Source organism: Carassius carassius, chromosome 41 (assembly GCF_963082965.1).
Source record: "Carassius carassius chromosome 41, fCarCar2.1, whole genome shotgun sequence".
Taxonomy (NCBI): Eukaryota; Metazoa; Chordata; class Actinopteri; order Cypriniformes; family Cyprinidae; genus Carassius; species Carassius carassius.
In genome coordinates this window covers 23822251-23966429 of record NC_081795.1, presented here as the reverse complement: position 1 = coordinate 23966429, position 144179 = coordinate 23822251, and the positions used below count along the sequence as shown (strand labels likewise).

The 144179-nt window shown below is 37.4% G+C and overlaps 4 protein-coding genes across 5 annotated transcripts; 3 read left to right on the top strand and 1 right to left on the bottom strand.

The window, feature by feature from the left end:
* Nucleotides 1-60099: 60099 nt before the first annotated feature.
* LOC132123360 (putative lipoyltransferase 2, mitochondrial) lies at nucleotides 60100-62121 on the bottom strand. Its single transcript, XM_059533926.1, has 3 exons — nucleotides 61891-62121; nucleotides 60875-61350; nucleotides 60100-60338 (listed from the first exon to the last, which is right to left on the bottom strand). The coding sequence occupies exons 2-3, from the start codon at nucleotides 61317-61319 to the stop codon at nucleotides 60121-60123; spliced, it is 663 nt and encodes a 220-aa protein (XP_059389909.1). The 5' UTR covers nucleotides 61320-61350; nucleotides 61891-62121; the 3' UTR covers nucleotides 60100-60120.
* A 464-nt stretch (nucleotides 62122-62585) lies between these two features.
* On the top strand, nucleotides 62586-73974 carry LOC132122975 (E3 ubiquitin-protein ligase RNF169-like). The gene is made up of 6 exons (XM_059533514.1): nucleotides 62586-63117; nucleotides 63723-63796; nucleotides 64126-64212; nucleotides 64353-64459; nucleotides 65259-65361; nucleotides 72815-73974. Exons 1-6 carry the CDS (start codon nucleotides 62751-62753, stop codon nucleotides 73940-73942), a joined length of 1866 nt encoding a protein of 621 aa, XP_059389497.1. The 5' UTR covers nucleotides 62586-62750; the 3' UTR covers nucleotides 73943-73974.
* A 7158-nt stretch (nucleotides 73975-81132) lies between these two features.
* On the top strand, nucleotides 81133-87235 carry LOC132123359 (signal peptidase complex subunit 2-like). The gene is made up of 5 exons (XM_059533925.1): nucleotides 81133-81271; nucleotides 82107-82190; nucleotides 82283-82435; nucleotides 82554-82696; nucleotides 86805-87235. The coding sequence occupies exons 1-5, from the start codon at nucleotides 81233-81235 to the stop codon at nucleotides 86989-86991; spliced, it is 606 nt and encodes a 201-aa protein (XP_059389908.1). The 5' UTR covers nucleotides 81133-81232; the 3' UTR covers nucleotides 86992-87235.
* Nucleotides 87236-96718: 9483 nt separating this feature from the next.
* Nucleotides 96719-142305, top strand: LOC132123356 (ATP-binding cassette sub-family G member 1-like). 2 transcript variants are annotated; one of them, XM_059533922.1, is made up of 15 exons: nucleotides 96723-96966; nucleotides 98491-98734; nucleotides 123116-123233; nucleotides 123903-124035; nucleotides 124960-125010; nucleotides 125972-126117; nucleotides 129556-129679; nucleotides 129767-129881; nucleotides 130601-130749; nucleotides 131021-131122; nucleotides 131775-131943; nucleotides 132022-132122; nucleotides 132624-132782; nucleotides 132933-133051; nucleotides 141575-142305. In XM_059533922.1, exons 1-15 carry the CDS (start codon nucleotides 96904-96906, stop codon nucleotides 141801-141803), a joined length of 2022 nt encoding a protein of 673 aa, XP_059389905.1. In that variant the 5' UTR covers nucleotides 96723-96903; the 3' UTR covers nucleotides 141804-142305. The 2 variants fall into 2 exon arrangements, with proteins under 2 accessions (XP_059389904.1, XP_059389905.1); XM_059533921.1 differs by having other exon boundaries at nucleotides 96719-96966; nucleotides 129556-129881.
* The last annotated feature ends 1874 nt before the right edge of the window (nucleotides 142306-144179 follow it).

The following is a 144179-nucleotide window of genomic DNA, read 5'->3' as shown; positions in this document are numbered from 1 at the left end:
GGGTTGACAACGCAGGTAACGCTTTAGCATATCATTACAAACTGACATCATGGCGCAAGTTGTGAATGAACACGACCGGCTTCCCGGCCAGTGTATAAGTATGAGGCGCCGTTTAGGGCTTAAATCAAACTTCATTCACGCACACATATGAAACACGCTTGCATATATACTAAGTGGTCACACATACATGTATATGAACTCACGCACATAAAGTTACTCATATGAGACACAAGCACAGCACACACACACACAAATATAAGACGAGCACAGCACACACACACAAACTAGACGGCGCCTCATATATAAGCGTTAGGCAACAAATAAACAATAACCATGATGTTCTCATAATTCATGATGATCTCAGTCATTTGTTTTTTGCAAAGTACGTTAGCAGCCTTTCCCCATACCTCGAAGCTAATACTTCTGCCAGTGTTGTGCCTGAACGCGTTCATTGAACGATAGTTCATGAACTCGTTCATATTTTGGGCGAACATGAACTGAACGTACCGCATTACTGCCTGATGAACGTTACTGTGAAGTCGTTCATTCTGGTGTCTGTGAACACCACGCTCTCTCTCAGTTTAACTTCGTTCAGTAGGATGCCAGATTTCTATAAAGCCTTCTAGGCGAAAACACACACCGTAAACCGGCCTTAATATGTAGCGGAAAAAACACCCAATCTGGCAACGCCAGACTCTCTTGTTCAAGCTCGTTCATCAAAATGAACAAATCTTTTTTCGAGTCATTTCGTTCACTTAAGGGGCTTTAAATGTTACTATTAACTGGCAAATTCCCCGAACACATCAACCTACGCAATCTTGATCATATTCTGAGTTAAGAAATCATTATAATGCAGTCAAAAGTCCGTTTTTGCAGTCAGTTTACAGGGAACATAAATAATTACTTCACGAGTCTTCCGTTTATTTGTCTAGTCACAGACGCAATAACATACAATAGCCGCATTAGATGCTGTTTGTTACACACAGTAGAGCAATAAAAAACACAGTCTTACCATTTCAACTGCAGGCAATTTTGTTGGAATGGCGCTTCTCCCGAGCTTCGATGCCAACTTCGCCTGATATAGCCCCAAATTTGTAAAGGATTTCAGCGTACAATGTGTTTAGCACAAACACGTAACGATAAGCCAGTGGGAAGGGTTGAAGGAAACCGCTTCATTAAAAATGAATTTAATCCACTGGTCTCTGATAGGTAGGTCCGTTCTTGGTAGAGAAAACACATTTACATGTTGATTTTGGCAGTCAACCACAGAGCAACTCACGTGTGCACTAGTTCCAGCGTCTTTCTCGACTGAATATGAGGGGGAGAGGGGAAGGGCGAGCTTCCTGCTGCGGTGTCCATATATTGTATATCCTGCCCCGTCTTGACGTCAAGACGGGGAAGAAATCAAAATCTCGTATTTGAGTGCGCGTGCACGTGGGCTATTTTACAAACCCTGAGGTAAACAAACGCTTCACTTTTAAATATCGGCTTCCAGGCCAGTGTATAATCGTTAGGCAATCATAACATACATTGATTCTCGTGGAAAAGTGCAAATTGTGGGTCATGACTCCTTTAAACTCACCTTTTAATGCCGTTTTTCCTGCAGTTGAGCGTTGCTTTGGTCAAACTCACCGCTGAATGGTGTTTTACCTGCAGTTGAGCGTTGTTAAACTCACTGTTGAATGCTGTTTTACCTGCAGTTGAGTGTTGTTAAACTCACCACTGATGAACGCGCTAAGCCTTTGCACAAGGAGCACTTTGATATCAGATTGCGAGGATTTTTAAACCTCAAAAACAAGTTGCAGGGCCAGATAAATGATCTTTTTGTAGCCTATTCTTTTTTCTTTTTATTTATTTAGTCTCGTTGTGGTGTGCTGACCCAAGACGTCAAATTTAAACGCTGCTGAGTTCTATAGAAGTCTATCGGACTAACCTGCACATTGAAAAATAACGCCAAAGGTATACCCAGTGCGTCAAAAAAGTGACGCCAGATCCCTTGTTCATGCGTCAGACATTTGACGAGTAGGGAGTGAGACTGTGTTGAACATACAGACTTTTTCATTGTGTTATTAAAGCAGTTGCAATCAATAATAGAAGTTTTACTTAAAAGACTGTAAATGAGTTCAGTGAATCACGTCAAACAACGATTACATTAAAACATAATCATCAACACCTGCTGACTCCTACTCTTGGCTTGACGCACTAATTTTAAAATTAAAAAGTCACAAGCCAAGATTCCAACTAAAGCAAACACTGACCACTATAATGGTGACACACAAATTGTGATTTTCTCGTTTGTGATTCTGCTTGTTAACATCAGGTGTCTTCAATAATGCTCAATCATAACTCAATTAACTTATCATCTCATTAACTTTGACTCTGCTTCAGTGTTACTTTTAACACTGTTTCAGAGTTTATATGAGTCCACACTCAGTGCTAAATTAACACTGGAGATTTTGCTGTGAACAAATTTGAATACTTCTTAAGAAAATAAATAATTCAATTAAGTGAATTGTTGGCCTTTTGGAAAGTACCATATTTTTCGGACTATAAGTCGCACCTGAGTATAAGTCGCATCAGTCCAAAAATACGTCATGATGAGGAAAAAAACATATATAAGTCGCACTGGACTATAAGTCGCATTTATTTAGAACCAAGCACCAAGAGAAAACATTATCGTCTCCAGCTACGAGAGGGCGCTCTATGCTGCTCAGTGTAGACTACAGGAGCACTGAGCAGCATAGAGCTCCCTCTCGCGGCTGTAGATGGTAATGTTTTCTCTTGGTTCATTGCTCTCGGTTCATGTCAAATTAATTTTGATAAATAAGTCGCACCTGACTATAAGTTGCAGGACCAGCCAAACTATGAAAAAAAGTGTGACTTATAGTCCAGAAAATACGGTATGTTATTTTACTGTACATGTACTTAAATATAAAACTTGCTCTCATCTGCAAAGAGAACTTTGGACCACTGGGCAACAGTCCAGTTCTTCTCCTTAGCCCAGATAAAACGCCTCAGACATTGTATGTGGTTCAGGTTTGGTTTAACAAGACGAAATACAACTACTGTAGCCAAATTCCCTGAGATGTCTGTGTCTGGTGGCTCATGATGCCTTGATCCAAGCCTCAGTCCATTCCTTGTGAAGCTCACTCAAATTTTTTAATCGATTTTGCTTGACAATACTCATAAGGCTACGGTTCTCATAGTTGGATGTGTATCTTTTTTCTTCTGTTACAATGCTTGGATACAGCACTCTGTGAACAGCCAGCTTCTTTGGCAATGAATGTTTGTGGCTTACCCTCCTTGTGAAGGGGTTCAATGAATGTCAGATCAGCAGTCTTCCCCATGATTGTGTAGCCTAGTGAATCAAACTGAGAAATTCTTTTGAGGGATCAGGAAACCTTTGCAGGTGTTTAGTGTTGATTAGCTGATTGACATGTCACCATATTCTAATTTGTTGAGATAGTGAATTGGTGGGTTTTTGTTAAATGTGAGCCAAAATCATCACATTTAAAAGAACCAAAGACTTTAACTGCTTCAGTTTGTGTGCATTTCATTTATTTAGTACACAAGTTCACAATTTGAGTTGAATTACTGAAATAAATGAACTAGAATGAACCACAACATTCTAATTTAGTGTGATGCACCTGTATGTACACACATTCATAAATATAGATCTGGGTAAATTGAGCTTATTTTGTCTTCTGGGAAACATGTCAGTATCTTCTGTAGCTTCTGAAGGACAGTAATAAAAATAATAAAAAAAATCTGTTCAAAGGATTACACCCATGACTCTTAATGCATAATTATTTCCTTCTGGAGCACCAGTGAGCATTCGAAACTTTTGAAAAAATTGCACATGAGTGTGAAAAGATGGATCTCAAAATCAGTTTTGGTTAAACCTGAAACTATTCGAAATGTTCAAGAAGTGCGAACTTCCTTTAATGTTAACTTTCAGCTGAAGGAAGGAGTGCTCTTTCACCTCAGTGCCCTTGCTGCTGCTGTTCCCTGTTGTTACTTCCAGTGTGAAGTAAAGGGATGGAAAATGAAAGAAAAAGAGATTATGATCAGGGTGTGATGTCAGACTGTAGCTGTGTTGGCAGCATGTGGTCGTTCATATTATGCAGCAAAATAAACCATTTGGACCAAAATGACTGTTACACCTAAGCAAGAAACCGCATATTATGAGAATATTTTGCTCCAGGTTATCTGGTGCTTTGTTAAAGTATGGATTTATATTATAAAAATAACATTTTGAGACTTCAGGAGCTATTTGATGTGACCTAGTCAACACTACCCACAATTGACTTGAATGGGTACAAAAGTACTATTAGTAATATATTGTCTCTCATTCTTCTCTTTCTGGAGGTTTGTATGACCTTAGATTGACTTCTAAAGCCAAGTTTTTGTCTATTCAGATTTATTCCCCAGCGACAAATAATGTGATATGTAAAAGATTATAATATACATATTTTCAGCAAATGATAATATAGTATATAATTAATTGCAATTCATAGACTCAGCATATCATGATTAAACTGACTGCAATTTTTAATTGTTAAAATTTCTTAAACTGTCTGCATTATTATAAAGCTACTGAGTTATATTCTGTGATTCCATTCCTGAGCATGTTCCAGCAAAACATGATATTTACAGTTGACAGTAACCTGACAGAGGAGCAGGCTCGACAGGCTTTTTTAAAATGTATTTATTTTATTATTTTGCTCCCAGCTGGGACATGGTTAAGTCTGTATCACAATTTAAAATTTGGCTATGACACTGGTGTGTCCAGAGGATCCATTGGTGAGCAAGTGATCCAATGTTACATTTCTCCAAATATGTTCCAAAAAGAAACAAACTCATCTGCACCTTAAAGGGTGAATAAATTTTAAGCAAATTTTAGGGTGAACAATTCCTTTAAAACTATGGAACAATTAAATTGCTTAAATGATACATCTCACCACAAGAATGGCAGACAGAAGTTGTTATGATTTCCCATGGCAGCTCTCTGCAGAGCAATAAATGGAGAAAACGAATTAATTCTCACCACATCTCGTCACATCAATAACGCTATTTAATTTTTCTAACATATTTCGGTCATACTTTATTTTAAGTTCCATTTCTCACTATTAACGAGCCATTAATGACTTTTGCCACAATAAACTCCTAATGTGTTGCTTATTAATAGTCAGTAAGGTAGTTGTTAAGTTTAGGTATTGGGTAGAATTAGGTATGCAGAATAAGATCGTGCACAATAAGTGTTTTATAAGTACTAATAAACAGCCAATATGTTAATAATAGGCATGCTAACAAGCAACTAGTTAAAGGGATAGTTCAATAGATCACTTCCGGCGCTTGCGAAGACTAAGCCAGAACGCGCACACACATCACACACCAGGAACCATGCACACCCTCAGATCACTTGGACATGGTTGTGTATAAGAGGTAAAAACTATATAAATACTGTTCGTTTTCTCACACAAAACGCTCGTTTCATGTCTTAGGCCATCGATGTGTACTTACGATAGGGAATTGTTTAATTTGGACTCCTCTGTGCATGCTCTTTGAGGTGGTGACCATAGACCTGCATTATATGAGTGACAGACAAGAACAGTTTGACCTAAAAATATCAAAATTGAAACTACTGCGGAAACAAAGACACCTACATCTTGGATGCGCTTGAGGTGAGATAAAACATACCAAAATTTTATTTCAAAGTGCACTATTTCTTTAATAGTGAGAATTGGTCTAAAGCAGTGATCCTCAAATCTTGAGTTTAGCTCCAACCCTAATCAAACAAACCTACATATGATTTTCTAATTATCCTGAAGACACAGATTAGCTTCTTCAGGTGTGTTTGATTAGGGTTAGCACTTTTCATCTTATCTGTCCACATGTGATATGCCTCAATCAAAAGAACATTGCCTTGAAATTGTGGGAGATGTCTTATATTAGGTGGAGGTGTTGTATCTTTATCACTCCTGTGTGTTGACTCCACATTTCCACCTGAAATAGTAAATCACATTTGCTTTATCCGTAAATGACAAGCAGAGGTGACGATGAGGGCACAAATAGGGGTGGGGATGAGTTGTTGGCCATTATCTGGGAAGACTCAAATAGTCTTAACCAGCCATGAAATGGATTAAATGCAGCCACAAGAGTCAACATGATGAAGACAAATAATGCATCCAAGCCTGATAAGCCCTGGCCTGAAGGCAGTTTATAAGAATAAGAAACTTTCCTTATGTAGTGTAGTATAATAACCATAGAGGGTCTAATGGTCAGACAGTACGGGGCCGTTCACACAGACATTTTTTTCATTCCACTGCTCTACTTTTGCATTGTTTGTCTATGTAAACCCACACTAGAAATACACGTCTGACTCTTTTGTCACATCTCATATCCTTTGTAGAGTCTCACACATGACACAGCATTCTAAAAACACAGAGCTAACACAGATATTCAAGAAACAAAGAAAAACAACACTACAGCCAGTTATTTTTCTTATCTTGCACATAAATGTGTGTTCCATGTCAGAATGTTTTTGTTTTGGTCTGTGTTATTCCGCCCATTGGCAAGTTATTGAAGAGTATTTCAACATCCAGTTGGTGGAAAACACAGCATATTGTAGCCATGGAAATGTCAATGTCAATGTCAATGTCACCTTTATTTATATAGCGCTTTAAACAAAATACATTGCGTCAAAGCAACTGAACAACATTCATTAGGAAAACAGTGTCAATAATGCAAAAATGATAGTTAAAGGCAGTTCATCATTGGATTCAGTTATGTCATCTCTGTTCAGTTAAATAGTGTCTGTGCATTTATTTGCAATGAAGTCAACGATATCGCTGTAGATGAAGTGTCCCCAACTAAGCAAGCCAGAGGCGACAGTGGCAAGGAACCGAAACTCCATCGGTGACAGAATGGAGAAAAAAACCTTGGGAGAAACCAGGCTCAGTTGGGGGGCCAGTTCTCCTCTGACCAGACGAAACCAGTAGTTCAATTCCAGGCTGCAGCAAAGTCAGATTGTGCAGAAGAATCATCTGTTTCCTGTGGTCTTGTCCTGGTGCTCCTCTGAGACAAGGTCTTTACAGGGAATCTGTATCTGGGGCTCTAGTTGTCCTGGTCTCCACTGTCTTTCAGGGATGTAGAGGTCCTTTCTAGGTGCTGATCCAGCATCTGGTCTGGATACGTACTGGATCCGGGTGACTGCAGTGACCCTCTGATCTGGACACAGACTGGATCTGGTGGCCACGTTGACCTCGGAACAAGAGAGAAACAGACAAATATTAGCGTAGATGCCATTCTTCTAATGATTTAGCAAGTACATAGGGTGTTATGGGAAGTGTTTCCGGTTCCGGTTTACCTAATTAATGCAGCCTAAAAATCCTTTAACGGATTTGGATAATAAAAGCATATTAGTATGTTATGTGTATGCCAGGTTAAAGAGATGGGTCTTTAATCTAGATTTAAACTGCAAGAGTGTGTCTGCCTCCCGAACAATGTTAGGTAGGTTATTCCAGAGTTTGGGCGCCAAATAGGAAAAGGATCTGCCGCCCGCAGTTGATTTTGATTTTCTAGGTATTATCAAATTGCGTGAGTTTTGAGAACGTAGCGGACGTAGAGGATTATAATGTAAAAGGAGCTCATTCAAATACTGAGGTGCTAAACCATTCAGGGCTTTATAAGTAATAAGCAATATTTTAAAATCTATGCGATGCTTGATAGGGAGCAATTGCAGTGTTGACAGGACAGGGCTAATATGGTCATACTTCCTGGTTCTAGTAAGAACTCTTGCTGCTGCATTTTGGACTAGCTGTAGTTTGTTTACTAAGCGTGCAGAACAACCACCCAATAAAGCATTACAATAATCTAACCTTGAGGTCATAAATGCATGGATTAACATTTCTGCATTTGACATTGAGAGCATAGGCCGTAATTTGGATATTTTTTTGAGATGGAAAAATGCAGTTTTACAAATGCTAGAAACGTGGCTTTCTAAGGAAAGATTGCGATCAAATAGCACACCTAGGTTCCTAACTGATGACGAAGAATTGACAGAGCAACCATCAAGTCTTAGACAGTGTTCTAGGTTATTACAAGCAGAGTTTTAGGTCCTATAATTAACACCTCTGTTTTTTTCAGAATTTAGCAGTAAGAAGTTACTCGTCATCCAGTTTTTTATATCGACTATGCAATCCATTAGTTTTTCAAATTGGTGTTTTTCACCGGGCTGCAAAGAAATATAGAGCTGAGTATCATCAGCATAACAGTGAAAGCTAACACCATGTTTCCTGATGATATCTCCCAAGGGTAACATATAAAGCGTGAAGAGTAGCGGCCCTAGTACTGAGCCTTGAGGTACTCCATACTGCACTTGTGATCGATAGGATACATCTTCATTCACTGCTACGAACTGATGGCGGTCATATAAGTATGATTTAAACCATGCTAATGCACTTCCACTGATGCCAACAAAGTGTTCAAGTCTATGCAAAAGAATGTTGTGGTCAATTGTGTCAAACGCAGCACTAAGATCCAATAAAACTAATAGAGAGATACACCCACGATCAGATGATAAGAGCAGATCATTTGTAACTCTAAGGAGAGCAGTCTCAGTACTATGATACGGTCTAAATCCTGATTGGAAATCCTTACATATACCATTTTTCTCTAAGAAGGAATATAATTGTGTGGATACCACCTTTTCTAGTATCTTGGACAGAAAAGGGAGATTCGAGATTGGTCTATAATTAACTAGTTCTTTGGGGTCAAGTTGTGGTTTTTTGATGAGAGGCTTAATAACAGCCAGTTTGAAGGTTTTGGGGACATATCCTAATGACAATGAGGAATTAATAATAGTCAAAAGAGGATCTATGACTTCTGGAAGCACCTCTTTTAGGAGCTTAGATGGTATAAGGTCTAACATACATGTTGTTGGTTTAGATGATTTAACAAGTTTATACAATTCTTCCTCTCCTATGGTAGAGAATGAGTGGAACTGTTCCTCAGGGGGTCTATAGTGCACTGTCTGATGTGATACTGTAGCTGACGGCTAAATGGTTGCAATTTTATCTCTAATAGTATCGATTTTAGAAGTAAAGTAGTTCATAAAGTCATTACTGCTGTGGTGTTGGGAAATGTCAACACTTGTTGAGGCTTTATTTTTCATTAATTTAGCCACTGTATTGAATACATACATGGGGTTATGTTTGTTTTCTTCTAAAAGAGAAGAAAAGTAATCAGATCTAGCAGTTTTTAATGCTTTTCTGTAGGATATGTTACTTTCCCGCCATGCAATACGAAATACCTCTAGTTTTGTTTTCCTCCAGCTGCGCTCCATTTTTCGGGCTGCTCTCTTAAGGGTGCGAGTATGCTCATTATACCATGGTGTCAAACTGTTTTCCTTAACCTTCCTTAAGCGTAAAGGAGCAACTTTATTTAAAGTGCTAGAAAAGAGAGAGTCCATAGTTTCTGTTACATCATCAAGTTGTTCTGAGGTTTTGGATATGCTAAGGAATTTGGATACATCAGGAAGATAACTTAAAAAGCAGTCTTTTGTGTTAGAAGTGATGGTTCTTCCATACTTGTAACAAGAAGTAGAATTTACAATTTTGGCTATATGAATTTTGCAAAGAACTAAATAATGATCTGAGATATCATCACTTGGCTGAATAATTTCAACACCATCAACATCAATTCCATGTGACAGTATTAAATCTAGAGTATGATTTCGACAATGAGTAGGTCCTGAAACGTGTTGTCTAACACCAATAGAGTTCAGAATGTCTATAAATGCTGATCCCAATGCATCGTATTCATTATCAACATGGATATTAAAATCACCAACTATTAAAACTTTATCTGCAGCCAGAACTAACTCGGATGTAAAATCACCAAACTCTTTAATAAAGTCTGTATGGTGCCCTGGTGGCCTGTATACAGTAGCCAGTACAAACATAACAGGGGATTTATCATTAACATTTGTTTCCTTGGATAATGTTATATGAAGTACCATTACTTCAAACGAGTTATACTTGTAGCCTGCCCTCTGAGAAATCCTGAAAACTTTGTTATAAATTGAAGCAACACCTTTGCCTTTTAGACGTGGCTCATGTTTATAACAGTAATCTTGGGGGGTGGACTCATTTAAAATAATGTAATCATCAGGTTTTAGCCAGGTTTCTGTCAAACAGAGTACATCTATATTATGATCAGTGATCATATTATTTACAAAAAGTGTTTTCGTAGAAAGGGATCTGATATTCAATAAGCCAAGCTTTATCATTTGTTTGTCCATATTGCTTCTGTTTTTTATTTGTTGAACCTCAATTAAATTGTTAATCTTAACTTGGTTTGGACGTTTTTTGTATTTTCTAGTTCGGGGAACAGACACAGTCTCTGTAGTGTGATATCTAGGTGAAAGAGTCTCTATGTGCTGAGAATTAACTGACCTCTGTGACGGGAGGCAGCTAGCAGACGGTCGGTTTAGCCAGTCTGTCTGCTTCCTGACCTGGGCCCCAGTTAATCAAGTATAAACACTAAGACTATTTGCCATATTTCTAGAGAGAAGAGTGGCGCCACCCCAGGAGGGATGAAGACCATCTCTTTTAAACAGGTCAGGTCTGCCCCAAAAGCTCGTCCAATTGTCTATGAAACCTATGTTATTCTGTGGGCACCACTTAGACATCCAGCCATTGAGTGATGACAATCTGCTATGCATCTCATCACCACGGTAAGCAGGGAGGGGACCAGAGCATATTACAGTGTCTGACATCGTGCTTGCAAGTTCACACACCTCTTTAATGTTATTTTTAGTGATCTCCGACTGGCGAAGTCGAACATCATTAGCGCCGGCATGAATAACAATCTTACTGTATTTACATTTAGCATTAGCCAGCACTTTTAAATTTGCCAAGATGTCAGGCGCTCTGGCTCCCGGTAAACATTTGACTATGGTGGCTGGTGTCTCTATATTCACGTTCCGTACAATAGAATCACCAATAACTAGAGCACTTTCATCAGGTTTCTCAGTGGGTGCATCACTGAGAGGGGAGAACCTGTTTAATGTTTTGATCGGAACAGAAGCACGGTGTTTTGACCCACGACTACGCTGCCTCACCGTCACCCAGTTGCCCTGCTGCTGGGGCTCTGTTTCCGGAACCAAACAATGTACAGGAATCCCTGAGCTAGACGCATCCAAAGCCGTATCTAGAGCCCTAACATTCTTACTGTCCTCAATTAAAGTTTGGATGCGTGTCTCTAATTCTGAAATCTTCTCTGTCAGCCTAACTATTTCCCTGCATTTATCACATGTGAATCCCTCATCAGCGACAGAGATAGATAAACTGTACATGTGGCAAGAGGTGCAAGTAACAATGACGGGAGAAGCCATTACTCACTTGATGAAATATTCTTACTGCGGTTGTTTGATGAACTTGTGAAAAACTGGAGCGAGGGAGAGGAGAAAAGAAAACAGCGATAGGTTCGAATGAAAACGCTAATGACAAGCTAATGAGTGCTAACGCTTTTGAAAATCGCTTTTGGAAATCAGCAAACAAACTCGGTCAGTGCTCAGTGATGCTCAATGATCAGACATTAAAGCACAGATAAATCAACTAATCAGCTTTTAGTGTCCCCTTCCATTGTCACTTTCGCTCTTTCCTGTTGCATGTCCTCAATCTGGCAACCAGCGTGAGAGTCGAGTTTAAGAAGGAGGGGACAGGAGAAACAACTTTATCCAATATTTTGAATTTGGATTGCAGTACCCATTTCAACCGCATGTTATTTCAAATTAATCAAACTCAATTTAAATGTATTGTTTAATTAAATATTGTGTAAAATCATACTGTTTTATGTAACGTGTCGCAATATGATTTCCCATTGACAGTTAATAAGCCAATCATAATGCTATGGAGGCATTATGATTGCCTCCATACTCTCCATAATGCTATGGAGGCATTACGTCGACTCCTCTGCTCCCTCACGGACGGCAGCCACCCCTCCACATCACGGGCGGCCGGCAGTGAGCTCGCCCGTCCCCGGCAACTCACTCCAGCCCACCGGCTCGAGCGTCCATGGCGGCACATTTCCTCGCCTGCTCGATGGCACCGCTGATGCACCACAGCAGCGAGGGATCTTCAGCAGTGCGTCCCTCCTTCTCCCGGGCTTCGGCACCACTGTAACGAATTAAAACTTCATAATCATCGGGAAGAAGGAGGCAGGAACCGGCGGACAATCAAACTGAAACTTTAATAATCAAAATAAAGACAAAACAGTGCATCAGCCCCTCACGGACGACTGACGCGCACAAATCAAAACCAAAACACAAACTAAAATTCCAGGCCTGGTCCTCTCTCATCCGTCACTGTCGTCGCACAGATAACAGCCGTCACTTGATATCATGTCACTCTAGCTTTCTTTGAAGCCGCAAATGTTTAAAAAACACACCGTCACAGCAGTCAAAAAAGACAAAATATACAATAAGAGTTAAGAGCCCAAGTAATGAAAACACTAATCACTGTTATGGTGAAACACATTAGAGTTAAACCTCTGTTAATTCTCAATAAAAACTTTTGTAGATGTGTAACAGAAATAAAGTCAGTCTGGTTAGTAATAAGTGAAGCTGGTAAAGCTGTTTGTGGCGGTGTTTAATCATCCTCTGCTGAGATCTTGAGCAATTTAATGTCTTCTTTTATCTTTAATTGATTTCATCTAAGGTTGTGGCTGAAGTCAGTTGTAGTTCTTGTGTTTCTGCTCATCTCTTTTTCTGTTCTCTTCTTTCCTTCAATGATTCTGCTTGTTAACAGGTTTATTAAGGCTGAAATTACTTAATATTTAATATACACAGATTTTGTGGCTCAGATAAGGTCCATTTCTGGTTATTTCTTTACTCTTGGCTGATGTGTGGCATTGCTATGGCCTGCTTGTGGCTCAAATCTGGCAAACAGGAGCGGTCCGCCCAAGTGCCATCATTCCACGCTGCATGTGGGCCAGATCATCTTTCCACGGGTGCCAGATGTGGGCCGGATCTGGGCCGACACAATGTTGCTATGTGGGTTCAAGCATATCAGACTGATCTGCTAAGAGACCTGGATAGAGGCAGGGGCCTTTTTCTGATCAGGTAGCCGAGCTGCGCCACACCACGGATCTCCCTCCGTGCTACCAAGCAGGCCTCCGCCATGGGCGGGACTATGGCGGTCATGGTGGCAGCGGAGAGACATCTGTGGTTGAACCTGGCAGACATCGGGAGGAAAGAAAAGGCTTTCTTCTCGATGCTCAGGTTTCGCCTTCTGAACTTTTCGGTATTTCCTTTGAGACAGCGATTTGAGAAGTTCAGGGAGACGAAGACGCGCTCTGCTGCTTTCAGATCCTTCATTCAACGAAGGTCCAGGTCTGAGCCCACACAACATAGGGGTCCTGTCGATCTGAGGATCAAAGATGGGCACAGAAGGCTAGTGTCGCAACTTGCGCTCCTCCCCCACCTGCGGGCAGGGGTTAGAGGAATCGTGGGTCACGAGGAGGTAAGCAGAACCTAAGGGGTGTGATCTAGACGAGGCAGCGTTCTAGTCCGAATCAGAGTGATAACGAGGTATCTACTCGTTCCCTTTGGGGATTTTTAACCCTCTGGAGTCTAAGAGGTTATTAGGTGAAAGTAGCCTCATAACGCGTATATGCGTTAATCGACTTCAGAGGGTTAACTTCTGCTTTCAGCCTCCCCTTCCTAATTCCCTTGTAACCACCAGCTCTCCACCTGATCGAGGTTAGGTGGAATCCTCTCGCATAACAGTCTCCTATGTTGGATGTATAATGTTTTTATGGTTCTATGTTCATAGCAACCACCTGACTGATGGTCCAGACTAAAAGGATGCGCTCCTTGAGCGGGACTCCAGCGCAGGAGGGTGGGTGAGTAAATATAACCCTCTCTGTATATCCTTATGTGTATTAAATTGCTAGTGGTTACTTGTCTACTAATAAACTCTGTGAGTTTCCTTTGCAGTGCACAGTTACAGTGTTTACTAAACACTCGCCAGCACCAGCCATCCGGCTTCATGTTCCGGTATTAGGCGGCTGAGATCACAGGTTTCTGAGGGAGCCTCCTTGATCATCAGGCCTGGCACAGCACTGCAGGGAATTTCATGGATGTCTGGCCAGGTCACCCCGAGGGGTCTCCTGGCCGCTTAGTGGTGCTGTCGCATCTAGCGGGAAGTGGAGGTGGCAGTTACAGAAGTCTTCTTGTATATGCTGCCTCAGGTGATGCTCTCCTCGCCCGAGGTTTGTAAAATTGAGTTTGCCTCTCCCGTGCGATTCAGCACCTCTGCGATGCTTAGGAACCTCTGAGTACACACGCTAAGCTTTGTGTACTTTCTCACATGGTGGTCAGTGTGCACGTGAACACTTTGCGCACTTTCTAAAATCCACAAGTGGTAAGTTTGCACGCAAGACTCTGCAAACTTTCTGAAATCCTGTATGATAAAAAAGGGTCGACTATGAGCACGCTACTCTGAGCTCGGAGTTCTCCTCTCATATGAGACTGAGTTCTCTGTTTTTTCCCCAGAGCGCTCCAGTATTGTTTCCATAAATCGAGTTGATAACTCTCAATCATACTGTTTTTGGATACACTATTCCATCTATGAGCTGCTCTATCAGAGTGCCACGAGAACCCCTCCTTAGAACAGTATTTGAAAACCATGCTAAGTGTGCACGTGAAGTCTTTGCACGCTTTCTGAAATCCACACTGTGGTAAGTTCGCACGCTAGTATTCTGCATTCTTTCTAAAATCCTATATGGTGAGGGCTTCATGCGGTTACTTCGTGGCCTTTCTTGAGTTGGTAAAAGCCCCGTTCATCTTGGGCACCACTCCACCTATGTATCCTCGGATACCTATCTAAACAGGGTGTTGCTACTAGAGAACTGTCGAGACAGCTCTTTCAGCAAGCTTATGCGAAAGCTAGCGGTAGCCCCTGTTTGACAGACAAGACTTGGTAGAAATGCTAATTTCTTAGCCATATCCCTTTAAAGGAATCTTTCCTGATTCCAAGCCTTCAGCTCTACCCTGGGTCGAGGCCCTAACAATTAAGTTGGGTATGTAGCTTAGGCCTTTTGGCCGTAAGGGGTACTGTCACAGACAGCCCTCTAAACGTCCCAGGGGCAACTCCCATGGAAGTGTAGTTGGTACTTAGTGCTCGCCATGATTCTGGCCTGCACTCCCCTCAGCATGGCGGCGTGGGTATACTGTTCCCCAAAGTGACCCCTAGAGGACGCAGTTCGAAGTTCCCTCGAAAGGGAACTGTCTCAGGTTATGAATGTAACCATAGTTCCCTGAGTAGGGAACGAGACACTGCGTCCTCTAGCTCCCTGCCATGCTTCGGACGCAAGCTTCAGACGAAGAAGTGAATGATGTGCTCTCCCGGGGCTTATTTATATTCGCGCCGGTAGTGACGTCAGAGGCTGTCGCCGGCCAACAAGTTGGTGTTTTTTCAATGTATGCTTCAGACACGGGTCACGACGAGATGTTCCCCAAAGCGACCCCGAGAGGACGCAGTGTCTCGTTCCCTACTCAGGGAACTATGGTTACATTCGTAACCTGAGACAGTTTATTTCTGTAAGGGTTGTGATGTCCACATGTTTTTTTGTTGAAGAAATTATAAAGGCTGTGTCATCTATAATGAAAAGATGGCCAAAATGAAAGATTAAGTAAATATTTGAATTACATTTTTGTCCAATAGCCTAAACAACGATTTGATTGTCCTGTAAGTATAGAAGCAGCAATTACATGGCCTTTGGCTCGCTTTGCATGCATTTGTAATAACATGTTATGTATACATAATTTTTTTTATTTTAATTTGTATTAGCCTACATTATGTACTTTAACAGTGTTATTAACCAATCATTATAGCTTTAATGTTTTTATTTATACTACGGGGCCGTGCAATTATTTTCTGGGAAACGCATGGTGAACGTAGTTCCAGGCAGCTCTCCTGACAGCATTACAGTTCCATATCACTTCGCATAGTAAAGCTGTAATAACGGTCACACATTTTGCACAAAAGGTGTTGTCAGTGCTAGTGTTGCTTTGGTCAACGAAAATTATGACTAAATATTGTCGTCAATGAACCTTTTATCATGTGACGAAAACAAAATGAGAACAACGAAAATGCGATGTCATGTGATGATGAATATAACTAAATGTATAATTCAATAATGTTGACGAATACAAATAAGACTAAATGTGGTTTACAAAATAAAAACTATGCTAAAATGTTGACCAAAACGAGATGAAACGAAATGGTAAAACGTTTTTTCGTCTCGTTTAGTCGTGTTATTATTATTTTGCAGTATTTCTGTTTCATGTGTCTCACTGCGCAGATGCAACCGATGTCACTTCCTCAAGCCCCACTCACAGCATTATTTAAAAGATGACAACAAACAAAGTTAAGCAGGATTTATACTTTTGCGAGCCTCCACTGACTGCGAGCGCACCTTCCCAAATGGACGAGGCTTTTATACTTGTCACATTCGTGATTGTTCTATTCTTTGAAACGACAGGGGGGTGATGAGGAGTCATCTCAAACCATCGGGAATCACCGGTGAGAAGTCATTTGCCAGTATGGCCGGTGCAAGTCTTGTGATGAATGAGTTGATTAATTAATAATTAAAACTTAAAACAATCTTAAACTATTAGCAGTCGATCACATCAAACACAAGACAACTGTAAGCAAATAGTGTATAATTAATATCTAAATTAATTATAATTCTATTTTATACAATGAAAAAAAACATACTTCAAATAAGAAGCCTTGGATAATCTATGCAAACAAAAAGCACCTGATGGAGTTTGAATTTCACATTAAACTGTGCACTCAAAGTGAACTTCTGGCAACACCACGATGACGTCATATTTTCCAAGCGAAATTGCGGACACCATAGATCAGGGATCTCCAACCCTGCTCCTGGAGAGCTACTGTCCTGCAGATTTCAGTTCCAACCCCAATCAAGTTGGAGCTGAAATCTGTGATACACGGACCTCGTTTTTACAAATGATTTACAATTTATTTTAATAAATTTAAAACAATTTGTAAGGTGTGCATTGTAGTCGACACCTAAATTAACACATTACAGTTGTTTTTATGACTGTAAGTCTTTCTCCTCAAATACTATTGAGCTTCTATTCTATTCGATTCTAAACCTGTGTCTCCAGACCGGAGGACCGCCAGCCCAGCACCACAGCACAAGGTGGCCACCAGCCCAGCGCCACTGCACAAGATAGCCGCCACAGGTGACCGTCCTGATTTGAGTCAGGTTCCCGTTGAGTCGGGTCAGGTCCCCGTGGTCCCTCCAGAGTCGAGTCAGGTCCCCCTGGTCCCTCCAGAGTTGAGTCAGGTCCCCGTGGTCCCTCCAGAGTCGAGTCAGGTCCCCGTTGAGTCGAGTCAGGTCCCTGTTGAGTTGAGTCAGGTCCCCATTGACCGCCCTGAGTCAGGTCAAGTCACCAATGATCTTCTTGGGCAAGGTCAAGTCACCAGTGTTCTTCATGGGCAAAGTCAAGTTGCCAATGATCTTCATAAGCAAAGGCAAGTCACCGTTGATCTTCATGAACAAGGGCATGTCACCGTTGATCTTCATGAGCAAGGGCAAGTCACCGTTGATCTTCATGAGCAAGGGCAAGTCTCCGTTGATCTTTATGAGCAAGGGCAAGTCTCCGTTGATCTTCATGAGCAAGGGCAAGTCACCGTTGATCTTCATGAGCAAAGGCAAGTCACCGTTGATCTTCATGAGCAAAGGCAAGTCACAGTTGATCTTCATGAGCAAAGGCAAGTCACCATTGATCTTCATTAGCAAAGGCAAGTCACCGTTGATCTTCATGAGCAAAGGCAAGTCACCTTGTTATGCAAGATTTTGGTGACAGGAAACGGGCCAATAAATTTGGGAGCTAATTTATTAAAAATGGAACGGAGCGGAATGTTGTTAGTAGAAAGCCACACTTTTTGACCCACGACGTATACGGGAGGCTTCGACCGATGGCGATCGGCCTTGGCCTTAGTGCGCTCCCTCACTTGGAGCAGAGTCTCGCAGGCTCTGGTCCAGGTGCGTTGGCACCGCTGGACAAACGCATAAGCGGAGGGGACCGTGCCTTCAGATTCCAGACTAGGAAAAACAGGTGGCTGGTAACCTATGCTACACTGAAACGGAGAAAGGCCCGTGCCTGACACTGGTAACGAGTTATGAGCGTACTCAACCATAGAGAGTTGTTGGCTCCAGGAAGAAGGATTCTTGGAGACTAAACATCGCAACGTTCTCTCTAAATCCTGGTTGGCTCGCTCAGACTGACCGTTACTCTGAGGGTGATAACCTGAAGACAGACTAACTGTCGCTCCTAACAATTTACAAATTTTTTTCCAAAATTTGGATATAAGTTGGGATCCCCTGTCAGAAACCACGTCTACCGGGAGGCCATGTAACCGAAAGACGTAATCAATCACAGTGACCCCTGTCTCCTTGGCTGTAGGTAATTTGGGCAAGGGAATGAAATGTGCCGCCTTCGAGAACCGGTCCACTACGGCCAAAACGACCATCATGCCATTAGAGTGCGGGAGGGCGGTAACAAAATCTATAGCGATATGGGACCAGGGTCTCGAAGGGACAGACAGCGGTTGAAGAAGCCCATCCGGAGTTCGGTTAGATGACTTACTACTGGCGCAAACTGAGCAAGCCAAAACAAAATCATGAACGCCGCGAGACATAAGTGGCCACCAGAATCGTTGCTTTACTAAACCCTTGGTGCGGCTTATCCCTTGATGACAAGCTACATTAGAGCAGTGACCCCACTGAATAATGTCGGACCGTAACCACCTGCTAAGACGATTATATTCTCAGGTAAAATACACTCGGGAGTCACTGGGCGTTCAGAAGGATCAAAAAGACGTGACAAAGAATCGGGTTTGACGTTTTTGGAACCCGGGCAGTACGATCAAAATGACCGAAAAAAAAAGTGCCCACCGAGCCTGCCTGGAGTTGAGTCTTTTAGCAGTTCTAATGTATTCTAAGTTCTTATGATCGGTCCAAATGATGAAAGTTACCACTGACCCCTCCAACCAGTGACGCCACTCCTCTAATGCTAATTTGACGGCCAACAATTCTCTGTTACCGATGTCATAATTACATTCAGCAGGAGAGAAATGATGTGAAAAAAAACGCGCAGGGATGCATCTTGTCGTCTGAGGCAGCACGTTGGGAAAGAACTGCACCTACTCCCACCTCTGATGCGTCGACCTCTACCACGAACTGACGTGTGGGATCAGGGGCTATTAAGATGGGAGCCAAAACGAAGCGGCCCTTGAGGTTGGAAGATGTAGTTTTGGCTGTATTAGACCACCTGAACGGAGTACTGGGGGAGGTCAAGGCGGTCAGAGGTGAGACTAGTTGGCTGAAATTACGAATGAAACGTTGATAAAAATTGGTGAACCCCAAAAACCGCTGTAGGGCCTTACGGGAATCTGGACTTGGCCAATCTATCACAGCCTTAACCTTGTCAGGATCCATACAAATTCCCTCAGACGAGACAATATATCCTAGGAAGGGAACCGACTGTGCATGGAATACGCATCCTCCGCCTTGACAAACAGACCATTCTCAAATAATCGTTGGAGCACTCATCTGGCATGTTGCACATGTTCCTGGAGAGATGAAAAAAAAATCAGTATCTCATCCAGGTAAACATACATAAACTGATCAATCATGTCTCTCAACACGTCATTCACGAGTGCTTGGAAAACCCCTGGTGAGTTGGAGATCCCGAACGGCATCACTAAATATTCAAAGTGCCCTCTAGGGGTGTTAAAGGTGGTTTTCCATTCATCCCCCTTCCTGATGTGGACCAAATGATAAGCATTACGTAAATCCAGTTCTGTGAAGATGGATGCTATCTGTAACCTCTCGAACGCTGAAGACATCAACGGCAAAGGATAGGTATTCTTTACCATGATGTTGTTCAGCTCTCGGTAATCAATACAAGGTCACAGAGAACCAGCCTTCTTCCAACAAAAAAGAATCCCGCCCTGCTGGAGAAGAGGAAGGGTGGATGAACCCCGATGCCAAGGAATCAGAAATGTATTTCTCCATGGCCTCTCTCTCCAGAATAGAAAGAGAGTAAAGCTTGCCTTTAGGTGGAGACTTACCTGGAACTAAGTCTATGGCACATATGGCATTCATAGGGACGATGCAGAGGGAGAGAAGCAGCACGGTACTTACTGAACACTTCCTTCAGGTCCAGGTACTCCGCGGGCACATTTGACAAAACCATGGTCTCCTCCTGAAAGACAGAAACAGACACAGCAGGACAAGCAGAAACCAGACAAGACTCATGACAATTTTAACTTCTCAAGGTGACAGTGTTGGGACCCCAATCCACTCGTGGATTGTGTTTGACCAACCAGGGATGACCTTTAACGATGGGTGCAACAGGGGAGTCCATAAGGAGTAAGGATGGGTTTGTGATCGATGACGGGACCGACCATGTTCTCTCGACTCGAGTTACCACTCTCCGGTTCAGAAGGCATGTGTGACTGGCCTGCGCTCCCAGACGGTTAATCCGAGCGTTCACACGGAGCGCCAAGTCGATGAGGCTATTGAGACAGGTTGGTAACTCGAGGAGGTAGATCTGATGAACACAGTCGGCCAACCCATGCAGGAATCGATCCCACTGCGCCTCCTCGTTACACTTGCACGCGGCCGCCAAGGTGCAGAACTTGATGGAGTAATCCGCAACTGAAAGAGACTCTTGTCGGAGATCCGCGAGCTGTCGAGCGGCTTCCCTGCCGGACGCGGCCCGGTCGAAAACTCTCCTCATCTCCTCAGAGAGGGCGTGGAATGAGGTACAGCATGGATGGTGGCTCTCCCACACTGCCGTCCCCCAAAAAGCAACCCTGCCGGAGAGTAAAGTGAGAGCAAAAGCTACCTTGGACTCCTCCGTTACAAAGGTGTGAGGCTGTAGGGAAAAGTGCATGGAACACTTGGTTAGGAATGTTCTGCAGAAATCTGGCTCACCAGAATAACTCTCCGGCACCGAAAGACAAGGTTCAGGCCGGAAGTGGTCTTCGGAGAGGTCCCGGGGGGCGGGCGATGCGGGTTGCGCAGCGGGAGAGGTCAGCTGGTGGATTTGCTGGGTAAGCTCAGACACCTGTGTCACCAGCGCTTGGACAGCGCGTCCGGTGTTGACAATACTCTCCTGCTCCTGATCCATATGGGTGACACTGTGATGGATGAAGTCGGTGAGAGAAGTGGTGCTCGCTGCTTCCATATAGGTCAGAGCGTTCTGTAACGATTTGTCAAATGAGTGGGAGGAAGCAAGTGTGAGTTAATGAATTTAATATAATAGAAAACAAACAATGAACACGAAGACAGGTGATACTGGTAGTTTTGAATGGGAATGCAAAGTCCAGGAAGAGGTAGAGCTCACAGATGATCCGGGATGTGATGGTGAGTTGGCAGCAGGAGAGTGTGACACAGGAACTGCGGGGGAAGAGCCGTGAAGGTAAGTGGTGTAAACCAGTGATGAGGTGGAGTGGACGGGGTTCCGGGAAGACAGGACAATCTAACGATGAGAACAAACACAAGGATGGCAGAACATGAGACACGGAATGACTTACAACGCTCTGAAAAACACAAGACGCTAGACAGGGCAAAATATAGGGAAGGGTAATGAGTGGCAGCTGGTGCTGATGAACAATTAGCAGAGACGGCCACATGAAACAATCAGTGCTGACCCAAAACACACATACTCCACCCACATAGTGCAAAACCCGAGATCACGTTTTACCAACAGTGACACTTTGTCCCATTCATCACTGTTAATTGCACACCTGTTAATTGCACTCAGCTGTCTCCACTTTCATCGTTTGCACCTGTCCATATAAACCAGCCTGGCTCTATCTGTTTCATGGAGTCCTTGTTTTCCATCACCCGGCTTTCTCGTGTTCCCTTGTGTTTTTTCATGTTTCTGGTTTTTTGGACTGCTTTTCTTGTTATTGACCTCGAGTCTGTTTTGGATTTTGATTTTGGATTACCCCATTAAATACACTGCAATTGGATCTCTCGTTTCCTGTGTGCATTTGTTACACCTGTATACAGTAGACAGCACAAACAGCACAATCAAAGGGATTTATCATTCATATTTGTTTCTCCGGATAATGTTATATGAAGCACCATTACTTCAAACGATTTATATCTGAAGCCCGCCTTCTGAAAAATATTGGAAACATTGTTATAAATTAAAGCAACACCTCCCCCTTTACCTTTTGGAAGTGGCTCATATTTATAAAAGTTATCTTGGGGGTAGACTCATTTAAAATAATGTTGTCATCAGGCTAGCCAGGTTTCTGTCAAACAAAGAGCATATCTACAGTCGTGGCCAAAAGTTTTGAGAATTACAGAAATATTGGAAATTGGAAAAGTTGCTGCTTAGGTTTTTATAATAGCAATTTGCATATACTCCAGAATGTTATGAGTAATCAGATGAATTGCATAGTCCTTCTTTGCCATGAAAATTAACTTAATCCCCAAAAAACCTTTCCACTGCGTTTCATTGCTGTCATTAAAGGACCTGCTGAAATCATTTCAGTAATCGTCTTGTTAACTCAGGTGAGAATGTTGATGAGCACAAGGCTGGAGATCATTATGTTAGGCTGATTGGGTTAGAATGGCAGACTTGACATGTTAAAAGGAGGGTGATGCTTGAAATCATTGTTCTTCCATTGTTAACCATGGTGACCTGCAAAGAAACGTGTGCAGCCATCATTGCGTTGCATAAAAATGGCTTCACAGGCAAGGATATTGTGGGTACTAAGATTGCACCTAAATCAACAATTTATAGGATCATCAAGAACTTCAAGGAAACAGGTTCAATTCTTGTAAAGAAGGCTTCAGGGCGTCCAAGAAAGTCCAGCAAGTGCCAGGATCGTCTCCTAAAGAGGATTCAGCTGTGGGATCGGAGTGCCACCAGTGCAGAGCTTGCTCAGGAATGGCAGCAGGCAGGTGTGAGCGCATCTGCACGCACAGTGAGGCGAAGACTTTTGGAAGATGGCCTGGTGTCAAGAAGGGCAGCAAAGAAGCCACTTCTCTCCAAAAAAAAACAGGGACAGATTGATCCTCTGCAGAAAGTATAGTGAATGGACTGCTGAGGACTGGGGCAAAGTCATATTCTCCGATGAAGCCCCTTTCCGATTGTTTGGGGCAACTTCTTCCAACAATCCAACAACAGTTTGGTGAAGAACAATGCATTTTCCAGCACGATGAAGCACCGTGCCATAAGGCAAAAGTGATAACTAAGTGGCTCGGGGACCAGAATGTTGAAATTTTGGTTCCATGGCCTGGAAACTCCCCAGATCTTAATCCCATTGAGAAGTTGTGGTCAATCCTCAAGAGGCGGGTGGACAAACAAAACCCACTAATTCTGACAAACTCCAAGAAGTGATTATGAAAGAATGGGTTGCTATCAGTCAGGATTTGGCCCAGAAGTTGATTGAGAGCATGACCAGTCGAATTGCAGAGGTCCTGAAAAAGAAGGGCCAACACTGCAAATACTGACTCTTTGCATAAATGTCATGTAATTGTTGATAAAAGCCTTAGAAACGTATGAAGTGCTTGTAATTATATTTCAGTACATCACAGAAACAACTGAAACAAAGATCTAAAAGCAGTTTAGCAGCAAACTTTTTGAAAACTAATATTTATGTAATTCTCGAAACTTTTGACCACGACTGTAGGTTATGATCAGTGATCATATCATTTACAGAAAGCGCTTTCGTAGAAAGGGACCTGATATTCAATAAACCAATGTACTGCACTGGCTCGACTGCAGCCTTTGATAAATTAAATATGGCATTATATCCATTGAAACATGGAAATATCATGTTAACCCTTTTATTTCATTCCAATGAGGAAAATCTAAAATGTTGTTTCTCTCTTTAATATCTCAGTAGAGAGCAGATACAGTCTGGGTGAATTATTATTATTATTTTTCTTTTTTTAGCACACAGCATATAGAGGTCACAATGTCACAGATATGTCTCCCAGGGTCACTATGTCCTCTGTTACTCTCTTGACTGGCTTCTACACATCCCTTTACAGGAATTCAGTCTATCAATCCCCACCAGAAAACATAGAACTTCATAACAATGTCACTAGACAGCCGTATTCAAAGGACTGCCACATAACCTAAATAGACTGATGAGGGAAATGCATCACTTCAGCGCTACCAACATGAGGCAGTGTGTCTCAGCTCAGCCGTGAGCTTTATTTCAGTCCACAGCTCACTTTTGTGTACTGGTATCCATAACAACTAAAATAATAGGTGAAGAAAATGCTGGACTGCTTGGATACAAGTAGTCTGAAAATAGATTCACACTGCATAAATACATATATACAGTACACATTTACATGAATTGTAATGTCAGTGTATTATTATATATAGGGTTGTAAAATCTCTTAGAAATTCCTGTTTTGCTCATTAATGTGCCAGAACAGTGAAAAAAAGGGTTTTTAATGCTGTTTAGTGTTGAATTTAAATGTAATAGGAAAGTGCTTTTCACAATAAATGGAAATGCCCTCCGGGGAGGTGGAACATGCCATCTCAAAAGCTTCAAAGTCAGCCTTAAATGGCCTTTACTGGTATAAATAGGGGACAAAGAGGAGGAAAAATCAATTTGCTTGGATTATATAAAAAGAATGCATGGAAAGGAGCTTTTACACAAAACCCCAGTCAAGTATGTTTGGTCTGGGAGAGGAGAAATGAAAAACTGCTGGCTGAAGGAGGGAGGATGGTGTTGTGTGTTACTGTGCCACACTCTTTAAACAAAGATAGCCACCCATTTCAAGTCCATTCAGTCTCAGTGTGTTTATTTTCACCCCCCTTTCTCCACTTTTGCCCATTTAATCAGATCTTGACTCTGTTTGATGGCCGAACAAGTGCTAAAGCTAAGCGCCTCAGGAGCTAAACTGTATACTAATAATAGATCCTACTAAATGCAATCACATAAAAGTGGGAACTGAGCATCCAAGATAGATTAAAAAAAGAGGGTATAAAAAGAATAGAGGTCACCTCGTTAATTCACGGCTCTTTTCAGCCTCTTTACAACTGCAGGGAGAAGGTTGTCTCACAGCCCACAATCCATTCTGACTGTCTGATGTTGCTCAGCAAGAAGCCTAAAGCTTTCTCAAAATGGCAAGGTCTATACATGATAGGTTATACATAATTTTGATATTTGATTGATATTTCATTTCATTTATATCAATATTGACCTTAATGATTTGACTTAAAGTGGATTTGATTATGTGATGCTTTGTGATACTAGATGGTTTGTCTAACTCATTCCATCCTCTGATAAAATTACTGAAATTAGAAAATATCAAAGTGGAATAAAAAAAATTAATAAATAAAAATAAACAATTGTACTAGGAATTGAAGGACATTGTGAGATACAAAGCAAAATCCCCAGTGTTAATTTAACACTCTGAGTGTGGACTCATATAAACTCTGAAGCAGTGTTAAAAGTAACACTGAAGCAGAGTTGAAGTTAATGAGATAATTAAGAAGTTAATTGAGTTATGATTGACCATTATTGAAGACACCTTATGTTAACAAGCAGAATCACCAAACGAGAAAATCACAATTTGTGTGTCACCATTGTAGTGGTCAGTGTTTGCTTTAGTTGGGATCTTGACCCTTCAGTTATTTACTTTAGACTTTGTGGGCTGTGGTAACTGAATTATAACATACAGACCAGAGCAAAGGCAACCATGTGTGCTATTGATTGTGGCTTGAGCTAATTGTCATGGAGTGACCTGAATTCCTGAGTTCAGGTTTCTTTACTGTATACATAAAATAAGTGAAAAAAAGTAAGCAATCCAGCATTTTTGGCATATTATGACATGTTTTTAAAAGTTAGTTCTAGATAAATAAAAAAAAACATTAGTTTAGACACAGAGACATTAAAAATCATCGTGAGCATCACAACAATGGTGACCATCAAAAAAGCATGTTGTAGCCAATAAAAACTCATCCATGGCTCCCATCATGCATTGCGGCATGAATAAATTATGATCTGAACTGTCTTTTTAACTTTTTATTCTAACTATATTTCATTTTTGCTGTTTTTATGTGAATTTTTAGTATCTAGTTTTGTGATGTCCAGAGTAGATCGGTTTATCTGAAAATGCTGTTTGTCACCGTTGTTGAGATTCATACGCTGATTCTTGTTATCTTTGTGTGCCTAAAATCAAAAACTTTAATAAAAAAAAAAAAAAAAAAAAAATCAGAATCACTTGCAAAAGATGCCTACAAAACAGCCAGTATAGAGAATACAGACTCTTTCATTGTGGAATCAAAGCAGTTACAATCAATAATGGAAGTTTTACTTAGAGAAAGGAGTTTAAATGAGTTCATTAATTCAGGTCAAACCACGATTACATTAAAACATAATCATCACCACCCGATGACTTTTGCTCTTGGCTTGCCAAACACATTTTAAAAGTAAAAAGTCACAAGCCAAGATCCCAACTAAAGCAAACACTGACTACTATAACGGTGACACACAAATTGTGATTTTCTTGTTTGGTGAGTCTGCTTGTTAACATCAGGTGTCTTCAATAATGCTCAATCATAACTCAATTAATTTCTTAATTATCTCATTAATTTCAACTCTGCTTCAGTGTTACTTTTAACACTGCTTCAGAGTTTATATGAGTCCACACTCAGAGTGTTAAATTAACACTGGAGATTTTGCTGTGTAGCTTTTAAAAAATACTTATAAATACAATAAAATGTATTATTACTTTTAATATTTTTATTATAATTTTTTTGTTTGTTTGTTTGTTTATTCGCCTCTCTATGATACATAACTTGTTGTATTCCTCATTTGTATGTGAATTTGGATAAAATCATCTGCCAAATGATTAAATGTGAATTAAATGTAAAACAATTCTATATGTCTATAAGATAAATAAATAAAGGCAAAAAAAATAAAAATAAATTGTATTACAGTTTTGAGTGACCTGCAGGAAGATGTGATAATTAATTATTTAAAATGAAACAATTATTAATTCAAATACATTAATTAAATAAATTAGTTTTTGGTCACTTTACATATCATTCTGTTGCAATGTGGACAAGACATGTTGATAGTCAAAAATCTGGTTTTGCGACCATGCATGAGAACCACTCTGACAGGAAACTCTTAATGGTAGAAATTATTCTTCTGGAGCTCCTGTACACCCTGAAATCTCAAGGAGCAAAAGCACCAGCCTAAACATTCTCCCATCCCATGAATGCCTGTCTAAAACCGGATGGGTACTCCATTGCCCTGAAGAGAGAATAAGACCTTCCTGATTCACAGGCATAAAAACAGGGTCAAGAAGCTCTCTGCAGAAAACCATTCATTCTGGTGCACTTTTGCACCCTTGTTGGAGAGTCATTACACGCTTTAATTTGACAGGCTGAGGGGTTTCTCTCTCCATGTGACACTTATGAATATGGCACCTCTAATCAATATGGATGATTGTAGTGTTGTTTATGAAGGCTGAAAATGTTTTGCAGGTTAGGGAACATTGCATTGCATTGCATAACACTGCATGCTGAGGTGTCTTCCATTTTTCCACTGCAGTCATGCCCTCTTTCCTCCTTTCCATTCACCCACAAGCACTGTGCTTGAATACTAAAGCAGCAGGCCGACCACTTTGATTGACAGGCCGTTCAACCCTTACCATCAGTGATGGGCCGGTATGCACGGGTCCAATTACAGGATCCAGCCCGACCAGAACCCTCAATCCCATGGTTGGGTGCTTTTTTTACTGACATGCTGAAAAACTCCATGGCAGGAAAGGCTTCTGTTTTATGGCACTCCATTCACCTGAATACATGGAGAAATACAGAGAGAAATAGCACTTCCTTTGAGTGGGTGTGTCGGGCCGGAGGGACGACTCTACAGACTGCGGATAAACATAGAATGATGGGGAAAGCCTGCTGCACACTGTCCTTGAAAGACAATGAGGAACTAACACAAATCTGTAAATACTTACTGGTTTTGTTTTGGCTCATTCAATGCGTTATCTACAAAGAAGGGGGCGAAAAAATCTTTTTCTAAAAAATTGATTAAAATTTTAAACATGTGATGAGTTCTTAGAAACATAATTTTGGTATACCACCAAGTAAAAAGTAACGTATTTCCCTTACATCTTATAAAATATGCATGTACATGGGTATACATCTTTAAAGTCACCATGAAACGGAAGGTGTGCTTGTCTTTTCTTCTCTGCTGTGTATACGTATATCTTAGTGAAACCTGAAATGAGAGGGCGGGACTTGATTTCATCCTTCTGGAATTGATTGGATTATTGGAAGCTGGATTGCAAACAAAATAGAGGCAGGTCTGAATGTCAGTTTACAGTTAGTTGTGAGGGATTTCTCTCCACTTGATTCACAGCTGACACCCAAGTATGAATAAATGTTTTATTTATTAAGGAAGAAGACGACGATCAACAGCACAAAACATGCCTAAACTGCGCGCACGCGAGAGGGAGAGGGAGAGGGAGAGGGAGAGGGAGAGGGAGAGGGAGAGAGAGAGTTAACGGTTTTATTAAGGATTACATGGGCACATTAATTTTAAAATAAAATAATGAAGTGCACGGATAAATTATATATAATAAACACTACAGTATTCCATTAAAAAATAAGAATTTTCTATTTTGATTTCATGGTGACTTTATTATTTTCAAATGGTTTATATGCGCACGTGCATGTCTGTGTGTGTGTAAAGAGAGAGACACACATCAAATCTTTCATATCTTTCTTTTCTTAAATGGTAGACTTCAATATAAATTTGATTAGTCCTGATACGCAGTCATGAGGGTCAAGGTCTGGTTCATTGATTGATTGATTGATTGATTGATTGATTGATTAACTGACTGTTGCAGGTTTCTGGATTATGGTTGCATATGACTTCAGTTTGAGAAAGAATTATATATAATAGATAAATAATAGTAAAAGCTTATGCCAAGATTTACTTTCCAGACAAATTTTTTTCTTCAATATAATATGAGGTTGTATCAAACTGTTTTATTTTATGTTGCCTAAAAATATTTAAATTCAGTTTAAATTAGAAAGTAAAAACATGAACATCGTAGAATGGGTCTATTGTTTATTCACTGTGCAAATAGATGAACTGCATTTTTATGCATTTTTTAAATCATTAATGGATAAAAAAGAATAAAAAAGAGCATCATGTCATTGACCCCATAAACATACAGTTCTTATTTAAATAATCACTTATATATATATACTATATATATATATATATATATATATATATATATATATATATATATATATATATAATAATATTGCTATTGCTGATGCTTTTATGATCACCATAGCATTAATGTATGTGCAATGCATTCATTTGGATGCCAAATAAAAGGTTTCAGGCAGTGAAATTACCATCAAGAGGAGAATTAGGTTAACTGCAGGATACAGCAAAAAAAAAATGTTGCTCTTAACCAACATGCAGAGTAACTCAGTTATGTTACAAATGGGCTTGCAACTTGCAAATAAATCACAAAATACATAATCATCATCATCATCATCAGTATTAAGACGCATTACCTGCAATCTCAGAGATGTTAACATCTTTAATGATTCTCTATTGATTTTAGAGAAAATCTTTGGAAGTCAGATTTGGATTTAAACTGTGTTGTTGTGTGAATACAGATTCCATGTGGGTCCATGTGGAATGCAGACCAATGCCCCACATACCAACAATGTGTCGGCCCAGATCCGGCCCACATCTGGCACCCGTGGAAAGATGATCTGGCCCACATGCAGCGTGGAATGATGGCCCTTGGGCGGACCGCTCCTGTTTGCCAGATTTGAGCCATAAATAGGCCATAGCAATGCCACATGTCAGCAAAGAGTCAAGAAATTAACCAGAACTGGACCTTATCTGAGCCACAAAATCTGTGTATATATTAAATATGAAGTAATTTCAGCCTTAATAAGCCTGTTAACAAGCAGAATGACTGAAGGAAAGAAGAGAACAGAAAAAGAGATGAGCAGAAACACAAGAACTACAACTGACTTCAGCCACAACCTTAGATGAATTCAATTGAAGATAAAAGAAGACAAATCTCTGGAGATCTCACCAGAGGAGGATTAAACAACTCCACAAACAGCTTTACCAGCTTCACTTACTACTAACCAGACTGACTTTATTTCTGTTAGACATCTACAAATGTTTTTATTGAGAATTAACAGAGGTTAAACTCTAATATGTGTCAGCATGACAGTGATTAGTGTTTCCATTAGTTGGGCTCTTAACTCTTAAACTATCTTTTGTCTTTTTTGGCTGCTGTGATGGTGTGTTTGTTAAACACATTTGCGGCATCAAAGAAAGCTAAAGTGAATTGAGATCAGGTAATGGCGGTTATCTGTTGATGGTTTTATAATCATCATGAAACAGGCTGATTTGCTATTTTTTTTAATCTAACAATTGTTTCATTAATATATTCACATCACAAACCATGTGTTTCTGCAGCATGAGATCCAGCAATATTATAACAATCAGTTAGAAGATTTTAACGTGCATGAAAAAGTCAATCTATGATGACACACACAGACATCAACAGTCAGCACATGAATCTCAACAATTGTGAATTATGCAGCTTAATTGTCCTATTATTTTGTTTAATTCTTAATATTTTCTTATATTTTTTGCTGTTGTTTTTGTTGTGACTTAGTAGCTTTTCAGTGAAGTTCTGAATTGATCAGTTTATCTAAATATTTTTGATTGTCAACATTTTTGAGATTCATGTGCGTGGTGGCATAGTTTACGTTTTGATAATGCTCAAAAATATTAAAAGTTAAAGACACTGAAGTGCCTTGAATTTTTTTTACCACTCTTAAATATTTTTTTATTTGATATAAAAATACATGAAATGAGTCCTGGAGCAATCTAGAAAAGTAATGGGTTGAAAGCCACATGTCTCATGAGTTTCTATTTCAAATCTGAATAAAATATCATGAAAAATTAGACTCCTGCAAATATTTTTATGAGACTATGTCTACACCCCCCACCCCCCAAATATAAGAAAACATATTTCACAATAGTATTGAAGGCTTCTACAAACTATTTAGTCAGTAAACATACCACTGCATAGTTTTTTTCAATTATAAAACACTAGACAGAAACTTAGACATCATATAAATGATTTATTTGAGCACTAGAAAAATACAATAAGAATAATTTGAGTAAGAAAAATAAGAATAATAAGAAAAATAAAAAAAAGATTTAACTTTGTTTGCCAATATAGAACATCCTGAGGTTGCTAGAGATGCATATTTTACAATGAATTATGATGCAAATAAGTGCTGATGTGCTGATGGCCACTTATACAGATGGTAATAACACAAATGTGCCAAAGTAAATAATCCACTCTCTCTATTCATATAGACGCGTTCACTTTGATAGCCATGATCATTCAGTAATAGCGAGCTGATTTGGGCTGATTTGCACTCAAACAGATGGTAATCATGCAGATACATTCACATTCAACATAAAACACACTCTCACATATATAAAAACTGTCGAAAATTAAAAGAAAGAAAGGAAAATGCGATCGCTGTAAGTTCTGCCTCAATCAGCTGACAGGTGTGTCAGAGCGCGTCACCAGCTCTCAGGAGAGAGTGCCAAATTCAAATAAACTATCTTCCGCCTATTTTTCATTCATTCTTTTTTCCGGTGGATCGCCTCATTCTGTTTGTGACACTGTACGCTGCAAAACCATGCCGTGTTTTTACTACCAAGACGCAGTTTCCGACCGTGAGTTATTCCATAACGGACGCAAACAATTCTGTCGCTGAAGAAATGAAACGTAAACAAAGGAATTATGATCCATATTACAACGTTATTGCTTCGTTGGCCTAAACGTGCTTCATGAGATGTCGTTCAGTGGACCCTTACCTTCCTAACTAAACCGGGATTTACAGCTGTGGATGTGTTTATGACTCGTTATTACGACGGATCTGGTATGTACAGCGTTTTCATTGCTTATTTTTTTATGTGTACTGCTTACACAAATGTAGCAAATACAGTCTTTATAAGCTGTCCATTGAAAAACAGCGATCTGTCGTCGATGCTTGAGGCTTAGATCTTTATAATGATACATAGTTTGTCAAGATTAAATTTGTCCTGTTTCATTTAATCTATTCATAATCACTGACACGTGCGAGTGGAGAGGCTTTGAGGACGAGGGCTTTCTGGTGCAGGCTAACAGGTTAAAAATTTTTAACTGATTGTTATAATACTGCTGGATCTCATGCGGCAGAAACACAGGGTTTGTAATATGAATGTATCATTGGAACAACATAATTGATAGATTCAAAAAAACATCAGTGAACCAGTGTACTTAATGATGATTATAAAACCAAACCATCAACAGATAACAGCCATCACTTGATATCATGTCACTCTAGCTTTCTTTGAAGCTGCAAATGTTTTTAAAAAACACTGTCACAGCAGTCAAAAAAAGACAAAATATACAATAAGAGTTAAGAGCCCAACTAATGAAAACACTAATCACTGTTATGGTGAAACACATTAGAGTTAAACCTCTGTGAATTCTCAATAAAAACTTTTGTAGATGTGTTACAGAAATAAAGTCAGTCTGGTTAGTAATAAGTGAAGCTGGTAAAGCTGTTTGTGGAGTTGTTTAATCGTCCTCTGCTGAGATCTTGAGCAATTTAATGTCTTCTTTTATCTTTAATTGATTTCATCTAAGGTTGTGGCTGAAGTCAGTTGTAGTTCTTGTGTTTCTGCTCATCTCTTTTTCTGTTCTCTTCTTTCCTTCAGTGATTCTGCTTGTTAACCCTCTGGAGTCGATTAACGCGGATACGCGTTATGAGTCATTTTTCCTGATAACCCCGAAAAGAACTTAAATTACACTTTCAGTTTTAATCGTACAGATAAGAGCAATACATCAATCGAATCTGTAAGGGGTCTACTTTTTTTACAGACATAATAACAACAAAACTTTGTGCACTCATAAAATAAAGATAACAAACAAGGTGTGCTGTTTGCAGCCTTTGTCTGCGCTGACCTTCATTTACAAACAAGTCATTCAAATGAACTGTAACTCAGTGAATACTCAACGAAGAGACAATTGACATGTCTACTTTTAAACTAAATAAGTGCTGCCGAAAACAAATATTCTGTGATAAAGTTATCCATATGAAAACAACGCGATGTCCGTTTTTCACGTCTCCCTTCATTATATCTAATGTGACCACGCCCCCGCGCTGAACGCTCTATTCAGATTCAAACTGAAACGCGCGGCTTGAATATGCCCACACAGAAGAAAAAGCAGCGAGACTGTTCTTCAAGATTTTATTTTACTGTTTGCTTCGCGATGAGAGGAATAAGACATAATTCACCCCAAAAAGATGTGATGTGGTTGAGGATTTGAGAAATGGATTTCCTCAGAAAAAATTATTGAAATACAAAAATACATGAAATGAGTCCTGGAGCAATCTAGAAAAGTAATGGGTTGAAAGCCACATGTCTCATGAGTTTCTATTTCAAATCTGAATAAAATATCATGAAAAATTAGACTCCTGCAAATATTTTTATGAGACTATGTCTACACCCCCCACCCCCCAAATATCGAATCTGTAAAGGGTCTACTTTTTTACAGACATAATAACAACAAAACTTTGTGCACTCATAAAATAAAGATAACAAACAAGGTGTGCTGTTTGCAGCCTTTGTCTGCGCTGACCTTCATTTACAAACAAGTCATTCAAATGAACTGTAACTCAGTGAATACTCAACGAAGAGACAATATCTATAGAAAGCTTGACATGTCTACTTTTAAACTAAATAAGTGCTGCCGAAAACAAATATTCTGTGATAAAGTAATCCATATGAAAACAACGCGATGTCCGTTTTTCACGTCTCCCTTCATTATATCTAATGTGACCACGCCCCCGCGCTGAACGCTCTATTCAGATTCAAACTGAAGCGCGCAGCTTGAATATGCCCACACAGAAGAAAAAGCAGCGAGACTGTTCTTCAAGTTTTTATTTTACTGTTTGCTTCGCGATGAGAGGAATAAGACATAATTCACCCCAAAAAGATGTGATGTGGTTGAGGATTTGAGAAATGGATTTCCTCAGAAAAAAAAGAATGAAGCACGTTATTCAGCAGAGATCATAAACATGAGTAAGTCTCTTTTTATTTATTTATATACTTGTACTAGTTTTCACATAACGTGTAAACATTTTACTAGTTAGACTTTTTCCAAAGACTTTTTCCAAACTATAATTCCTCACTAAATGTATAATCAAGTGAAACATTATGAAGTTTCAATAACAATATACAATATATACCATTCAAAAGCTTGATGTAAATAACATAAATGTAACAAATAAATGTAACTGTAACAAATGTAACAAAAAATGGTGTTCTTTTAATTTGTCCCCCCTAAAAAACCTGAAAAAGTATTCTCAGCTCTTTTCAACATTAATAATAATAATAATAATAGTAATAATAATGATAATAATAATAACAATAAATTTTTTTTGTAGAAAATAAGATTGTTAAAAGGATTTTTTAATCATTGTGTGACTGGAGTAATGATGCAAAAAATTTGTTTGAAAGTCAGCTTTGATTGTTCCTGATAAACTGTTTAACTGCTCCCCCAAGTGGATATTAAATTATGTTGTGGGATAATTAAATATATTCTAAATAAACTACAAACATAAAATTATATACATTTATTTTGTCTTCACATTCTTTCTTGTAACTCCTTCCTCTCAGTGAAACAGATGACTGAATGGCTCATTATGCAGCTCATTATGCAGGCCTTTGTCTTCTCAGGTGTAAATCACAATGATATTCATGATAGTTGACGCCTACTCGCATATGACTTTTACCAACAAAAAGTGTCTTAGAACATTTAAATCAATATATTGTTTTCTGTAAGTGAGTAAACAAGATGATTTTCACATAATTTAGAAAGAAAAATTCTAAGCTACAAGCTCCAGTTCTCAAAAATCCCGGGAACCATTGTTCTTTATGTGTTTTTTTGCCTTATTCAAGTGTTTTAACATTTTTAGTTTTTCACTAACCACGCATAACTTTTTTTTTCTCAAAAACACAATCATGTACGTACAATAATTTCACATATTATTACAGACCAGTTTGTGCTGATTACAGTGAGATTAGACTTTACCCATTTAGATATTTATAAGACACTGAAAAAAGCACAAATGTCAGGGCATGACAAAACTTCTCCAGGCCCCAAAAATACCCTTAGATTCCAGAGGGTTAACAGGCTTATTAAGGCTGAAATTACTTCATATTTAATATACACAGATTTTGTGGCTCAGATAAGGTCCATTTCTGGTTATTTCTTTACTCTTGGCTGACATGTGGCATTGCTATGGCCTGCTTGTGGCTCAAATCTAGCAAACAGGAGCGGTCCACCCAAATGCCATCATTCCACGCTGCATGTGGGCCAGATCATCTTTCCACAGGTGCCAGATGTGGGCCAGATCTGGGCCGAAACAATGTTGCTATGTGGGGCATACCTATGAAATCCAGAAAAGCTTGCAATGTCTGTTTCCTTTGAATCAACCTAAAATGTGCCAAAAGGTCAACAAAGTGGAGTGGCTTCAAAGTGATTGGTCAAATGTCATTTACAATCAGGTACTTTTAAGTGTCTTGAACTGACCGCTACCCATGAGCAAAAATAACTAAATTGAAATCAAATTCTTCAGGATAGCCTTGCGCTAGAGCTTAGATCGGGCCCAACAAATCAAGCCCGACCCTACCCGAGCCCGAGCACGTTGTGTCCGAGCCCGGCCCGAAAGGTTCACTGTAATTATGAGCCCGAGCCCAATTTAAACCCAACCATTTTTAATATGTGGGCCGTTATAACCAGGGGCGGCGCCAGATTTTTTTTTTTTTACCGCAGGTGCTGCTGTGCTAGATCATTTAGGCTACGGGGGAGCTGCGCAGTTATATATATATATATATGCTTGCCGCATTTAACCCTTTAGGCGCCAGAGGTTTTTTCCTAAAACGTTCTATTTTGACATCTTAATTTCAGAAGGCTATATCTTAAAATTTATAAAAGATAGAGACTTTCTGTCAATTATACAAATATTAAGGATGACCCAATGTTTATGTAGGGATTTTATTTTCCCATCTAATTTGCATATTATGACGTCATATGGGGGTGGCCATCTTGAATTATAGAATTTTCATGCAAAGTCACATGTTTAACTAATAAAATGCAGTACTTCTTTCCCCCAAAAAATGTCCCTCACCTTCTGTGTGCTATATTGCACAATACTGAATGCTCAGGTAAATAGTAAGTATTAAACAAACGGTGTAAATCATTACTAATAAATGGTAGAAACAAACCGAATGCATGTAGCAGTTGGGATTTTCAATTTACTACATGCAGCAGGCACTCTGATTCCATGTATGGGGCACATATATATTATTCATATGACACACAAACACAAGTAGACAAGACCTGTTTAGTTCAAAAGCTATGCCCCGTGTCACATCGCCTCTGCTTCTGCTATGAGCAGCGCGGCCAGATCTGCCTCGCGCACGCGCCGAGTGTGCACAGCTCGGACTACTGTCAGTGTCATTGCGACTCCCCACCTTGCCTCCTAACTGTCCTATGAATACTTCAACCTCGTCTAACATACCCAGTGGCATTAGACAAAGTCTCCACTACAATACTGTCGCCGCGATTGCGGAGAGGCGCGGTCAGAAGACAAATATACATGTCTAGCGCGGTAAAAATCTCCCGCCTCGTCCCCGCAACAATAACACGCCTGCTAATTTCGCGATGAACACTCTGACCCCAGCAAACATTGTTCACACCTCTGACATTTGGCAAAGGACCATTTACATTAGGCAAAGGATTCACCGTTTGTGCTTGGTGAAGGGCTATACTTTCACTTTCAGTATCACCGGCATCTTCTGAATGCAGATATTCCCCTTCAGAATCAGTGTCCGTGAATAGAAGTCCCAACACCTCATTGCGGCTTTATTGAAGCTTTATTGATGCCATTAGATAATAATAATAATGATAATAATAATAATCTATTGCCAATACTCGCTGACGTTGACAATATTGGTCAGATAAAATGGCTCAGTCTCACACTAGCTCCGCTTTTTTTTTGCACTGATTCAATGCGCTCTAGCTCGAAGATTTTGTATAGGAGCATTACGTTTTTTTGAGTCAGAGATGAAGTATTACATGTCTGCTATCTGGTGCTGGGGAGGTTCCATGAAATTTGACACCCTAATTGAAAAAATCGGCCGTTTTATTTAGTGCCGCATCTTGTCGAGTAAACTCGACCGTGGCGCCAAGAGGGTTAATGCACGAGACAAAAACAACACATATGTTGTCACTCCCCACAACTAGTTTAAAATGTTTCCATACCTCCGATTTTCCTCCAAACTTGCTCAAAGTTAATTCTCCTGTTTTATTTCTTTTTTCTTCTTCAAGCTCCATGTTGCACTTAATCTACTGAATAGTACAGCACGCACAGCAGGTGTGATGCGTCACGCATGCGAGACTGCAAGTGGACGAGACGCTGCGCATGACACGTGATGTGCTTTATCAAGGGCCCGACCAGACCCGGCCCGAGGACGGTGGCGGGAAATATCGGGAAATGTCGGGTCGAGCCCGAGCTCGGGCAGAGAATATAAGCTCTACCTTGCGCAACTGCCAATGAGACAACTGGAAATGCTAACAATTAGTTTTATGTATTATTGACCTCCTTGCTTCAGTTTTTTGTCATATAGTGCATTAAGAGAAATCATTAACATTAAACATTTAACCTTTCATTTAGATGGCATTCCAGACATCAATAAAAGGCTGTTTATCTTTCATATACTTATCATCTCTTAGTGAACTTGTTCCAAATGGCTTTAGGTTTATAATTATTTCTTCATATACAATTAATTTCCTGAGTATGCCTTAATGCAGATGAGGGTTTTACCTCCGAGTTTCCTCCAAACTTGCTCATAGTTAATTCTCCTGTTTTAATTTTTTTTTCTTCTTCAAGCTCCATGTTGCACTTAATCTACTGAATAGTACAGCACGCACAGCAGGTGTGATGCATAACGCATGCGAGACTGCAAGTGGACGAGACGCTGCGCATGACACGTAATGTGCTTTATCAAGGGCCCAACCAGACCCGGCCCGAGGATGGTGGCGGGAAATATCGGGAAATGTCGGGTCGAGCCCGAGCTCGGGCAGAGAATCTAAGCTCTACCTTGCGCAACTGCCAATGAGACAACTGGAAATGCTAACAATTAGTTTTATGTATTATTGACCTCCTTGCTTCAGTTTTTTGTCATATAGTGCAATAAGAGAAATCATTAACATTAAACATTTAACCTTTCATTTAGATGGCATTCCAGACATCAATAAAAGGCTGTTTATCTTTCATATACTTATCATCTCTTAGTGAACTTGTTCCAAATGGCTTTAGGATTATAATTATTTCTTCATATACAATTCATTTCCTGAGTATGCCTTAATGCAGATAAGGGTTCCATTGTCTGTAAAGGACAGCATGTTTGATTCATTGTAAACATAAAAGAATTAATGGTTTACAATGTCAAATAATTTACCTCAGAAATGTTCTACTCAGACAACTGGTATCTGTGAGGATTTCCAGTCAGGATTTAGATTGTATCATACACAGCAAAAAAATCTGAGTGAAATTAACTCTGCTGGGAGTACATGTGAGACCACACTCAAGAGTGTGAAAGTGTTAAAATAGGAGTGTTAAATTAACACTGAAGCTGAGTTAAAGTTAATGAGATAATTAAGTGATTAATTGAGGGATGATTGACCATTATTGACGAGACCTGATGTTAACATGCAGAATCAACAAAGACGAAAATCACTATTTGGTTTGGCTGTTACAACTGAATTGTAACAAACAGACAAGAAACAAATCTAAACATGGGCATTTGACCTGAATCACCAAACTCAATTAACCCTCTCAGGCTCAAATTAAGTTTTAGTAACTTAGTAAATTTAGTAACCTTTAGTAAAGTTTTTAGTACTATGATCTGTATGTATCTGGAGTAATAAGGTTTTTAATTTTTAACTGTTGCAAATCAGCAACGCCGGCCTTGAGAAGGTTAAAGCCTAAACAGATTTGATTGACCTCATTGATTATAACAACCCTGTTATTGTACAGTACCAACTAATTAAACAATTTCTTGAAAGTTGTTCTGATCATAAGAAAAGCTTGCTTTAGGCACACACATACATCAAAAATTAGTGTAGGAATCTCAACAACGGTGACAAACAGCATATTCAGAAAAATAGAACAACTCTAAACATTAGAAAACAAACTACTAAAAGAAACATAAAAAACAAAAATAGAATAGTAAGAATAAAGGAAATTACTGAAACAATTCAGCTAATAATTTATTCATGCCGCAATGCATCATGGGAGCCATGGATGAATTTTGATAGGTGGCACCCAGAATGCACTGCAACATGCTTTTTGGATTTTCACCATTGTTGAGATTGACAGGTTGATTCTTGATGTATGCATGTATAACTGAAAGACTCTTTTGAAAGAGTTTTGAACAAACAACTTTTAAGACATTTCTCAGATTGTATTTAAAATGCTGAAAATACTTTGTTGAACAATCATAGGGCTGCAATAATCAACAATGTAACTTTAAGTCAGTAATTCAAGAATAACAGTAGTCTTTGCTTGTCCATCAGTTTTAAAACTCAGTTATAACAGCCAATTAAAATCTGACTTTAACACTTTAGGGGTCAAGAGCCCAACTAAAGCAAATATTGACCACTATAATGGTGATACCATTAAAATAGTGATTTTCGTCTTTGTTGATTCTGCATGTTAACATCAGGTCTCGTCAATAATGGTCAATCATTACTCAATTAATCACTTAATTATCTCATTAACTTTAACTCTGCTTCAGTGTTAATTTAACACTCCTATTTTAACACTTTCACACTCTTGAGTGTGGTCTCACATGTACTCCCAGCAGAGTTAATTTCACTCAGATTTTTTTGCTGTGTGCCTTTCAGTGGGATTTTTCCCATAACAGTGCTTCCTTGGGAGGTCTCAACTTTTAATCAGAAGGTTTGGTCACTCCTAGATAAAGAGGCTTAAGAAGAAATACTCAGATGGAGTCAGGCTTCTACAGCCATTATTTTGTAGAGCCCAAGAAGGATGAGGTTTTATGTCCAATTTTGGACTGTGTCACCTAAATCCTGTGCACAGAGTAAACAAATTTAAGATGCTGACTTTAAAATTCATTTTGTTTCATAATGTAATGGAGATTTGTTTGGGACTATCGATTTAAAGGATGCATACTTTCACATCCAGATTGTCAAGAGACACAGGAAGTTCTTCCGGTTTGCTTTCAAAGGCAGATATTATCAATAATGTGTTCTTCCATTCTGACTGGCCCTGACTCATCGAACGTTCACAAAGTGTATGGACATGGCTCCAGGGTGTCCGGATTTTGAATATCCTGTGCAATTGGCTGATATTAGCTCAATTACAGGATCTGGCGATAGTGCATCAAGACTTGGTGCTTGATTATTTAAGGAGCCTAGGATTGCATGCAAAGCTGCAAAAGAGTGATTTGCTGGCATATCAGCAAACAACTTTTCTGGGCGTGAATTCTCACACGATGCGGACACAACTTTCTCCCATTTGTGTTCAGTCATTTTGAACCTGTACTTCATAACAGGGTGTCTACATGTGGATTTATGCTGCTGACTAATGGGTCTTATGGCAGCAGTGTCCCCTGTTGTTCAGTTATGCTTGGTCCAAATGAGGTGGTGGATCAAAAAAAAAAATTTCACCTCACTGCCACCCATTCTGTAGAGTTATGATGATCTGCAGAAGCTTTCACTTGGGTGTCCATGGATGAGGCTCCATTTTCTGAATCACCAAAGCGGACTACATTCTCGCCCCCTGTGCAGGTTGGTGAGACGTGTCCTTCTTTGGGCACAGACCAAGTTCCTGTCAGTCAGAACAGTCCATGTCCCAGGTCATCTGAATCTAGGTGCAGACCTACTCTTGAGGCAGGGCTTGAAAGCCATAGAATGGAGGTTACACCCTCAGCAGGTAAGCCTCATATGTAAAATCTTTTGCCGAGACCTGTTTGCTTTGAGCATGACTATGCATTGCCCACTCTGGTTCTCCCTGTCTCCTCTGGGTGTGGATGCTCTGGCCAAGAAATCTCTAGGACCAGACATTATTCCTTCCTGCCAAACCGTTTTTGAGAGGAATGCTTTTAGTGGTAGAACATCTGTTGTTGGCGGCCCTGTTCTGTCCCACTCAGATGTGGTTTTTGGACTTGGTCAGTCTGCTAGCCGGCCCTCAATGGGAGTTTCCCCTCAGAAACTATCTGGTGAATTAGTCTGGTGAATCCCTGTCCAGATTCATGGAGATTATGGGTGTGACCCCTGACTGGAGTGCTGTTATCGTCAATATTCTTTAATACTCCACAAGGCGCCTGTATAACCTTCTGTGAAAGATTTTTACCTCTTAGTGTAGGCAACGCAACCTATATTCAGTTAATTTCCCTGAATGTTTAAAATGGGAGTTTCTGCGGAGTCATTTTTCAAAGGGGGTGGCCCCTGCCAATCTTAAGGTTGATGTGGAAGCCATATCTGCTGAACATGTGCCCTTGGGAGTTGATTATGTAGGACAGCACCCTCTGGTTCTCCCATTTCTTGCAGGGGTCGAGACGGTTTAGGCCTTTCCGTCTTGCAAGAATTATTCGATGGGATTTGAAATCCGTCATTCTACAAAAACAGATTTACAGCCGAGATAGTCCAAAAGCGCAAGCCATTACAAAGAAAGTAATGGAATTTATTGTATTAGATGACCAGCCATTTTCTGTAGTAGAAGACCAAGGTTTTCGCCCTCTTATGGCGCACATGGATCTGCGATACACACTGCCCAGCAGACAATACTTTTCGGATGTGGCTCTACCCGATATCTATAATGCGTTGTCAGCTCATGTTCACAGTCTAATTAATGCTGATGTCAGATACATTCGTTTTACCACCAATATATGGAGCGCTGATGTGAGCCCAATATCTATGCTCAGTCTGATGGCCCAGTATATTGATGCCGATTTCGAACTACAGAAAGTTCTCTTACATGCACAAGAATTCTCTGGTTCATATACAGCATCTGCCCTTGTCATGGCTTTTGACGAAATGCTTATGAACCTGAAACATTTCCAAAAGCAAAGTGCATGTAATGGGGCGTGATAATGTCGCCAGAGGTGGGTAATCCAGCGGCCAAAGAGTAAAAGTCCTGCCATATTTTTGCTCCACCCATGAACTCAGCAGCCAATTTTATCAGAGGAGGAAACAATGAATTCCTTCCAAGTCACAAACTAGTCTTGAGTCAAATCCTCAAAGAGTTAAAGTTAATGAGATAATTAAGTGATTAATTAAATGAAGATTGTGCATTAGTGATGAACACCTGCTGTTAACAATGAACATCACTGAAGAAAAGAGAAACACAAGAACTACAACTGACTTTAAGCACAGCCTTGGATGAAATCAACTGTAAGAAAAAAAAACTGTGCCACCATAATTGTGGTGAGTATTTGCTTCAGTGGAGGTCTTGAGCCTTTAAGCAGTTTCTAAGCATTTGTGTTATTGTTTTACAGCAAACATTTATGCAACGCTGATACAAATCTTAATCTAGCCGCTAACTTATGCTTTTGATGACTGTATGATCTTGATTTAAATTTCTTGATTATAGTTTTTAATAAAAGTATTTGTGGCTTACTGGTTAGAGAGGACTGCTGTTTGTTCACTGCTCTGTTTGTGCACTTTGGATGGGTTAAGTGCAGAGTACGAATTCTAAGTTTGGGTCGCCATACTTAACTGTATGTCACTTACAAAAAAAAGAGAGAAATCACATTACCTAAATGACACCATAATGCTTCAATATTAAGGAATAAATATAAAAAATTAGGCATTTAGCCATGACCATTTATCATATGATCCTCAACAGTGGTGAAAATAATTATAAGAAAAGAAAAGAAAAAAAATATTTGAGATATAATTAATCCAGCTCATTGTGACTTTATGTTGTTCATATATCACTCATCTATCTTCTCCATAACACCACATACAGAGCTACAGAGAGAGTTCTGACACAACAAGTCAAGGGTCAAGAACACAACTAATTCAAACACTGATCTCCATGATGGTGGCATAATTTTAACCAATAAAACATTAACATCTGATCCTCTGTAGTGCTCAATGACAGCAGGTGTTAATCATTAACGCGCAATCATCATTTAATTAGTCACTTAATTATCTCATTAACTATAACTCTTTGAGGACTTGGGATTTGACTCAGTACTAGTTTGTGACTTGGAATGAATGACTTTTCTTCCTCCTCTGGTGAAATCAGCTGCTGACTTTATGGGTGGAACAAAAATAGGGCAGGACTTTTACTCTTTGGCCCCTGGATTACCCACCTCTGAATGTCACAAACATGTGTAAAGCAATGCTCACCTACCTAACCTGCCTTGTATGGCCCACACTCTTCAACTGGCCGTAAATGAAGGGTTGCTCTCACAGCACCGTGTAACTGACATCATAGTGTCTGGAAGAAAAATAGTTGGCCATTTCAAACATTCGCCGCTCGCATACTCCTGACTTCAGAATGTGCAGGCACAGCTGGGCCAGCCAAAGAAAAGGCTACAACAAGATGTTCCACCTCGATGGGACAGCACATATTATATGCTGTCAAGTATAATGGAGCAGAAGCATGCTTTGGGGGCATATGCTGCAAACTACGAATTACCTGCAAGCCTCAGCTCGTACCAATGGGGTCTATTCGAGAACATATTGACTCTTCTTGCACCATTTGAGGAGCTTACAAAAGAGATCAGTTGTTCCACTGCGACTGCAGCAGATGTCATCCCCTCAATCGTTGCACTGAAACGTCTCCAAAAAAACCCCGCTGAAACGGATCATACCGTTAAAACCCTCAAATCCACTCTTTTAGAAACGGTTGAGAAAAGAGTCAGCAATGTTGAAATGGAGCCCTTGTACTGTCTGGCTACGCTACTCGATCCGAGGTAACAAAACAGGAGAACTGAGAGAAGCGACGAGATACGCTGAGGGGAATGAACTGTGCACAGAGGCGCCAGGAGAAAAAATACCACGCAGAGCAAGCTTACTGTTGGCAATGCACGATGAGATATTGGAAGAAAATTCTGAAGTGGTTAAGTATATGGGTAACCGTACAGCACTGGAAATGCAGAGCTACCTGTCTGAGATACAGATACCAAGAAGCGAACAGCCGTTGGTGTACTGGCGCACAAATAAGAGCCACTTTCATGTCCTCGCTGAAGTTGCGCGAGTGTACCTGTCCACACCCTGCACAAGTGTAGACAGTGAACGTTTGTTCAGCTCAGCTTCACATGTGCTGGATGAGAAACGAAACAGACTAACTTGTGGCAAAGCTGAAATGCTTCTTTTTGTAAAGAAGAACTCGCATGCACTTTTGAAAAGCCAGAAGTAAACGTCAGTTCTTTAGGCTATAGGATGAATATTTATTTATTTTACCTTAAAATTACATTGACTTAATTTGATTTAAAACGCACCTGCTGTAGCATCTTTGTTTTACTTGATGCAATAAAACTTAATTTGATTTAACATTCTGGAATAAGTTATTTATATAGCCTACTTTGGTTTTATTTAGTTTCACTGGTAAAGACATTTTTTCTTTACACTGAATTTAAAAACAAAAATTTTAGTTTGGAGTGTTGAATGTGTTTTGATTCTGTTGTTTGGATTGTGGAACTATGCAGTTGTTGCCTTTAAAATTACATGGTTACAGTTAATGTTTTCATTTAAGGTTTCAATCCAATCAAACAACAAAAACGAAATATTTTTGTCAGTACGCCTATGTTTGTATTGAATGCTTACTGCGAAGTTACTGCTGTTAATTCAAATGGTTACAGTTATTGTTTTCAATAGCCAAAACCCAGTTCAGCCTGTTAAATACCAAAATATTCTTGTTTATGTATACTTTCATTTTTTCTTTTTTTTTGCTTGATAAAAAAATAATAATTCAGAAATCGTTATCGGCCAGTTTGCTTGTAAAACATCAGTATCGGAATCGGCCATGAAAAATCATGATCATGCATCCATAATATAAATATACAGGATTTAAAGTACTGATCATCATAATGGTGACGTCAAAGAAAACTATTATTTTCAAAAAAAAACATCAACATCTCTGTTAATCTCATTAAGAACTTTTTTACATTTATGACAGAGATAAATTTTATAATAAGTGAAGTTGGTAATACTATTTTTGGAGTATTTCCGTTAGAGTTTGACACCAAGCAGAGGTTGGGTTTTCACTTTCAACCAACATCTGACTTCTGAGCAATGTCAGTCCACATCTAGTGTGATGGGAAGCTTTATTAGAATGTTAGAGAATAATGTAACAATGTTATCAATAGACATTTTTAGAATGGTTTTAGAGAATGTTATCCTACCTTTTAGCAGAACATTCTGGGAACTAAAATAAAACTAGCTGCTGAAAACATTCCTAGAATATTATAAAATTCTAGGTGGGCAAGGACTCGGCATTTAAAGCTTTCCTGGCATTTTAAAAAAATTGTGGGCCTCGTGAAAATTTGTTTGCATATATGCTAAAGTATATAGTTATTATTTCTTTAATGTATAATTATTTATGTTCATTTACTTAGAAACACTAAATTCTACATACAAGGACATGAACAGCTCAGGGCAGAATGTCCCTACACAGCAAAATCCCCAGTGGTAATTTAAGTGTGGACTCTGAATATATAAACACTGAAGCAGTGTTAAAAGTAACACTGAAGCAGAGTTGAAGTTAATGAGAAAATTAAGAAGTTAATTGAGTTATGATTGACCATTATTGAAGACACCTGATGTTAACAAGCAGACTCACCAAACAAGAAAATCACAATTTGTGTGTCACCATTATAGTGGTCAGTGTTTGTTTTAGTTGGGATCTTGAACCTTCAGTTATTTACTTTAGACTTTGTGGGGCTGTGGTAACAGAATTATAACATACAGACCAAAGGCAATCGTGTGTGCTATTGATTGTGGTTTGAGCTAATTGTCATGGAGTGACCTGAATGTGTGAGTTCAGGTTTCTTTAATGTATGCATAAATTAAGTGGAAAAAAGAGATAGCAATCCATCATTTTTGGCATAATATGACATGCTTTTAAAAGTTAGTTCTACATAAAGAAAAAAATCTTTAGTTTAGACACACAGACATCAAGAATCAGAATTATGAGCTGAACTGTCTTTTTAACTTTTTATTCTAACTATATTTTATTTTTGCTGTTTTTATGTGAATTTTTAGTATCTAAATAAAAAAAATAAAATCAGAATCACTTGCAAGAGATGGCTACAAAATGTATAAATAATGCAGACGCTTTCATTGTGGAATCAAAGCTGTTACAATCAATAATGGAAGTTTTATTTAGAGAAAACACTGTAAATTAGTTCAGTAACTCAGGTCAAACAACAATTACATTAAAACATAATCATCACAACTCGATGACTTCTGCTCTTGGCTTGCCAAACAAATTTTAAAAGTAAAAAGCCACAAGCCAAGAACACAACTAAAGCAAACACTGACCACTATAATGGTGACATACAAATTGTGATTTTCTCGTTTGGTGAGTCTGCTTGTTAACATCAGGTGTCTTCAATAATGGTCAATCATAACTCAATTAACTTCTTAATTATCTCATTAACTTCAACTCCGCTTCAGTGTTACTTTTAACACTGCTTCAGCGTTTATATGAATCCAAATTAACACTGGGGATTTTGCTGTGTACTGTTATATAATTATTACGCTAATCACGGATGCATTTCTTTCTTGCCAATAGCTGCCATTGTGTTTCCACATAACTTCAGAGCATCTGGCAGTGGATCGCATTATGAAGGAGAAATATTATGTTTTCGACTTTGAGTTAATCAGCAGCTTTGATAAAAGTATTAATGGGCTCTGAAAGATTTTGTTGTGCTTTAAATAAAATGCACCATATGGTGTACTTAATCTTAAAACTATTCTTAAAAAAATGGTAAATAGTAACATATATCAAGTGTTTCTTTAATTATGGAAAGTCAATGAAAAACTGTCATCCAGATGGGGTCTTAGAGCTGGGGTAGCAGAACTCCTTATAGCCTTCTCACCAGGAGGAAAAGGGCATACTTTCACTGCTGCTGTTTGATCCAATCACAGTGCTTGCCTCATTATAACCATCTTGTAACCATCATTATAACCTCATTATGGCCATCAGTAAGAGTGTTTGAGCAGAGGGAATACTGTGACCATTGCTCATTGCAAAAGATAGCAGTGTTTTTGTCTGTTGACTGCTGTGTCAGAATCCTCTAGAGAATCATTAAAATCATGAGGACAGGCTGCATTAGGGTTGTATTTAAGTACAGCTCTTATAAACTTAGTCTGTATAAGGTTATGTTCTATTTTTAATCTCAATTTGGCTTTTAAATACTATACATATTCAATCCATATTGTTGTGATAGAGTCAATCAATGGCTTGTTTCTTTTCATACACATTCCTGGTTACAATCAAGCTATTGCTCAATCTAATTCCACTTCAATTATGTAACTGTTCTGGCTTGCTTAATTTATTAATGATCAATTGCCACAATCAGTTAACAGGACAAAGAAGCTCAGGAAGAGGGAAGAGGAGATGACTTTCTCTCCCCTAAAGGACCATTATTTCCTTTCCATGTCATTGCATATGCAATACACACACACACACACACACACACACACACACACACACACACACACACAAAAATCATACTTCAGATATAGACACCATTACCTTACCTTACGTTACAAACAAGATGTCATCATTTCACTGTATGTATATGGGTCCAGTTGAAGCTCACTTGATACATAAACATGAAAATCACTGAACCTGGTCACAAAGCATTTAAATATACAGTTCATGGCCTTGGTTTCACACTACAAATGCTACAGAATATCATCTGCAAATCTACCAGTCCTTTTTCAAAAATATATACGCATCAATGCACTGCCATCTGTTGGTTGAAGTTTGAAAATACCTCTTATTTAAAGGAATAGAACCCTCAAAAATGGTGTAGCAAAGGTTTTCAAAGGGTTAGTTCCCCTAAAAATGAAAATTCTGTCATTAATTACTCACCCTCATGGTATTCCAAACCCGTAAGACCTGTTCATCTCCAGAACATAAATTAAGATATTTTTATGAAATCTGAGAACTTTCTGATCCTTCATAAACAGCAACATAACTGAAACATGTTGTGGTCCAGAAACATAGCGAGAACATCAGCAAAATAGTGAGATATAAATCACAGAATTTTCATTTTTGGGTGAATTATCTCTTTAAGCTCTTTGCTATACAAATGTACACTACCAATCAAAAGTTTGGAGTCAGTAGAAAATTTTTTTTTTCTTTTTAGAAGATTCCTGTGGTTACCAAAGCTACTTTTATTTGATCAAAATACATTAAAACAACAATATTGTGAAATATTTCAATAACAATTTAAAATTGCTATTTCTGTTTTAATATGTCTTATGATGCAAAGCTGTATTTTCAGCATTCATTACTCCAGTCTTCAGTGTCACATTATCCTTCAGAAATCATTCTAATATGCTGATTTACTGCTCAAGAAACTTATGGTCACAGCTGAAAATGTTTGTGATGACTAACAATGGTTCCTAACAAAGAATGAAAACAGTCTCTCTCTCTCTCTCTCTCTCTCTCTCTCTCTCTCTCTTCAGGATTCCTTGATGAACAGAATAGAAACAATATAATTTATTTGAAACAGAAATCTTTTGTAAAATTATAGATGTCTTTTTTGTCACTTTTGATCAGTTCAATGCATCTTTGTGAAAAAAAAAAAAAAAAATTCCAACAACTGTCAACAACTTAAACTATTCCAACTATCTGCCAACCTCCAAAAAGCACCATAAAATCAATATATACAAGTCTCATGAATTCACACTAAAGCTTCGTGTGAGGAACAGACTGAAATTAATTATTCACTAAAAAAACTCCACCACAGCTCTAACATGAAATGTGACACCTATGAAGCAAGATTCATTAAATATGATGTGGAATAACACACAAATAAGGACTACTTTAATTGTGCTTTAGTTGTTGACTCTGGGGTAGGGGGTGGGAAAGAAAAAAACTGTATGATTCTTTAAAAACTCTGCCACAGAAAATGTCAGCAAACTGGTTTTGTCCAAATGTGAGTAAATATTGACAGAATTTTAATTTTGGTGTGGAAAGTACCTATAACTCAGAAACTAAGAGCTTTCGTGTCATGATATTTCAGTTTTTGGTTATTTTATGATGAGAATGAAAACAGGCTACACACACAGAACTTTTTGCTACCAAGCAAATGCAGAAACACCATCTCCCATGCCAGTCACAAAACCATATTAATTCTCTGCTTCAAAAGGTGAATTTCAGCAGTGACAAATGTGTTCACAAGATTTTGGCCTCAAGGACACACATCCATAGAGGACAGGATGTGTAATTGAATTTAGCGTGCATCCTTTTGCTGCCTGTTCACTCAGTGCCACTGCAATGATCAAAACACCAATAAATCACAGCTGTTTCCAAAAGCCTGACAGAATATAAATCATGTTTGCAAAAATGGAGTATTTACAGAAAGCTGCTCCAGAATTACAAAATTTGAAAAAAAGATTTTATCAGTTTATAGTATTTTTATAGTATTTAGTATAGTATTGTAGTATTTTCTAATTTGTAGTACAATTAATTTTAGAATAACCAACTAAGAGTCTTCCTCATTTTATATTGATGTTCGATAATGTTTTTTTGCTTTGTCCCGAAATGCAACCACAAGTCTTTGGATGGAAGATGCCAGTTTATTGCTTTCCTACCGATGTAACACAGCAGAAACTCTAGGTTTGTACCATAAGGTAAACTGATATTACAATTATTCCATGTGAACACCACTGTGATGAGAGGGACGGGGCCAAGAGCCGAGGGAACGGAGTGAGGCAGGTGGATACGCGACACCTGCGCCACTCACTTTTTTTGGTTTGTGAAACCCGCCAACCGCCACTTTACCCAATTATATTTTGGCATTTTCACGTGTTTTTTAAGCCTTGGCACCTGCCAATTTAAAAGATTCAAAAGAGTTTAAAGCAAGTTTAAAGCAAACGACAGACACAGTGGGGGTGACGTCAGGCCTCGGAGAGGCTTTTATTAACAGAAAATAAAACAAAAGCGGGAATGAAAGTGGCCAAAAGGGGGGGGGGGGGGGGAGTGTCCAAAACAAACAGGGAATCGGTGTACTCATTGTGCTGTGCTGTGGGGTTCGTGTGGGTCGGGCAGTGTTCATGGAGGAAGGGTCCAAGTAAGGGACGGAGTCCGGCGGCCACACTCGCTCCCCTCTTCGGTCCGGGGCGCGAGGGGCGGCGGATTCTTCTAGCGGCTTAATCCTCCTCGCTGGCAACGGCACTGGCAGGAGATAGACGGCCCGGCATCCTGGCCCGACGGCCGTGTAGACGGATGTGCGGGAGTCCCTCAACGCACCCTTCCTGGACCCATGAGGACACCAGTGTGCATGCATGGGGAAGAGACCGGTCCCCCGAGGAGAGGCGCGTTGGACTTTTAAACAGCGGCGGTAATGAGGCTCCATTTCCTTCAGGTGTGTGCCCCATCACAGCCGTCAGCCCTGGCTCATCCAGCGCCCCTCCTCTCTCACACACCCACTCCTGTCGGGAGCCTTAGGATGGGGTGCCGATGATAATCAGCGGGGAGGCAGCTGACTCTTCACAAATTATATATAAATAAATAAAGACCACTACACTAGCTTGCTCTATATTTTTTCCTATTCTATATGTTTTCTTTTTATTTATTGTATTATTTAAAAGCTCTTGCTACATGTACTGCATTTAAGCTATCTGAGACTTGTTATAGCACTTCTATATCGTTGCTCTTTTGTTGTTTTTGATTGCTTCCATTGTCCTCATTTGTAAGTCGCTTTGGATAAAAGCGTCTGCTAAACGATTAAATGTAAATGTAATCCCCATCCACTTGATTAGCTATACAGGTGTATCTCCATAAATTAGAATGTTATGGAAAAGTTCATTTTTTTTAGTAATTCAACTCAAATTGTGAAACTCATGTATAAATTAAATTCAATGCACACAGACTGAAGTAGTTTAAGTCTTTGGTTCTTTTAATTGTGAGGATTTAGGCTCACATTTAACAAAAACCTACCAAATCACAATTTCAACAAATTAGAATACTTCATAAGACCAATAATAATAATAATAATAATAAAAAAACATTTTTAGTGAATTGTTGGCCTTATCAAAGTATGTTCATTTATTGTACGTGTACTCAAGACTTGGTAGGTGCTCCTTTTGCTTTAATTACTGCCTCAGTTTGGCGTGGCATGGAGGAGATCAGTTTGTGGCACTGCTGAGGTGGTCTGGAAGCCCAGGTTTCTTTGACAGTGGCCTTCAGCTCATCTGCACCCACATAGCAACATTGTGTCGGCCCAGATCCGGCCCACATCTGGCACCCGTGGAAAGATGATCTGGCCCACATGCAGCATGGAATGATGGCCCTTGGGCAGACCGCTCCTGTTTGCCAGATTTGAGCCATAAGCAGGCCATAGCAATGCCATATGTCAGCCAAGAGTAAAGAAATTAACCAGAACTGGACCTTATCACTCACAGAAATATTTCACCCAAAATTTAAGATTTATGTAATTTTATTACATGACAAATTCCCATTTATATTTTTTTCATAATTTCTACCAATAATAATATTGGTACCAATAATAATCTACCAAATAAACTTTTTACAATTTATTTTCATTAGGATAATAAAACCTATTTATTTTAAATGCATAATCCTCAGGTTTATGTAATTAGTTTATGTAAAGTGTAATTATTCTTAATTAATAATAAAAAGTGTATTTATTTAAAATACATAAAGTTTATTGTATAAATTGCATAATAATTAAGAGAACTAAATCAGGATAATTAAAAAAGTTAAATAACATTTATTTGAATCATGTTTAATGTATGCTTATATACTAAACCAAATTAAACAATGCATAACATTTATGCAATTGTTTCCCCATCTTATAAAAAAATAGAATTAGACAAACACAAAAACAACTCTATTAGGTTATTTGTGAACTTACCCACTGTGCAAAGTTACGTCCAGTGGACGTCTTTTTATGTCTTTGCAGACGTTGAAAAGACGTCCACTGAGGAGCCAGAATGAAAGTTTTTATGACGTCTTTTTTCGACGTCTTCTGTACGTCCGATTTAGACGTCCACAGAACCTCCTTACAAGGTTAAAAACTAGTTCAAAAGTGGTCAGCGGAAATATTTCAACATCATTTAAGGTCCATTTAGACATCATTTATACTGTTTCTGGACCAAATCAACAGTCTCAGGATGCATTCGATTTAGACTTGTGTTATTTCAATGTAATTTCCAGACACTATGTTTGTCCTAAAATCAAGAAGATAAAATAATCTTCCTGCTGGAAAATGAAATCAGAATCTTCTAAAAGCTGGTCAGCAGAAGGAAGCATGAAGTGCTCCAAAATTTCTTGGTAAACGGGTGCAGTGACTTTGGTTTCCAAAAAACACAATGGACCAACACCAGCAGATGTTATTGCACCCCAAATCATCACAGACTGTGGAAACTTAAAGGGTAACTAAACCCCTGGTCATAGCCTGACTCCACCCACTGACAATATTTGAAAAATCCTGAAAAGTGGGCAGATCACAGAGGAGATAGGACGAACCTAGGGCGGGGCCGAGCGAGTGCAGCGTGAACCTGAGACCCGCAGTGATGGATTGATTGACAGCTGCTGTCAGAGTCGCTAAAATGGAGAGTGACTGTAATGACACAAGTAGCTTTGCAACAGAGCGATCATTTGAAGTAGAGGATGTTGAGGTGTTCATATCAATTCGAGCAACTGGCTCAAACTGTGGTCCCGCACCGCGTCGCTTTTCAGCGCAAGCTGTGTGGAGAAGGCCATTTCCACCTCCATTTCGTTGGAGTAGCAATTCCGTGTAAAATGCAGTTTGCACACTCCAGCTCTAGGCGGGAACTCGCGGTCTTCCAGGCCAAGTGCATGCAACCACTGGTGCCTAACTTTAAAGTCTGATGGTAAACTATGCAGTCCAGCAGTGCTGTCACAACCAGCAACACACCTACGTACCATCCTGACCACTGTACTAAATACAGATAAATATACGCTAACTTGAAGATGTAAATAACTATATAATTGCTTTGCTAAATAGATGCTATAATAGTCTATCCTGGTCATTTTCAATACTCGCAATTCCAACTCCTGACTCACTACAGTGATTTTGACGGAACAAGATGGTTTTATACTGCCAAGGGCGTGGTAGCTCGTACCAAGGGGCGTGGTGAGCTGGAAACTGCTTACGTCACCTGCCACCGCTTAGGTCACTTGCCACCACAACATCAAGTAGGAAAAATCAACTTGCAGTAGCCACCGTTCAACCTGAAGAGGGCAGCACTCAGACGTTTTTACACCATATATTGTAGAATTAAAACACTTTATACTCAAATGTCAAAAAAGTTACTCGAATCAATGAACAGCACTAATAAAGCCCCATTCTTATAGATCATTAACTAAAAAAAGTTGGTTTAGGGTTTAGTTACTCTTTAACAAAGGACTTCAAGCAAATTGGGCTATGAGCTTTTCCACCCTTCCTCCAGACTCTAGGACCTTGGTTTCCAAATGAAATACAAAACTTGCTCTCATCTGAAAAGAGGACATTGGACCACTGGGTAACAACATTTCTTCTTCTCCTTAGACCGGGTAAGACGCCTCAGGAGTGGCTTAACAAGAGGAATACGACAACTGTATCCAAATTCCTTGACACTTCTGTGTCTGGTGGCTCTTGATGCCTTGACCCCACTCTCTAAAATTCTTGAATCGATTTCGCTTGACAATGCTCATAAGGCTGCGGTTCTCACAGTTGGTTGTGCATCTTTTTTTTCCCCACACTTTTTCCTTTCACTCAACTTTCTGTTAACATGCTTGGATACAGCACTCTGTGAACAGCCAGCTTCTTTGGCAATGAATGTTTGTGGCTTACCCTCCTTGAGAAGGGTGTCAATGATTGTCTTCTGGACAACTGTTAGAAGAGCAGTCTTCGCCATGATTGTGTAGCCTAGTGAACCAAACTGAAAGACCACTTTGAAGGCTCAGGAAACCTTTGCAGGTGTTTTGAACTGATTAGTTGATTGGCATGTCACCATATCTAATTTGTTGAGTGAATTGGTGGGTTTTTCTTAAATGTGAGCCAAATCATCACAATTAAAAGAACCAAAGATTTAAATAACTTCAGTCTGTGTGGATTGAATTTAATTAATACCCGAGTTTCACAATTGGAGAAATGAACTATTTCACGACATTCTAATTCATTGAGAAGCACCTGTACATCATTAAATTAAGATAAACAAGGTTCTACACCAGAAACAAACTATCTATAATGCTTACAAAAATAGGCTACATCCTAAAATATAATTAGAAGTACAATATTCATGTGTGGAAAAAGAGTGAATATGCTCTGACTAATAACACTTACACATGTGGAAGAAAATGTATGGAATTCAGTGTTTAAGGCGTTAGTTCACCCAAAAATGAAATTTAGCCCATAAATTAGTCACTAACCCTCGAGTCATCTTAGGTGTATATGACTTTCTTCTTTCAGACAAAAAATATTTGCATAACGCCGCCTAAATGTTCATGCAAAGAAAGAAGGCGTAACTTTAGGGGAAGTCGTGGCCTAATGGTTAGAGAGTCGGACTCCCAATCGAAAGGTTGTGAGTTTGAGTCCCGGGCCGGCAGGAATTGTGGGTGGGGGGAGTGCATGTACAGTTCTCTCTCCACCTTCAATACCATGACTTAGGTGCCCTTGAGCAAGGCATCGAACCCCCAACTGCTCCCCGGGTGCCGCAGCATAAATGGCTGCCCACTGCTCCGGGTGTGTGCTCACAGTGTGTGTGTGTTCACTGCTCTGTGTGTGTGCATTTCGGATGGGTTAAATGCAGAGCACAAATTCTGAGTATGGGTCACCATACTTGGCTGAATGTCACTTCACTTTTATTCTCTCTTTTGACGCCAGCGCCATGTTGAGGAGAGGCTGTGCTTTGTTGTGAAAGCGAAGCTACTTTGTTTGGCCCTACAAAGGAGGACACAACTAGAAATCAGTGGTTACGTTTTATTTACAACACAGTTCTGGAACATTTCAACCTAACTATTCAGATGTGTGCAGCACATTTTGCACAAGGAGTGTTTCTTGTGAGAGTAGCCTACAAGTCAAGTCAAGTTACCTTTATTTATATAGTGCTATAAACAAAAATGATTGTGTCAAAGCAACTGAACAACATTAATTAGGAAAACAGTGTGTCAATAATGCAAAATGACAGTTTAAGGCAGTTCATCATTGAATTCATTGATGTCATCATTTTAGTTTAGTTTAAATAGTATCTGTGCAATCATTTGCAATAAAGTCCATGATATCGCTGTAAATGAAGTGTCCCTAACTAAGCAAGCCAGCGGCAAGGAACCAAAACTCCATCCTTGACATAATGTCTACAATACAGTGGGGCAATTCCAACTTTGCACTTCACAGTCTGTAAGTACATTTTCATATGTAAAGAGTTTTGAGCAGTGTAGATTAAGGGTTGTTGTTTACTGTTTCTCCAATCACATATGTAGGTGTGCGATACTGCAAAATTTGGTATCGATCCGATACCAAATACATATAGGGTCAGTATTGCCGATGCCGATACCGATACCAATACGATACTTTTTAGTAAAAATAAAAAAAATACTTTTGTGTAGGGGAGAGCAGTAGGTCTATGTCATTATTTCTGAGGTGAATGAAATATCTGTCAGGAGAAAGCAGGCTGGATTCAGATGCGGGTAAACTCAAGGCTTTATTCACAAAGCGGGGACAGAGAAGATGAGTCACGTTTCACAGGTTTCACTCGCAGTGACAGGATGAACAGCAGATGAGTCACGTTTCACAGGTTTCACTCGCAGTGACAGGATGAACAGCAGATGAGTCACGTTTCACAGGTTTCACTCGCAGTGACAGGATGAACAGCAGATGCTACTAGGAGCTCTGGGCTTGTAAGAACTAGGGCAGAGAAATCAGCTAAACACACTGGAGCCTGAGGACAAGACACGACAGGGTGAGTACAAAGAGACAAAATCCTCCTGACTCTCTCCCAGGTGCGACGGCAGCGCTGGACGAAAGCCAGGGCGGATGGAAATGCTGCGTCGGGTTCCTGTGATGGGAACAGAGGTGGATTATAACCAACAGCACACTCAAAATGGGACATACCTGACGCGGCCGCAGGAAGGGTGTTATGGGCGTATTCTGCCCAGGAGAGCTGCTGACACCAGGAACTCGGATTGTTGGATGCTAGACAGCGGAGCATTGTTCCTAGATCCTGGTTGGCCCGCTCACACTGCCCATTGGTCTGAGGAGGAAAACCAGATGACAGACTAGCAGAGGCCCCAATCTGTCTACAAAATTCCCTCCAGAACCGTGAGATGAACTGGGGACCCCTATCTGAAACCACATCCACCGGTAACCCGTGGGGACGGAAGACGTGATCCACCACCAGTTGGGCGGTCTCCCGGGCGGAGGGTAGCTTGGGCAGGGGAATAAAATGAACCGCTTTGGAAAAGCGATCCACCACCGTGAGAACTACAGTGTTTCCCTTCGACGGAGGAAGCCCAGAGACGAAATCAAGGGCATTTCTGAGGACAAGACACGACAGGGTGAGTACAAAGAGCTGCTAGATGATCGGAGCTATTGAACAAATAACAACAGTCTGACAATAGACAGAGAAACACAGGGAATAATAAAGGGGAAAAAATTAGAAGGACATAGAGAACAGGTGGCGAGCAATTACGGTTAACAACGGGGAACAAGGGAGGCGGGGAAAACACAAACAGGCAGACGCGGTGAGCTGTCAAACCATCCCAACACACACACACCCACACCAAAAAGACAGGTGATTAGCCCCGAGACCCGACATTATCAATTATTTAGGCAATATTTTTATTAATATTTTGAAGTCCGCAAAATTATTAGTTATTAGGCACTGTAGAATGACTTCTTTACAGCCTTTAAAAAAAGAATAATAAAAGAAAATAAAAAAACTCTCCCTTTTTTCTGGTTTTAAAAGCAAATGAAATAAAGTGCACACAATTATTACTGAAGAATAAACAAAGAACAATTATACCTGTGCAATTACATTCCCTGAGCCCCCCTTCTGGACTTCAATGTGCTATCAGCTTCGCTCACTCTGTTCGCTGATCCTCGGCGCGTTGTTTCAGTGAGTCACGTGAAGACACAACAATGAATCACAGCAGAGCAGCACGGGGAGGAGTAGCAAAGTGGGCCAGGATGTGAAAGCAGCGTTTGCTCAGGATTGTACTAGTCTAGAGGTAGAAGACACGAGCAAAGTATAATGAACGTAGATGACAGATATTTAAATTAAAATATCGATTCAATTACAATTGTATCGATCCGATCCCAGTACCAGTGTTGGCATCGATACTATCGATATTTAGCTCGATCCGCCCACCCCTAATGCCGGCCTTTAGCCTGCGCTCCTAATCATGCTTTTAGTTAAGTGATTGATGGCTGTTCATGTCTATGCAATTTCACATATCGCTGTAAACTTGGGATTTCACATTTTCATTCTCTTTAAACTCATCCTTTCCTAACTTTCTATCTTCCTGCAACTTGTGTGAATGTGTGAGTGCGTGTGCTTATGTGTTAGATTAGTTTATATGTCTTAGATTTATCTAATAAAGCCTTATTCATATTGAAAAGAGAAGTATCTTGTGTTTTCTGCTTACAAGTTAATGTCTTAAACTGCCGATCTAGTTACTGTGCTAATTGATAGTGTTTTCACTGTAGTTTGGATATTAATATCCAGTGCAGATTTTATGTTGTACGGCTCGTTCAATGAATCGCTGGCCGTTTCAGTGATCAGCCGTGAAACAGTGATTCTGTTCAAACTCCCTTTAAAATCTTAAATGATTCCCTTTGAGCTAAATTGACCTGTTTCCCTTACCCAAATGCAGACATGGCTTTACGTTTACAATATGCAACGCGTAAAAAGACAGTATAAGTCATTATAATCAGTAATTATGTCTCCAATTATTGGTTTTGTCTCATCAAGCCAGGACACACAGCATTACAGTATGGTAAGGGGCATAACATTTCCATCACACGCTTGAGGCATTCGGCCAATCACAACGCACTGGATAGCTGGCCAAGCAGCATATACCTGGCTCTTCAGAACGATGAGCTTTGTAAAAATTTACATGTTTCAGAAAGGCGGGGCATAGAGGAGCAACAATAATGTATAGTATGTGGAACATAATGTTTTTTTGAGCCTTAAACCACATAAACACATTAAACCAGATAAACACATAAATTGCATTACACCAAATTCACAAAATAATGTTCCTTTTAGCAACGTCATATGACCCCTGTAATGTAGCTTTCACTCACTGTTGAATACAGAAGCAGTTCCGGGCAGATGATGTATGAGTTAGGCTTTGTGCATGCACAGCTCAGAAGTGACGCAAAAAGGGTAATTCAGTAAAAAGGGGCACAATATGTCCACTTTAAATGTAATTTATTCCTGTGATCAAAGCTGCATTTTCAGAATAATTTCTCCAGTCTTTAGTGTCACATGACCATTCAGATATCAATCTAACATGATTTACTGCTCAAGAAACACTTCTGATTATCACTTAAAAATGTTGTGCCACTCCATTTATTTATTTATTGGTGAAAACTAATTATTATTATTGCAGGATTCTTCAATGAATATAAATTTTTAAAGGAACGTCATTCATTTGAAATAGAAATATACTGTAACACAATAGACATTTTAATATTACTCTTGATAAATGTAATGAATTCTTGCTAAATTAATGTATTAATTTCATAAAAAAATACAAGTATAGAGAAAAATTACTTACCAAAAGCTCTGAACAGTACAATAGCAGTACAACAGTATAGCTATACTGTTATGTTGTATAATTATATCATATTAATTGGTAATCTCATTAAATTTTTCTTTCTCAAACTCGTGTGCCATTTCAGCAATGTAGTAGTGTTTGCTGTACTCATCCACTTCCAGAAAACATGTTTTGTAAATAATTCACGATAATTACATGATCAAATCAAGAGTAAAGACTATCAGGGATATTGATCTCATGTCAGCAGTATGTCTTATGTATGATCATGAAAACCATATGCCACACACACAATATCCTTACTACACATCCACATGTACTGATGAATAACGTGCACAATCCATGACATTTTGCTTAGAAATCAAGAACATAAGGGTGTTGAAAGGTAATCCATGCTCTTAATAACTACAATTACTTTGTGGAACACAATCCTGGAAGAGTTCTACAATTATTTACCTTCAAGGCCAATCAGGATCGTAGTATTGTGACCTCAATTAATTTAGCACATTCCCATTTATTATTAGTGTTTTCACAATTAAAGAGGTAACCTCAAACTAAAGTAAAATGTATCACTTCTGCCTTTGAACATATGAAGATCATTAACTCCTGTTCTTCACTGTTTATATGTTTCACTCACTCAAGCTACATTTCTCAACAAAACCCATAAAGAAAATCTGTTTGGTCATCCATGAAGAACAATTCTGGTCCATGCCATTCTTTGAAGCAACTTTGTTTCATGAATACTGCAAGCATACCATACCATTCCCATCTGACAGCAGCTCTGTACCATGGTACCAACACAGTATTTTCTTTTCAGGAATGTAAAATAATAGCAAATAGAAAATAAAATAATTTTACTTACAATACAAGCACATATATTCAAACACTTAAAAGTATGCATACATTTATTAATTGTATGTTAAAGTGCAGTTGAATTGTTCAGTAAAGGCTTCCAGCAGTTTTGGTATGGCTTCCTCAGGTGGGACGTCCCGCCCCAGCTCTCGGCTCAGTGACGTCACACCTTTACCCACAATCCCACACGGCACAATGTTGTCAAACCAACTCATGTCCGTGTTGCAGTTAAGAGCCAGTCCATGGGAGGTGATGTATCTTCCACAATGAATACCTGCAAAACACAACTATTACCTTTATTTTGCTGTCAAAAGGTACTTTTTTAAACCTGGAAATAGTAAAAACCGGTTTTATAATTTTAAATAAATAAATGATATACCAATATGAAATTAATATTATGTATATTCTGCACTAGGACACCAGTGAAATGAAAATAAATCATGACAATGAAATGCTCATGGGATCACTACCATTCAAAAGTTTAGGATCAAGAATTTTTTTTTTCTTAGAGAAATTAATTATTTTATTTAGCAAAGATGCATTAAATTGATCAAAAGTGACTGTAAAGGCTTTTACATTGTAACAAATAAATCTTTAAAAACAAATCTTAAATAAATACTATTCTTTTGAACGTTATATTTATTTTAAAAATCCGGAAACACATCACTGACACATTATTATTATTTTTTTTAGTTTTGGTGCTATTGTTCTAAAATGGGCAAAATAAAATAATAAATTACATACAGAGGTGTCCAAATTTTTGACCAGTAATCAATACAATACAAAAAGTAAACCTAAAAAGTTACTTACCAATTGCACAGATTTTGTGGTTGCCCACCCAGACACCTGTATCTGGAGAAGTGGAGGCTTCGATCCCAAATGTACTGCACATCTTGATCACCGTCCTTTCCAGTTCACACACATACCATCTCACACTCTTCTTAAAGCAGGTGAGGTTGAGGATGGGATAACACACCAGCTGACCAGGACCATGAAACGTTATTAGACCTCCTCGGTTGGTACGGAAGAAGTCTGCGCCCAGGGCTTTGAGCCTCTGCTCCTCCTCAGGAGGGTAAGGAGCCTGTCTGATGCCAATGGTGTACACAGGCTCGTGTTCACACAGTAATAAAGTGTTTGGGCTGGTGCTGCATGAATCCAGATGCTGCTTTATGTGCTGCTGCTGGACCTTCAAGGCACTGCGGTAGGATATTCTCCCTAAACGCACCACTTTCACAGCTGCCTTACCGACTGACATTGTGTTTTCAGGTGGGTTTTTGAAGCATCAACTAAAGAGACGGAAAACAAGGTAACAATTACTTCCTGTATTTTATTTGTATGAATCCATAAAACATCATTCAGTGGATATAAAACAGATTGGAGAGCCATTGTGGAATATTGTTTCTAATACCTTAAAAAAAAAAGAATAAAAATGACAAAAGCACATAAGAAACTTACCAAGTTAAAGAAAAAATAATTCAATGCTAATTGAAAATGCTAATTCAAATGTTAGGCCTATTACTTTTTATTAGATCATAAATAGGGATATGTTTTGTAGAATAATATTATGTGTAGGCTATGTACAGTAAAATTGTATATATATATATATATATATATATACAGTACAGACCAAAAGTTTGGAAACATTACTATTTTTAATGTTTTTGAAAGAAGTTTCTTCTGTTCATCAAGCCTGCATTTATTTGATCAAAATACAGAAAAAAACAGTAATATTGTGAAATATTTATTACAACTATGTTATATTATTACCATATGTTATAAAAAGAAATTACAATATATAAAATAGAAATTGTAAAGTTCACTGATACCTGGTGTAAATGATCTAGAAAGTTGGCAAGGAAAATCTGTAATGCCCACATTTTACACCAGCTTTAACACCAGATCCACGGAAACAACAAGTACAAACATAAACTCCTGTTAGAAGCCAAGAAAGCTTGATCCTTCTGTTAAAATGGGGTCATCTCTTACTGGACGCTGCCATACTGCCAGTGCAGATCTTACTCTACTGTGACTGAAGGCGGAGCGCGTGCTGCATTACTGCCACCTACTGGTTTGGGGAGCTACCTAATTTACAAACATGTCATCATTTACTCATCAAGGTTAGGAGTTTCTTTCTTCTGTTGAACACAAAAGAAAATATTTTGAAGAATGTTGTTAACCAAACGGTTGGTGAACCCTACTGACTTTCATAGTATTAAAAGAAAAGAACAAAAACAAAAACAACACCACCAAAATATTCTAATAGTTAATTACATTTTTAAGAGCATAATTTATGGCCACTGTATAAAATTAATAATCATAATAATAATAATAAAGGAAGCAGTTATTGTAATTTAGATTTTTTTTAAAGTGCTTTATTAATCAATGCCACAAGAACACGAGGTATTACATATTATCATATTAACATTATCTAGGAAAAATTAAAACTACATAATATATATACATAATAATAATACATATACATAGTCAGTGACAAATTTAAAAGTTAAATAAAGATGTGAAAATGTTTACGGATTGAAACACATTTTGCAGCTTTCTTATTTTTCAGCCCCAATAATGTATTTAGGTATTGCAAAATTTGTGTGAGAACTGGTCGTTCTACCACCGCTGTATGTGACGCCATGGCTGGGCGGGGCTTGTTTTCAAACCCAGACGCAGGCACATACCAATGAAGATGGCGGCGGTGGGGTCCGCCAAATCCGCTGGACTGGGGCAAAGAGGTAAAACCAGGCCTGGCACTCTCGCTGCTCCACTGAGTTTGGAGGAGGCCCGGTGTCCGGTGTGCTCCGAGATTCTGCTGGAGCCGGTAACGATGCCATGCGGACATTCGGTGTGCCTGCATTGTTTCCAGCGGACGGTGAAGTTAATCAGTCTGTGCTGTCCTCTGTGCCGGCTGCGAGTGTCCAGCTGGGCCCGTAAACAGTCCCGGGAGAAGAGCCTGATCAACACCGAGCTCTGGGAGCTGGTCCGGCTCAGTCACCCGGAGAGATGCAGGCGCAGGCTGGAGCAGAGAGACCGAGAGACCGCGGACGGAGGTGCGGAGGACTTCAAATATTACATAATCATGAGTTTGAAATAATCATTTACGCTTCGATAAATCGCAGCATGACAGTTTCCCAGCTTCAGTGATTTCAGTTCAGTCGACCCTTTTACCAATAATTTTTAATGGTTAGAAATATATATATTATTATTATTATTATTTTTTTTTTTAGTTTGGTTTGGTCTGTGTATAAACGCCCAGTTGCTTCAACAAAACACGTCTTGAATACTCTGTTGTATTCCTCTGGCTACCGAGTGCAATTTGAATGGCTTATATTGTTGATATTTTATGTCATGTATTTATATTTAATAATATCATATGTTTATATATAGCTTATTTGACTATTATTTTATGTATGTTTCTTATCCATCTCTGACTTGCTATTTTTAAAGTCTTACAAGACAGTCTTATTTCTGTTGTAGTATAGTAACTTATCCTGGTTGTTTGTAAACTCCATCATGAGTGGTATTTGTCCAGGCATGTGTGTGTCCAGTGGGTGGAGCCAGTGACACAACCGAGATTCATGTTTATTATGCTCTGGTCACTTTAGTGAGCCAGTTAGCCATTTTCTGCTGATATATTTATGTTTTCATCTCTTAGAAATTTTCCGTGCACCTGTACCAATTCATAAGTCTGGAGAAATGCGTCAAGAGTACGAGAAACAAAAGATGAAGGTAAGTCAGAGGGGTATGATACACTAAAGTGAGTATGTTCTTGATTGCGGTTTTATCACATTATATATCTCAGACATATAACTTAAATAGTTTAACAGTGTTTTTGGATATCAAGGCTACTTTGGTGTTAACAATTGATAAAATGACTGAACTATTGTTCCCACAAATTGGAAACATCCACAAATGTCTTTTGAAAGGCCAGTAAAGAATAGCCTGCACTTAATTTGGCATTTGGTAAAATGCAAAGCACTTCTGGTTTCTAATAAGCTTGTTTTATTATATGTTCACCTTATACTGTACATATATAAAGCACTGTGTTATTTCTTCAGGGTGGAGGCAGTGAAGAAACTGAAGAGCGAAAGAAAAAAATCCACAGAAAAGAAGAGTGTGGGATGCTGAAGCACTGTCAATATCCTGTATGTTTAAAACTTTTTTTTTATATATTGTTTTTTACCTACTTGGGTCTTAACATGAACAGTTCATTCATAATTTGGGATATTTATTTCATTAACTGTTTAGTTACTGCTCAATTACATATGATCTTTCCATGTTTCAGTTCTCTGGAGTGTCAGACTCTGAGAATGAAGAGCCGGTGGGAAAGAGGACCCGACATGTTTCAGCATTTGTGCGAAAAACAAGATGCTCCCCTGCTTTCAATAGAAGGTATTGCACTTATGCAAAAAACACACCTCTTCATTCTTTATGACATTTTAGGACAACATTCTTAAAAACTAAGAAATCGTAAATAGAGGTTTAGAAATTATGTCAAGCAAATCAAAATTATATTTTGTTAGAAGTTATTCAGAGATTCCTTTTGTCTAGATTGCAGCCACACACTTATTAAACATATATTTAACAATATTAAGGCTGCATGATAAATCACATGCGATATTTAATGCGCATCTTGTCAGTAAAGCCGGTTCTGTAATCAGTGGTAAATCTCCATCACCTGCGTGCTTTCACATGGAGCAGCATTAACTACACAGAGCCGTTGTTCACTGATAAGCTGCACAAAACATGCGCAAAATATGATAGTTTCTGCGCAGCTTGTCAGTGAACAACGGCTCTGAGTAGTTATGTTGCTCCATGTGAAAGCTTGCAGGTGATGGAGATTTACCGCTGATTACAGAACCGGCTTTACTGACAAGATGCGCATTAAATATCGCATGCGATTTATCATGCAGCCCTAAATAATATTCACTCCAAAAATTATTTTAAAATGTGATACATTTATAGAGCTGTATCTGCCAACTAGCAAAACTATTAATACACCTAATTAATAAAATTAATCAGCTAATTAATATTAGCAGATACCAAATGTCAGATGATTAGTCGCTATTAGACGATTAGTAATTTTGTACGTCACTGTTTAATTTTTATTCTTCCCTCAATAAATTGTTTTCTGAATGTTAGATGTAAAAAAAAAGATTTAAATCCATTCTATCATTGTGCTGTTTTACAGTAGTCTTAATAGCAGTGCTGTCCAGAGAAGCAGGAGCTGTACAGATTCTGAGGATGGAAAAGGAACAAATAGAGTTCACGCACATCATGCCGTTCCCGACAAGGTATAATATTTCAGTTATTGGCTGAATGAGTATGTGCAAATAATCTAGAGCTGCACCTAACGATTTATTTTTCTGTCGACTACTCTGACGATTATTTTTATTACAATAAATAATTAATGTTCTTTTTTTGATTAGCTAATGAATCCTTTGGATAACTTTACAAAAAAAATATAAGTACAACTTCTAATATAATATTTCATCCTTTATTCCATTTCAACCAATGTGGTTGGAGTTTTTACAGTATACAAAAATAAAGACGCAAAGAAAATTATTTTACTATGGTAAATATGAGTTTACGATTGCGTTTATAACCAGTGTTGGGGAGTAACTAGTTACATGTAACGGCGTTACGTAATTTAATTACAAAATTATTGTAACTGTAATTAGTTACAGTTACTACGAAAAAATGAGTAATTAAATTACAGTTACTTATGAAATTTTTAACGATTACAAAGGGGATTACATTTGAATATTTACACACATCCACATTCAGATTTAACTGATTTATTTCCCAAATTGCACTGACTATTCTGAGACATATCGCCCTAATAATTTCCGGGATGCGGAAACACAGTCTGGTTCGTAGAATCCAGTCATAAAACGGAATGCCTAACGTGGACGGAATATGCCACATTTTGGATGACTAAATCAAAAGTAGGCCAGTACACTTGAATCAAAACATGACATCGACTAGTGTCTGTGAATATAAAGCCCCAAAATTGCAATATATGACTTGCACATTCTGCCTGTCTGTGGAAATCAGGCGCGGACTGGACACCGGGAGAACCGGGACAATTCCCGGTGTCCTGGCAGCCGATTTATTTAATATCATTATTGTATAATTGCCTGCCGAATGTACTAAAGCGATCATTTGCGAATCCGCCATTTGATAATTAAATCTCGCGCGCTCTCCGCGCCTCCGCCAAACGGTTTGGATCAGACTCAGAGTAATCAATGAGAATGAGAATGAGAGAGAGAGAGAGAGAGAGAGAGAGAGAGAGAAAGAGAGAGAGAGAGAGAGAGAGAGAGAGTGTGTGTGTGTGTGTGTGTGTGTGTGTGTGTGTGTGTGTGTGTGTGTGTGTGTGTGAATTGCTGGAGCAGAGAAGCAGAACTCCTGTTCAGGGTTTCAGGTCAGTTTCATCTGTAAAGATGCTTTTTTGTCTTTGTTTTTTATTTAATCAAGCAGCAGCACGTTGCTCATCACTCAAAATACTATAAAGGACATCATTATTATCTGTTGTAATGTTACAGTAGTAATTTAGCTGAAAAAAATTCAGATTTTTTTTTTATAGGTTTAGGGGGAGCTATGACAGACAACAACACAACCCTTACGAAAATTTACATTTTAATATTTAACTATAAATCCAGAGAAAATGGTTAATATTGTTTAACTGTGATAACCAAAAATGTAAAATTATTTTACAAATGTATTTATTTAAAAATAAATACAAATCCATTTGCAAAAAAACAAACAAAAACAAAACAAGGTTATTTTACTTTTATATAGGCTAATAAAAGCATGGTTAATTTTTGTAAGGGAAAAACATGACTCGTGTACAGTATTAGGATTTTTCTATAAAGATATTGTAGTATTGTAGAGTATTGTATTGTAAAGTATAGTTTTGTTCAATCTTGAGGATTAAAGTCATGAGAGAGATGGATAACAGGGCAAAATAAAGAGACTGGAGAGAAAAATGGAAGTGAAGGTGCAGTTCAGGAGAGAACTTTTAATTATTTTGCATGTCCCCAAATTAAAGATTTAAAATAGGTAAAAAATAGTTTTCTCCATGAATTTGTTTGTATGAGTATGAATTGTCCAGTCTGAATTTTTTTCCCAGTCCGCCCCTCCTGTAAATGAATGGCAAAGACATGGTTTCATTTACTACACATAGGCCTACTGAAGCTCGCAGTGTTTTCAACCTCTGCCATCTCAATATAGGAGTACACGAGCACATAAACATAATTTCTAGAACTGCTCTGTGTCACTTCATGTGCATTTTACTTATTTTGAGAAAACTATCATCATATACAAAGAGACAGCAGTTTCAAAAAAACACCAATGTTTCAGGAGTTTATTACACAGAATACGTCACATGCTTATTAGATAACTGTATTTAAGTTGATGTATATGCTTTTATTTACTATTCTTTAATTTTCACAAATTTAGAAAAGTAATCAAAAAGTACTCAAAAGTAATTAGTTCCATTACTTTAATAAAGTAATTGAAAAAGTTACACTACTATTACATTTTAAACAGGGTAACTTGTAATCTGTAACCTATTACATTTCCAAAGTAACCCTCCCAACACTGTTTATAACTAAACCACAGTAGTCACAAATTTACAGTTGTCTGAGACGTCATGAAATGTTCTTTAGCATCACAAACCATAAAATGTAGTCAGGGTTCTGCTATGGTTTAGCATGTTTTTTCAGAGATCTGGAGCTGATTCTCGGTAGCTCTGTGATTTGTGACTGTTGTCTCGCGGCACGCTGTCTTTTAAGGGGCTGTTCACATATCGTGTCTTTTGCGCGCTCAAGTTCGTTATTTCCAAAGTAGGCGCGCGGTATGCGCGCTCATAATGCACACGAAAACAGGTGCATCCGCACCGCATCGAGTTAAAAACATCTCAACTTTTCAGAATGCCGCAAGCGCACCGCGGGTCATGTGACAAGAACTAACCAATCAGCTTCATCCTTTCCCGTTACAACGTTGAAAGCTCAGCTAAGATGAAGGAACAGCTGATCATAGTTGTATATGGATTGCCATTTTGAAATAAATTTAGTAGCAGAGCTACTGCAAGCGATTTTTAGTGCTGCAAATCCATTTATCCTTTGCTTAAATTTCCGCGTCTTTATGGAGAGAGCACGTCATGGTTGCTTAGCAACGACAGACGCCCCAGGGGCGCAACTGCCCAAGCGCTTTGGAAAGAAGGAGAAAGCGGTGCGACTAGCGTTTTTGAACGTTTTTAGGCGCGATATGTGAATGGCCACTAACACGTGTTCAAAACCGGCGCTAACACAGACTTACTTTAATTTTTAATTTACCCTTACTTAAGCCGCTACGGGTGATCAAACCAATAACTTGTAATCTTTACAAGAATATCAGAATCATGCAATGAGCAAGTCTGCGTTTATTAGACACTTAATAATATCACATCAGTTTGTGCTTTTAGAATCCCCGAATCTGCTGCGGTCGTTCCATCACATCTGCAGCAGAGACCTGAACCTGGAAGTTGGTCACCAGATCACATGGTAACCAGTTAAACCGTAACACCGGAGAGCGCCAGGATATTTTCCTCTGAGGTGCTCGTTAGGGCTGTCGCGATAACCGCAATATTGTAATACCGCGCTATTGACAAGCAAACCGCAGAGGAAAGATTAGCAACCGCAGTGTTCAGTTTTTTTTTTTTTTTTATGAGGCTGTGGCCGCCTTGTTTTTTTTTTTTTTCAATTTGTCACTGTGCATTCATTGTTAAATAAATTAATGATACAATATGGTTACGACTGTAATTTTCTTGCGAGCCTTTGTAGCTTTATGGTGCTTCGTTTGTTTTGAATAGGCTGGCTGAAACGATGGGAGGCGCTCGATCTCGTCCCAAAACCTAATGTCACGTCACCAGTTTGGGAACATTTTGGCTTTCAACCCAATGAAAAGGGCGAGCCAGCGAATATAAATGAGCCGATATGCAAAATTTGCTGCCAAAAGGATCCTGTGATCTAATTTGAGGTCATCGGGACATTGTAAAACGCTTAACGTGAAAAACGCTTAACGTGGTTTAATGTACCAATACAGTGATATTAACAGACCAAACTCACTAAACATCATACTAATAAAGTATATTATCTACAAAAAAATCAGATGATCCCTGAATATGAATTCAATGCGTTTAATAACACGTTAAGCCTTTTTTTCTCATAGAAAACCATCATAAGGCTTAACGTGTTATTAAATGACTTGCATTCATATTCAGGGATCAACAGGTTTTTTTTTTTTTTTTTTGTACATCGTATACTACTTTATTAGTATAATGTTTAGTGAGTTTGGTTTTTAAAAATCACTGTCATAGTACATTAAGCGTTTTCTTATAACGGCTTTCTATGGGAGGAAAAGGCTTAACGTGTTATTAAACGAGTTGCATTCATATTCAGGGCTCATCTGATTTTTTATAGATGGTATACTTTATTAGTATGATTTTTAGTGAGTTTGGTCTGTTAATATCACTGTCTTAGTACATTAAGCCATGTTAAGCGTTTTTCACGGTAAGCGTTTTAGAGAGTCCCGTCATCCAGCTCAGCTGCCCCCTCAAGCATCAGGTCGTGGAGCAACATCAAAAAGAACAGCTGAGACCGGCCGACAGTTAGGAGTAGCTGAAGCCTTTGCGAAATCTTTAAAATACAGCCGTGAAAGTAACAGGCATACCTGCTGAAGTCACGGACAACCTCCGCATCAGTGCCCATACCCAAGAGAGCGTGAGCAGATAACGAGGAGTGCATCGACTCCAACGCGAATCCACTGTCCTTTTGGGCCAGTAGTGGAGCGATAATCAGTCTAGATTTCCGCTGCTGTCCAAAGTCGCGCACAAATACGTGTAATACATGTTAGAACTCTTTGATTTCTTAAAAAAAATGTATTGGAAAACGCATGTTCTTGTTGCTGTTTGGCATTTAACAATAAACAAAAATGTTTTAAAACGTGTCTCTCTGTCAGTTAAAAAAGCAACAATATATGCTACATAACTCAACGATAGAGCTTTGTATGCAGCAAAATCAGGATAAATTAGGTATGTTAAAAAAAAAAAAACGGCGGTAATACCGCATATCGCGCTATTGAGCCACCCATAATAACCGCAGGGGAAATTTCTTAACCGCGACAGCCCTAGTGCTCATGCATCGCAGTTGTGCTGCCGTGATGCACCATTTCGGTTTTGCAAAGGGAACAAATGGCCATTTTATTTGGCCTCTGTTTGAAGTATTCCCATACTTTTGAAAACCGCGGTCTCCGTTTTTGTGATAGAATGCAACTTTCTCCATTCCCAGTATGCCATTATGCGAGATGTAAACAGTGTGACACGTCGACGCATTTCACGCACGTCGACATATTTTTGTAGTCGACGTAATCGATGACGCCGATGCCTCGTTGCAGCACTAAAATAATCTTCAGACTAATTGGTTGTTTAGGGTGAGTTGTTGGATAAAACACCACTCCTGTTGTTCCAAGAAATGTAACTGGCTCTCAACTTTAATTGCTGAGTATAAAATGTTGTCATAAGTCAAATTATTTAGAAGATATATTTATCTGCAACATTTAGTACAGTTCATAATTTTCAGGTTTCAATGAAATCATAATCTGGCATAATTGTAAAAACTGATTATATCTGTATAAATAAAGTGGTAAACTTTGAGTAAATGTGATTTTAAATGTTATAATAATGATTTTATAATGTTTAAATGCAAATCCAAAAGTACTATATTAGCGAGTTGAATGAGCCCATTATTGGCCCTCTGCTGCCATCTCTTGGTTATAATTGCAATTTTAGGAAAATATAGTGTCTTTTTAAGCTTTATTACTATTATTGTGCCAGTTGTTATTCAATCTCCATTAAATGTTGCGTGCTTGTTTAGAATCATAAAATAAACATGAACTGACTTAGTTTTGTGAAGTTTTGAGTTGTATTTTAAGATTTACAGGATTTTGGGTACACTAGATCAAGACCATAGTTTTAAAGGGCCCCTATTATGCCATTTCCAATATTGCCTTTCATGTAGTGTGTGTATTGTGCTGTATGTGAATGTAAATGATCTGCAAAAGTTGTAAAGCTGAAAGAGCTTGCTCAGCCTGACATAATGATCTCCAGCCTTGTGCTCGTCAACATAACAAGACCAGTTAACAAGACGATTACTGAAATGATCTCAGCAGGTCCTTTAATGACAGCAATGAAATGCAGTGGAAAGGTTTTTTGTGGAATTAAGTTAATTTTCATGGCAAAGAAGGACTATGCAATTCATCTGATCACTCTTCATAACATTCTGGAGTATATGCAAATTGCTATTATAGAAACTTAAGCAGCACCTTTTCCAATTTCCAATATTTATGTAATTCTCAAAATTTTTGGCCACGACTGTAGAGCATGTGCATAAACCTTGTGTGTAGTCCGCCATTGTTGTTGTTGTTGTTGCTGTTACAAGACATAGCTGTGTTTGATTAAAGTCGAGAAGTGGGGTGACGACATCATCATTTCACAAAATATACAGATTGACTGTACACAATAGTTTTCAGATATATCCACTCTGGGACCTAAAGGCGTCTCTGGGGGGACAGGCCCCCTTTTTTTTAAAGGACCTTGTTATAGCCACGCAAAGGGTAAAGTTTTTTTTTTTTTTTTTTGATAATTATTGACCTAGGGAGTCAAAAGAATTGTATTGCAGTGGTTTTGTTTTCAAGACTGAGCAAAAAACCTAGGACTAGTTCGCAAAATTTGGTGTTTTACATATCAATTATTTAACAGATGATTTGATTGACAGCAGTGGTTCTAGAGGCAAAGTTGTTCCGAATGAAGAGCTCTATCAGATGACATAAATACTGTGAGTATGTGTGGAAAAACTAACCTTGTCCAAATAGGTGGTCAAACTTTTATTTGGCCACTTCTTTATGATAGAAATACTACAGCCAGTCATTTCTTGAACAAGAACATGTGGACATCAAAACATGCAAACTCAGCCCAAGGGTTTAAAATTTTATTTTGATGTGGTGAATGAACAGTTAGCATAATTAAAAAGATTATGTATTTTCCTGTGTTGGGGTGGGTACATCAATTATTTACCTTATAAATCTGATAGAATGATGCACATAATAATTGCTATAAATTGTGTTTATCCTCTGTTTGATTACATCTTTAATTGAGTTTTGTGTTCATTTCTTTTATATGCACATAAAAACTGACAGTCCCCATTGATAAGCTACTACTAAATATTGAAACTTAATTTTCTGTAAAGTTACTCTGCAATGATTTGTATCGTAAAAAGCTTCACAAAAACTTGAATTTAATTGAATATTGTTCCTAGATGAATGTTATAAGCAACTCAGATTCTTTGAGATGGTCCGTGCAAAAACTAGAAACAGTCAGCATGATTACATTTTACCATATAAAAATGAGGTTGCTACAATTTTTACAGATGACTTTTTTAGGATTAAAAAAAATACAAATCTGCCTTTAAACTTCAAAGAAATACTTTTATCGAGGTAATTGTCAATATTGACTGATATGAAAAAAATAAATAAATAATTGGCTCTATTGCCCAGCCCTACTCTGCAGGATGTTGGCCCTTCAGGAGCATGACTGGACACCCCTATAGTAAGAAAGAGCATGTGTTGTGGCAAGCTTGACAACAGACAAATTGTCCAGTGAATTTTTATTGTCAGTGATACAACTCTGCATCTCTTTCCCTGCTCTAGGCTAGCATCGCACATAGTTACAATGCTGGAATCCTTCTGTCCTCGGAGAACAGTCGCTCTTTCTCAGCACCAGTACTGACCTTAGATAAGAGACACCACTGGCGGGGCATCCACACCTCATCCGCTTCGCTCACGCTTCATACCAAACCAGAGAGGTCTATTAGCCCCGAGAGCAATGACAGCATATCAGAAGAACTCAACCATTTCAAGCCTATTGTCTGCTCACCGTGCACTCCACCCAAAAGGATGCCCGATGGGAGACTTTTGGAACCAACGATTGTGAAGTCAACCCCTAGGAATTTGACACACACTCTTCAGAAGTCCACAAGCTATGAGGCCAGCCCAACCATCTTGCAGAAGTGGAAGCAGATTGAAGTTGATCGTCAGTTCATCAAGGTGAACTCAAAAGGTACAGTCACAAGTCCGATCGCAGAAGATCTTAGCCTTAAACTGAGCCCGGTTGAAGAATGGGATGTAGCCAAGGACGGTGTAGCCAAGGACAGCTTGCAAGATCATCAGTGCATTTCTGTATCAAGTGCCAAGGATCAGAAGGATAAACCTATAGTCTGTAATAAACGACGGCTTGTATTTGATCAGGTTAACAAAGAGGAAGGTACACAGCCAGTTAGCGCTCACATCAGGTCGATAACTCAATCCGTTGCAGATACTTCATCCACAAAAGGGCGAAGCAAATGTGAAGCACTCTGTAAACCCACAGAAATTTTGGAACCGATGCTTGATAAACACGTTGGACACTGTAATCAGGGTACTGTAGACCCAGAGAACTTCATAAATGAGCCTACCACAAGGAGCTGTGTTCTTAACAGACCTACCTCAAGAAGGAGCAAAAAGAGAAGCCACAAAACCAAACATTTGGAAGAGACCCTACAGACAAAAATATCCCGGACAGATGTCTGTGACAGGCTTGATGACCTGATTGTCCAGCAAATAAATCAGGAAAAGGAGGACAGAGAACTGGCACTAAAGCTACAAAGAAAGTTTGACAGAGAAGGCAAAAAAGTAGACAGGCACAAAACAAGTTGTAACAAATACGAGCTACGGTCCTGGGCTACAAAAGATGGGACGGTAGGACACAGTACACGCAGATCAGGAAGAATCTCCAAATGAAATGAGCACTTTAGCTACAGCTGTTAAAGCAACCTCCAGTTATGGTAGTGTTTTATTGAAATGATTTGTCACCATCACAAACGTTTTCTTTCTTGAGGCACTACAGATGCTTTCTAACATCTGGATAAGTATTGCAAGATAAGGTTTTTGCTTTTTTTACTTTTTATCCAAAGCAACTTGCGTATATCGAGTCCACCAAGAGCAGAGGTGCCAATCCTGTTCCTGGAGATCTTGCAAAGTATAGCTTCAACCCTGATCAAATACAGCAGAGCCAGCTAATTAAGATCTTGAGCATTTAGTAATTACAGACTGGTGTGTTGATCTGAACTCTGCAGGTAGATCTTCAGGAACAAGATTGGGCGCCCATGACCTAGAGCAAGCAAGTGCCTTTGCTCGCAGCAGAATTGTGGTAAGACAAGTGTGGACTCTCAGGAACTTTCCCATTTATGAGGATCTAGATCAGTGATCCTCAAATCTGGCTCACGAGATCCACTTTCCTGCAGAGTTTAGCTCCAACACTAATCAAACAAACCTACCTGTGATTTTTCTATTGACCCTGAAGACACTTATTAGCAAACTCAGGTGTGTTTGATTAGGGTTAGAGCTAAACTCTGTAGGAAAGTGTAACTCGTGAGCCAGATTTGAGGATCACTGTTCTAGATTTTAAGCTGCAATGTTTTGTTTCAAGCTCTCGTACTGTTTAACTGGCTTCTACTACTCAAAAAGAGAGGAAATTAGGTATATGTTGTTTGGGAGAAGAAAAATGTACGTAACTATTTATAAGAGCTCTAAAAAGCTTTTTAGTACTTCAAGCCAGAGATGACAGTACTCCTTACAATCTTATTGTGATCATCAATCGCTCTTCAAGAAATTATCATAGAACATTTGTTGAAACAGGTGTTTTGTACAAAAAATGGTAGCATAATCCTTTTTCTTTGGCTTATATATATTATTTTTATTGTTGTTGATTTATTTTTACAATTTAGGTAGAAAACAGTAAAAATTGCAGCCTTGGGTCAGAAAACTACTCTACACAAGTACATAGACGCAAATGCTTGTTCAACAAATTGCAAGACCAAGGTCTTGTTGTACATAACCTCTTTACTTTGTTCTTGTTGTACTTTGGTGGAAACAAACCTCAGTACTCAAGGCAGTGATATAATTGACTTCAAATGTTTGTGCCATTAACCTTGTTGTATTATTTTTTTTTAGCTAGCTAGCTATGAACGTATTGGCAGTTTAAGGCAGGGTAGGTAGTTTGGTTAAAAATTTTTTTTATGTTGGTTGAAAATCTCTTCACATTACTAAACAATCACTAAGTTAAGTGGTCTAAATATCTATATCGGTTTCTATATTATTTGTATCATCTGTGGAAGGCGTTGGACCATAAAATGTCCGAGGGCTACCATAGGCTGTCCTACCTGCCTGTCAACATATGTATTTGCATACCTCTGCACTTCGTACTGTAATGTTTTCTCACCACTGAATGAGACATAATGTAATCCTTCAGCGTTGCATTCAGTCCTCCTCCAATGCTGTTTCTCGTTGTGTCACTGCTTAGCCTCTGGTCTGCCAGTGTGCATTCATGTTTGCAGGAGGCGTGGCTTTGCAAAGTGATTTGCAAGGAGGGTGGGATCTTATGCTTTGAAAACTAGCTTGCTATTGCTAGCCTCTCTAAAACGGATAGTAAATAGTTCACCATAGACAATCCATAGAGGATCGTTGATAACGGTTTATGCCTGTGCCTGTTATAGCAGTGATGAGAATTCTATTAACACACATACTGGTGTTGTTGTTGTTTTTTTTTGTTAAACATTTCTTTGTCGGAAATCAAACTTGAGTATCAAGAGCTTGTGTTCACATGTTTGTGTAGAGTATTTTGGGGCCTAACTGTGTTATTAATATTACTATACTGTTTTTCGGTATTAAGTAAAATAGTTATAAAATAGTTTGGGATTTTAAAACGCTAAAAGTATCGTGTAAGTGTTGACGTTAATTAAGATTTCTAAAGAAAATCTTTTATTATTATTATTATTTAAAGCCTAACTTTTTTTCTATATTTAAGTGTTTTGACCCTTTTCAAACTGTAATCTACATTTGGACTTTTCAAATTATGCAACACCACAACAACAATAAAAAAATAAAATAAAAAAAAACTTGATTTGGCAAACAGCAAAAGTTGTATGAGAATTTTCTTTAATACAATAGTTTTCTGTCATTTAATTTTTTGTAGTTTACCCATATTTCACTTTTAGCTTGATGTTCACACTAATCTTAAGGGCTACTTTCATTTCAGAACTATATCTACATTGAACAAAATTATAAACGCAACACTTGTTTTTTTCCCCCATTTTTCATGAGCTGAACTCCAAGATCTAAGACTTTTTCTATGTACACAAAAGGCCTATTTCTCTCAAATATTGTTCACAAATCTGTCTAAATCTGTGTGAGTGAGCACTTCTCCTTTACCGAAATAATCCATCCTCCTCACAGGTGTGGCATATCAAGATGCTGTTTAGACAGCATGATTATTGCACCGGTATGCCTTAGGCTGGCCACAATAAAAGGGAACCCTAAACCTGCGACCATATACGTCTGCATTAATCCGAATACATTTGAAAATGGCGTTTTCATTTTAAAACACTCTCTGTCCACACTAGCGTTTTCAAGCGTTTTCCAAAAGTGTCTCATCCACAGAAAACGTTAAATTCACTTTTTGCGCATACGTAAAGCCTCCAAAAAGGCTCATTGAAGATTATACACAGGGAGCAGACATGAGACGTTTTCATGCAGTTTTTCTGCCAGGAAATTTTATTTATTTTGTTTACAAAAAGAACTCACCATTCACTGACGTGTCCAGGTCGCTCACACTCACGGTTGTATGTCTGCCCTCATGTTTTGCCGCAAATAGCAATCGCAAGTAAATTTGCTTTCATCTTTTGCAGGACTGTGATATGAAGAGTGTACAAAGTAACACATCTATAGCAATAGCGTGAAAGTGCATAGCACATAACGTGCACAATTGCAGTATAAACACGGATATCTATTTGTATAATATATGCATCAAATGACTAAACTTTTATCATCGTTTTCAAAAGCCTCCGTTTTCACAGTCCACACTACAAAGCGAAAACCGCGTTTTCAAATTTATCCACTTTGGAGAGCGTTTTCAAAAAGCTCAGTTTTCCTTGACTAAAAACGCCATCTTGGTGTGGACGAAAGGCTGAAATGGACAGAAAAAGATGTGTTTTCAAACAAAAATGTATTAGTGTGGACACGGCCTAAAAAGTGCAGTTTTATCACACAGCACAATGCAGATTTGTGAAAAATATTTGACAGAAACAAAAAAAAGATCTTTGACCTCAGCTCATGAAAAATGGGGGCAAAAACAAAAGTTGCGTTTTTAATTTTGTTCATTGTATTAAGCTTTGTTTAGTAGAGAGACCACATGCATATGCACAGACATTTAATCTTGTCTATCTTTTTTTTATTGCAAATAGATTAATTTCTATACTGTATACTTTGTAATGTGCCAACATGTCTGATTTCTGCAAATCAAGGAATCTTTCTTTTTAAATGTGTTACTGTACTATTTTGGAAACATGACTTGCCTATATTGATACAGATGCAAAGATGTTAATAGGAACTGTTTCTGATGGGCTTTCAAAGCACTTGGATTGTCTTCCACTGTTGAAAGGAATTGCATTGCTGGATTTGGAAGAGAATGTTGCATATGTTTGGACTCTGTGGAGATGTAAAGCACACATTATATTTATTTGAACAGTACTTTGTAATAATGTCGTCTTTTTAAATATTGCATTTAAAAAAACAAGGATTTTCTTGTTTCAGTCAACAAAACACTATGAGGATTATAGCTTGACAGGAATTAATGTAGCATTCATTCAGTTTTTTTTTAAGTATTTAAGGATTTTTGTTTTGTTTTGACTCATCTTATTAGATGCTCAGGAGGGTTATATACTTTTTGTTTTTAAGTCTTGCTTCCTTATGACAGACATTTAGTCTATTCTGAAAGTATTATCAACTATTTTTCTCTTTTTTTTCACTTGATACATTTGCTAATTGTTCTTTTCATATTTTGTCATGTCTACCTTGAAGGATTCATTGAAGAATATCAAGATGAAAATAATAATAATAATAAAAATATAATATTAATAAAGGAAGACCAAAGTTAAATGTGGTCTAGAAGTCTTCGCCTTTATTTCATAACTTGGAAAATATACATCTGCAAATAAAGGTGCTAAATGTACCTGAATGAAATCACTCCCTACAGGAATTATTAATCTTGGAAACCCTGGATCAGCGTGGGATTGGTGACCCAATCAAGTGAAAAAAGTGAAACAGGATTAATGTCTATTTAGCAGATAAGAAGGAGGCTAATTTATATGAACTAATAAAATGTGAGATATTTCTTTAAAAGTCTGTAATCAGGACTGGAAACGGACAGACATAAGTCATTAGGTCCTAATGTGGGCGACTTATGTCCGATGCGGTGATGACATATAAAATGTTTTATAAATATAAAATATTGTATGTGATAATGTCCAGAATTGAGGCTTTTATGTTGGGTGCGGAAAATCAATAAGTTTAGTTTATGGTTCATAGCTATTTTAAAGAGTGTGACCGTAAAATAATTCTGTTTTTATTTTCGAACATAATTTGTTTTGTCTGCCATTTTTATTCAGTCTATGTTTTTTTATTATTATTATTATTATTAAGAACATTATATAGACAAAGAAAAAAGCAGTTATAACAAATAAACAAAAAGTATAAGTAAAGAGAGAAAAAAAAAACTACTACAAGACGGTGTACAACTAATCACAGAAGATCACATCAAAGGAAAAGATGAAAAGACTTATAAATTTAAATTGTTTTTAAAGCCTTCTTGTTAAATGAGTTAAAGATAGTCCCAAAATAATGCTGCAATTAAGCAAGCCAAAAATAAAAAAAACTGTTTTCTGACCTGAAAATTTTGTTAATAAAATATGATTAAATAAGTATATTTTGTTTTCCAGTAAATGCTCTTTTTTCCAATTAACAATTCCAGACAAAACATGTTGCCAAAGTAAAGAAAAATCCTTATAAATGTTCTGTCACAAATAGGGAAAAGTCTTTCCACAATAATTTAGAGTAATGGCAAAGGCAAAATAAATGCACAATAGTCTCTGGGTGCTGTTTACAAAAAGAACAATTTATGTTGAAATATTTCCAGATGGTATGGCATCGAATACAATAGTAAATTCTTTAGAGAAAATGGGAATGTTAAAACAATTAAGAAATTCCTCATCGTTTAATAAAAGGCCATTTGCATTAAATAATTGACTTACAAGCAAAATATCTGCCTCGAACCAGCGCTGGAAGAAAAGTGATCTGTTTTTATATAGAATATCTCTGTTATTCCATATAAAGTTATGAGGAGAAAAGTTATGTTTGTATAGAGACTGCTTATGGAATTTAGATAATTTAGCTGGTATTTTTTCAACATTATAATTACAAAGCAATACAAAATTAAATCCACCAAATTTGGAGAAAATATATTGTGGAATAAAGTTCCAAACTGAGGTTGGATTTTTGAGAAAGTGTTTAGCCCAAATAATTTTAAGAGTATTATTAAATGTGCGATAATCTAACATATTGAAACCACCATTTTCATAAGTATTCAAAACAACAGATTTCTTGATATAATCTCTTGTATGCTATTCTTCCATATGAAATTAAATAATATTTTGTCAATACTTTTGAGAACGTTGTTATCAACATGGAGAAACTGAGCAGCATATGATAATCTGGAGATTCCCAGAAATAAGTCTCTCTGCAGCCATAAATTAAATTTTCTTTGTGTTTTCTCAATAATTGGGGAAAAATTTAATACACATCTATCAGTTAGATTTTTACATATAGAGATACCTAAATAAGAGATCTTATCTTTAATTGGAATATTATTAATTGTAGAAAGGTTACACTCTTTAATTGAAAGTAGTTCACATTTACATTTATTCATTTAGCAAGACGCTTTTATCCAAAGTGACTTACAGATGAGGACAATGGAAGCAATTAAAAACAACAAAAGAGCAATGATATATAAGTGCTATAACAAGTCTCAGTTAGCTTAAATGCATTACACGTAGCAAGGGCTTTTAAATAATATAATAAATAAAAAGAAAACAGATAGAATAGAAAAAGAATAGAGCAAGTTAGTGTTAGAGGTCTTTTTTTATAACTGTATAATAAATAAAAAGAAAATAGATAGAATACAAAAAGATTAGAAAGGTAACATTTAGACAATTTAAAAAAAAAGACCAGAAGCTTTAGAACATCTTTCAACGGTGCTGATTGCGATAAGGACCCAAGAGGCATCTCTTAAAAATTTTTTTTTTTTTTTTTATTGCACAGAATTACACAAAACATACAGTAACAATAACAATAATTAAAAAAAAAACCTAGGGGGAGATGTTAACAAAATTATAGGAATACATTAAAAAGTGTACATGCTTGCAAAATTCAAATATATTTTTGTTTCTTCGAGGGTAATATAGATTCAATATAGTATTTCACCTAATTTGTAAATGCTATAAACATCTTTTTTTCCCCCTGGAAATTTACATTTATGGATATGTAATTTAGCCATTAAAATAAATAAAATTATGAAATAAATGCAGGTCTGTTTATCTTTGGAGTTTACAGTAATACCTAAAAGAACATCTTTCCACTCTAAAACAAAAGAGCAGTGCCAAAATAAATGAACAGCCGTGTCTGGCTTCTGCTTGCAATAGCTACAGCTAACATCAATATCTTTTTTTATTACTTAATTAAATAATGTTTAGCGGGGTATATTATGTGAAGAAGTTTAAAGGATACTTATTTCACCTTATTTGTTAAAAGATATCGATTGGGCAGAAGCCAGACTTTTTTCCAGTCAACATCACTCACAAAATTACTCCAATATGTAATTACATTTGGTTTCGAAACAATATCTTTCTATAAAAGGTCTCTTATTGATCTATTATAATTATTATAGGAGAAACTTATTTTACCTATCGGGGAGTGATTTGGTGAAAAGTCTATGGTTTGTTTTACCGCAGTCAGACAAATTAATAAACGCCACCGTATCTAGCCAATCAGAGAGCTCGTCCTAGCCACTGTATCCCGCCCACTCGTCGTAGCCACTGCCGTTAAATCGCTCTGTTTCAACCCGATTACGATTGGTCGGTTTTTGTGTGATTTTAGCCAATCACAGTCACCCAGGTCACAGCAAACCAACAGGAAGAAAAGATGGCGGTGAGGAACGGAAAGAATGGTCTGCTGGAAAAAGTAAGACATCTTTATTGGCTGCCGCATTTTTGGAGATACGATTATATTTGTGCAACCATACCTAGAGCACAACACAATGTATTATTGTGTATACACTTCATCTTTCGCATCTCTAAATCATATGTGATTGATGATGCGACCATCTCTCTTGTTTGGGGCCAAAACGTATACTTGTATAACGTTAAGTGGCTTCATATTTCATATTATTCATTGTGCATATATATCTCTGTGTGTGTGTGTGTGTGTGTATGTATATATATATATATATATATATATATATATATATATATATATATATATATGCACAATGAATAATATGAATTAAATAATATATTTAATGTAATTTATATTTTAATTATTATTTATTTTTTGATTATTTTCTGTCACTTGTAGCAAATGTGTTCTAACTAAACTAGTTGTTAATATGATCTAACGTCCAGGCAGTAATAATACTGGTTTTAGTTTCTAAAGTTTTCTACCTTAAAACATTTATTTTTAGAGTCTGACGTGTAATGAAAGTAATGCCTTGCTGATGTTTGGTGCCAGATGTTATTTCATGAGTTGCTCAGACTCATTCAATGATGGATACTTTGGGCTGATAACTTGATTAGTAACTCAAGTCATGCTGCACTAGTTGCAACCATATATTTCCCAGTCCAGCCAGTGAAGACACTGTAATAGAAAGTATTTTTATATCATCACATTTGATACAAACTGGCAAATCAAATAACTATAATTTACTTGCAAATGTGAAAGTTTTAAAAGTAACTCTGTTTGACAGAGATCTGCTAAAATCATGTGCATCAGTTAATCTCAATGAATTCCTTGATTTCAGTGGAGGATTGACGAAAAGCCTGTGAAGATCGACAAATGGGACGGTGCAGCGGTGAAGAACTCTCTAGATGATGCAGCTAAAAATGTGTGCACGTGTTTATAAATGAAATTAAGGTAGAATAATAGTTACAATTGTAGAATATTTTGTGCAAAATATCTTTTCTTTTTCAACCATAGGTTCTGATCGAAAAATATGGCTACATTGAGAACTTCAACTTAGTCGATGGACGTCTGGTCATTTGCACGGTCTCCTGCCTTTTCGCCATCATAGCTTTAATTTGGGACTACCTGCACCCGTTCCCAGAGTCCAAGCCTGTACTGGCCTGCTGCGTCGTTTCATATCCTTCACTGAGCAAACTCCCAACAGAGTGAGATCAACAATTCAGATTGGAGGTTTGAGTGTAAAGGAATGTAAACTGGGCACTGCGTCGGTTTTTATCCTTAACAGATCCACACATACTTCATCATGATGGGGATTTTGACCCTCTACACCTCTTACAAAGAGAAGAACATCTTCCTCGTGGCCATGCAGAAGGACCCAGCTGGCATGGACCCGCATCACATCTGGCAGCTGTCCTCTAGTCTAAAAAGGTGAATTTTGCATGTTTTGTTTTTTCCTTTTATTTATTTTATCTTTCTGTTCCAAACCCGTAAGACCTCCGTTCATCTTCTGAACACAATTTAAGATATTTTAGATTTAGTCCGAGAGCTCTCAGTCCCTCCATTGAAGCTGTGTGTATGGTATACTGTCCATGTCCAGAAAGGTAAGAAAAACATCATCAAAGTAGTCCATGTGACATCAGAGGGTCAGTTAGAATTTTTTGAAGCATCGAAAATACATTTTGAAAAAAAACTACGACTTTATTCAGCATTGTCTTCTCTTCCGGGTCTGTTCCAATTTACATATATATAAATTACTATTTATTAAGGTTTTTAAGGTATCTAATATTTGGATACTTAATTTCCACAATCTAAATCTTCTCAAAAATTAAAAGTTTGTTGCCATTTGGAAGGGTGTAGGCCTTCTTGCATTTTATGTTGTTACATTATGATTTTATATTCAGTGGCATAAAATGGTCTTTAAAATGACAAGAATATCGATGATCACAATTATTTCTGGGGCAACATATCGCACAACAAAAAGTTGTTATCGTGACAGGCCTAATTTGAACAGCTTTTTAAAATGTAATCAATTAAGTCTACTGTTAAAGTTATTATTATTATAAATGAGAATTACATTCTACTGTACAGTGATATATTTCTGTCACAATTTCAAGATAAACCTAATTTTTTAGGTATTTGAAGTGTTGTCGTGAAGACCTTTTCATATTTGTGTGTACATGATATAACAATAGTTTTTTTTGTGTGTGTGTGTGTCTCATGAAGTCAGATTGCAGACACTGAAAGCACCACGAGCATCATGTGTGCTGGCATGTATGTTTAGTAAACGAAACTGCAGCACCCATTTACATCGGAGACATGCAGAACATGTAGATTTCTCATTTAAATAGCAGTCTTTCTGCGCATGAACTTTTAAAGACACTACTTCACATCACAATTTGATACTTTATTCTTTCAAAATTTGCCAATTTCTGTGGCATTCCACATTATACCGTCAATTCTATTTTTATGTCTGCTTTCTGTTTTAAACATAGTAGGGGTGTGCAAATTCTTTTTTTATTTTATTTTTTTTATAATCTACGATAATATAATTTAATTTTAACGATATGTGCTCTGAAATGATCAAGTATGTCACTCTCTTTTGTCAAAAAAAAAAAAACCATCTTGACAGTCCAAAAGCATTTACTGCATAATGAAGCCTATTTCTTGCCCCTTTGTTCAAGTTATTAGGACAAAATAAATATCCCTGTATGAATTGTAAGATGTATGACAAGCAAGAGTGCAGTTTGTATTGGCGTGATCCCAAATGTAATCTTGATTTTATACAAATACAACAGATCATTAAAGAAGTAAATAATATCGAGTTACATTTTGGATCCAGTATTGTCTGTTTTTGCTATATTTCACTGATGTGCCTTTCTGAGAAGCACTGCGTTGTTTTTTTACTTGAATCTGTTTCTTAACGAATCATCAGAGTCAATGATTCAATCCGTCCACCTATTTTATGCGCATTTTGGATTATTGCATAAAAAACACTGGAAATGCCAAGATGCGCATATACTTATGCACACAGTTGAGTAGGATGAAATTGATATCCAATAAGAAAAAATGTGCATAAACTACGATGGAAACACATTTACCAAATAAATTCCATGCGCATTGAAAAAAAAGTCATGTGACTTTGCACTATGAGACAGGTTAACTCGAGAGGGTCTGGCTGCAGCCTTGCACTTGCACTCAGACTTGCACTCTCAGACACTTGCACTTCCGCTAGTGACATCACTTGCAGTCTTTATTTTTTATTTTGTTGAATTTTTTTTTTTTACTTTTTGTTTGAATCTCTCAACATTTTATAACGGTAGCCAGGTGGTGAAGACAAGAAAAAAAAAATTCAATTACAATGTCACTTGCAATCGCTACTTGCACTCTCCGCTACCTGTGACGTCACTTGCAATCAACACAAATCGTGCATGTTGCCAATGGAGACAAGACGCTGTTGTGGTGATTTAAACGATTAAAACTAATTTAGTAATTTAATGTACAGGGCCCTGCAAGAAAAAGACAAGACCGGCAAATCTGTGGCCAAAACACCAGAATATGAATGTAATAACAAAGCCCTTCGTAATCATCCGGAAGAAGGAGGCGGGAACCGGCGGACAATCAATATACACAAAACAGCGCACCAGCCCCTCACGGACAACTGATGCGCACAAAATAAAAACCAAAATACAACTAAAATCCCAGGCCTGGTCCTCTCTCGTCCTTCACTGTCGTCGCTCCAGTTTTATGTCCTTCCATCTCCTCTGTGGGACTCAAGACCGGTGGTGGGTCGCAGGTGTAGCGGATTTCCCAATCACTCCACCGGCCTCACTCGTGTTTCCACATCCCTCGGCCCTGCCCCACTCGTCACAATGAACATTTGTGCAAAGTCTCTCGCTAAGCTTAGAAAAACATAAACACTTAACATTGCTTAATGTATTAAATGCGATTCAAATATCAAATTAAATATACAGTTCATTATTTTAATGAATATGTATATAGTATTTTCCTCACATACCGCAAAATGTGGCATAATGGAGTAAGATGATAAAGGCCAAACTCAATATGCTTCTCTCCAATATGTACAGGCACGCAGGTGAGCCCAGAATAAACGTAACGCGCAAAGTTTTGCGTTAAGCATTTTTCCAGAATAAACTGTCTACACCTCTTTTATATCACTGTCTTTGTCCATTAAGCTACATTATGTGTTTTATTTATAATGATTTTCTATAGGAGGAAAACGTTTAATGTACAATTTAACGCACTGTTCTGTGAGTTCTGTACTCGTCTGCTTGACTGTACGGAGCTGATCCTTTTAAAATCATTTAATACATTTCATAATGCACGTTCATATTTGCTAGTCTGTATATATGTTGAGTCAACAACAAGACATATAGGCTAGGCCTACTGAATTGTCTTTATCATCTTAGTCTGTTATTAGGCCACATTAAGCGTTTTTCGCTGTATGGGAGGACAAAGTTTGCGCATTGTGTTCATAGCCATCTGCTTGTCTTGTAGTGCATTAAATAATAACTATATCGAATTTGGTCTTTTAATTGAACTTAATGTATCTTAATACATTATACCATATTAAGTGTTAGTTTTTTGTACAGGAGGAAAACGCTTAACGAAAGACGTGCATTGCATTCATATTCTGGTGTTCTGGCCACGGATTTGCCGGTTTAATTAGTTTTAATCGTTTAATCACCACCACAGCGTCTTGTCTCCATTGGCAACATGCACGATTTGTGTTGATTGCGAGTGACGTCACAGCCAGGTAGCGGAGAGTGCAAGTAGCGATTGCAAGTGACGTTGTAATTTATTTTCTTTTTTCTTGTCTTCACCACCTGGCTACTGTTGTAAAATGTTGAGAGATTCAAACAAAAAGTTATCAATAAATAGAACAAAATAAAAAAATAAAGACTGCAAGTGACGTCGCTAGCGGAAGCACAAGTGTCTGAGAGTGCAAGTCTGCAGCCAGACCCTTCTCGGTTAACTTGACTAACCAGCGGACTGATCTCATTCACAGCATCTGTATGTTGTTTTGGTCGTTCTGAAATGCCTGAGGAAAGTTTGTCATCAAACTATTTTTGCATACTTACTGTCTTACATGACTGCTTTCCCAAACAGCAGCATCCACCTCTAAAAGCAATGGCCGCATTTATTGTTATTGTTTATTGTGAAGTAATTTATTACATATGAAAATTATTATATTCACTGGTTCTACTAGTTTTATTCGCAAATAAAACTTTAGATGGAAACATAGCTTGACCTATTCATAAAGACAGTCATTTGCTTTGTTTCTAAATTAACCGATTATTTTGAACAAATCATTTGAATGAATGATTAAATGAATCGCTCATGAAGACAGGGTTGGGCTGCCACCTACTGGTGGATTTAGACAGGAATAATACATAGGAAGGGCAATAAAACACAATTGCACAAAATATTGCCAAAAATTATAAAAAAAAATCTCCCAAAATTTCAATACTTTATTTTGTTCTAAATTGATTGCAACTAACTGACTTGTTTCAAATAGGTTTGATGACCAGTATACTTTAAGAATGTGTTTCACTGATGGGAAAACCAAGCAGTCCAGGGAGACGGAGTTTACGAAGTCAGTCGGGGCCTTCTTCGATCAGAACGGGACGCTGGTGATGGACCAATATGAGAAATCGGTCTCAAAGCTTCATGATACATTGGCCACAGACAAGAAGACAAAGTAACGTTTAGTAGAAATGGGCAGCACTGGCCTTCAGTGACTCCGCACATGCAGTAACGGTGGCTTTAGTGAGTGTTATCAGAGGTTAGCTTGCAGCTATAACGTTACATAAGGTCAGCACAGTGTTCTATTGCTTCTGTTAAAGAAATGGTCCAGTTTTCCTTTTTTTTCTTTTTTTTTAATTCAAGTTCAGTTTATTCTGGTGTTTCATTTCAATGCCCTTAATAAAAATTAAGACACTGTTACAACATGCATAGATAAGAAAAAACTGTGTTCTTCAATATCAGAAGATTTTAGGTAAATTTAAACACTCACTTTAAAGAAATTGTTCACCCAAAAATGAAAATTTAGTCTATAAATGTATGTAAAGAGCAGTTACCATGAAGTTTTTAGGTGTTGGGAGGATATTTATATTTAAAAGCAAAATAAGTCCCTCCTTACTTTAGTAGTGTTTGTGGAGGTGCTCCACAATAGTGGGCCCACATTTCATGATGCCTTGTGAAGGTACACCTTCACATGTATATTAAATGTATCTTTTCAATCTGCACATTTCTTTTCTATTCTGAATTATACTTGTTTTTTAGGCTTTGAAGGACAGTGGGAATCAAAAAAGGGACTCTGTCCATCTGTTCTGTTGTTCCCATGTTGCTTTGTTACTTTTATGTTTGGCCATTTAAGCTTAAACCAGGGATAATCGTTTTATGTTCCATTTTGTTTGTTTTTTTTGGAGCATTGGATCAGTTTTGACCTGTTTTTCACACTCTGGAGTGAATGGACCTGAATTTCCTGGTTTTCTTTCTGTGTTCTGTCAACAAATATTTTCAAGTAGATTGTCTATAATTTATTTTGAAAGAACCGTACATCTGGATGCAGTCCTTTTCTCTACATTGTGAAATATTAGGCATGCTGAATTCCTTGAAGGATTTTAAGCATTTTTGTCTAATGATATTCAGCTTTAGCTACCCATATTGTATGTGCCTGTTATCAAACAAAAATAAAAAAAATAAAGTGATAAGGCATTTTTACATATCTGTTCTGATGTCAATCTTTAATTTTGAGAACTGATTTGTTTTTCTTCTTTTTTGACCAACTTTACTCATTTCCCAATTAATTTAATGGTACTTTTTTTACATTTATATTTCATAACAACATTATTGCTATATTAGTCACACTTATAAAAATAGGAATGCACCATGTAAATGGTTTCAACCTTTAGATTAAGCCACAAAAGTGCAATTGCTAGCTCAGTAAAGATGACTGTTATTTATGATGTTTTTTTTATTTGCTTGAAGTTACATAACTATCATCACCCAAACATGCTTTCAGATAAACATATAGAATAATTTATATAAATAAACATTCAGAATAAGGTGTTTGTGATGGATTATGTAAAAGTGTATGTACACTATAGGCAGAAACTATGAACATATGAACATCATTTATACTAGTGGAATGGACCGTAAAGTGCATAGAAAATATTTCAGTGTGTAAATGGAATACTCCGTATTCTGGATGAACGGACAGTAGTGCAAGTAATAAGTTTACTGTTTTTGCTTGTTTGTAAATAAATAAATTGGATGTAGTGATGAGGAGGGGTGAGGAGTCGGTGTGGGGGGTTGTCAGAGGGCAGAGTTCAGCAAGGAGACAGCTGTAGGGAAAAAGCTGTTCCTGAGTCTTGTGGTCCTTGTCCGGAGGCTCCTGAAGTGCCTCCCGGGGGGCAGGAGGCTAAACAGTCTGTGGTCAGGGTGTGAGGAGTCCTTTTATGAACGCTGCAAGCTCGTCGTAGACAGCGTTTCCTCTGGATGTCCTCAAGAGCAGGAAGTGGTGCCCCTGTGGTGCGTTGGGCAGTTTTCACCACCCTCTGCGGTGCCTTGCGCTCAGCCACTGAGCAGTTCCCATACCAGACTGTCATGCAACTGGTCAGGATGCTCTCGATCGCACACCGGTAGAAGTTCACCAGGATGGATGAAGACAGCTGGTTCTTCTTCAGTCTCCTGAGGAAGATGAGGCGCTGGTGAGCCTTCTTGACCAGGCTGGAGGTGTTTGTGGTCCAGGACAGGTCCTCCGAGATGGTGGTTCCCAGGAACTTGAAGCTGGAGACACATTCAACAACCATCCCGTTAATGTGGATGGGGTCGTGCATGCTTTTTTTTCTTCTTCCTGAAGTCCACAATGAGCTCCTTTGTCTTACTGGTGTTAAGGAGCAGGTTGTTGTCAGCGCACCATGTGGGCAGATGCTGTACCTCCTCCCTGTAGGCAGTCTCATCATTCTCTGATGAGGCCAATCAGGATGAGGATGAGTAGTATCATCTGCAAACTTAATGATGGAGTTGGATCCATGCACAGGCTTGCAGTCGTGGGTGTAAAGGGAGTAAAGGAATGGGCTCAGCACACAGCCCTGTGGTACGCCAGTGTTAAGTGTGATGGTGGTAGAGTGGGTGTGGCCTGACTGAACATGCTGAGGTCTGTTGGTCAGAAAGTCCATAATCCAGTTGCAGAGGGAGGTGTTAATGTCCAAGTCTCCAAGTTTTGTTGAGTCACTGTTAAATGCTGAGCTGTAGTCAACAAACAACATCCGTACATATGTGTTGTTATTGTTCAAGTGTGTAGAGTGCAGAGTGCAGCAATGTGCATACTGCATCCTCTGTGCTCCTATTTTTATGGTAGGCAAATTGGTGTGGGTCCAGTGTGGGTGGGAAGCACTTCATAATGATGGGTGTGAGTGCTACGGGACGGTAATCATTTAAGCACATCGGGGAGGAGTGTTTCGGTACTGGCACAATGGATGTGGACTTAAAATATGTTGGCACAGTTACTTGGGTGAGGGACAAGATGAAAATGTCTGTGAAGACTCCTGCAAGCTGCTCTGCACATGGCCTAAGCACATAACCAGGAATGCCGTCCGGGCCAGCAGCCTTACGTGCGTTGATCCTGCTCAATGCAGTGTGGACATCTGTGGAGGTGAGTTTGAGAGGTTGGTGGTCTGCTGAGTGTGTGATCTTGGTGACCGTCTCCTTGCTGTTGCTGGTGAAGCGAGCATAAAATCCATTTAGCTCATTAAGGAAGGAACGTCTGTGACCGTTGGAATGGAGTTGCTTGACTTGTAGTCGCTGATGACCTGGATGCCCTGCCACATGCGTCGGGGGTCAGAGTTGGAAAAGTCTTCCTCTACCTTCAGCTTGTAGCAGTACTTAGCCTTTTTGATGCCCCTTTTCTGGTTTAGCCCTGGAATTGCTGTAAGCCTGAGCATCATCTAACCTGAAGGCAGTGTTGTGGGCTTTCAGCAGAAGTCGCACCTCCGTTCATCCATGGCTTCTGATTAGGATATGTTGTGATCTGTTTTTCTGTTGTAACTGTCAGTGGTGGTGTTGATGTAATCCAGTACAGAGGAGGTAGAGATATCAATGTCCGTGTGAGAGCCACAGGCAGCCTGAGAAGCAAACATACTCCAGTCCGTGTATTGAAACCTGTCCTGAAGTAAAAGAGTCTGCTCCAGTTGGCCACCCTTAGATGGTCCTCACTGATGGCTTCACACAGTTGATGAGGGGGTGAATACTTAGGGGTGAGAAACAAAGAAACGTGATCAGACTGTCCGAGGTGGGGGAGTGGGGTCGCGATGTAAGCTCCATCAATGTTTGTATAAACGTGATCCAAAGTTTTGTCTCCTCTGGTGCGGCAGGAATCATGCTGATAGAAATTGGGGAGCACTGTCTTTAATTTGCAGTGATTCAAATCACCCACAACAATAAAAGCAGCCTCCGGGTGGGCAGTCTGTTGTTTACTAATGGCTGCATGAAGTTCGTTCAAAGCAAGCTTGGCATTAGCATCTGGTGGAATATAGACTGCGGGGTGGAAGAGAACCCTATCCGCATCCACAATGAAAAAAATTTTAATGTTGACTTAATTTTATTATGTCAAGGGGTTGCACGAAATAAATTGATCTAAATCCAGATATTTTTTAAGTTGAGTGTACTTATATTTTATAAATTGGTTGTACTTATATTTTATAAATTGAGTTTATACATCTCTTTTAGTAATTTTAAATTAATTATATTCATAATTTTAGCTAAACTACTTTGAGTAGAATTTACTAAAATTAATTATGTGCAACCAAATCAATTTAATCGTTTAATTTCTACTTACTAAAATTTATTTTAATCCAATAGTGTTTTAATATCTTATTGTATCTTTCATTAATATTCAGTACATGGTACACCATACACAATGACGGTAACAATCAGTGAATAGTGTTTGAGTATGAATGGGTTATTTTGAGTGGAAAATGAACTCCAGATGTCACAAAAAATATGTTACCAAACCTAACATCAAAAGCAACCATAACACTGTGTAAATACAACTCGAAAACAGTGAAAATGTATGCAATCAATTTATTTTAGCTATATTTAAATAAACTAATTTAGTTGATTAACTTTCAGCAAATTTTGTTTATTTAAATGTAGCTAAAAGAAATTGATTGCAACCACTTACCATAACATTTTTTAGTAAAATTCAACGAATCATTGTTTTTCAGTGTATGGGATCATAACTTATGATATTTAATGCTATTTACTTAAACAATCCTTGTAAACATAACAAACTGTTCCAAGTAAAATATACTTATGAGTTCCAATTTTAATTTCTACAAGCTTAAATTGAGTACTAACATAGAATTTACTTATTTTTTTTTAATTCTTGCCTTAACTAAATTATTATTGTTTTTATGTAGTATTTACTTCAACACAAAATCATCTAACTTACCTCACCCACCGCCCCAAAAAACAGCTCTAGAACAAATAATTAAGAAGATTAAAGATTACCCAAAAAAAAATTATATCTCATGTTTAACAACATTATAAGGCAGATTCCCGATGCTAACGTTAGATGGGAACAGCTGATGCGGCCTGGAGCTAACGTCAACATCTCCTTTAAGACATTTTTTTTTAAATAGGTGCTATCTTTATAAATAAACGGCGTATTTTAATTTTATAAAACTACATTTTCATCCAAAAATATTTGTAAAATACAGTTCGACACAAGTAATATTTGCGTTATCTGTGTGTGCGCGTGCGCGGAGTATGTGACCGTTGGTCGCTGTGGAATTTATCCCAAAGACTCGTTCTGAACAAGAGCATATTATATTCTTTATAGAGCGAAAAAAACTATTCACTGTAATAAATTGTGCTCTATTACATGAAATATTACTTATTGTGCACATTGAATGATGACATTTCCGCGACTGGAATGAAAAGGTCTTTAGTTCCCACCGTGAAACTGACTGGAAACTCCTTTTGATGCCCATGAAAATGTGCATTTGCACGCATGCGCACAGAATGAACTTCATATTTTCAAACTGAATTTAAAAAGGGTTAAGTCACATGGCTTGGATTTAAAACACATGTAATTCGTGTAAAACCAATTAATATTTATTAATTAAAATCAAAAACTAAATTTAAATGGATTAAACTAGCAAAATTGAATTACGCTTAATTTAATTGGGGCCATAATAATTTTTTTTCAGTGCATATTTTTCAACAATCCTTTTCTCTCAAATGATCATAATATGGAAGAAAAGATACATTGCGACTTTAAAATCAACTCTGTGAGGACAGCATATTAGATCATATGTAATACCGAATACAATACTGTAAATAAGATTTTTAGCAGATTTTAAAAACTGTATTTTTAGCAGTGATTCATAGGCCTCACATAGGCCTTAAAACACTTGTACCCTTTGAAAGTCAGTCTGTGCCCTAGACATTATTGTGACGACAGAGCCTGCGTAAACAGATCTTTGGGGGTTTGTTCCATTGTGCTTCTAACACGCTGATGCACGTAGATGGATTGACTCCCATTTGGCCCCATTCAATAAAGTGGATCTGTGAGTGTGATCACGCGCACGTTCCTCTACAACACTGCAAACAATACAACGCAGTAATTACTTGTACTAGGTGGAAATGTATTGTATATTTAGATTTTATGACCGATTTTATTACACCCCCCCCCCCCAGCTGGTCTATGGAAGCCTGTTTCCACCACTGAATAGAAAATAACTACTACTAATAAGAGCCTAATAATAGTAATAATAATAACAATTATTATTAATTGCAACTTTTTAGCACAAAATTGTTTACATCTCACAATTCACAATTTTTCCCCCTCACAATTTATAACACAATTGCAAATTTTAAAGTCAGAATTATGACATATAAACTCACAACTGTAAGGAAACAAGAATTGTGAGCTCACTTTTTCTCTTAGAACTTGACTTTACAACTTGAAATTATGTGTTTATATATAAAAAAAAGGGTCAGAATTGTAAGGGTGGTGGGGGTGAGATAAAAAAAAATCACTAATATATACATTTATTTTAATTCTGTAGAAGGTCGACCTCCCCATGTAGAATAAATCAATTGTATCATAATTTTGTTCTGTAACGCAGTCAAAACAATTAGTTAATGCATCTTTATTTGGCAACTGACATTCTAAAAAAAAAAAAAAAAAAAAAGGCTTTTTTAAACTTTGTATAATATGTATTTTATTTCATTGAAACACCATAAATTACAAGACAAAGCATTCAGCAATCCAGCTGCTTCATGACCGAACTGTTTAAAGACGTCAAAGTTGCATTTGCCCTTTATGTATTGGATGGGATCGTTGCCCTGTTACGAGAAATGTGGGTCAGTGAACTCTTGTTACTCAATGCAGGTCATACCGAGAAAACCAATGCAGAGCTGCTTTCTCCATTAATCCAGTAAGAGCAAATACCAGACAAATATACTGCATACAGTGACCAGTCTAATAATTAACAATGGGTCAATCTAAATTCTGAGTGCATATTGACAGACCCTTTTGACAATCAAAATGTGGATATATCTTATATTAAGTGAGGTCACATTTATAATGGTGCCTTGCTGACCAATAGCAAGCTGCTTGGTTTGAAAGTGACTCCATACATCTCCACATTATTGACAATTTACGACCCTTCCTGCATGCCAAATTTGGCTGATGTGACCGCACCATTATGCAAACATTCGTAAATCAGCGAAGCATTTCTAATTTTCGGTGAAAGAAGAGGTTCTGCACACTGTCTTGGTAAGCAGGAGCTTCTTCATGAAGGTTAAAATCGCAAAGCACAGCACCTACAAAAGAATAAAAAAAAATATATTGAGAAATGTAAAGTTGAGAAAAATATTTTGGCAAGATTTATTTGTGTAACTTTTTAGACAGGGATAAATAAGCACAACTGACAGCATATCTATCTATCTATCTATCTATCTATCTATCTAGTCAGTTGACAGACTTACAGTGGAAGTCTATGGGCCAACAAGTTAATTTCTGCAGATATACTTTTGTACTATTTACAGTATAACGTAATTCACATCTGTATACAATTTGCCATAAATCAATAAAATAAAATGTAATCTGTGCAAATACATTCACTGAAGAACATATGAGTACCTGTATCTTCGAGGGCAACCATGGTAGCCAATCATGTACTCCTGCGCGTAGCAGTGCCTCCTGCACAGCCCTCGATATCCGCAAGTCCAGCCCTGTACATCTGTGTCATCAGCTTACAGGAAAAGTTCAAACTGAGTTAAAACATAAGCAAAGGCACACTCCATGCTTGTCCAGCAAACACAACTGTTTGTCTTTGTCAGTGAGTAGTAAATAATGCTCTTAACCAGCAAATGCACATCAGCAGCCAAACATTTCTTGGAATAATACTACCAATCCAGACACATCAAGACTAGTTGCAAGGTCATATTCTATTGCTTAAATGCACTTGTACCTTCACCCGCTGTCAGCAGCAGCAGAGTTATAAGAATCAGTCCCAGTGCCCTCATGTTGTAGCTCAGCATCTCTTGCCGGACGAATGACCAGCTCTCACATTTATATCGTTCAGAAGCTCTGGTGGAGGGGAGGGAGGGTGGCTGGGGGTCCTGTCAATGCTACTGTAAATAACATAGCTTTCATTCCAGTGATGAGCTTGTCTGTATTTTCTGTCTAATCACGGCATGTTTTGAAAAGGATTGGTTTGACCATAAGCCTAATTGTTAAATATAAGAACTGCTGTTATTGGTTTATAAAAGTAAAAAAAAATCTGATCCTAAGTGTGATATTGTTAAAAACTGAAATTTGAAAAGACTGGTTATAATGTGTAATGATGTAACGCTGCATTGTGGTTGCAGGTCTTTCTTTCAGTTATATGAACAGTTGAGCTGTTAATCTAGATGGCTGTTAACCTTTTGCCTGTGTATGTGCAATTGTTTTGGAAATATTTTGGTAACACTTTTATTTAAGGTGTCCTTGTTACATGTACTTATTATGCATAATGACATGCAAGTAACCCTAAACCAAATAATTACCGTAGTAAGTACATGAAGTTAATAAATGTTACTCAGCACTTACATGTATAATTACACTGGAACATGGACACCTTAAAATAGAGTGTAACCAATATTTTATATCTACTTCAATCACAATATTACATGAAGGCACAGATGTATTTTTAGAGATACATTCTATTAGAGTTTTTAATTTATTTATAAGCTTGTTTTACTGTAGGTATTTGATGAATCTGGATTAATTGAATATATTGGTTTTATTTTTCATTTTTTTCTGATTTGTAACACAGTAAGCTATATTTATTTTTATTTATTTATTTTATTTGTATTGTTTTGTACACGTTATGGGTAATTTCCCCTTACTGTATGCTAATGCCTGATTAGAATCACTGCTGATAGAAGTGTTAATGTAAAAAGTAGGCTACTTCCAGCACCATTATGTTTAGAATTACCTCTTTTAAGACTGAGAGAGAGAGAGAGAGAGTATTTGTGTTTCTGCAGTGGAAAATTATTGATAAACAGGTAGTTGTGCAACTATGTATGGCCAGGAATGTTGTCAGCAAAAATGCACTATTCAGGACCCACTGCAGCAGCAACAGCAGCTCACATGCAATGCCTTGTGACTAGGACTCTTTCCCTACACACACACAAACACACACACACACACACACGTTTATATCTAAATGGGGACATTACAAAGACTTCTATTGTGATTATATAAATGTAGGTACACACTTTTTGATTTAAAACCCACTCCTACGCAGAAAACTTTCTGCATTTTTACAATTTCAGAAAACTTTGTTTTTAAACCAGTTTTACAAATGAGGACATCCCCAAATTGAGTTTTTTGTCAATTTTGTCAGGTTTTGCTCATTTTTGGGTACAAATGTGTCCACAAAATATGGTTAAGCAAGCTCACACAGACTTGTTTCAAAACAGTCAGAAGTGTTGGGTAAAGAATCTTACCTAACTGAACATCGTCCATTGTTATTGATCGATTCATTGATTCATTAATTCTAGAACATGCTAAAATGGACATAGGATGATGATTAGCCTATGATCTGCAAATACATGTCATTTTTCAGTAATCAGCCACCAGAGGGAGTGTGCATTAAACCTGTACTACTCTGTGCATTCTGCACTGGTAACATTTAAGCAGTGCATGATTTGCTATTGCCAATATTTAACTTCGGTTTATAGGCTCTGGGTAATGAATTGATATACTCAGTTATTTACAATGTCACATATAAGCTATAAATTATACATTATAGCATATTTATTTATGATTTATTTGCGTTCTAGTGAATATAGATGTGTCGCGCTTTATGAAAGCAGTTCAGCTTTTTAAAACGCGCCGCGAGATCTTTCCGGTGCGTTGCGTTTCGTGAGTTCCATTTCATCGAAAAAACGTCCTGCTCTGACGCCGCTGCTGGACGGCCAGTGACGTCACCCTCTAAACACCGAGCGCAGGTAAACAATAACAGACGCGAGGAGAGCGTGGAGGACCAGACAAATGCCACATCTCACTGCACTGACCAGAAGCGGAGTCTGTCGCAGCACATTCCACAGGAATGGCATGTCTTATGGCAGCCTTTTCAGTCAACAACACTACAGTGACCAACTCCATCATAATGGTAAGATTTAAACATTTGAAACAATTTATGACTTTTAATTAATCAGGTTGAATATTTGTTAAACATATTCTAAATAAGCTGCATTAAAGAAAAATGAATCAATAAAAAAGTATGTTTAAAACATGCATCAGTGATTTGTTTATTTCAGATGAACCAGAGTAACCCACACCGACTCCATGACTTTAATCATCTAAAATGCTGTGCACTTATATACTTTCCTGTTGACATAGACTGCATGACTTATATATATATATATATATATATATATATATATATATATATATATTTTTTTTTTTTTTTTTTTTTTTTTTTTTTTCTCTTCAAAATTTAATGGCTTTACTAAATTTATTCAAATCGAATTAACTATTAAAATGTGATGATGATGTGTATTCTTTATCCTTTTATATTACATAATACAGTTTTAATATGAAAACACATTATACTGCATTAAACTGACATTTGGGCAGTAGCCTACTGTTTTCCCAGGGCTTAGAATAAGCTTTGTCTGATAGTAACCTCATCTGTCTTCTGTAGCCAGAGGGAGACGGATTAGGTCGTCTTTCTTTATATTTAGCCTTCATTTCACTGATGAACTATTAATATAGGCTACTATAGCAACATTCCTCAAATGTACAATTCTAGTTTGTTTTCATTAAACAATCAAGTGTATTTACTGGTTAAAAATGCTGCATGGAGTTCTGTTACAAAAAAAAAAAAAACATTTACCATGTTACAGTGATATTATTACAGAGCGATAGCATGGTCATTCGATGGTGCTCTAAAGTAGGAATATGCTATCAAAATAGTGTTTTACACCACAGATATGGTATGGCCAAGAAATACCATAGTTAAACCACTTTGCTTACAGTGATACAATGAGATGAATAGTTTATAAATATTATAAAATAGGATTCCATTATATATGCTAAATTTGGGTCAGTGAGATTTTTCTTTTTATAAATAAGTCTCTTATGCTCATCAAGGCTACATTATATATATATATATATAACTTATATTGTGAAATATTATTACTATTTAAAGTAATGGCTTTCTATTTTAATATACTTTAAAATATAATGCATTCCTGTGGCTGCAAAGCTTTTTAACTTTTCATTTATAAAAGAATCCTGAAAAAAAGTATCACAGGTTGCAATCAATCAATCAAAATATTACTGTTTTATTGTTTTTGTTATTTTATTAAATAAATGCAGCCTTGATGAGCATAAAACACTTAAAAAACTAAAACAATAAAAACATTACAAATCTTATTGGTCCCAAATTTTTGAACAGTAGTATATGTAATAGCATACTATTTTATTATATCTACAAACTACTAATTATTTATCTCAGTAGTCATCTTTTTATGGTTTGTGGGTGTCATTTGAATCGTCGTCTTTATTAACTTCTGATAAATATGCTTGATGACTTCTGGACCTCTAATTTTTGTCCTCAGTACAAACTCCTGGGATCTTTTCCCTCAAGACTGCAGTGTGTTACATAAGCGCTCTGTCTTTTCTCCCTCAGAACACAAATGGACCTCCTGACCTCATGCTAGACCCTAGAACCATGTGCGTGTCCATTGATGAACTGATGTCCAGTCACGTCGCCACTCAGCAGATGCTGCTGTTTCATGGACACCTGAAGAAAGTAGAGAACAATCTGACCGAAGCCCAGCGCTTTTCATATCTCCCCCGCAGACCCGCAGTCAATATTGAATTCAAAGATCTCTCGTACTCAGTTCCTGAAGGACCATGGTGGAGAAAAAAAGGTAATGTGTGACCCCCAAGCCTCAAAGCACTGCAAATGTCATCTGAAGTTAAATATCATAAAAGTTAGAACCATTAAAGAATTACTATTCAGGTTTTACTACAGAATCCAAAGGAGTTCAGAGAGACCCTTGTGAATAAGAAGTGCACTTAATCTGAATGCTGAATGTGCATTTGTAGTGTACTTCAAATCTTAAAATGAATATTAAAAAAAAGTACTGCACATAATATGAAAATACAGTTTAAGTGTACATGACAAGAGCACACTTTCATTACTGTTTCTTAACACATATGGTACACTTTTAAAAAGTGCATTTTATAGTAATGTTAATTAAATTAATAGTTTTAATTTAAAGCATTTTATTTGTTGACTAACATAGTAAAGAGTAAGTGTACAGAAGTAAACGCAAGCGCTTGATTATATTTGATTTACAATGTATTATTCAATAGCACATTTAAAGTTAATATAAAATAATATTAAAAATAAAATGTACTTTTTTAAAACTTTATCTTTGCAGATGTTACACACATACATAAAACTTTCAATGTAATGACATTAAATGACATTAAAGTATATTTTCGTTTACCATAAATGATTGTCAGTATATTTAGTAGTACACTTTTAATTATATTTAATTCTATTTAAAAAATAATACAAGTAGTGATGAAATTACAAATAAATATGTTCAAAAATAGTATTCTGAAGTTCAGCTAATAGCATTTAAATTAAACTGAAACTATAACACATTGTCATTTATTCGCAATTAACATGCAATTGAGTGTCCAAAAGCATCACATTCAGTTCACATTTAAGTAAATAATATATTTTTAAGAACATGCACTTTCTTTAAACAAAAATGCAAACAGCAAATATATGTCTAGAAAATAGCGTACTACAAACTAATTCTAATGAAAAAGTCCATGTCTGCGCTAATCAAACATCTTGCTGTACATTTTAATTTCATTTACTTTTAGGGCATTTGTTGGTTTCTATCGGAAATATTCTGGGAATTGGATTGATTTCAGTGGGAAGGTTTTGTTTTGTAAACAGCTTGGCAAAGCAGTGCAAATGAATTGTCTAGTGATATGGATTTCGCAACGAGCGTCTTTAGTCTTTGGCTTCAAATTTGTCCTTTCAAATGGATGTTCTCCTGAAATGCCTCCATGCATATCTCAGAAGGGAATTCATTAATTAGGCACTATGCTTGATATAACAGTCCAGCTGTCTCTTCTTACATTTACCTTAGGGAGCATGGCTTTACTGATGGGCAGTGATGTCTTCATTAGGCTCACCATCTGGATTATAATTTGATTTTTAAATATGGACACAACAAATTTTCATCAGCAGCAGCTTTGTCACTGCACTGTAAAAAAAAAAAAAGTTGCGTCAACTTAAAAAAAATAAGGCAACTTACCGCAAACGCTTTTTTGAGTAGACTTAACAAACGGGGACTAAATCCACCCAACTTAAAATAACTTAATATCACAAGTTGTCACAACATAAATAGTCTTGTTAACCTAAAAAATATTAGAACAAAATATCATTTGTATACCGAACACAAGGCCTATTATCTACCTTTATCCAAAGTGACTTACAATTGCTGTATATGTCAGAGGTCACATGCCTCTGGAGCAACTATAGAACTATAGTCTTGCTCAGGTACACATTGGTGTCTCACAGTGGATTCGAACCCAGATCTCTCACACCAAAGGCATGTGTCTTATCCACTGCGCCAACACCACCATTTATACACATACACAATTTTTTATCAAATAGTCTAAATAAATAAAAGACCATAACACAGGTCAAATTTTTACTATTGAAAGTTTGTGTCCAAAGCACAATGACATACCAAGTCTTGTATATTAACTTCTTTACTCAATGCATTTTACACTGAACTCAACACATGGTACATAATGCATGTTAAATAAATCCAGTGTTAATTATACCTTAATACGTTAGCAGTCTTGTGGCATGAAGTCACATGTATTTAACATTTTTGTTTGTTTTTAAATGAACTATTACGTGAAAATTACTATATTGCATATTTTAACATCAACCTAACCCACTGGGCAAAGTTACGTCCAGTGGACGTCTTTTTATGTCTTTGCAGACGTTGAAAAGACGCCTACTGAGGAGACAGAATGTTTTTATGACGTATTTTTTAAAAATATTTTATGTCTTATGTACGTCCGATATAGACGTTTCCAGATCCTCCTTACAAAGTTCTGTGACTATTCCTGTCAGACATCTAGAGAAGCTCTTATTGAGAATTAACAGAGGTTTAAATGTTGATATTTGATTCATTTGAAGTCACCATTGTGGTGGAAAGTGTTTGGTTTAGTTGGGATCTTGGTCCAGTTACTTCTTATGTTAGCTTGTTTCTTGCTGCTATAGCAGTGTATTTTAAAACACTGTTTTTGTGGCGAACAAAGACAACATTTAAATGAGCTCAGGTGTTATCAGCTCTTTGTTGGTTTTGGCTTGTCTCTTGCTGCTGTAACAGTGTGTTATAAAACACTTTTATTGTGGCAGAGAGAGTTGAGATCAAGCGTATACTACACATCTTGCGTTCAATGGTGACAAATTATAGCAAAATAAGATGTTAATGTATTGTTGCAACTATGGATTTATTTTTATGGATAGAAACTTTGTAGATAAAATAATCTACTTACTTTTAGAAAACCAATCATGTCGTCACAAACAGACATCAAGATTTTGGACAACAAAAAAGGCTGGAAAATAAGGATGAGTTTGTGCTATTTAGCTCTTTTGTTTGTCACCGTTGTTGTGATGCATATGCTAAATCTAGAAGTCTGTGTGTGTGAGTACTTGATCCTTTTACTCAAATTATTTCAAACGCATTCATTTTGTCCATCTTCAAAATAAGTATTTTGCTCTTGGTGCCTGTCAAAAATATATATTAAAAAAACTTATTTTATGATCTCAAATACTTATTATGAGATGACTTTCTCATCACCAACAAAGAGCTGATAACACCTGAGCACTCTTAAATTTTTGTCATTCTTAACCACAAAAACAGCGTTTTAAAATACACTGTAACAGCAGCAAGAGACAAGCTAACACAAAAAGTAACTGGACCAAGATCCCAACTAAACCAAACACTTTCCAGCACAATTGTGACTTCAAATGGCTTCAAATGAATCAAATATCAACATTTAAACCTCTGTTAATTCTCAATAAGAGCTTCGCTAGATGTCTGACAGAAATAAAGTCACAGAACCTTAAGGAGGATCTGTGAACGTCTATATCGGACGTACAGAAGACATAAAAAACATTTAAAAAAAAAGACGTCATAAAAACATTCTGTCTCCTCAGTAGACGTCTTTTCAACGTCTGCAAAGACATAAAAAGACGTCCACTGGACGTAACTTTGCCCAGTGGGTTAGGTTGATGTTAAAATATGCAATATAGTAATTTTCACGTAATAGTTCATTTAAAAACAAACAAAATGTTAAATAACATGTGACTTCATGCCACAAGACTGCTAACGTGTATAATTAACACTGGATTTATTTAACATGCCTTATGTACCATGTGTAGAGTTCAGTGTAAAATGCATTGAGTAAAGAAGTTAATATACAAGACTTGGTATGTCCTTGTGCTTTGGACACAAACTTCCAATAATAAAAAAGTTATTTGACCCATGTTATGGTCTTTTATTTATTTAGACTATTTGAATAATATAAAAAATTGTGTATTCTTATAGATGGTGGTGTTGGCGCAGTGGATAAGATACATGCATTTGGTGTGAGAGAACTGGGTTCGAATCCACTGTGAGACACCAATGTGTCCCTGAACAAGATACTTAACCTCTAGTTGCTCCAGAGGTGTGAGACTTCTGACATATACAGCAATTGTAAGTCGCTTTGGATAAAAGCATCAGCTAAATGTAGATAATAGGCCTTGTGTTCAGTAAACAAATACTATTTTGTTCTGATATTTTTTAGGTTAACATGACTATTTATGTTGTGACAACTTGTGATATTAAGTTATTTTAAGTTGGTTGGACTTTAGTCCCCGTTTGTTAAGTTTACTCAAAAAAGCACTTGCGATAAGTTGCCTTATTTTTTTAAGTTGACCGAACTTTTTTTTTTTTACAGTGTGGCATTAAATCCTGAACTGTGAATCCTGAGCATTATAATGTAATATCATATAAGTGGATCTCAATAAATTAGAATGTCATGGAAAAGTTTGTTTATTTCAGTAATTCAAGTCAAATTGTGAAACTTGTGTATTAAATGAATTCAGTGCACACAGACTGAAGTAGTTTAAGTCTTTGGTTCTTTTAATTGTGATGATTTTGGCTTATGATTTTGGTAATATGATTTAGGCATCTTACCTGGGCTCAGGAGAAAAAGAACTGAACTGTTGTCCAGTGGTCCAAAGTCCTCTTTTCAGATGAGAGCAAGTTTTGTATTTCATTTGGAAACCAAGGTCCTAGAGTCTGGAGGAAGGGTGGAGAAGCTTATAGCCCAAGTTGCTTGAAGTCCAGTGTTAAGTTTCCACAGTCTTTGATAATTTGGGGTGCAATGTCATCTGCTGGTGTTGGTCCATTGTGTTTTCTGAAAACCAAAGTCACTGCACCCGTTTACCAAGAAATTTTGGAGCACTTCATGCTTTCTTCTGCTGACCAGCTTTTAGAAGATTCACAGCAAAATCCCTGGTGTTAATTTAACACTCTGAGTTTGGAAACATATAAACACTGAAGCAGTGTTAAAAGTAACACTGAAGCAGAGTTGAAGTTAATGAGATAATTAAGAAAATAATTGAGTTATGATTGACCATTAATGAAGACACCTGATGTTAACAAGCAGAATCACCAAACGAGAAAATCACAATTTGTGTGTCACCATTATAGTGGTCAGTGTTTGCTTTAGTTGTGACTTTTTAAATGTAAAATTTGTGTGTAAAGCCAAAAGCAAAAATCATCGGGTGTTGATGATTATGTTTTAATGTTATCGTTGCTTGACCTTAATTACTGAACTCATTTACAGTCTATTCTCTAAGATTATTGACCACTATTGATTGTAACAGCTTTGATTCCACAATGAAAGAGTTTGTATTTTATATACCTTTTGTAGGCGTCTCTTGCAAGCAATTCAGACTTTTTTTTTATTAAAGAGTTTTAATTTTAAGCACACATCAGCGTATGAATCTCAACAACGGTGACAAACAGCATATTCAGATAAACAGATCTACTCTGAACATCACAAAACTAGATACAAAACAATTCACATAAAAACTGCAAAAATAAAATATATTTAGAATAAAAAGTTAAAAAGACAGTTCAGCTCATAATTTATTCATGCCGCAATGCATGATGGGAGCCATGGATGAGTTTTTATTGGCTACAACATGCTTTTTTGATGGTCACCGTTGTTGTGATGCTCACGCTCATTCTTGATGTCTGTCTGTCTAAACTAAAGAACTTTTTCATTATGTAGAACTAACTTAAAAAAAAAATATCATTATAGCAAAAATGCTGGATCACTTTTTTTTCACCTAATTTATGTACACAGTAAAGAAACCTGAACTCAGGCATTCAGGTCACTCCATGACAATTAGACCAAACCACAATCAACACCACATGATTGCTTTAGCTCTGGTCTGTTTGTATGTTATAACTCAGTTACCACAGCCACACAAAATCTAAAGTTAATAATTGAAGGGTCAAGATCCCAACTAAAGCAAACACTGACCACTATAATGGTGACACACAAATTGTGATTTTTCTCGGTTGGTGATTCTGCTTGTTAACATAAGGTTTCTTCAGTAATGGTCAATCATAACTCAATTAACTTCTTAATTATCTCAATAACTTCAACTCTGCTTCAGTGTTACTTTTAACACTGCTTCAGTGTTTATATGTGTCCACACTCAGATTGTTATATTAACACTGGGGATTCTGCTGTGTTCTGATTTAATTTTACAGAAGGATTTGACACCTTGTTACGTTCGGGAACACAGGAACATAGGAGACAAGAGATCCAAACGCAGTGTGAGTGTAATGGGTAATCCAAATACAGAATCCAACAAGCAGAGGGTCAAAACCAAAAATCCATCCAAAACAAACAAACAAACAAACAGGGAAAGGAACAGGAACAGGAACTAGAAACTAGGAACGCGAGGAAACTGGGTGACGGAAAGTAAGGACTCCATGAAAACAAACAGAAACAGACCAGTAAATATAGGCAGGGTAATGACTATCAAGTGAAGACACCTGAGTGCAATTAACAGGAGTGCAATTACTGTGATGAAGGGACAAGGCTTTGTGGGAATTGTAGTGCCTGCGGTGAGGTGCCTATGGGGAAGTGAGACCACTGGTGGAGACCCAGGGAAACAGAGACCAGACACCGTGACATTACCCCCTCCTCCACGGAGCAGTTACCAGATGCTCCACCCGAACACAAGAACAGACCAAGTAACACAGAGACCAGGAGGGAGGTGGAGTGGCGGAGGACCAGGGGGAGGGACGGAGGGCCAGGTAATATAGGGGAAATAGAGGCAAGAAGTGCAAAAAACAAAAACTCGGAGACCAGGAGGGAGGTGGATCGGCGGAGGACCAGAGGGAGGGACGGAGGGCCAGGTAATATAGGGAAACAGAGACAAGAAATGCAAAAAAACAAAAACAAAACAACAACAAGGAGACCAGGAGGGAGGTGGACCGGCGGAGGATCAGGGGGAGGGATGAAGGGCCAGGTCCATAGAGGGAAACAGAGAGAAAACAAAAAAAAACTAAAACAAAACAACAACAAAACACAAGTCCAGGAGAGAACAGAAAGTTCAGTGGCCCGGGGCCGAACCGACAGGGCTGGAATCCAGGGTGGAGCAAGGTGGAATTGGAGCCATGCAAAAGACCACCACAACCATGCGGTCGAGACAGGAGCCCACCAGGGCGGCGCCGAAGACCACCACCGTGGGATCGATGACACAGGAGAGCAAGTCTGGTTTGGCAAGTCTGAAACAGAGAACATGAACAAGTTAAGGGTGGCCTCCGTGGGCACGACAGGATCAGTCGAGCGCTCAGAGAGTTTGGCTGAGACGTGACGAGGCTCTGGAAGTTCCGCAGAGACGAGGAGAGGTTCTTGTAGTTCAGCCGAGACGTGAAGAGGCTCAGAGAGTTCAGCTGAGACGTGAAGAGGCTCAGAGAGTTCGGCTGAGACGAGGAGAGGCTCTGGTAGTTCAGCAGAGACGTGGAGAGACTCTGGTAGTTCAGCAGAGACGTGGAGAGGCTCTGGTAGTTCAGCAGAGGCGTGGAGAGGCTCTGGTCGTTCGGCAGAGACGTGGAGAGACTCTGGTAGTTCCGTGGTGTTTAGACTGGATTCAGGAAGATCAATGGTGACTTGACTCTGCTCATGAAGATCGTCGGTGACTTGACTCTGCTCATGAAGATAGTCAGTGACTTGACTTTGCTCATGAAGAACACTGGTGACTTGACTTTGCCCATGAAGATCATTGGTGACTTGCCTTTGCCCATGAAGATAGTCTGTGACTTGACTTTGCCCATGAAGAACACTGGTGACTTGACTTCGCCCATGAAGATCATTGGTGACTTGTCTTTGCACATGAAGATCAATGGTGACTTGACCTTGCCCATGAAGAACACTGGTGACTTGACTTTGTCCTTGAAGATCAACGGGAGGGTCAACGGTGACCTGACCCGACTCTGGAGGGTCAACGGGAACCTGACCCGACTCTGGAGGGTCTACGGGAACCTGACCCGACTCTGGAGGGTCAACGGGAACCTGACTCGGGTCAATGGGAACCTGACCCGACTCTGGAGGGTCAACGGGAACCTGACTTGACTCTGGAAGGTCAACGGGAACCTGACTCGACTCGACTCTGGAGGGTCAACTGTGGCTGTCATCTTGTGCAGAGGCGCTGGACAGACGGCCATCTTGTGCCATGACTCTGGATCGGCGGCCATCTTGTGCAGTGGTGCTGGGCCGGCAGCCAACTTGTGCTGTGGCGCTGGGCTGGCGGCCACCTTGTGCTGTGGCGCTGAGCTTGCGGCCATCTTGTGCTGTGGCGCTGTGCTGGCGGCCATCTTGCACCGTGACGCAGGGCTGGCGACCACCTTGTGCTGTGGCGCTGGGCCAGCGGCCAACTTGTGCTGTGACGCTGGGCTGGTGGCCATACTGTGCAGTGATGCTGGGCTGGCGGTCCTCCTGTCTGTAGACCCCGGTCTAGAGTCTGCCATCCCACCGGGAGAGACAGGTGTGGCTGGGGTATCCCACGGAGGCCGATGTTGTAGGTAGAACGCGAATTCCCAGAAATCAAAAGCGTCCAACTGATCCATCTCCTTTCTTGGCACCGGGTCATCCAGACCGGTGTTGAAAATATCTTTCAGGGCCGCATCATTATATCCCATACCATCCGCCAGGGTCCAGAACACTTGTGCCATACGACCCACCTCATTTCCCACTTGGCGGAGGGTGGTTAATTTTATGAATTTCGCCCTCCGCTCCACTATACTCGCTGGGGAACGTGTATGAAGTCCCACACCGCTGGATCTCGACATGATGGAGTCCTTCTGTTACGTTTGGGAACACAGGAACACAGGAGACGAGAAATCCAAACGCAGTGTGAGTTTAATGGGTAATCCAAATACAGAATCCAACAAGCAGAGGGTCAAAACCAAAAATCCATCCAAAACAAACAAACAAACAAACAAACAGGGAAAGGAACAGGAACAGGAATAGGAACTAGAAACAAGGAACGCGAGGAAACTGGGTGAAACAGACAGAAACAGACCGATAAATATAGGCAGGGTAATGACTATCAAGTGAAGACACCTGAGTGCAATTAACAGGAGTGCAATTACTGTGATGAAGGGACAAGGCTTTGTGGGAATTGTAGGGCCTGTGTAGAGGTGCCTATGGGGAAGTCAGACCACTAGTGGAGACCCAGGGAAAAAAGAAACCAGACACCGTGACACACCTGCCCACACTGCCAAAAGCACCAAAAGTTGTTTAAATTACCATGGTGTTGGTGTGCTTGACTGGCCAAGAAACTCTCCAGACATGAACCCCAGAGAGAATCTATGGCCTGTTATCAAGAAGAAAATGAGAAACAACAGAGCAAACAATGCAGATGAGCTGAAGGCCCCTATCAAAGAAACTTGGGCTTCCATACCACCTCAGCAGTGCCACAAACTGATCTCCTCCATGCCACGCTGAATTGAGGCAGTAATTAAAGCAAAAGGAGCCCCTATCAAGTACTGAGTACATGTACAGTAAATGAACATACTTTCCAGAAGGCCAAAAATTCACTAAAAAGGGTTGTTTTTTTTATTGGTCTTATAAAGTATTCTAATTTGTTGAGATAGTGAATTGTTATTATTATTATTATTATATTTTATTTTTTTGTAAATGTGAGCCAAAATCATCACAATTAAATGAACCAAAGACTTAAACTACTTCAGTCTGTGTGCATTTGATTTACTTAATAAACGAGTTTCACAATTTGAGTTGAATTACTGAAATAAATGAACTTTTCCATGTCATTCTAATGCATTGAGATATATAATATAATATAATATAATATAATATAATATAATATAATATAATATAATATAATATAATATAATATAATATAATTATAACATTGAGATTGGTTTCTTAAACTTAATTAATATAATTATTTACAATATATTTATTGATTTCTTTATAAAATGTTATGGCCCTTTGCCACCAAAATAATAATAATACTAATAACTATGCTATTTTGTCATGATATGGACTACTATAATATGGCGATTTTATGGTGGCCTCCAAAATCCTTACCTAACAGTGCACGTTCTCAAGTATGCATGAGAAAAAAAAAAGAATAATAATTAATAGAATTTTCATATCTGTTTCAATTATTCCTCTTGAAGTCAGTTTGGAGTTCATTCAAATTGTACTGCATTGTGAATAATTACAGTCTAAAATACAGTGCCTGAAGTACAGAAGCACGTTTCAATGAAACTTCAATGCCACACTCCAGTGTCGCTTCGTGTCATGAAATATACATTATTCCATGTCCCATAGCCAACAGGCTCATTGTTCTGGTGGCTCACTCATCAGCATTTTTATTTTTTTATTTTTTGGCCTTTTCCAAGAAGTACAGCATGCTCAACACACAGCAATACCTTCAGATCATACATACAACATCAGAGACAAGGCAGCAGCAAATGCTCTGGACTGGCAAACAGCCAGGCATGGATAAAAAGTATTAGGAATGTATAGGACCAAGTTTGTTTTCATGTTGATTTTAAGCAAGTCTGACATGCTTCAACTGCTTTGTTTTACCAAAATCAAGAGAGCGATGGGCACCTTCAGCTTGTGCATTATCACTTGACTGCAATAGAAACCAGGCCTTTGAGTTGAGTCTTACAAATCTTTGTAATCCATACTTAGTTGAAAGAGAGAGTGAGCACAGGCCCTGCAAGCAGCCCAGCTCCGCTCTCACAGCAGGTTATTATCGATCAGTAAACTCCAGTAACCTCTTCTGAGAGCTGAGGGTGTATGCTGGAACAGGATGAAACCTTCAGCTGGGCACTTGTAAAGATAAGGCTGTTTATGAGCAATGCTTGTGGAGGAGGCATGTTGCTCTGTCACTAGGTAACTTATGAATATCAGAATATCTTGGATGTAAATTGGTAATTTTAGGAATGACTTAATTTTCATTAATGAATTATTCCTTTTAAACAGTACATTTTTCTGTCTTCATCATTTATACACAGCACATATTCCCAGGTTCTATATCTCCAGGACAGAGTTTGTGGACCCCTGATTGATTTATTTAACTGTTTCAAACAAAACATTTATTTATTATTCTTTTTGTAATAATGTACATTTTATTTGTAATACTTTTTAAGTTTTTATAGATCAGAACTTGCTAAAATTTTTCATGACAATGATTTTGTGAACTTTTCCCATGTTGAATTAAATGGATAATATATCTCTGGAGGCCAGTTGAACTAATTTATTATTTACTTTGTACCTGTCTAACAATAAACGTGAATATCTTATTGTTTAAATATCTTAATCGCTATATCTAGATGTTGCCATTAAATTTCTTCAAAAATATTGGTCCCCCTTGAAAGTGTCTTTATTATTTTGAACACTCACATTATGGATTCATTGCCAATGATTGTGTCATAAATATTGAATCTGTAAGAGTGCAAATCTGTAAGAGTGATTGATCTGTTTCAGGTGTCATTTCTGTGACCTGAAAAGGTTCTCAGAACCTATCTTTTTCAGGTAATTATTAAAGTAACGCAAACTCAGAATATGACACAAACATGCAATAATTAAATATGTTAAGTGACACATAAGTATTTGAACCCATTAAGTTTTTAATCACATTTTATTAACCAATGTCTTTGCTGCTGACCTTCGATGATCCAATTCAACCCAACAAATAAGCATAAATGGTAATTTTAAGGACCAATTCACAATTTTAACTAGTTACTTATTAGCATGCATATAACTAACATATTGGCTGTTTCCGTTATGGATGGAGTGACAAAGGAGTAGGGGATCAAAATGCAAGGGCATAGTCAAATTAAGCAGGGTAAAACACCAACAAAGCAACAATATTCCAGGGCAAACAAAAGAGTAAAAAACATAGAACATGCGATGGCCAGGGCAGGCAGCAAACAAACAGAAACCAGGGAACAATCCAAAGTCAAAAACACAAGGGCAAGGCAAACAAGAAACAAGGAAAGGCTTAGAAATGTCAGCTAAATACAAAACAAAACTCAGCCATTAGTGTGTGATGGTGTGCAACTCAAATAGTCCTCCTATTGGGAAACAGATGTGCGGGTAGTCAGTTTCAAGGCAGAGGGTTATGGCAAATGGAGTCCGGCGTGAAAAGGTGATAGATACCTCTAGTGGTGAGCGGGAAGAACAGCAGGGATTGGGTTCATGACAGATAATTAGTACTTATTAGGCAAATATTAATTCCTTATTCTGCATGAGTATATTTTTTTAGATCCCTTATTCCACCCCATACCTTAACTTAACAATAACCTTATTAAATATTAATAAGCAGCAAATTAGGAGTGTACTGAGAAGAAACTCTTAGTTAACGGTGAATATGTGTTCCCTAATTTAAAGTTTTACAGCAAAAATTACCTTAGTTAAAAATCACATTTGTGTTTTTTTGCTGAAATAAGAGTGTTGAACTTTATTCTCCTGCGTTCGAGTCCGGGGTGAAAAGGTGATAGATACCTCTAGTGGTGAGCGGGAAGAACAGCAGGGATCGGGTTCATGACCGATAATTAGTACTTATTAGGCAAATATGAATTCCTTATTCTGCATGAGTATATTTTTAGATCCCTTTTTCCACCCCATACCTTAACTTAAAAATAACCTAATTAACTATTAATAAGCAGCAAATTAGGAGTGTACTGAGAAGAAACTCTTAGTTAACAGTGAATATGTGTTCCCTAATTTAAAGTTTTACAGAAAAAAATTACCTTAGTTAAAAATCACATTTGTGTTTTTTTGCTGAAATAAGAGTGTTGAACTTTATTCCCCTGGGTCCTATCTTCTGCAATCCAGAATGGCAGCACAGCTGAAAGGTTTGTTTGAGTTGCACCCTTTACTCACTTCACTTTGGTGTGAAAGCACTTTTACATTTGCTAAAAATATAACTTTTTAATATTAAAACTAAACAAGTTAGCCTTGTCCAGAAGAGAAAAAGTTAATCTAAAGTAATGTAATGCATTACTTTCCACTTTCCACTTTTTTTTAAGGAATTACACAATACAGGTGCATCTAAAAAAAAATTAATGTTGTGGAAAAGTTCATTTATTTCAGTAATTCAACTCAAATTTTGAAACACAGACTGAAGTAGTTTAAGTCTTTGGTTCTTTTAATTGTGATGATTTTAGCTCACATTTAACTAAAAACCACCAATTCTCAGCAAATTAGAATACTTCAGAAGGCCAATTAAAAAAATAAATAATAAATAATATTTTGTGAATTGTTGGCCTTCTGAAAAGTATGTCCATCTATTGTACAAGTACTCAATACTTGATAGGGGCTCCTTTTGCTTTAATTACTGCCTCAATTCAGCGTTGCATGGAGGAGATCAGTTTGTGGCACTGCTGAGGTGGTCTGGAAGCCCAGGTTTCTTTGACAGTGGCCTTCAGCTCATCTGCATTTTTTGGTCTCTTGTTTCTCATTTTCCTCTTGACAATACCCCGTCTGGCAAGTTTGCAAGCCAGTCCAGCACACCAACACCATGGTCGTTTAACCAACTATAGGTGCTTTTGGCAGTTTGGGCAGTTGCCAAATCCTACTGGAAAATGAAATCAGCATCTTCAAAAAGCTGGTCAGCAGAAGGAAGCATGAAGTGCTCCAAAATGTATTGGTAAACGGATGTAGTGACTTTGGTTTTCAAAAAATAAAAAAAAATAAAAAATGGACCAACACCAGCCGATGACATTGCACCCCAAATCATCACAGACTGTGGAAACTTAACACAGGACTTCAAGCAACTTGGGCTTTGAGCTTCTTCGCCCTTCCTCCAGAATCTAGGACCTTTGTTTCTAAATGAATACAAAACTTGCTCTCATCTGAAAAGAGGACTTTGGACCACTGGGCAACAGTCCAGTTATTTTTCTCCTTAGCTCAGGTAAGACGCCTCTGATGTTTTCTTTGGTTCAGTAAATTCCCTGACATGTCTGTGTGTGGTGGCTCTTGATGCCTTGACCCCAGCCTCAGTCCATTCCTTGTGAAGTTCACTCAAATTCTTGAATCAATTTTGCTCGACAATTCTCATAAGGCTGCAGTTCTCTTGGTTGGTTGTGCATCATTTTCTTCCACACTTTTTCCTTCCACTAAACTTTCTGTTAACATGCTTGGATACAGCATTCTGTGAACAGCCAGCTTCTTTGGTAATGAATGTTTGTGGCTCCTTGTGAAGGGTTTCAATGATTGTCTTCTGGACAACTGTCAGATCAGCAGTCTTCCCAATTATTGTGTAGCCTAGTGAACCAAATTGAGAGACCCTTTTGAAGGCTCAGGAAACCTTTGCAGGTGTTTTGAGTTGATTAGCTGATTGGCATGTCACCATATTCTAACTTGTTTGGTGAGTTTTTGTTAAATGAGCCAAAATCATCTCAATTAAAAAAAACAAAGACTTAAACTACTTCAGTCTCTGTGAATTGAATTTATATAATACACAAGTTTATAAATTTGAGTTGAATTACTGAAATAAATGAACTTTTCCACAACATTCCAATTTATTGAGATGCACCTGTACTGTAATGCATTACTTTTAATAGTAACTTTCCCCAACACTGATCTTTACAAATAGAATATGTAAAAATGTGTAATCACAAATATATTTAAATGATACACAATTTTCATTCAAATTACATTAAAGAATAATGTAGTTTACCATAAATGCTTGTCAGTACATTCGGCAGTAGACTTTAACCATATTTCAATGACATTGGTCAAAAACATTATTGAGTTCAGCTAATTGCATTTAATGTAAATTTAAGTTATAATACTTTTTCATTGAATACTGACATGCAATTTATTGTCTAAAAACATTACATTCATTTCACAGTTAAGTATTTTCTTTTAAAGTATATTAGCATACAGTATGCTGAAGTTTGAAACTTTATGTACTTTGCCATGCCTAAAAACAAAATTTTTCATAATGCTTGTATGGGTCAAGCTTTTTATAGCGAAGGCCTTGAAGAACCTCACTCATCTTTGAGTAACCCCCTGTATGAGTGAAAATGTCACAGAAAATAATGTCTATGCCCAGCCTTCTGAAGCATGTAAAAGACCAAAGTAAACCCTGTGGTCCTTCTCCTCCTCCTTTTCTGGTATTTTTACCCCGGCTGATAACCTTGTGTTGTAGTAGTATCACCTATATGTCATGCTGTAAGAGCTGCATGGCACAAAGCAAAGTGGATTAATAGCTTGATGGCTCCATTACCCAATGAGATCTCCTTAATAGGTCAAAAAGACCAAAATAGCTGCCTGTGACATTGGCATCGAATCAATGTTGTTTTGAATTGCACATTTGATCGGTTTTGAAATGAAGCAGTGAATGAGGTACCCAAGCTCTTTCCCACCCCACCCCTACCAAGGCTTTCTACACTGAGCTGTAACAAGCAGATAAGGAGTTACTGTAAATTATTATATGATAAATTGGACATCTAGGCATGATTCAGATATGACTAACTGGTTGCATGAGAAGCAGCCCACATACCATACACATCATTCTGTACTCATATTTTCAAGTTTAAGGCACTTATATGAACCATAGACTTCATTCAAGGTGGAAAAAAAGAAATGTATTACTGCAAAATTTGCAATTCCCAATCTTCTAGAATACATGATGTACAGTTACAACTTTTAAGGGCTAACATGACTGGTTATGATTGTGATTTAGTGGAAAACAATGTCAGTGGCACCGAAAAAAAAGTCAGTCATGTTGGTTCTTCAGTGGACAGAAGCCACAAAAGATCTCAGACTGCAGGAGTCAAACCAAATTTGACACAGTCAGAACTTCATCTGAGGCTAAGATTTATTGCAAAGACTATTAATTTGCTGTTGGTGAACATATCACACTAGGCGATCATAGACTCACAATTGTATAACAATAGAAATCCTTTACAATCCCAGAAATTTGTGTCAGTTGGCAAAATTGTGGTCAAAATCGTACAGTGGTACTTTAATATATACAGTAGTACTTTAATATATACCATGGTACTGAATGATTAATATATTCCTGCACCTTGTATTTAGCTATGGTGTTAACATGATGCAATTTTTTTTAAGGTAATTGCGTAAAAACAAAAAAAATATCATGGCATTCTTTTTTTTTTTTTTTTACATGGGATCATGATACTACCATTGTATTTTGACAAGTACCATTCACTCTATGTGAATTGTAATACCATAGTATTATTATTATTTTTAATATTATAGAATTAATATCTGATAACATGACCATAGCATTGTATTGCAATAGGACTTTGTAATGGAAAATGTATACACTTATATGTCTAAAGTAAACCATAGCCAAATCTAGAAATACCGTGGTACTTATTTGTTTGTGTAGCCATTATGATCTGGTTCTGTTGTATTCGTGTTTTTATACATTTTATACTTTGCTGTTAAATAATGTTGTGCGCCCGGATCCAGCTTTCAGATAATTGCAGTAAACGGTAAAACTATTTGCACTAAATCTTAAATCATAATGAAGCTCGGCTATATTCATTGTGGTACCTTTGCCGTCATAATCATGCACCGGTACACTGTAAAACCCGACAAATTAACTTAACTCAAACCGTTTGAGTAAACCGATTGCCTTGACTGTAATACCCGACAAGTAAACTTAACTCAAACGGTTTGAGTAAACAGATATCCTTAAGTTATGTTAACTCAAACCATTTGAGGAAACCGATTTCCTTAAACCGTTTAAGTTGAAAAAACTAACAGTTATGAGTTCTCTGAACTTATTTCAGTTGAGTTCACTGAAAGAAGATATACATTGCAATTACGTAATTAAGTGATTAATTGAGTGATAATTAAGCTTTAGTGATGAACACCTGCTGTTAACAAACAGAATTACTGAAGAAAAGAGAGAAAGGAACTACAACTGACTTCAGACACAGCCTCACTCAAACCTGACAAGTTATGTTAACTCAAACCGTTTGAGGAAACTGATTGCCTTAAACCATTTAAGTTGAAAAAACTAACAGTTATGAGTACTCTGAACTTAATTCAGTTGAGTTCACTGAAAGATGTACATTGCAATTAAGTAATTAAGTGATTAACTAAGTGCTGATTGAGAATTAGTGATGAACAGCTGCTGTTAACAAACAGAATCACAGAAGAAAAGAGAAACACAAGAGCTACAACTGACTTCAGACACAGTCTTAGATGAAATCAACTGAAATAAAATACATGAAATCTCTCAAGATCTGATTAACCTGTTAGTCAGCACCCCCCATTATGGGACTCAAAGCTGAAAGTGCTCTAACTAACTTATAATTGTAATAGTTTCCTACTTCAGTGTGTTACAAACATAATTGTGGTGTCTTTAGAAAGAAGACCCTTTGGGCTTCACTTTTTATCAACCAGATTTGATATTGCTCAAAAATATTAAAAGTTATAGACACTGAAGTGCCTTGAATTTTTTTTACCACTCTTAAATATTTTTTTATTTGATATAAAAATACATGAAATGAGTCCTGGAGCAATCTAGAAAAGTAATGGGTTGAAAGCCACATGTCTCATGAGTTTCTATTTCAAATCTGAATAAAATATCATGAAAAATGAGACTCCTGCAAATATTTTTCTGAGACTATGTCTACACCCCCCCCCCCCCCAAATATAAGAAAATATATTTCCCAATAGTATTGAAGGCTTCTACAAACTATTTAGTCAGTAAACATACCACTGCATAGTTTTTTTTTTTCAATTATAAAATACTAGACATAAACTTAGACATCATATAAATGATTTATTTGAGCACTAGAAAAATACAATAAGAATAATTTGAGTAAGAAAAATAAGAATAATAAGAAAAATAAAAAAAGATTTAACATTGTTTGCCAATATAGAACATCCTGAGATTGCTAGAGATGCATATTTTACAATGAATTACGATGCAAATAAGTGCTGATGTGCTGATGGCCACTTATACAGATGGTAATAACACAAATGTGCCGAAGTAAATAATCCACTCTCCCTATTCATATAGACTCGTTCACTTTGATAGCCGTGACCATTCAGTAATAGCGAGCTGATTTGCACTCGAACAGATGGTAATCATGCAGATACATTCACATTCAACATAAAACACACTCTCACATATTTAAAAATTCTCTAAAATAAAAAGAAAGACAGGAATTTGCGATCGCTGTAAGTTCCGCCTCCATCAGCTGACAGGTGCGTCAGAGCGCGTCACCAGCTCTGAGGAGAGAGCGCCAAATTCAAATAAACTATTTTCCGCCTATTTTTCATTCATTCTTTTTTCCGGTGGATCACCTCATTCTGTTTGTGACACTGTATGCTGCAAAACCGTGCCGTGTTTTTACTACCAAGATGCAGTTTTCGACCGTGAGTTATTCCATAATGGACGCAAACAATTCTGTCGCTGAAGAAATGAAATGTAAACAAAGAAATTATGATCCATATTACAACGTTATTGCTTCGTTGGACTAAACGTGTTTCATGAGATGTCGTTCAGTGGACCCTTACCTTTCTAACTAAACCGGGATTTACAGCTGTGGATGTGTTTATGACTCCTTATTACGACAGATCTGGTATGTACAGCGTTGTCATTTCATTTCAGCGTTTTTTTATGTGTACTGTTTACACAAATGTAGCAAATACAGTCTTTATAAGCTTTCCATTGAAAAACAGTGATCTGTCGTCGATGCTTGAGGCTTAGATCTTTATAATGATACATAGTTTGTCAAGATTAAATTTGTCCTGTTTCATTTAATCTATTCATAATCACTGGCATGTGCGTGTGGGAGAGGCTTTGAGGACGAGGGCGTTCTGGTGCAGGTTAACAGGTTTTAAACAACCCCACAAACAGCATCACCAGCTCCACTTACTAATAACCAGACTGACTTTATTTCTGTCAGACGTCTACAGAAGATCTTATTGAGAATGAACTAAGGTTTAGATGTTGATTTATTGTTTCATTTGAAGTAACCATGTTAGAGATCAGTGTTTTTATTAGTTGGGCTCTTGACCCTTGATTTCTATCTTAGTCTTTTCTCTGGCTGTTATAACTGTGTGTTTCTAAAACACATTTGTTGTAATTCAAAAGCCCAGAAGAAATGCAATCAGGTGTTAATCTGTACCTAGGCGTAGGTTGTTGTACTTTATATTGGTGATGGTAATCATCAATTATTGAACTGTACCGAGTCTAATCTCTGATGAAATAGGTGTTGTGTAATTTGATTCATTATAGTAAAAGTGATTCTAAGAGCCAGTGGTTCTGTGATAATCAGTTAATCTGAATGACTTTTCAAATAGTGTGGTCTTCTACGGTGTCAAACAGTCACACAAAGACATCAATAATCAGAATATGAACCTCAACAATGGTGACCATAAAAAAACATGCTGCAATATATGCTGGGTACTACTGTAGTACAAAACTCATCCATGGCTCCCAGCATGCTCTTAACATGAACATTAACATGAATGTTAAGTACATTGCTCTAAATGAATTTGTTGTGTAGGATGTGAATGTGTTTAGGCACTTCATTTGACTAGTGGTCAAACCTACATCTAACCCCATGTCACAGGAATTTGTGTTTGTCAATGTCAATGTCACCTTTATTTATATAGCGCTTTAAACAAAATACATTGCGTCAAAGCAACTGAACAACATTCATTAGGAAAACAGTGTCAATAATGCAAAAAATGAGAGTTAAAGGCAGTTCATCATTGGATTCAGTTATGTCATCTCTGTTCAGTTAAATAGTGTCTGTGCATTTATTTGCAATCAAGTCAACGATATCGCTGTAGATGAAGTGTCCCCAACTAAGCAAGCCAGAGGCGACAGCGGCAAGGAACCGAAGCTCCATCGGTGACAGAATGGAGAAAAAAACCTTGGGAGAAACCAGGCTCAGTTGGGGGGCCAGTTCTCCTCTGACCAGACGAAACCAGTAGTTCAATTCCAGACTGCAGCAAAGTCAGATTGTGCAGAAGAATCATCTGTTTCCTGTGGTCTTGTCCTGGTGCTCCTCTGAGACAAGGTCTTTACAGGGGATCTGTATCTGGGGCTCTAGTTGTCCTGGTCTCCGCTGTCTTTAAGGGATGTAGAGGTCCTTTCTAGGTGCTGATCCAGCATCTGGTCTGGATACGTACTGGATCCGGGTGACTGCAGTGACCCTCTGATCTGGATACAGACTGGATCTGGTGGCCACGGTGACCTCGGAACAAGAGAGAAACAGACAAATATTAGCATAGATGCCATTCTTCTAATGATGTAGCAAGTACATAGGTTGTTATGGGAAGTGTTTCCGGTTCCGGTTTACCTAATTAATGCAGCCTAAAAATCCTTTAATGGATTTGGATAATAAAAGCATATTAGTATGTTATGTGTATGCCAGGTTAAAGAGATGGGTCTTTAATCTAGATTTAAACTGCAAGAGTGTGTCTGCCTCCCGAACAATGTTAGGTAGGTTATTCCAGAGTTTAGGCGCCAAATAGGAAAAGGATCTGCCGCCTGCAGTTGATTTTGATATTCTAGGTATTATCAAATTGCCTGAGTTTTGAGAACGTAGCGGACGTAGAGGATTATAATGTAAAAGGAGCTCATTCAAATACTGAGGTGCTAAACCATTCAGGGCTTTATAAGTAATAAGCAATATTTTAAAATCTATGCGATGCTTGATAGGGAGCCAGTGCAGTGTTGATAGGACCGGGCTAATATGGTCATACTTCCTGGTTCTAGTAAGAACTCTTGCTGCTGCATTTTGGACTAGCTGTAGTTTGTTTACTAAGCGTGCAGAACAACCACCCAATAAAGCATTACAATAATCTAACCTTGAGGTCATAAATGCATGGATTAACATTTCTGCATTTGACATTGAGAGCATAGGCCGTAATTTAGATATATTTTTGAGATGGAAAAATGCAGTTTTACAAATGCTAGAAACGTGGCTTTCTAAGGAAAGATTGCGATCAAGTAGCACACCTAGGTTCCTAACTGATGATGAAGAATTGACAGAGCAACCATCAAGTCTTAGACAGTGTTCTAGGTTATTAAAAGCAGAGTTTTTAGGTCCTATAATTAACACCTCTGTTTTTTCAGAATTTAGCAGTAAGAAATTACTCGTCATCCAGTTTTTTATATCGACTATGCAATCCATTAGTTTTTCAAATTGGTGTGTTTCACCGGGCTGCGAAGAAATATAGAGCTGAGTATCATCAGCATAACAGTGAAAGCTAACACCATGTTTCCTGATGATATCTCCCAAGGGTAACATATAAAGCGTGAAGAGTAGCGGCCCTAGTACTGAGCCTTGAGGTACTCCATACTGCACTTGTGATCGATAGGATACATCTTCATTCACTGCTACGAACTGATGGCGGTCATATAAGTACGATTTAAACCATGCTAATGCACTTCCACTGATGCCAACAAAGTATTCAAGTCTATGCAAAAGAATGTTGTGGTCAATTGTTTCAAACGCAGCACTAAGATCCAATAAAACTAATAGAGAGATACACCCATGATCAGATGATAAGAGCAGATCATTTGTAACTCTAAGGAGAGCAGTCTCAGTACTATGATACGGTCTAAATCCTGACTGGAAATCCTCACATATACCATTTTTCTCTAAGAAGGAATATAATTGTGTGGATACCACCTTTTCTAGTATCTTGGACAGAAAAGGGAGATTCGAGATTGGTCTATAATTAACTAGTTCTTTGGGGTCAAGTTGTGGTTTTTTGATGAGAGGCTTAATAACAGCCAGTTTGAAGGTTTTGGGGACATGTCCTAATGACAATGAGGAATTAATAATAGTCAGAAGAGGATCTATGACTTCTGGAAGCACCTCTTTCAGGAGCTTAGATGGTATAGGGTCTAACATACATGTTGTTGGTTTAGATGATTTAACAAGTTTATACAATTCTTCCTCTCCTATGGTAGAGAATGAGTGGAACTATTCCTCAGGGGGTCTATAGTGCACTGTCTGATGTGATACTGTAGCTGACGGCTGAATGGTTGCAATTTTATCTCTAATAGTATCGATTTTAGAAGTAAAGTAGTTCATAAAGTCATTACTGCTGTGGTGTTTGGAAATGTCAACACTTGTTGAGGCTTTATTTTTCGTTAATTTAGCCACTGTATTGAATAAATACCTGGGGTTATGTTTGTTTTCTTCTAAAAGAGAAGAAAAGTAATCGGATCTAGCAGTTTTTAATGCTTTTCTGTAGGATATGTTACTTTCCCGCCAAGCAATACGAAATACCTCTAGTTTTGTTTTCCTCCAGCTGCGCTCCATTTTTCGGGCTGCTCTCTTTAGGGTGCGAGTATGCTCATTATACCATGGTGTCAAACTGTTTTCCTTAACCTTCCTTAAGCGTAAAGGAGCAACTTTATTTAAAGTGCTAGAAAAGAGAGAGTCCATAGTTTCTGTTACATCATCAAGTTGTTCTGAGGTTTTGGATATGCTAAGGAATTTGGATACATCAGGAAGATATAAAAAGCAGTCTTTTGTGTTAGAAGTGATGGTTCGCCAAGCGATGTGACCGTTGTGGGCATTTATACATACATATCCCTCATCTAATTAAACCAACTGCAAAATGATTACAATATAAGTGTATCAGAGGTTTTTTATTTTTCTTTTTTTTAAATAAATAATGAAACCATGATTTAATACCATGGGATGTGGTTTTATAGTATTTCTGTTTCAATTTTTTTATTGACTCAAAGTAACCCTGGAGTCCCTCGTGGCCTGGAATAACTCTCTCCTCTGTCACATGCAGCACATCAGGTGAACTAAGCAAAATCATCCCTCCATTATTTGCTAACCAATTGGCTTCACCTAGAGACTGTACCACAGCAGAAATAGTTTGATGCACCTCTTTATTGTTTTGGGGTTACTATAGTGCACACTCACAGGGAGAAGCCCTGGTATCCTCTATTTAAAAGAGGACAGAGAAGGTTAGATGTATTTGTGTATTGCTCTGACGGATTGTAAGCACAATCCAATTAAGCTGGCAGCCACTGCAATCAACTGGATTAGCATCTCAGCCTCAGCTACTGGATAAATAACAGGTTATAACTGGTCATCCTGTGGATGTCCTCTTTTCGCTGCATAAAAGAACAAGTTATCAGGGTAACACTTTAGATTAGGGAACACTATTCACTATTAAGTTGCTTATTAACATGCACATTACTTTCATGACCATATTGTAAAATAAAATACAACAACAACTAGCTTACTATCAATAAGATTATTGAAGGGGGGAAATTTTAGTTAATAGTGTTACCGTTATGGAGCACCCAGTAGCTGTAGTAGGTAGGTTTTGACTTTCAAATTAAACAGCCAATCACCAGTTGGTATCACAAGTCAATGCCTTTACAGCTGTCTTTACGTCAGTTTTTTTTGCTCTTAATGTACTGCATCTTCTGTTAAAAGTTTCAGATACCATAGAATCAGCTGTGAAAATGTATTTGCTGTACACTGTACGTGAGCATTTGCTGGGCCAAAATATACAAATATTTATGACTAAACACATGTTAGATTTTATTGCTGAAATAGATTATAAAATGTGAGCTTTGCAAGTAGCCCCCCCCCCCCATTTTAATACAAAATGTACTTGCTTGACTTGTTTTATGTGAATCTCAGATTTCATATTTTGTTTGGAATAAATTTGCACACATAAGTTTCATGATTGATTTTCTATAGAAGGTCATTATATTTTCCCCATTGTATTCCCAAGTCATGTAATATGGTAACATAGCCTCATATTCAGTAAAAATGCATTTGGACACTTTATTGGCATCAAACTCAGTTGCATATATCCATCTTGTTGTCTAATGCAAAAAAAAACAATTTGTTGAACCAATGGCCTAATGAAGTTCATACATTTTAAATAGAATATGTAAATGCTCTTTGAGGCTACTGTACATGAAAGTGAAAAAAAGTTGTTCCATACTTGGAATTGGTGCTCTGCATTTAACCCATCCAAGTGCACACACACAGCAGGGAACACACACAAAGCAGTTGGCAGCTACATCCAGCACGCGGTGAGCAACTGGGGGTTTAGTGCCCCAGTATTGAGGGTGGAAGAGAGCACTGTTCATTATCATTACCCCCCCCGAACTGCAACTCCAGCTAGCACCAAGACTCAAGCCGACGACCTTTGGGTAACTAGTCCAATACTCTAACCATTAGGCCACAGCTGCCCCTTAGCCATGTACCTGAAAAAGGTTCATCTGCTTAAAAATCTGCACACAAAGCTGTCATAAGATGGTGAAGAATGCATTGTACATCTTGACAAAAGATAATTGATGGATATTGGAGAAAGCGTTATAACATCACCTCTTTATTCTCTGAAAGTTAGAAACAAAAAGCTCAGATAAAGGTAAGAACAGGGTTAATCCAAAGATACGCACACAAGCAAATAGATTCATTCACCTGGAAAATTTCAGAAACCCAAAGGTGAAGAAATTAATACTCCTTTTCATCTCTAATCACAGACAGACCATTATGTAAGCAGGAGATTTTGAATGGGACTTTGGCAGGTACATTATGTAATTGTTCTGGACGGCTCAGGTTGTTCATTGTGTTTGTTGTCCAGACTGTGGAAGGTTTCTCACAGGGGCACCTCTTTTCTGTTCCACCCTGTGTCAGGTTACAAGGCTCTTCTGAAAGGGATCTCTGGGAACTTCAACAGCGGTGCTTTGGTGGCCATCATGGGACCCTCAGGTGCTGGGAAGTCTACCTTAATGAACATTCTAGCAGGTTACAGGTTAGTGTGACCATAAAAATAGGATAATAAAATACTGCATCAAACATAAAGCATGCCGCAGCCAACTATTTTACATTTTTATATGAATTGGTGGGTCATTTGTAAGAAATGAAGGTCCACCTCTAAACTGTCAGTGGGGCACCCAATTTGCCACCAATCATCAAAAGGTAATTTAGTAACACATTATCATGGTAGTTTGAGGACATAGCCATCAAACATTTTGCTTCTTTTTGTCTGTGTTCATTTTATTTTACAGAAGAAGAATGACTGAAGCAATCTGTCAGAAAAACACAATGGTCAAGTTGTGGCCTAATGGTTAGAGAGTCTGACTCTTAACCCTAAGGTTGTGGGTTTGAGTCTTTGGCCGTCAATACCACAACTGAGGTCCCTTAAAGCAAGGCATTGAACCTAAACATAAATGGCTGCCCACTGCTCTGGGTGCGAGTTCACTGCTGTGTGCACTTTGGATGGGTTAAATGCAGAGCACAAATTTTGAGTATGGGTCACCATACTTGGCTGTATTTCACTTCAATTATCCACTGTACAGTAGCTTTAAGCTTTGAATGAACATAGCAATGAAATGTTGTGATCATTTATCAGTGAATAGTGATAATAAATTTGAAAAAAAATTTTTTTTAAAGAAATTAAATATGAAGATGTGGTATGCAGGGAAACAGGCATGAAGGGGGAGATCCTGATAAACGGGCAGCCCAGAGATCTGCGATCTTTCAGGAAAGTGTCCTGCTACATCATGCAGGATGACATGTTACTGCCGCACCTCACCATACAGGAAGCCATGATGGTACGTGCCTGCTGAAATGTTATCATTGGGCTGCATTAGTGTCACTCAGCAGTTGTTATAATGAAGCACACGACTATAGAGTATCCAGGAAACAGTCTTTTAATAGATAAAGCCAACAGGAACAGAGGAAAAGAACTCAAGAGTAGGCAACCACAACCACATATAACTCTGATGAGATCAGACACTGAACAAAGAAAACCAAGTGCTTAAATACACAGACTTAATAATCAACTATAACGTTATTAATTTAGGAACCATGGAAATCACTAAAGATGAGGAAGAAAAAACAATATTTATATATATATATATATATATATATATATATATAAGTAAACTTTTTCCCTTGAAAATGTTATTGTGTAAAAGTATGAATATTCACTTTCAGTAGCACTAAAGTAGAAATTGAGGGGTGAGAACCGGAAAGGCAAAAGTGACTTTTCACCAACTTTACAGGATAGTCAAAACAAAAATGTATTTTAGTTTGATCTGTACTGATTTCAACTGTTTATAAGAAAAAAATTGTACACTAATGGATGACAATACTTTTGCCAGTAGAAAGAGCTCATTAAGAGCTTTTGTTTGTTATAGATATCTCAATTTCACCAAAAATGTCACGTACGCTCTTCTCAACCCTCGAAATTACCCTAAGTGGTTAAAATGATTTACTTTACAGACCTTGTTGCATATAGCCTCTGTATATACTTAATATTTAACCACTAAAAACAAATTACTGAAAGCAAGCACACTACTTCATCATGGTAACAGAAAACATATAATCAGCTCTGACTGCTAGTTTCACTGGAATACGTCTAAAGTAGGCTAATTTCAGTTGCTTTGTTAGAGAGTTCATGCAAATCCCTCTGTTAGCTTTAGTTGTTCAGCTTATGCTCATCATGATCTAAATTGCTCACTCTCCCTGCTTAGGTATCAGCTAATCTCAAACTCCAGGAAAAGGATGAAGGCAGACGTGAAATGGTAAGTTTCCCAACAGGTAATGTATGTACGGCCTAATCTTTGAGACCTTTGGTAAAGATCAATCAAAACAACTCAGCTGTCGAGTAAAACACAAGCGAGATCGGCATCTCTTTCTAGTTGACCTTTGTCGCGAAGCTACTTCCGCATTTGTCCGTGACACTGTTGTCATGTGGTTTCTACATCAGTAAAGGCGTAACAAAGGGGAACTAACGTCATTGACAGGCAACTGCACTGCCCCGTGTCACTGTTCAGAATGGGAATTTTTTCATGATTTACAAGTAGTTGAAAACATTAGAGATATTGTTAGTAATCAGCTGGACAAAATATATAACACTAGCCTAGTGGTTTTTGGATATTTTACTGCAAAAATCTTACAAATTGTACCTTTAAGTCAAGTCACCTTTTTTATATAGTGCTTTTAACAATACAGATTATGACAAAGCAACTGAACAGCATTAAATAGGAAAATAGTGTTAATAATGCAAAAAGGCAGTTCATCACTGAATTCATTGATGTCATCATCCAGCTCAGTTCAGTTTAAATAGTATCTGTGCAAAAAAGTCGACGATATCGCTGGAAATTAAGTGTCCTTAATCCTAAATCTCCTAATAAGTGAAATCACAGTAAATTTTTCACAGCATTTTAAACGCTTGAAGTCAGTAAGTTAATACAAAGTTATCAAAAAAAAAAAAAAATTAAAAAGCACAGTTGTTTTCCACACATGCAAATCAGCATTTTAGAATGATTTCTGAAGGATCATGTGACACTGAGGACTGGAGTAAAATTCAGCTTTGCATCACAGGAATAAATTACATTTTAAAATGCATTGAAATGCATTATTATTATTTTTATCAAAATACAAAAAAATCGTACCAACCACAAATGTTTGAACGTTATTGTAGATATGGCATGTACTATCCTTATTCCACTGCTTAATGATGCACACATGCTGCTGTTGTAGGTTCGGGAAATCCTGACCGCTCTCGGTTTGTTAGAATGTGCCAAAACACGCACATGCAACCTGTCAGGGGGCCAGAGGAAGCGTTTGGCCATTGCCATGGAGCTTGTCAACAACCCACCCGTCATGTTTTTTGATGAACCCACAAGGTGAGCCTCCTCTGTACTTAAGAACAATGGTATAGGATCTACTTGGAAACAATTTTCACTCAGAAACTGCTAGTGAATATCGCAAATCCAATCCAATCCGCTTTATTTATATAGCACAATTTAAATAAACACAAGGTTTCCAAATGATTATACAGAAATGGAACGTAACACATTGAATTTTTTAAAGCAGAAAGACTGAAATTTTAGTTTATTATAAAACATATTCCAGTAAACTTTGTTTTATTTACAACTTACTTATTTATTTATTTATTTTACAGCGCATGTGAAAGTTATGAAATGCATGGCTATTAAGGTGATGATTCAACTTTTTGAGCAATGTTGCTGGGCAACCAGGTGAGGCACAGGTCCCACCATAGATCTAAAGTATCCAGATCTTCAAAAAATGCCCTAACAACATTGCTCAAAAAAATTCCCCCATGTATCATCAACTTGATCTACATTCCTGATTCAAATATATCTCTTGTGAAAAGCTGTTACCCATTGGGTTTCTCTGTTAAATCCTTATACTGTGTAAATGCAGTTTAATTACATATTCACTTACAGATTCTGCCCAGATGAGATACTGTTGGGGTTGCTTTTCCAAAAGAATCGTTAGCTATCTATGGTCAACAGAACTTGTGACTATAGTTGCTTTCTGGTCTCTGTGGGCTCTATTAAACTCTTAATTCCTCTCTGGGATTACCCGCTAAGAACAAAAACGACTCTCTGATTCTCTGGAGAGCGGCAAACTAAATTCTTTCCGGCATAAAATGATACTTTCGTAAAACGTATTTATACATTTTATTTATACATTTAACATGCTTATCCAAGGATAAACAGATTCTCCTTCATGGCTTCAGCTCGCTTCTATACTAGGTTGCATTAATATGATGTCACAGAGTTGTGTTTGGTTAAACATGGCACATTCAAGGCTCAAAGAAATTGAGCATCCTATCAGAAACCTGTGTGTAGCACGTGCAGTGATGTCATGGTGTTTTGAATGTGCTGCTGTATTGAAAGCTACAACTGTCTTTTAAGATAAGACACTTCCACTTTATCCAGCGGTGTCTTTGTCATCTGTGATATTAATATGGCCCTGATAGAGTGAGGTCAGGATTATAATCTAGTCTCAACTCCCATCTGGCCCACTGGTATGCACACTTGAGCAGCATCATAGTAATATTGCAAGGATATATTATCATATACTGCAAAGACCACACAGTAAAAGCCAGAGTGTTAAATTAACACTGCTCCGAGAATATATGGTCCCACTCTAAAAGAGTGTCAAAGTAACACTGAAGCAGTGTCGATATTCATGAGATAATTGTGATTAATTAAGAGCTAATTGATCATAAGTGATGAACACTGGATGTTAACAAGCAGAATCACTGAAGAAAAGAGAAACACAAGAACTACTGACTTAAGCCACAGCCTTAGAAGAAATCAACTGAAATAAAATATATTAAATCACTCAAGTTCTCAACAGATGATAAATCATCTCCACAAACGGCATCACCAACTTTGCGTATTACTAACCAGTTTGAATTTTATGTGTCTAAAAAAATATTAATACAAATTAATAGAGGTTTAGATGTTACACAGCATAATTTAACACTCTGAGTGTGGACTCATATAAACTATGAAGCAGTGTTAAAAGTAACACTGAAGCAGAGTTGAAGTTAATGAGATAATTTAGAAATTAATCGAGTTATGATTGAGCATCATTGAAGACACCTGATGTTAACAAGCAGAATCAACAAACGGGAAAATCACAATTTGTGTGTCACCATTATAGTGGTCATTGTTTGCTTTAGTTAGGATCTTGGCTTGTGACTTTTAAACTTCGTTTAGCAAGCCAAGAGCAAAAGTCATCAGGTGGTGATGCTTATGTTTTAATGTAATCATTGTTTGACCTGAATCACTGAACTCATTTACAGTCTTTTCTCTAAGTAAAACTTCCATTATTGATTGTAACAGGCTTGATTTCACAATGAAAGCGTCTCTATTTTCTATATATTTTGCAGACATCTCTTGCAAAAGAATCAGATTTTTTTTTTCATAAAGGAGTCTTTATTTTAGGCACACACAGATAACAAGAATCAGCGTATGAATCTCCACAACAGTGACAAACAGCATATTCAGATAAACAGATCTACTCTGAACATCACAAAACTAGATACAAAAATTCACATAAAAACAGCAAAAATTAAATGTAGTTAGAATAAAAAAGTTACAACGACAATTCAGTTCATAATTCATTCATGCTGCAATGCATGATGGGAGCCATGAATGAGTTTTTATTGGCTACAACATGCTTTTTTGATGGTCACCATTGTTGTGATGCTCACGCTGATTCTTGATGTCTGTGTGTCTAAACTAAAGAATTCTTTCTTTATGTAGAACTAACTTTTAAAAACATGTCATATTACACCAAAAAATGCAGGATCTCTTTTTCTTCCGCCTAACTTATATACACAAAGAAACCCCAACTCAGGCATTCAGGTCACTCCATGGCAATTAGTTCAAACCACAACCAAGAGCACACATGATTGCCTTTGCTCTTGTCTGTCTGTCTGTTATAACTAAGTTACCACATCCTCAGAAAGTCTAAAGTTAATAACCGAAGGGTCAAGATCCTAACCAAAGCAAACAATGACCACTATAATGGTGACACACAAATTGTGATTTTCTCGGTTGGTGATTCTGCTTGTTAACATCAGGTGTCTTCAATAATGGTCAATCATAACTCAATTAACTTCTTAATTATCTCATAAACTTCAACTCTGCTTCAGTGTTACTTTTAACACTGCTTCAGAGTTTATATGTGTCCACACTCAGAGTGTTAAATTAACACCGGGGAGTTTGCTGTCTACATCTAAACCTCTATTAATTCGTAATAATATTTTTTTTAGACACATAAAATTCAAACTGGTTAGTAATGCGCAAAGTTGGTGATGATGTTTGTGGAGATGATTTATCATCTGCTGAGATCTTGAGTGATTTAATATATTTTATTTCAGTTGATTTCTTCTAAGGCTGTGGCTAAAGTCAGTAGTTCTTGTGTTTCTCTTTTCTTCAGTGATTCTGCTTGTTAACATCCAGTGTTAATCACTTATGATCAATTAGCTCTTAATTAATCACATAATTATCTCATGAATATTGACACTGCTTCAGTGTTACTTTAACACTATTTTAGAGTGAGACCATATATGCTCCGGGCAGCGTTAATTTAACACTCTGGCTTTTACTGTGCACCATACTGATATTGCATAATATATAATATAATAATGGAAATCACTGATAGACATGATTTTTTTGGATAGAGGAATCAATATGTAATGCAGGCCATACTTAAACCTTGTTTGGATTGGAGCACTGCAGCTTATTCATGTTAAGGAAGGTGCTGACTGTGACCTTCTGTGTTTTTTCTCTCTGAAGTGGTCTGGACAGCTCTTCTTGCTTCCAGGTGGTCTCTCTGATGAAGGCTCTTGCTCAGGGTGGTCGAACAGTCATATGCACAATTCACCAGCCCAGCGCTAAAGTGTTTGAACTCTTTGATAAGGTGAGCACTGTTTCATATTCATGCTTGAATATTTCTAAATGCGTGCTTTTGTGCCTCTCACACCTCATTCTTGGTGTTTTTTTCCAGCTGTATGTCCTCAGTCAAGGCCAGTGTATTTACAGAGGAAGAGTTTCAAGCTTAATCCCGTATCTCAGAGACCTGGGACTCAACTGTCCCACCTATCACAACCCCGCAGACTTCAGTAAGAAAATACTGCTCTCAGTACACAGAGGTCCAAATGTAACAAATCACGCAGCACCAAATTAGATTACTTTATTGTCTTTGAATCTATCTAATCTGATTTGATGTCAAATGCAAAACATGCTTATTTAAAATACCTTTTAGGAATTACAGGACCCTTGATTACATTAAGGGAATCTAATCAGGAATCATTTCAATAAATGATTTAATTGTTTACTCTTGCTTCAATGCATATTTGCAGTCAATTAAATCATTAAAGACTTCATAAAAGTTTTGAGTCCGTAAGATTCGTTAATGTTTTTGAAAAATGTCTCTTGTTCACCAAGGCAGCATTTATTTGACCAAAGGTAACAGTAAAATCAGAGATATTGTGAAATACTACAATTTAAAATTGTTTTCTATATGAATATATTTTAACATGTAATTTATTCCTGTGATCGAAGCCGAATTTTCAGCATCTTTACTCCAGTCTTAAGTGTCACATGATCCTTCAGAAATAACTCTAATATTCTGATTATTATCAATGTTGAAGACCGTTGTGCTGCATAATGTTTACAGGCACTAATATATATTTAATGCCTCTTAGAGTATTATTAATTCGCCTCTGACAGATGCAAGATGTCATTTTTGAACGCTATCTATACATGGATAAATAATCTACTGAGAATTTTTTTTTTTGGCTACCTGCCAGTCTGAGAGTGTTTTTATTCTTTCCTCCAGTAATGGAGGTGGCCTCTGGTGAATACGGTGACCAGACAGCTTGGCTGGTGAAGGCCGTTCAGGAGTGTAAATTTGAGAAGGACTACAAAAGTGAACTGAACGGTAACGGGGTCCATAATACTTTCCTGTGGCACAGACCAACCGACGAGGTACAGTATGTACAGTATATAGAATAATATAAAACCTTTATGTAACATGATGTAGTTGGTGTTGTATGAGAGCTGTAGTATCTCTGTACAATACCCTTTTAGAAAAAATAAATAAATTTAATTCTACCTTTAGGGGTACAATGCTTGTAATTATACCTGTGAAGGTACTGCCCCAGGGACAAATTGTTGTACCCCAAAAGGTACAACTTTTGCACTTTTTTTCTGACATTGAATTCTAAAATGTATACTAAAATCAACCTATTCTCTTTAGGACTCTTCGTCATCAGAGGGTTGCCAAAGTTTTTCTGCCAGCTGCCTGACACAGTTTTGCATCCTTTTCAAAAGGACTTTTCTTAGCATCATGAGAGATTCGGTAAGCAGCACTGTCACCTGGTGGGGAGGTTTAGTAACACACACAGCAGAGCCACAATTGCCATAAGGAGCATCAGGCATTATGCAAAAAAATTTTTTAATTAAAACCCGGTAGTTTACCTTATCCTATAGTAATATAATACTAATTTGTTTTAATTTTAGTAGGGAGGTCATGGATTTAAATTTACTGAAAATTACAGAATTGTTAATCAACGATATTTAATATATTTATTTTTCTCTTTTAATGTTTAGTGTTTTCCAACAATGATGTTAAATGATTATTAAATATAATGAATTATGCATAAATGGAAGTATTTTTTTAAATCCCTCAATGTGCATGAAATTAAAAAAAACTAATATTTTGTCATATATATAAATGATCATGATATGTTGAAACTTTAACTGAAATTCTATATTAGAAAATACAAACAGCTTTTTTTTCAGCAGAATATTATATTTTAAATTTAACTTAAATACCAATTTGAATGAAAAGAAATGCATCCTGTTTGCTCCTTAAATTCATATTATTTTCAAATTCAGTAACTAAGCTGCAGTTCAGAAGCCATTCTCAGTTTAGTACTGATGGACATGTGAAAGAGGGTAAAAACAGAAGGAACGTAAGTTTTATTTGAAAATGATTTTTCTTCTTTTAGGTGCTGACTCACTTGCGCATCACGTCTCATCTTGGGATTGGAATTCTGATCGGTCTTTTATACCTGGGCATTGGCAACGATGCCAAGAAAGTCCTTAGCAATTCCGGGTTTCTGTTCTTTTCAATGTTGTTCCTCATGTTCGCCGCTTTGATGCCCACCGTTCTCACCTGTAAGTCTCACACTTCCACTAACTTGATAATAACATGCTATCCTTGCTCATCTGTTCTTTCTGATTGTTATTATACAGTTCCTCTTGAGATGGGCATCTTTTTGAGAGAAGATCTAAATTACTGGTACAGCCTAAAGGCATACTACTTGGCCAAAACAATGGCGGACGTCCCATTTCAGGTAACATGTAACAAAAGAAAATGTGTTGTCCTCCTGAAATCTTGTGCTCAACAAGATGATTCACAAAGTGCATAAAAATCAGATTTACAGCGGGGTTTCCTCAGAGTACAAACACATGACAGGGTACAAATGGAACAAAAAGCAGAAAATGGGGAACACTAAGATGGTTATGACATAAACATGTTATTGGAGCTCGAAGTGGATTTGCTTTTCAGGTCGAATTACTGTTCGCCCAATTTAGAAAAATCCTGCTGTAACATTACATAAGCAGCCTTTGGTCATAATCAGTAATATCCTCTAGTGTCTCTTCAAGAATTATTCTCCAGTAAGGTAAAAAAAAAAAAATTGATTGATTGAAGAGAACTTCCAATTCCAATGTCATTAACTGACTGCAACACTGACTGTTAAGGACAAAGAGTATGATTGTCAGTATACTCTCTAAAACATATTCAAAATACTTTCAGCAATGGATAAATCTGAGCAGTCTTTTCCGCCTCACAGATCGTGTTCCCAGTGGCCTACTGCAGTATAGTGTACTGGATGACATCTCAACCTTCAGATGCAGTTCGTTTCATACTTTTCCTGGCTTTAGGGACCCTCACGTCACTGGTTGCACAGTCATTGGGACTGCTAATAGGAGCGGCATCCACATCCTTACAAGTAAATACCTCAAAACATTTGTCTCGTCCTGTATTGTTCTGTCATACATATAAGAATTTGCCTCTGTCAATCAATCTTCAACGCCATTTACAGAAAAGGTACACTTTTTGCCTAATGATATAATGATGTAGTATTGTGTTTCTTCGACAGGTAGCAACTTTTGTTGGTCCTGTGACAGCAATCCCTGTGCTGCTGTTTTCAGGCTTCTTTGTCAGTTTTGACACTATTCCTAAATACCTCCAATGGATATCATACATTTCCTATGTCAGGTAAAGCAAACACAGGAAATGTTTATTGTAGCTTAAACTTAGGCTGTGATAGATACTGCATGGGCCAAATTCTGGATTTGAAATTAGGAACGGCAGTTACCTACAAAATAAATCTATATAACAAAATAAATGTATATAATTTTATGTTTGTAGTTTATTTAGAATATATTTAATTATCCCACAACATACTTTAATATCCACTTGGGGGAGCAGTTAAACAGTTTATCAGGAACAATCAAAGCTGACTTTCAAACAAATTTTTTTGCATCATTACAATCCTCACACAATCCTTCCGAAATCCTTTTAACAATCTTATTTAAAAAAAAAAAAATTATTGTTGTTATTAATATCATTATTATTATTATTATTAATGTTGAAAAGAGCTGAGAATATTTTTTAGGGGGAATAAATTGAAAGAACCGCATTGTTTTTACAATTGTTACAGTTATCTATTTGTTACATTTATATTATTTACATCAAGCTTTTGAATGGTATAGTATTGTATATTGTTATTGAAACTTCATAATGTTTCACTTGATTACTATACATTTAGTCAGGAATTATAGTTTGGAAAAAGTCTAACTAGTAAAATGTTTACACTATATGTGAAAACTATACAAGTATATAAATAAATAAAAAGAGACTTACTCATGTTTATGATCTCTGCTGAATGAAGTGCTTCATTCTTTTTTTTCTGAGGAAATCCATTTCTCAAATCCTTAACCACATCACATCTTTTTGGGGTGAATTATGTCTTATTCCTCTCATCGCGAAGCAAACAGTAAAATAAAAACTTGAAGAACAGTCTGGCTGCTTTTTCTTCTGTTATGGGCGTATTCAAGCCGCGCGCTTCAGTTTGAATCTGAATAGCGCGATCAGCGCGGGGGCATGGTCACATTAGATATAATGAGAGAGACATGAAAAACAGACATCGCGTTGTTTTCATATGGATTACTTTAAACAAGTGCCGCCGAAAACAGATATTCTGTGATAGTTTAAAAGTAAACATGTCAAGCTTTCTATAGATATCTCTCTCATGTCTCTTCGTTGAGTATTCACGGAGTTCCAGTTAATTTTAATGACGTGTTTGTAAATGAAGATCAGCGCAGACAAAGGCTGCAGACAGCACACCTTGTTTGTTATCTTTATTTTATAAGTGCACAAAGTTTTGTTGTTATTATGTCGGTATCCAAAAAAAAGTAGACCCTTTACAGATTCGATTGATGTATTGCTCTTATCTGTACGATTAAAACAGAAAGTGTAATTTAAGTTCTTTTCGGGGTTATCAGGAGAAAATGACTCAAAACGCGTATCCGCGTTAATCGACTCCAGAGGGTTAATATGTGTCATCTGAAATTTTTTACTTCAGTTATTTATACCTGAAGGAAATTAAAATTACTGATCAGCATCATATCACAACATCTTAGGTGCCTTTATGTGAAAAAAAAAGAAAAAAAATATTTTGCATAGAAAATAGTACTTTTTATGGGAATAATATACTTTAAAAAAATATACTTAAAGTGTAAACTTAATGTAATGGTTTTAGATACTTAATTGCATGCTATTTACAATAGTTAATGTATTATATAGTTTAAGATTGCTTTTCTTTGACCCACTTAAGACTTCAGTACAACTTTATATGTAATTTCATAATTTCTTCTATCATCTTTTAATTATGGTTAAAGTGTATAGCCGAATGTACTGTCAAGCATTTGTGGAAACTAAAATTAAAATCTCTATTAAAATGTATATGTCTTCTATTTAAATCTATTTATAATAAAACATTTGTAATGACTTTAAATGTAATATCAAAACACAGTTGCAGTTGAAATTCTAATCAAATACTTAAAAATACAAAACAAATGCACATCTTTGAAACTTGACAAATACATCTAAATCACTGTTTTAATAATATTTTAAGTAAAACTTTTAAATTGGCATTATTACAAGCATACTTTTTAAATGTGTGCTTAAGTGTGTTAAGAAACAGTCATGAATTGACTTAATGTAAGTACAGTAGCATTTAATTTCAATAATGCACCATTCCTCCATCCATATTCATAAACGCTCACACCCAATGTTTGCGGCTAAACATTTATAATTGATGGATGGACATCTATGCCTGGTTAAAAGACATCAGCAATCCAGCGCAGACAAAAGAAAAAGAAAGTAAAAATTGTTTTCAAAAAGTGCATAAAGTTGACTTGATGTTAGACGTTCGATATTTGTAAATTTAGGGACCGTCTCCGAAGTTACATGCGATATTGGTATACACTTTTCTAACGTCAATAGCATTTGAGAAGAATGGCTTACAGTCATAAAAACAACTGTAATTGTCCCTCTAGGTGTCTACTATAATGCACAATTTTATATTTTTGATATTTATTTAAATAAACTGTACATAATATGTAAATTATGCTACTTTGAAGCTCAATAGTATTTGAGGAGAAAGACTTACAGTCATAAAAATAACTGTAATGTGTTCATATAGGTGTCAACTACAATGCACACCTTATACATTATATATATATATATATATATATATATATATACACACACACTCAAACCGTTTGAGTAAACCGAAATCCTTAAAAACCTGACAAATTAGGTTTACTCAAACTGTTTGAGGAAACCGATTGCCTTTAACCATTTAAGTACTCTGAACTTAATTCAGTTGAGTTCACTGAAAGAAGATTTACATTGCAATTAAATAATGAAGCGATTAATTGAAATTGAGTGATAATTGAGCGTTAGTGATGAACACCTGCTGTTAACAAACAGGATTAATGAAGAAAAGAGAGAAAGGAACTACAATTGACTTCAGACACAGCCTCACTCAAACCTGACAAGTTATGTTAACTCAAACCAATTGAGGAAACCGATTGCTCTAAACCATTTAAGTTTTAAAACTAATAGTTATAAGTACTCTGAACTTAATTCAGTTGAGTTCAGAAAAGAAGCTATACATTGCAATTAAGTAATTAAGTAATTAATTGAGTGCTAATTGTGAATTACTGATGAACAGCTGCTGTTAACAAACAGAATCACTGAAGAAAAGAGATACACAAGAACTACTACAACTGACTTCAGACACAGCCTTAGATCCTTAGCCTTAGAAATCAACTGAAATAAAATACATTAAATCTCTCAAGATCTGATTAAACAACCCCACAAACAGCATCACCAGCTCCACTTATTAATAACCAGACTGACTTTATTTCTGTCAGACGTCTACAGAAGATCTTATTGAGAATGAACTAAGGTTTAGATGTTGATTTATTGTTTCATTTGAAGTAACCATGTTAGAGGTCAGTGTTTGCTTTAGTTGGGCTCTTGACCCTTGACCTCAGTCTTTGTGTTTTCTTAGGTTTTAAAAACACATGGTTATAACAGCCAGTTTGTTATAACTCAAAAACTCAGAGAAAATATTAGCAGGTATTGGTTGTTGTGCAGCTTACTGATGATGACAATCATTAATTATGGAGCTCTTCAGAGTTCTAAATCTGACTAAACAGGTGCTGCATAGTTAGTTCAGTTTATTATAATGGAAGTCACTCAAAGAGCCGGTGGTTTCGTCGTAATCGGTTTACATAAAATTACCAAACACTTTATGCACATACATCTTTCTTCTATGGCAGCAATTAGTCACACACAGACATCAATAATCAGAATATGAACCTCAACAATGGTGTTAAAAAAACAAACAAAAAAAAACATGCTGCAATGCATGCTGGGTATTATTATAGTACAAAGCTAATCTATGGCTCCCAGCATGCTCTGCTGCATTTTATTTTCTTTATGGTAACCATTGAGGAGGTTCATATGCTGATTATTGATGTCTGTGTGTGAATGTTTGACACCATAGGAGACTAAACCGTTTGGAAAATCCTTTATATTAACTGATTATCACAGAACCACTGCTTTTTAGAATCACTTTTAATATATTATCTAACCAATTACACAACACTTATTTCATCAGAGGTTACACTCCGAAGAGTTTAATAATTGATGATTATCGTCAATGGGTTAAATAAAAAATGCTAATGGAATTTCTTCTGAGCTTTTGAGATACAACAAACATGTTTCAGAAACACATGGTTATACCAGCCAGAGAAAACACAAAGACTGAAGTCAAGGGTCAAGAACCCAACTAAAGCAAACACTGATCTCTAACATGGTTACTTCAAATAAAACAATAAATCAACATCTAAATTTATTCTCAATAAGATCTTCTGTAGACGTCTGACAGAAATAAAATCAGTCTGGTTATTAATAGTTGGAGCTGGTAATGCTATTTGTGTGGTTGTTTAATCAGATCTTGAGAGATTTCATGTATTTTATTTCAGTTGATTTCATCTAAGGCTGTGTCTGAAGTCAGTTGTAGTAGTTCTTGTGTTTCTCTTTTCTTCTGTGATTCTGTTTGTTAACAGCAGCTGTTCATTACTTATGCTCAATCAGCACTTAGTTAATCAATTAATTACTTAATTGCAAAGTTTAAAAACTTACATGGTTTAAATCAAGGCAATCTGTTTACTCAAATGGTTTGAGTTAAGTTTACTTGTCGGGTTTTACAGTGTATAAATAAAATAATCATTTAGGTAAAAACAAAGCCTGTTTATTCCTTTTTTTTCTCAGGTTTTTCAAATTAACCATGGTTTTAACAATAACACTAAGAATCATTGTTCTTGTAGCCATGGTAACTGCAAATTAACCATTGTTTCTTTACTTCAAATAATAATTTACAAATAAGTATTAATAAACTGTAATATTTTTGTTGTTGTTGCTATAAAAATAGACCTAAGCCATCGATAGTCTTTAAAATTACTTAAAATGCATTATATAAAAAACAATGACGCAATAATGATTGGTTAATAATAACACTATTAAAATACATAGTGTAGGCAAATACAAAATAAAAATGTATGTACATACACTGTAAAAAATTGTGCCGTTAAATAACAGTAATTTACTGGCAGCAGGGGTGCCAGTAAAGTACTGTTAATTTACAGCTCTCAACCATTAATTTACCACTCTTAATTTTTTTACAGTATTTTACCGTAAATTCTACCATGGAAATTAACTCCACTCCCACTGCTTCAAACAGTTCGAGTTTAAAAGCTAGCATTCCTACGATGTTAGTACTATGAACTTCTTTCATTTGAGTCCACTGAGAAGGAATATTTCTTAATATACATCAGCAAACACTTAATGTGTAATAGTAATGTAACTAAATGCATGACTTTTACTCAAATCACTGCAGTTCACACGTATGTGCTGAAATACTTAACAAAGAGAGATCACCACTGTATCAGGAGAGTCCAAATTTACTGTCTTTATATAACGCAGCAAAAGATCAGAATTTGTAGCTCATCATTGACTGAAGCACAGGCTCTACTCTCCAGCACAATGGTGAACAACAAAACTACATTAACAGATCTCTCTTGTGCAAACGCACATTAAAGGAGTCATCACCTCGTGTTATCTTGGATACCCAATGCTTTATTATAGTCTTTCAGGCACTTCTAAAAAAGAAAATTTGAAAAAAAATAAACACAGAGCTCCTCAGACCCTTATTTCTAAAGGCATTATTGTCTCGCGAGATCTGATGCGATGTTTTGGCTGTCGTGTATGGTCATTATAATGATGCCGCATTAGCAGTTAGCTGTTGTTTGTTACACACAGTAGAGCAATAAAACACAGTCTTACCGTTTCAATTTCAGGCAAGTCTCTGATGGTGGGGATGGCACTTTTTCCCAAACGGAGCTTTGAGGCAAACTTAGTCTGATATTGCCCAAAATTTGTGAATGAATCCTGTGTAAAATGTTTAGCGCAGACACCAAACGATACGCCGGTTGAAAGGGTTGTAGGAACCGCGTCATTAAAAAAGAATTTAATCCACTGGTCCTTGATAGTTTCGTCCGTTTTTGGTATAGAAAACACATTTGCATGTTGTTTATGGCAGTCAACCACAGAGCAACTCCGGTGTGCACTACGTTTCTCCATCTTTCTTTGTCGAATGAATATGATGGGGAGAGGGGGAGAGCGGCAGGGCGCGGCTTCCTGCTGCGGTGTCCATATTTGGTATATCCTCCCCCCGTCTTGACGTCAAGTGGGCTGGGGCTGAAATCAAAATCTCGTATTTGAGTGCGCGTGCACGCGCGCTGGTTTATAAACCCTGAGGTAAACAGACTCCTTTATTACAGTTGAGTTCAGTATTTACTCTCTTTATTAGTGTATGACTTTGCATACATTTTTTTGTATGGATATTATATTTTTATTATTAACTTATATTTTAGTTAAATTAACTTTTTTTTCATTTGGTAAATCTGACATTTACTTTTTACAATATATTACTGTTTTTCCTCGACTTAACGGCAACAAACTGTATAAAAACACTTTTTTTTTGCTGGCAACCATTAATTTACCACAACAAACTGTAGAAAAACAGTTATTTACTGGCAGCAGGGGTGCCAGTAAATAACTGTAATTAATTTACAGGAAACAAACTGTAGAAAAACAGCTTATTACTGTTAAATTATGTTTCATGCTGTTTTTTTCTTCATCTTAAATCTTTAACCCTTTAAACCCCACAACGAAATCCTCAGTTTTAAGTGAACACTTATAATGTGTGCACACTACAGAGTGTTTGAGTAACACTGAATTAGTGAAGTTAATGAGATAATTCTGTGATTAATTGATGCTGGGAGTAATGGATGAGTTTTATCCTGTGCTGGTACCCAGCATGCATTGCATCATGAACCTTTTGATTGTCACCATTGTTGAGATTCATATGCTGATTGTTGATGTCTCTCTTTGAGTGTTGTGGGCACCACTTCCCAAAATATTTAAAACTCAAACTGTCGTTAAATCCATTTGTTCTGGTTATCACATTACGATTCAGTCTTATTAATTTGGTGTTGAAATATGTGAGTGAATTACAAAATTTTTTGTTTCTTCAATTTTATATTTAATTACTATAGCAACACTTTAGGTCAGTCTAGTAGATCATGCCTGGCAGAAACAGCCATAATCACTTGACTATCAATATTAATATTGCTGTAACAGACGTACCATAAAGATACAAATACAGCAATGGAACAAATTTTAAAGTAGAAAAGTCAAGGGTCAGGAGCCTTGACTAAAGCAAACTAAAGCAAACACTGATCTCCACAATGGTGACGTCAAACGAAACAGTAACATTATCATCTAAATCTCTGTAATTCTCAATAAGATCTTTTGATCTCTGATCTGATAAAAAATAAAGTCAGTCTGGTTAGTAATGAGTGAAGTTGGTAAAAGCTGTTTGTTGATTGTTTAAATCTTCAGTTGAAGATTCATTTCATCTAAGGCTGTGGCTGAAGTCAGTTGAATTTCATGTGTTTGTCTTTTTTTTTTCTTCAGTGATTCTGCTCGTTAACAGAAGCTGTTGATCAGTGTCTGAATTCACTCATTAGTTTTCATTGTCTCTGTCAGGTGGACTATATTAGTAAACTCATGTAGGAAATAGTGAATGAGGGTGTAGGGTGTGATTTGAAACAGAGCCGCTGAGTGTCGACTTTGAACTTTGTTAATTTACGATATATAGCAGCAGGCTACCTTCTCGAAAATGGTGAATATTACCCAGAATGCACTGTTTTAATGAAAAACAGTATGTTACTGTCGAAATTTGGCCGTTTTTTTACAGCGATTTTTAACAGTGTAACATGTTATTACAAATGCCTGCACAGGGAGCCAAATGCCATGTAATTGCTGCTGTTACACTTACAGGACAATACAATCCTTGTTTAGGCTACTCACCAAACGTTTAATTCAAATATTCACTTAATCTTTCATTTTTGGCCACAATTTTGCTATAAATGACACATCTTTATAATTTCTTCAACAAAAAACACAACTCTTACAAAAATAAACCAAGATTTTTTCAATATTTCTTAATGCTTGAGACTATGAAATAAATTAGAGTCATAATAAAGTTATAGCCATAGGTAAATGTCAAGAGCTACAATTGTAATTTGTAAATAATACAATTTATTCATTTACTTTTTTTATTTGATTAAAGTTCTACTTTCACCCCTATAGTAGGTGTTTTTTTTCTTTTTCCATCATCATATTTGAGGAAGGGGGTGCGCAATAATACCGTCTTGCTTAGAGCACCCATTTGGCCCCCAGTGGCCCTGTATAAATGGGATTTATGTTGTCTATAAATATGTAAGGTACAATGTACAGTTATGATGAAAAGGTTTATAATAATGATTAATTGCCAAATCAGTAAATAAATGATAATGATATATTGATCTGAATTTAAATATTTGATGCCATCAGAAAGAGGCTCTGGGGTGATATGAAAGGAAATTAACATTGTAGGAACAATGTAGTGGTTAAAATATCTGACCGCACATTTGACCAATCACATTAGCTGCATTTTACCAATCATAATCAAGTATTCCAGAGACTTGTATAATACAAGTATGCCAGTGTATCTTAAGTGGTAATCTTTTAAATCAGTTGTGCTCTGACTTTCAGATATGGTTTTGAAGGGGTCATTCTGTCCATCTATGGTCTTGACCGTGAGGACCTGCACTGCGACAAAGATGAGACGTGCCACTTCCAGAAGTCAGAAGCCATTTTAAATGAGCTGGGTGTTGAAGATGCAAAACTCTGCATGGACTTTATTGTGTTGGGCATCTTCTTTGTATCACTTCGTCTGATTGCTTACTTCGTCCTGCGATACAAGATCAGTGCTGAGAGGTAGACCTGTTGAAGAAGTGCTGGAGAGAATACTGTCGAGACTTTCCTGCCAAGGAGAGCTAGGCTGAGGAAGCCAAAGCAGAGAGGGTTTGTTCCCTCCAAACGGACCATCGCCAGTTTTCCCACACTAGACAGAAACCTGGGTTCAACTTGACGACGCAGTATGAAGATGCTCAGCTTTTGTGTGCTTCTATAAGAAAGCAAAGAGCTTAGAACAGAACAGTTTTGAGGCTCAACCAAATGTCTGTACAAATAGACAGAGAAACATGGGTGCACTGAAGAACATTTGTAGAAGCTGATGAAAGTCTTTCACAGGAGCAGTTCTGATTTTGACTGAAAAAGTCATTCTGTATTGCGTGATCATACTGGAGAACTGGAATCTGGCCCGAATGAAAAAGTGTGTTTAATTGTATTAAATGTGCACTATTACTGCACTTCAAATCTAAAAAAGTACATAAAAATTGTAGGTGCAGATAATATATTATTTCATGATTGTTTCTTAATATATTTAAGTACACTTTTAAAAGATATTGATTATAATTGAAAGTGTAGTTTGTTACTTGATATTACATTTAATAACATTAATATATTTTAAATCTGCTTAAAATAAACTTAAAAATTACTATATCTATATATATATATATAATATTAGTGGTGGGCCGTTGCTGCGTGCTGCGTTAACGTGAGACTCTTATCCCAGGATGCATTTGCAGTCCGCTACTCGGTACACAGCAAAATCTCCAGTGTTAATTTAACACTCTGAGTGTGGACTCATATAAACACTGAAGCAGTCTTAAAAGTAACACTGAAGCAGAGTTGAAGTTAATGAGATAATTAAGAAATTAATTGAGTTATGATTGAGCATTATTGAAGACACCTGATGTTAACAAACAGAATCACCAAACGAGAAAATCACAATTTGTGTGTCACCATTATAGTGGTCAGTGTTTGCTTTAGTTGGGATCTTGGCTTGTGACTTTTAATATTAAAATGTGTTTGGCAAGCCAAGAGCAAAAGTCATTGGGTGGTGATGATTATGTTTTAATATAATCGTTGTTTGACCTGAATTACTGAACTCATTTAAACTATTTTCTCTAAGTAAAACTTCCATTAATGACTGTAACAGCTTTGATTCCACAATGAAAGTGTCTGTATTCTCTATACTGGCTGTTTTGTAGGCATCTTTTGCAAGGGATTCTGATTTTTTTTTTATTAAAATTTTTGATTTTAGGCACAAAAAGATAACAAGAATCAGCATATGAATCTCAACAATGGTGACAAACAGCATATTCAGATAAGCAGATCTACTCTAAACATCACAAAACTAGATACTAAAAATTCACATAAAAACAGCAAAAATGAAATATAGTTAGAATAAAAAGCTGAAAAGACAGGTCAGATCATGATCTATTCATGCCGCAATGCATGATGGGAACCATGGATGAGATTTTTTATTGGCTACAACATGCTTTTTTGATGGTCACCATTGTTGTGATGCTCACACTGATTTTTGATGTCTATGTGTCTAAACTAAAGATTTTTTTATTTTTTATGTAGATCTAACTTTTAAAAACATGTCATATTATGCCAAAAATGCTGGATTGCTTACTTTTTTTCACTTAATTTATGTATACAGTAAAGAACTCAGGCATTCAGGTCACTCCAAACCACAATCAATACCATGAGGTTGCCTTTGCTGTGGTCTGTCTGTATGTTATAACTCAGTTACCACAGCCACACAAAGTGTAAAGTAAATAATTGAAGGGTCAAGATCCCAACTAAAGCAAACACGGACCACTACAATGGTGACACACAAATTGTGATTTTTCTCGGTTGGTGATTCTGCTTGTTAACATCAGGTGTCTTCAATAATGGTCAATCATAACTCAATTAACTTCTCAATTATCTCATTAACTTCAAGTCTGCTTCAGTGTTACTTTTAACCCGTTACCTACCGCAAGCGTAAGCAGCGCGTCCGCGCAACTACATTGTCACTGCAGCAGCAGACTCTCGCGAGTATTCACACTGGAAGCGTATAAGTACAGCATCATAGCAGCGGCTGCAAAGCGTGTTCGGCATACAGTATAACCATTTCAAACAATGGGTATAGTTCTTTCAACATTTGTTTTTATAATAATACACCATACTTTCACCCAAAAAGATTAATTAAAAAGTTTAAATGGGCAAATACATATTTGTTATACTTTTCTGACATAATTGTTAAAACACTAGACATTGGCATTGTTGTTAAAGCTATTGACATGCTTATTCTGTGCATTTTGAGCACATTTTGTATTAAATCACATTTATTTTGTCCATCAAAAGTGTGCTTTCACTTTAATTGAGCGTGAGCAGCACAGCAAAAATAGACCAGACGCCG

Coding starts and splice junctions, on each gene's coding strand:
- LOC132123360 (XM_059533926.1), bottom strand. CDS start 61,319: ATGTCAGTCGGTAAGGCAGCTGTGAAAGTGGTGCGTTTAGGGAGAATA. Junction 60,339..60,874: donor CCACAAAATCTGTGCAATTG/GTAAGTAACTTT, acceptor TGTGTTTTGCAG/GTATTCATTGTGGAAGATAC.
- LOC132122975 (XM_059533514.1), top strand. CDS start 62,751: ATGAAGATGGCGGCGGTGGGGTCCGCCAAATCCGCTGGACTGGGGCAA. Junction 64,213..64,352: donor TGAAGCACTGTCAATATCCT/GTATGTTTAAAA, acceptor TCCATGTTTCAG/TTCTCTGGAGTGTCAGACTC. Junction 64,460..65,258: donor TCCCCTGCTTTCAATAGAAG/GTATTGCACTTA, acceptor GCTGTTTTACAG/TAGTCTTAATAGCAGTGCTG.
- LOC132123359 (XM_059533925.1), top strand. CDS start 81,233: ATGGCGGTGAGGAACGGAAAGAATGGTCTGCTGGAAAAA. Junction 82,191..82,282: donor TAGATGATGCAGCTAAAAAT/GTGTGCACGTGT, acceptor TTTCAACCATAG/GTTCTGATCGAAAAATATGG. Junction 82,697..86,804: donor CTGTCCTCTAGTCTAAAAAG/GTGAATTTTGCA, acceptor TGTTTCAAATAG/GTTTGATGACCAGTATACTT.
- LOC132123356 (XM_059533921.1), top strand. CDS start 96,904: ATGGCATGTCTTATGGCAGCCTTTTCAGTCAACAACACTACAGTGACC. Junction 125,011..125,971: donor ATGAAGGCAGACGTGAAATG/GTAAGTTTCCCA, acceptor CTGCTGTTGTAG/GTTCGGGAAATCCTGACCGC. Junction 131,123..131,774: donor TTAGCATCATGAGAGATTCG/GTAAGCAGCACT, acceptor TTCTTCTTTTAG/GTGCTGACTCACTTGCGCAT.